Source organism: Aulonocara stuartgranti, assembly GCF_965226115.1.
Source record: "Aulonocara stuartgranti genome assembly, chromosome: 18".
Lineage (NCBI taxonomy): Eukaryota > Metazoa > Chordata > Actinopteri > Cichliformes > Cichlidae > Aulonocara > Aulonocara stuartgranti.
The window spans coordinates 9,314,839-9,455,000 of NC_138954.1; the positions used below are offsets into that span (position 1 = coordinate 9,314,839).

A 140,162-nucleotide genomic window follows, 5' to 3' on the forward strand; every position below is an offset into this window, starting at 1 on the left:
AGAAATTGGAAGCGTTACAACTGACCCACGTTACAACTATCCCCGGTCTCCCCTACACATGTTAATGTGATCTCTGGTCTCTCAGAGACACAGGTCTCCGAGTGTCCAGCATTCAGACAGCTACCCGAGGACACTCTTCGTGTGAGAGAAAATCTGCTCACACAGATATGTAGAGCCAAGTACTGTCAATAAGGCCTCTGCAATGTTCTGAAGACAGTTAAACTTGTCAGGTATGTCCAGCAGGTGAACATGCAAGCTCCATGAACACGCACAGCTGTGGATTCCAGCTGCTTCGATGTTGCATTAACTGGCATTAACTCAGCCAGTTAATGCGAGACAAATCTAGCTGCTCATTAAAGCTTTCTGGTTTGTTCAGAAAATAAAACATTGGTCCATACGCCTGAAAGTCCCAAAAACGCATTGTGTCTCGAGTCTACGGCTGTATCCATGTATTTCCGTGGTGCTGATGCTGTGCTGAGTGGAAAGCTCCTGAAGCTTTTGAAGTGTCGAAATGTGGAAAGCTAACTGTTAGAGTTTGTATTGTTGATTGTCATTTATGCTTAGAAATGTCTACTTATATATGCTTAGAGTTTTGTAATTAGTTGTAGATTGGTAGAGGTTTTGATCCTTAATAGTCTGCAAACTTTGTGTGTATTAGAGAGCACACTGAGGGCACGAGAGAGCTCGTACCTTGTCTTATTGTTTTATGGTAGGATTAACATAGCTATGTTTGTTTTAGTCTAAGTGCTTTTTGTTTAGATGAACTGCAGGACTTCCTCACGGTGTTATCTAGGGTGAGGGGGGGTCTACCCTCTTCCTGACTAAGGATGTTTGCCTTGGTGCTTTCATGTATATGACCCTTTGATCAGCACACACACACACACACACACACACACACACACACACACACACACACACACAGTATTCTTTGTTTACATGTAAACCTATGTGAGATGTTATATGTTAATGACCCTATGCATATTCATGTAACCACAATAAAAGGAGTGCTATGGGAAGCCTGGCTGAGAGTCTGATGGAGGTCAAGTGGTGGAACGACGCTTGGCTCTAGCCAGGTCTCCCTCATGCATGAGTAAACCAGAGAACTCTGCCTACTTGTGTCTTGCTTTGCAGTGTAATTATATTGTCTTCAACGTTCCAGCGGATGGGTTCAAGCTACAAACCTATCACTAACAACGTCACTCTCACCGGTAGGATAAGTTATTTTTAGCCAATTACAAGTTGAATCTGATAGTTGGGGTTGTTAGTTAAAATACCGTCATTAAGAAGAGGCCCAACCAGTTGATCTGATATCCTCGTGTTGGTGTTGTTCCCAGATCATCATACTAAATGTTGTTCCAGGATCAACATTGCAAGTGACCAATCAGAATGTTGTGACGTCATACTTTTGCGACTTCGGGAAAAACCGGCGTAAAACAAAAAACTGTACTTAAGCTGCGAGAAACCGCCTCTGTCCGCCGATCAACAGACCCTGACCCTAACCCTAACCGTAACCCTTTAATTAACAGTAAGCAGAATTGATATTGTCCTTGCAACATTGGAATTTCATAAATGCACGAATGGCTTGGCGCGCAAAAGAATAACGTCACAACATTCTGATTGGTCACTTGCAATGTTGAACCTGGAACAACATTTTCATGATGGTCTGGGAACAACACCAACACGAGGATATCAGATCATCTGGCACAACCAATGTGTCTATGCGAGCTAATTTGCAATGTGCACCGCTGGCGCAGCCATTTATTTTTTAATGCACCTTCTCAGATTAATTCACTGCGTGTGGTGCCCAGGGCTGGACTGGGACAAAAAAATCGGCCCGGGCATTTTGACTAGAGACCGGCCCACCAGGTATTATATATGGCTTTTCCTATAGGAAAAAGCCATATAACTGACTGTAAAAAGTCAGCACAACAAAAATAAACTCCACCTAAACTTGGTTTATATCTGACCCAGATAGACTGCAGGTAATAACTTCTTACCTGAAGTTCAGTTCACCTGACACTCGGACCGGCGGCCGCCTCGGGTCTCTCCTCCTGCCTCCCCTTTCCCTCATCCACCTGCCAGCCTCCACCACTTGCTAATGTTACTGAATCTGTGGAAGCTCCACCATAGCCAATCCACCACCTTTCATTGTTTATACCGTTACAAAAAAAAAAAAAAAAGAATTAAAAAAAAGCATGTGCCCGGTATGCCTGATGGCCAGTCCATCTATGGTTGTGCCATCAGTTAACCCTGAGCCCAGGGTTGCCGACCCCTGTTCTAGATATTTTAATAACAGAAGTACTTGGAGAAGAATTGTTCCAACATGTCTCCAAGCACAGTGTGGAAAATATGTTAAAGAAATCTTAAATAACAGTACAGGTCAGCTGAGAGTGAACTCTTTTTCTGACAGCTGAGGCTGTGACCCGCAGTATGGTGAACTGGAAGCAGTACTATTGGATCTTAGTTTAGCATTTGGCAATATTTTTATGTAAGCATGGGCACGTTTTTTTTTTTATTTGTTTGTTTATCAAAGACAAAGCAAATGGAAGATCGTGAAGGACCTCAGCCATCCCAACAACAGACTGTTCTCTCTGTTGAGGTCAGGAAAGCGATTCCGCTCCCTGAAGACCAACACAGAGAGACTGAGGAGGAGCTTCTTCCCGCAGGCGATACGGTCTCTCAATCACACCACCACACAGTACTGACCCACACATATAGTTCTTACACACACACTGGACTTTCTGGACTTTGGTTTTGCACAACACTGGTCACTATATTCTTCATTTCCGGTTAATACTTGTACAGCTGCTGTTATTGTGTATATATTTATTTATATTTAGATTTCTTCATACATTCTTATATAGTTCTATATTGTGTATTGTGTATTTTGTTGTACAGTTATTTTATTTTCAACTTTAATTTATATATTTTATCTTATTCTTCCCAGTTAAATTTACCCTTCATTCTAATTTGTGTTGTACAGTTATTTCATTTTTAACCTTAATTTATATTTTATTCCTTCCTAGTTAAATTTACCCTTTTTAATTTTTCATATTTATTTCCTATCTTATTCATAGCCTTTCCTTTTTTGTTTTCTTTAGGTCACGAGCAGTTGTCCAAGCATTTCACTACATATCGTACTGTGTATGACTGTGTACGTGACAAATAAAATTTGAATTTGATTTGAATTTGAATTTGGTATTAACTAAGTGATATTCCACCAAAGATGTCCAAAATGCTTTTAATTGGTTAGATGTTTCTGTCAAATTATAATTGATTCAATTCTGTAAATTTCTAGTTTGTTATAAAAACTGTTTGAATTAATAATTAACTTACTGTCTGTGAAGGTTCTTAGTCATCCAGGTCATGATAGTATAAGGAGCTCGGAAAGAAAAGTGTCCTGACTTCTTTAAGTTGCTTGAAGATGTTTCACGTCTCATCCGAGAAGTTTCTTAAGTTCACACGAGCCAAGGTGTGAAAACGGATGTAGGTCACAATCAGGCAAGGTTTCGGGTAAGCTCATTGTAAAACCTAGCCTCACCTATCATGCGATTTCCTGAGCTGAAATGACCCATGTACACTGTACAGCATACACTACATTGTTAAGTTTGTCTGAGGAATGCCCAGACCTCTCCACCATTTGACCCTAGAACTCAAGAAGATGAACTGATGTCCAGACACTTTTCTTTCCAAGCTCCTTAGACAATTAGCTTACTGCTAAAAAAAATAATTGCTGATCAATTCCCAACAAGCTGATTCTGTTTTTCTGCGTTTTGAGTGAAAGATGTTCAGAATTGACTTTCTGGGATGTTTTTAAAGGGTGATTGATTGATTGATTGATTGATTGATTGATTGATTGATTGATTGATTGATTTATCAAGACATTTTTTTTTCAATCAACTTGTGATCATAACAAAAACACATGCAACCAACAGAAACAATAAACATGGATGTACTTGATTATGATATTATTATAATTATTATTTGTCTTTATTTAGGGCCTGAACATGTGTTCGTGGAGCATGGAAAAGACTTACTTCTGGATATAAAAGGCTCTGTTGCACTCACCGAAGGGGCAGATTTTTTCTGGAGATTTAATATCATTCACATAGTAGCTAAAAGTAATTATCTTAATTCAGTAGTGTTTGGCACATATAAAGGCAGGGCTAAGATTTTTGTACAAAATAATTCTTTGCTGTTGAAGAATGTGCAACACAGTGACAGCGGAGATTATATTGCAATAGTAAGTGGGGAACAAAACCAGAGGGTAGCTGAATACAAGGTCATAGTCCAAGGTAGGTTTCTATTTTTATTATAACTGTTAAATACTCATGCAGCATAGACCAGCTGTAACTCTCTTTGTGCCTGTTGTTGCTCCTCAGATCCAGTTTCTCCAGTTAACCTGACAGTGGACTCTGTGGACAGCAGTTCAAATTCCTGTAACCTCACTGTGACCTGCAGCACAGTGGATTCTCACATCAGCAGCAGGTTTAGATGTGACACCCAAAACTGCTCTCATGTAGAAAATAGAAAAAAAGCCAAGCCCTGTTCTTCCACTCTCATTATTTATTTGCAGCAAGACTTCATCATCTGTAATCACAGCAACCAAGTGAGCTGGAAACACAAGACAGAAAAGATAACATCTGACTACAAGACACTTTCAGGTAAGAATAAAAGACAATCTCACAAAGGGTAGCTGAATACAAGGTCATAGTCCAAGGTGCATGTTGAGTATTATATAAGCACAGAACCACAACAAGCAGTGCAAAATTAATCATATGAAATCATTTGTCTGCTTCTATTTATCTGAAATAGAATTTAATAGCAAACTGATGTTAAAGACCTGGGTAGATAATGTTGATAATTAATTACTGTTCATTCATAAATTTCTTCCCATTAGTAGTGCTGCTTTTTCAAATGGAATATACCCATTCATTTTTGGGAGAAGTATTTGCATAATATTTTTATCATGCATTGTATTTGATGTAGTGTTTTGTTTTATGTTCTCCACCACAGATATACCACCAAATTTGTCAGTAGCTTCCTAGTGATAAAAAAAAGAAAGAAACTGAGAGACTAAACCCACATTAGCAGCACTTTTGAATGTGACACTGAAACTCAGACCTGCTGAGAATCAGCCAAGAAAGTCACAGCCTTTGGTGCTTGATTTCAATTTATAGGTTGGAATTAAACTTAAAGAGTGGGAGCAATTCTTTTTTTAAAATAAAAATTTAGTGTTTCCAATTAAATATGTTCACAAACTTAGAAAAATACAAATAAGTACATGTGGAACATTGGCTCATAAAAATAATAACATAAATCTTGAACCTTTTTGTTAGGCTTACAAGTAGTTTGTTGTTATGTTTGACATGACAAAAAGCAGAAAGTGTTAGGTTTTGTATTGTTGATTGTCATTTATGCTTAGAAATATTTAACCATATATGCTTAGAAGTATATAATCATTTGTAGATTGAAAGAATGTCTCATCCTAGGAGGTCTGTAACAACTCTGTGTAGCATGAAGAGGGGAGTGCGTTCACTCCTCCACAGAGTGTCCTGGCATAGATCACATACCCCCTAGGAGAGGTTTTATCTTTTCTTATTGATATATGGTATAGCAAACACACGTATATCTGTTTGAGTGTAAGAGCCTTTTGTTTAGATGGACCCGTTAGACTCCTGGCACCAGCGGGTCACATCTTGACCTCACACACACACACACACACACACACACACACACACACACACACACACACACACACACACACACGCAGTATTCTTTGTTCACATGTATACCTATGTAAGATGTTATATGTTAATGACCCTATGCATATTCATGTAACCACAATAAAAGGAGTGCTGTGGGGAACCTGGCTGAGAGTCTGACGGAGGTCAAGTGGTGGAACGACACTTGACTCCAGGCAGGTCTCCCTCATGCATGAGTAACATGAAGAACTTTGCCTACCCGTGTCTTGCTTTGCTGTGTAATTATATTGTCTTCAACGTTCCAGCGGATAGGTTCAAGCTACAAACCTATCAGAAAGAGTGAAAAATAATTGATTAAATATTGAAAACTTAAAACGTGGTATTGCATAAGGTTTTTCTTTGGAGCCTTTTATGCATGTACTTGCATGTATTTTGAATTAGAGTTCACTAAGTTACAAAGTAAAAAAAAATTGCTATTAAATCTATTTAAATTCAAATTTAGACCTTAGTAGTTTTCTTTTGACCATCTTGTGCTTAATGTCACATTCTGGATCTGAGTTTGTGGTGAAGTCATGGTTTTCTGTGTTGCAGGTTCAGAGACTCCCTCTGATGGCATCTCCATCTGTCTGCTGAAGGCAGTCCTGCTCTCCGTCAGTCTGATCATCATGGTGTTGGCTGTAATCAGTGTCTACCTCATAGCAAAGCATAAGAAGAAAAGATAAAAATGGACCAGACTACAAACGTACATAAATACTTCACAAGAAAATTTCACAGGGCATGTATTAATAATTTTTTAAAAATCTTTTCACTTTGGAAAAATAATGCTTTACTCAATGTTGATTTTTTTTTTTTGAGGATTTGTTCTTTAAAAAAAACATCAGCAAAAACTGTATTTATGGGTCCGATTTCGCCTAACTGTGTGTGTTTCCAGAACACGACCAGAAGAGGGCAGTGGGTTACTGTTGTGTAACGTGGAGTAAGGAGAGATTCATGTCCTCTTGGCTGCACCGTGCCATCACAGCTGATACCCAGCCTTCAGTTCAGTTCAATTTTATTTATATAGCGCCAAGCCCACCAAAACAACTCCCTGATAACGACTGTGTGATGACTATTCTTCCCGCCCCATGAAGGACACCTGGATTGGCTGGAGGACTGTTTACTTAGCCTGATAGGCCGAAGGACACTGTCTCAGCTAAACTATGGACACGCACACACACACACTTACACTGATAAGCACTCACTCATCCCCCTCCCTTTCCAACGCCTTGATGCTTGTGCCCTACCGGGGATGATAGCAGTCAACTGGACCAGCACAGATGCTGCAGGACCGGATGCGCTGTCTACGCCGGCTCTCTCTTACCCTTTACCCGCCCCTGTTGCTTGTCTCGTGTTTCTATGGTGTATTGATAGTCATGTGCTTTTGTGCTGAGGTGTTTTTTCTTTTATCAAACTGTTCTCCCACTAGGAGCTCAGTCTGAGTGGAGTTTTTTTTTTCTCCTCCTCTTACCTCATGTAGTGTATTTTCGTTGTTTTTTTCCTATCAGCCTACCTTCTGACATGCCTGCCCAATGTGATGTTTGTGTAAAGTTGGTCAGAAGGTTCCTTTGTGAGTGCGCATGCGCCATTAGCGTGCTGCCTGCTGTAACCCCTAATTTCCCTCGGGATGAATAAAGTATTCTGATTCTGATTCTGATTCTGAAATCACAACAGCAGTCGCCTCAAGGCGCTTCATATTGTAAGGTACACCCAACAATAATACATACAGAAAACCCCCCAACAATTATGACCCCCTACGAGCAAGCACTTTGGCAACAGAGGGAAGGAAAAACTCCCTTTTAACAGGATGAAACCTCCAGCAGAACCAGGCTCAGGGAGGGGCAGCCATCTGCCACGACCGTTTGGGGTGAGAGAAGGAAGACAGGATGCTGTGGAAGAGAGCCATATGAGGCTTATGTGTTGAAATGGTCACAATGCTAGAAAGACCTTTTCCCATTCTGATAGTAAGTAGATCATCTATAAGGTTTAAGATCAAAGATTGAAGTTTGATCTAAATGTTAACAGAGAGATGCAGTCTGAGTAGTGAAAATGCAAATTCTAATGTTTGTGTGTGTAAACGTGAATCCATCATCGACCTGTTTATTCATGTCGGAGTTTAAGAGGATAAGAACTATGTCACCAACCCATCATTATACTTTTGAACAAGAAAAATAGAGTTAAATGTTGTAAAGGTTAAACACAGAATTATTATTCATATGTGATTTTGCTGATAGTTAATTATGTGCAATACTGGTCAGAACATAATCTGTAAATTTAAAGATGTTTGAGGCTAAAATGATGAATAAGGAAAAGTAAGAAAAGAGAATAATGATTTTAGAGACAGGCCTAACTCAGGCCTAGCTGTAGAAACAGCCTTGAGAGATATGAGTGTGAGTGTGTGAATGAGAGCATGCCAAGAACACTGAATGTCTGACTTTTAAAGTGTATGATTTAGTGAAAAGGGGGATTGCATTGAATATATTGTATTTAATGAATATGAATGACAAACGCAAAAGTTTTAAAGAAACAAGTATCTGTATTAAAAGGAATTATGTGAAGTGAATGTGCTAATGAAATCTCAACTGAATGAAGTCATGAAATGAAATGGCCTTCGCCTTAGTTAAAGTGGGTGAAAGGTCATAAATGGAAAGAATATTGAGGTCTGGCTGAAGATCAGTGAAACTTGTGTAAACATCTGATTGGTTGGCTAGATATTAGAGAGAGATAGGTGGGGCGACTGGGCACTTGATAAAGCATAAATTGCCTGGAGGTCTACTGGGTCAGTCTGCAGCAGTTCAACCCTTTGAACTGCTCATCTCGCAGTTCAAAGGGATTCCAGAAGTTCACCGCTGAAAATTCTAGCAGAGGTCCCAGGGGGAGATTGGCCAGTGGACTGAAATTGCAGACTTGGATTTGGCTCTATTTCTGCTCATCATCATCATCATCATTCACATGTTGAATTATAATTCTGAGAAGGTTTGGACTTCCATTATTTACCAGGTGGATCGCAGAGTCTCAAGACCAGGGTTTGCCCTGTGAATTATAACTTTGAGAAATCCTGCTTTCCTAAACATTTCCATTAACACAGAGCACTGAGGTGGAACACATCTATGGTGCTGGAACTGTCTCACCACCAACCTCTCTCACCCCAAAGATAAGAAAAAATCAACATTAGCTTAGAGTGGGTTAATTAAATGAGTAGAATTGATGTGATTTGATTATACTTCTCTTATTTATTTTGGCTTTTGCTTAGCTCCTGCCAAGCTGCTGTAATAAAATCTGCAATTCAAGTCTAAAATGTGGATATTCTGTTTTTAACCCCTTGTGAAACAATAAAGGCGTATATATGAGTATTAATCAATATTAGTCCAAATAGCATTCAGGACCTTTAGAGGCAAGTGCTGCAGAACAAATAAACGTTAATGGGTAAAGCAACCTTTATGTTTATGTTTTTCTTATCAAGTTGAAATCAGGGTAATTTATGCCTGAGGGACAGCTTCCTAAGTAAATAAGTGAGACCCCCCACATCTAGCTCATCTAAGGGAACACCTTGGTATTCCCAGGGCTACTAGACAGAGGGAATCTCTCTACTGCAACTAATGATTATTTTCATTTTCAACTAATCTGCCTGATTTTTCTTTAATTAGTCAATGATTATTTTAATAATTATTATCTCTGCTTCCTGTGGGCAAACCTCCTGTTCTAGGCTAAAGTATCTCACCTGCTCAAGTCTTCCCACCTGTGAATCACCCTGTTGTCTCATCCTACAGCAAGTTAAAATTATGACCCAGGAAACATGAATTTGAAAATAATCAAATGTAATTTTAACATTACCATCAGGCTAAAAAATGAAATTAATCAAAATATTAGGTAATATAAATTAAAATGCTAGTAGTATTTAAACAAAAATAATAATAATGTGAAAATAGTAAACTAAAAATGGCTAAAATAAATAAAAATAAAGTGCTCAATGCCAATTAAACTGACGTCACAGCTCAAGGGTGTCGTTGCTTTTTAGAGCTTGTGCACTGGAGTAATGCTGTCGTGGAAGTAAAGCTCCGCTTTGCACAGTCTGCTTTTAATTTTGTGCGTTTTCTGTGAAATACTTTCACATATTTTAAATTCCCCGCCTCCATTTTTTTCCATCCTCCTGTTTGTTCGACTACGTTCTTCCTCGAGTGCAGTTTTGGCAGACGTTATTAGGCGGTACTGCCCCCATAGCTTCCTGTAGTGTGTTGCAGTTAGAAAAGCGCATTTATTACGTGGTTTTACCATATGACGCATCGACGAGTTTTTATAGTTGATGTCATTGATTATGGAGATGAATCGTTGCAGCCCTGCTCTCTTCCCCTGGGCCTGAGCATCCCCAGAACACCTGGCACAGGAGTTGCACACAGGGCTTTCTAGTCAGATGCTTGAACTACTCAGTTGGCTCCCTAGGTGTGGAGGAGTAGGAGCTATACACTGAGTACCTCCCAAACTACCAAACCCCTCACCCAGTCTCTAAGGAAGAAGCCAACCACCTCTGCTTCCTCAGCGGGATCCTCCTAGTAATCCTTCCACCGCTCGATGTTGGCAGCACACCATCCACACTATGCACCACCAAAGTGCCACTTTCCCCTCTTTCCAGAATCACTTTGACGCTGATGAAAATCCTTTTTTTTCCATTTCCTCGCCAACTCAACTACAACATCAGGTGTTTAAAATAGTAATTCTGGGTAGTCTACAGGTCAATAGTACATCTGCTGCAAAATATTAAGTACTCAGTACAGTTTTTTCTTTAACCTATTCTCAAGTTTATACAGTTCATACACTAAATTCTTCGATAGTATAGGATACACTTTACTACTACACTTCTTTTTAAATGTTTTTTTAAGACAATCTGTTTGAATTCTTATTCAAAGTAAGACCAAGACATTAAAACTGACAACAGAAGATATCACTTCTGCATGAACATTTCCTGCTGTTTTGTGTGTTAGCGAGGCGAGACTCAGCTTTTCCTGTGAAAAACATGCCCTTTTAGATGCATATTGAAGTACTAGTACTTTTTTGTGCACTTACATTTAAAACTGTTTCCTTAACAATTATTTCAGTTCTTTCCAACAATTATTAACTGGTGCCAAAGGGCTCTGAGAGGAAATTATAGAGGAGATGTTTTTGTGTTTGTTTTTGCACTGACAGTCTGTGACAAGGAAACAAAGTTGTGAAAAGAGGTGGGCTTTGTGGGTTCCATCATTGCTGTAAACAGAAGTAACACACTGATGGCTTTGATGGTGTTGCATTAAGCTTAAGACTATACAATGTTTTTCTTGGTGGTACTGGCGCTGCTGTTCTGCACTGAGGCACAAGGTATGAAAAGATATCTGCCTGATCATTTACACACAAAGCAATGAGACATGTTTTGTTGCTGGTGTGTTATTTCCTGTTACGTTTTGTTTTATTGTGATCAGCAAACTGAACACCAGGAACAACAGTGGCAAACAGGAAAAGAGCAAACCTTTTATTTTATAGTAGTTGTTATTTTTTGATTAGTAATGAATATGTGTCATCTGTAATCGTGTACCATTCTATTAGAGCAGTATGGAAGAGGAGGTTAGTAGCACGAGTGGCTTTGTTTAATATTAAAGTCTTAAAGTACATCGTGATTGCATTCGATGTGCTTCTTTCGGAGTCTGAAGACGATTTGTCAAAGTAGTTAATGGAAGTAAAGGTTCTTACCTGTTACTGCCAACAATAATGCCAAAGTAGTGTGCTATATGAAGCAAGATTAATAGGTCAGTGAGGTGACCCAGAATTTTCAGTTTGAAAAGGTGGTTGTATTTGTTCCTGGATATGTTCACTATGGTCACCTGCTCTCGAGCTCCTTATGTTCCAAGTTTTAGTTTGAAATCCTGGTGAAATGCCGTGTTTTCACTCATTCTAAAAATGTAATTTTCCGTATTCTCCTGGTGTGACGCAATATAGATTACAGATTCTCTACTGGAGTATGTTTTATTCATGAAACCTCGAGAAACGTATCCTGTTAACGCCACAAAAACAAGCCCTACTATAGTTACCATAGCACAAACAAAAATAATTTATATTAATTTGGTCATAATGAAAATATACTGTATGCCTCTGTCATTTTACACTGTTGGAGCTGGAACCAATATAGCACAGATTATACAAAAGTGATTTAAACACCTCTCATTAGGCTATTGGACAGCTCAATGGATCAAAGTTTCAGAACTCATTGAAGATAAATGGTGCGGTAGAATATATAATATTACTAATAATAACTAATGAATTCTCAAGACTCTCAAATCACAAAGCAGCACTTTTAACAGACAGAATGTAGAAAAAGATCTTTATATTCCGACACATCTCATTAAAAAGTCATTTTTGTTCATGGTTTCATGAACAAAAAGGATTTTTGTGTATTCTCAATTCATTGTGCATGTATTATTTCAAGCCTTTGTTTTCATTTTCATTATTGTATCTGATAAAAGTAAGGAATCACAGGTGAACATGACATGATTCTGACAACACATTTTTGTTTTTCTGTTCTTTTAGGCCTCCAAAACGTGTTTCTCCTTCATGGAAGTGATTTACACCTAGATGTAAAGAAATCTGTTGTACTTGACAAAAAGACTGACTTTTTCTGGAAGTATAATATTACTAATTATGTTGGTAAAATTAGTTATAATAAAGAAGCAATATTATTTGACAGTTATGAAGGAAGAGCTGAGGTCTTTGGACGGAATTTCTCTTTGGTATTAAAGAATGTAAAACACAGCGACAGTGGAGATTATACTGCAGTTGTGGTTGGAGGACAAGAGCAAAGTATAGCTGAATACAAGGTCATAGTCCAAGGTACGTTTCTCTTGCCAGTACAATTTTTAAATGTTAATACATCAGAAACATCCATTCACAGTTTTTTTTATTCCCCAGATCCAGTATCTCGTGCTGAGCTGACAGTGGACCATCTTTCCAGCAGTTCAGACTCCTGTAACCTCACTGTGACCTGCAGCACAGTGGAGTTTAACATCAGCAGCATTTTTAGATGTGATGCCCAAAACTGCCTGCAAGTGGAAGAAAAGAGCTTAAACGTCTCAAAATATTTTTATTCTCTTATTGTTTACTTGCAGCAAGATACCATCTTTTGTAATCATAGCAACAAAGTGAGCTGGAAAGCGAACAAGAAGGTGATCAAGCCGTACTGTGAAAGAAAATCAGGTAAGACCATCAGTAAATTGTCCCCACCCGCAGATATGTCACCAAATGTGTTGGACTAACAACTTACTTTTGATGAACAAAAAGATATTTCTTCTGGTGAGATTATTATCAAGTCAAAACAAAAATGTAACATCTCACAATAATTGTTATTGGTCTGAGTAACTTATCTGTTTTCAAATCTGCTATTGCACAAGCTCAGTCACTGAAACTTTGCTATACATTTCCTTTATTTGGAAATAAAAAGTTTGGTCAGTTACAAAGTTCACAAACTGCTATTCACATTTTTTAGAGAAATTAGTGGTTTAGAACTTGGGCTCTGTTGTTGTTCAACGTTTGGATTAGCTGTTTGGATATGCTGTTTTCATTTTGTGAGAAATCTGTCTGTTTTCCTGTGTTGCAGGTTCAGATGGGATCTCCGTCTGTGTGGTGAAGACAGTCGTGTTCTCTGTTGGTCTGATTATCATGGTGATTGCTGTCATCAGTGTGCATCTCATGGAGAAGAAAAAGAAGCAAAAATAAACATTTCTAATGTATATAAAGCTCAGTCTTATGTAGAAAACTTCTGTGCTTGTTTGTTTTTTCACTTGTAGCAGCTTTGGTTAAAAAATAAATCCCTGTTTCTTTATCTTATACAATGAAAACACAAAGTTGTGCATAAGAAATGTAACAATGCACTCAAGCCAACATCATACGGTACATTTAAAGACAAGAAAACATTCATGATTATTTATTAGTTAAACCCATCATGAAAATGTTTGAGGATTTGCTCCTGGGGCAAATGTGTTTCTTAAACCTCACCAGAAGAGGGCAGTGTGTTACTTTTGAGCTGGTCTGCCCACCTGTCCAACACGATTACCAAGTGATTGAATTCCTCTGTGCAATTTCACAATGCAAGAAATGAAGGCTATCACCTCCCCGTGCAAAGACCAAAACATTAACATATTACCAGCTGACGAAGGGAGGTGCACTGTTGTATTCAGCTCAGCTGATTATCTTCCCACGATTACTACACTCCTCAGTGACAATACCTATGAGACCCCACAAGCATTAACTTGCATAGGATAAAGCCATTGACTGCTCTAAGTATAACCATCTGTACCCAGGGGATGCTATAGCCTGTGTATACAGACTTATAAAGATCCAGAAAGAAGGAGTCCTACTCAGACTCATCATTAGCAGTATAAACTCAGCCAACTACAACATTTCCTAGCACCGCGCCACTATCGGAGCTAGAATGTTTTCCCTCCAATCAGATTTGCTGTTAGAACTCTGCCTTTACACCACTTATTTTAAATACAACAAGGGTTTTCACTGACAAAAGTGCCACTCATTGTAAGTAGCCTTGACACGGAGGAAGTGAAAGTAAATCTTTGGGCTCTTTCACAGTGACAGCACCTAGCCACCGGTACAGATGTGGAGGAAACCTGGGTTAAAACCAAAACCCAAGAAGTAGAAGCCTTCGCTGTTCACATCAACTCAGTGGATAGAAACATGAAATTCACCAGGGAAAATAGAAGGGAGAACTGTTTGCCTTTTGATCAGTATGTTAAATGAGTAGTAAAAGAGACTGTTCTAATGTCTGAACTTTGTGTGTCTGTGTGTACATGATCAGGAAAGGACTGAGGCAGCAAACTGAACCACAACTTCTTTGGGGTATACTGTAGTTCTTAACAGCCACAAACTAAACCTTGCGTGAAATGTGATAAATGTGATATATGCATTTAATATTTACTTTCTGAACTATAGTAATAATCTTTTATTCATCTCCTTCAGTTGTAAGGAGTTAACATGTAGATGTAACAACCAATGTTATGATATACTGCATATACTGTTTCATACAGCATGCAGGGTGTGTTGCATTTACGTTTTACAATCTGTCTTTAAAGGAAGTTCAGTCAAGCAGAGACTTCCTGTCTGCATAAAGTTGGGTTCAAATACACCTACACATCTCTCTGTTTGACGTTTCACTTTGTGCTTGCTGTTGTGCCTGTGTGTAGAGTGCAGTACAAATACTTGTTACTCCCGTAACAGTCATTATTGCACATGATTCTGCTTGAAGTCACTACTATGATTTTACAACAATATATCTGTGATAATTTATTGGGTCAAGGTTGCCCTCTCTCACAACGAGTCGATAAATACCAGCCGCACTGCTAACTTTGTCAATTAATCAGAGAGTGCCAGAGGAGGGTTGCTGAGTAGAGTGCTTTTTGTTCTTGAGGAGGCGGAGGAAACAGACATAAAGAGAGTGAACGAAACTTAGTAGAAGGAATCAGCAACAGATACTGTGTTTGCAGAAAACAACGGTTCCATTTTTAGATCTGATTCTTGAAAATCAAAAAGCCAATCAGGTAAAAAGACTTGAAATGTTTATGAAAATATGAAGTTCTAACTTCACAACAGACAATGACAGAAATCCTTTAAATAAGATGAGTTTTTCTTGACTTTTTTTTTTGGTACAAGTATATTCTTGTACAAGAGAAATAAAGAGAAACTCAGACTTCATGAAACAACTGACATCAGTATTGTAATATATCTCAGTTTGGCTGTTAAAAGGCCAAACATGTAATTCCAATATATTTGACAATAAAAACATTATCTTTAAATGATGAACATGGTATTTTTCACCACTAATCAGTTTCAAAATATTCTTCCGGATAAATTAATTGAAACATTTCTCATAATTTGTTCTTGTAAAACCTCTTCAAAAGCAAAACATGTTTTTTGTTAATGTCTACTTTACATTTGACTTTTACGAAAACAATTTAGTTCCCTGGTACAACAGCTAAATTTAAAAAAAAAAAACATGAAGGCAATGAAAACCTTTTTTCTGTCTTATGTACTTTTAGCTTTGGGTGTATGTGTGTAATTCACTATGACCTTTGAGGACAAAGGCATTCAGTCTGAGTCGTAAAAAAGGAAGAGATCTGATCTTTTGGACATGTCATCTTTATCAAGAAACCAAATGTACTGATTGGCAGTAGCATGTACTCATGAGGGTAAATATGGGGAAACTCCATTAGACATGTGACATTTGGTCAGAACAACCAGACAGATTCTTATTATATACACTTATTTAGAATTTAATTTTGAAAATTCCAGTAGAAAAATGTTTAAGATTTTTCTGTATACCTCCAGACTTTATTCTTGTTTTGCTGACTTCCCATGCCTTTCTTTCTGTAATAAATATAAATTACAAAGAAAGTTTTTCTGTTGCAGCTGTTCCACAACAAACCTAAGGTGGCTGTTAACTAACAAAGTCTTCCTAATGAGGAATTGATTTAATACATTTCTCCATAAAGTTTAGATCGTGGATTTTGAACACATCTTACAGTGTTGGCCACATCCAGCCCACTTTGATAAGTGTGCCAAACCAATTCATTTTAGTTCATATAACGCCAAGGCAAAACAACTGAAATATATTCGACAGTCCAAAATTTATGCCCTCCTTCACATTTTTAAAAGCTCCCAGTGGGCTGGATTGGAGTCTTATATTTCACACCCCTGGTCTAGATCTATAAAAAGAAAACTTGAAATGTATTAACTTTAAGTATTATTTATAGTCTGCAACACATAAAAAATAACAATAATTATTGATAAAGATTATATGCACTACATTATTCAGGAAAACTTCAAAAAACAAGAAAAAGAAAAAGAGATTCAAGCATATAGCTCTAAAAACAAAATATTGTACTTCACAGTAAGCCATCACCATCTAAAACACAAAGATATTACTACAAAAAAGGATAATGTTTGAAAACATTAAGAAAATATTCAGTTCATTTGTGTTTTAAACAGGTGATAAATGTGATCCAACATGTCCTCTGTGCCAACATTTTAGAAAAAAGAAAAGCAGAGTTCAAGTGTTCATAGTTCATATGTGTTTAGCCTTGTGAATTTATACTACTGATGTTCTCCAGCTCTGTTTGTTGGGCAGTGACTCTGGGCCTGGTGGGTCTGGTAACCTGAGCATACACCGTCTCTGGCTGTGGAATTTTTTTGGACTTCGTGGATTCTGTTTTAGGGTGAAACTCCACGAGGGCATAAGTAGATGTTGGGGAAAGACTCGAGGCATCTCCTGGAACATTCTCATTTCGAGTTTGGCCTGGAGGATATTCCTAGAAACAAATCCAAAGTGTTTTGTTAAAAAACAAACAAACTGGGTGGAGCAGTGAAGAAAGAAGATGGAGGTTGATTTTGGGCAGGCGCATAAAACTAGTGTGTTAGCTCATACGTAGACTCATTAAACTATTCTGAATTTGAAGTGAATTTAAAATAAAGCTGAATCACACATTTTCTTTCTTTTTTCTCTTAAGAAAAAGTGTTCACTTACTTGAGCAGCCTCATACAGTTGATTTTCCTGGTTCCTTCGTTTACCTGCAAGCCAGTCACAGTAAATACAGATTTACTTACAGCACATATCTTCCACCGGAACGTCTAAATTCCTCGCTGGAAATAACATTGACTCCAGATCAGTTCATGTTAGCTACAGAGAACTAATACACCCCTGTCCTGTTATCATACAGTGAACTGATCAGTCTGTAAATAAATTAAATAAAATCATCGATCTTTATTGGTCAAAATGAATTTCCATTTTTTTTTAAATAACTTTCATCCTTAGAAAATATATTTACTGTTAATGCTTGGTGCTATTCTAGATGCAACAGTCTTAATGTCATGTATCTCTCCTATAATATTGGTGAAGAGATGAGGTTTAGTGGGTTTTCATGTATTATAATATTACTCATTACTGTAGTCACGAACAACAAACTGGTTAAGGGCCTGTAGTAACTGTGGTCCCTTCTTTTTCCACAGTTATGTCTCGGACATGTTAATAGAAGGCAGCAATTAACAACCAACAATTAATTATTTAAAAATATTTAAACTATTTAATGCTATTTAACCAGGTGGGATTAGCACTTCACATTTAAAGAAGAAAGGGATGGGCAAACTCTGACTCTGTTTGCTATCAGCCAAGCTACTCTCAGCATCAAAAGAATATTAATGAAGGCTGCATTACAACCTGCTAGCTGCAAAAAAAGTGAAAAAGTGAAAAAAGTGCAGCCTTACCTAATGTCCACCCTAGTGTTACTCATTTTATATTAAGGTTTAAAAATCTAGTTGGCATTGCTTTCAGAACTGCACATGGTTATTTGCAGCTAGCAGGTTGTTAATGCTATCCATCAAACCTAACAGTCTGCGGTCTATGAACTAACCTCAGCTAACGCCAGCTAACAATGTTAGCTCGGTGGTGATTAACCTTCAGCGATAGTAATAAATCACACAGCTATAGTACATTCATGTAGTTGTAAAAAGCATGATAATATATCAAGTAATCCAAAGTATTCCGAATACGTTACTCTCATTGAGTAACTTAACAGAATACGTTACAAAATACATTTTTGGCCATGTATTCTGTAATCTATAGTGGAATACATTTTAAAAGTAATCTCCCCAGCACTGCCTGTGAATGTGCATTACTTACCTAACATTTTAAAGCAGTTGTATGTTTTAGTTCAAATGTAGCAGCAACTCGGTGCTTTATTTCTAATTTTATCTCCTCCAGCCTATATTGCCTTACTGAGTGACACCATTTTTTTAGACTCATTTTTGCTGTGAGGATCCACGAAGCTTTGAAGACAATTCATTCATGAAAGTAATCTAGACAGGATAATTTGGATACATAGATTTTAAACCTTACAGCTGATTTGATTGCTAATCTTTGCTCATTTGTTCATAAGTGTGAAATTGGGGGAAATTTGAGAACCAATGCGTCACCTAATTGAACACTTTTTGAAGAGGTGAGGTTAACTTAAACAGACATTCTGAATGAAAATCACATTCACATTTAAAAATGCCTTACAAAGCAGATCCATACTATTGTACCAAATTTGGGCTTGACTTTCTTTGTTTTCATGGAGTATTTTTATGTATATTAAAATGGTAAATGGCCTGTACTTGCATAGCGCCCTAAGGACCCTAAAGGCGCTTTACACAGCCAGTCATCCACCCATTCACACACTGGTGATGGGAGGCTACATTGTAGCCACAGCCACCCTGGGGCACACTGGCAGAGGCAAGGCTGCCGAGCACTGGCGAAGTGTCTTGCCCAAGGACACAACAACCGAGACTGGGGCTCGAACCGGCAACCTTCCGGTTACAAGGCGAACTCCCAACTCTTGAGCCACGATCGCCCCATTGAGTGCATACTTACATATTATATTAGATTTCAGTGTACTTAAAGTAACAACAATTCTTATTTGACTGTTTTTGCTTAAAAAACAAATTGCGACTCACGTTTTGCGACAATGCAAATGATGACAATGATGAAAATGAAACCACAGAGGCCACCAGCAGCTGCGATAATTATGTTTGCACTTGAAACTGTAAAGAAAACAAAATATTACATCACAAACAATCTGACGAGAATCTGTCATTTTAAATTTGCAGTTATTTCAGTAATGGCAGAATCATCACACCAGAAGCACAAACACTTTGTGTTAAATCTCAAAAGGTTTTGGACTACCAATCAAAATTCACCAACCAAAGGTGATTAGATTTAGAAATTTTCACACACTTCTATGACTGTTAATGGAAAGCTGCAAATCCTTTTTAGATCTTCACCTTGGTTAACGGCATGTCTGTGGTGAGAATGACTGGACAGAAACCAGGAATTTACGAACTAGAATGGAACACAGGACACACGGTGAGTGAGAGAGACTGAAACAAGGAACAGAGGGACACTCAGCTGACATAATCACAGATGAATGAGACAAGGGGAGCAAAACTGAACATTTAGCACACAGGAAACAGGACACAGGCTATAAAACAGCAAATGACCAACACTGAGACATAGATTAAGATATACAATACAAAGAAAGGTAAACAAACACAGATTTGGCTGAACTAGACAAAAAAAATACATGGGAAGGAAGACAAATCAGGGATAAAGAAACTAAACTGGTGTTTTCTAGTTTTTGAGAGTTTAATACCTTCTATTTCAACAGAAAAACACGAATAGGCCAATATAAAGCGATGAAGTCTTTAAAGATTGAAAATTAGTTTTACTTCTTTGTTCTGCTGCATAAACTCTTTAAATTGGTATGATTTAAATCAGTCATTCATGTCTTTACGGCCTTTAAACTTACCTGTCCTTGTCTCACAGTAAGGTTTAGTCTTACTGTCTGTCCAGCTGACTTTATTGCTGTGATTACAGATGATGAAGTCTCCATGCAGGTAAACAATTAAAGACGAATAATAATCTGGGGTTTTCAAACTGTTTTCTTCCACCTGAGAGCAGTTTTGGGCATCACATGTGAAAATGCTGCTGATTTGAGAATCCACTGTGCTGCAGGTCACAGTGAGGTTACAGGAGTCTGAACTGCCAGACACAGAGTCCACTGTCAGGTCAACTGGAGAAACTGCATCTGAAGAGTAACAGGCATAAAGAGATTTAAAACAGGTCTATGTTGTATCACCATTTCAAAAAGATAATGAAAACAGAAACCTACCTTGGACTATGACCTTGTATTCAGCTACCTTTTGGTCTACATTGCCAACCATGAATGCAGTATAATCTCCACTGTCACTGTGTTGCACATTCTTTAATAACAACCCATAATTTTGCCTGAAGAGCTCAGCCCTTCCTTCATATTTGTCAAACACAACTGGATCATTATTAAAACCACATTTAGCTACATTGTTAGTTTTATTACATTTCCAGATCAATTCAGTTTTTTTGTCTAGTACAACAGATTTCTCTACATCCAGGTGTAAGTCCTTTCCACGGAGGAGAAACACATGTCGGAGCCCTAAAAGAAAAACAACAAACCTGATGTCAGAATCATCTTATTAACATGCAACTGGAACTCCTTAAATTAAATACAGTAGATATTTTTTCAGAATTTTTTTCTTAACTATTTTTATTATTGTTTAGTCAACATAGTTACATCATCTATTTATATTTATATGTTTATAATTAAAATTTTATTCAGCTGTAACAAAACACCCTTACATCAAAGATCTCTCATATTAATATAGATTTGTGTGTAACTGCCAAAATGTTTGATTGTGGTTTTTCCTACTCCCTTCCCCAACCTGACTTGCGATCACATGCAGCACATGCTATGCCACACATCTTCCTTCAGTCACTGGTTGTCTAGGTTTCAAAACATTTACAACAATAAAATGTGGGCTTTCTCGTGAAAATCCTATTGGAAATTATGGCTTCCACCCAACTTTAGATGGTGCACCTCTAATATCTAGAGTTGTCAACATTTATGAAACTAACCAAACTAACCAGATACTTTTTTGTTTCAGGAAGCTTCTCTGCTTCCCTCCATGAGAGGAAAAGGGAAGCTGCAACCCTCAAACCTGTACAGAATATGTCCAGCCAAATCAAAAATCACCAATGAAGGAATCAACCATTAAAAATGAAATGAAGACTGAGATAAAGTTATAAAACATTTTAAATCCTTACTCTTAGCCTTTCAGACCCTAAGTGTCTGCTTGAACATCAAACAGTATTTCTTGAAATGCTCTTATCTTTTTAAAAAATTATTATTTATCATTTGCATTTACAAAAATGAACTAGCGAGCACCGGGGACTTTTTTTCATTAAACTGGAAGTTTATCTGACAGTGCTGTGACTAAATTTAAAGAGGTGATTCAACTGTTATTTCCTTCAATAGACAAAAGCCCCACAGCTACTGAGCTGCTGATTTTCTTACATTTATCATTTGCTTATTTTTGTTTCAGTTCTTGCTGACATCCACAAATGTGTGCATTTTGGGCTTTTTTTTGGTAAGATACAACAAATACCTTTAATAGATTAAATAAAGATTAATGAAACTGAAATATTAGTAGAATTGCAAAATCTATCAATCATGTTCCTTAAGAAAAACAAAAAAGGCTGTGTTCATTCAGTTCACTCTTCTTTCACACTTTGATTCCAAACTTTGATCGTTTTGCTTTCTCTCCACATGTCAAAGTAACATTGGCCAGGAAGATCAAATTGTTCTCCCTTTTTTGTCATTTTGTCAACATGTGTACGCAAACTGATCTAAAGGAATAACAGATAATGATAACTAAACTAGTGATGATTTCACAACATGTTTGAAATGAAAACTGCTGTCAAACTTAAAACTGTTCCTGTAGGTATTCATCATTCTATGTTTACAGTTTTATACAGTTTTATACTGTATTACTGTAATATTGTTCACATTTTCTCATTTAGGATCTAAAATTGCAGACCATCCACTGCTTGCATATGTCTGCAGTGATATATATATATATATATATATATATATAGTGTCCATCAATTGTTTGTGTGTGTTCTTCTAACTCTGTTTTTTTAAGTTGAATGTTCATCTAAAACATACTTCACTCTCAAAGCATAAATGTTTGTACTCAGAAAGAGGAGGTAATAAAAATATTTTTCTCGGTAGAATAATTTTAGCATCCATGCAGTTCGTGACTGCTGACAGAATTAAATTAGAAAGTGAACACACTGGTGTTTATTTTTAGTTGGAGCTGAAGACATTGGAGTTTATCTCACAGCTATCAGAGTCTCATATGTGCTTCTTTATCTACTTGCAGTCTCACAGCTGTGACCACACACTTAACCACTTCTCAGTTGTAATATCAGCATTATATATTATTATGCAGCATTTCACATTTAACTTTGATCAGTAATCATGCTGTTTCTGTTGATTTTACTTTGTTGTAAGGAGTCATTCAGCATATGTGATCACCCATTTTATGACATACTGCTATATACTGTTGCTTCATACAGAAATAGTATTTTATCTGTTAGTTTTTGTCACAGTAAAACTAACTATAAGAGGAAGTTCAGTCAACAGATGACCAAAGAGAAACCCACAGTCTGTCTGCCTGATGTTTGCATTTGTGCTTGTAGCAGTTTGTAAAGCATTGTTGCAGGAGTGCAGTACAAAAACGTGGTACTCATGTAGCCGAGTTAATATTGTAGATGATTCTACTTGCTATGATTACCATAATTTCACAGCAATGAAGCTGCAGAAATGCATTGGTCTAATGTTTCCTTTTTTCAGAGGAAGTAAATAAATACAACTATCAATGTGAAGTTAAGTTCATCAGAGCATATCTGAGAGTACATGACCACTGGAAATTATAGAAACATTAAAGAGAAGACTTGCAAATGGTTTTAAAGCTCTGGGCCACCCCTGCTCCTGTCCTGCCTTTCTCCCCTGACTGCTCTTCCTGGGTCCCCTCTGCTGTCAGTTCTCACAGTTCTGGTGCAGTTTCCTGCTAACTGTCCTCTTTTTGGCTTCCAGTTAAAAAAAAGAAAAAGCTTTGTGCCATGATGTCAGATTGTGGTAATCATGACACAGAATTGTATTGTCTTTTAACTTCTGGCTTTGAAATATATATTAAAAATATATATGTTTAATGAAATGTATAATTTGAATCATTTAAAAATATATACATTTGGTAGATTACGACACAGAGGTCTCTACACTGGCCCCTTTCTCCCTGCTCTCAAGCCAAGTAATTTCTTCTGAACTCAGCTGGGTATGGAGACTACAGTAGTTCCAAAGAAGTGGAACAAGCAGGCATTAGCCAGTTATAATGGGGAAGTATAAACAGAAAAGAGTGACGTGACCCTGACCTGGCACTCATGGAAATTTCCCTCTTACAGTCTTTTGTTCTTCAAAATCGTAATGAAAACATTGCATTTAAAAATAAACCTGTTGATCAGGGGTTCTGCCAAATGATGTCCAAATTATTCTAAAATGATTATATAATAAGTGGCTTATTCTAGTTCTAGCTCACAATTGCATATGGATAACACAAAGTTACGGGTGGAAACACAGACAGAGGGAGAGAAGTGATACTGACAAGAGGAAAGAAGAGGAAACCAAATTAAATAGATAGATGTCAGCAACTGACATCTGTGTGTGTGTGTGTGTGTGTGTGTGTGTGTGTGTGTGTGTGTGTGTGTGTGTGTGTGTGTGTGTGCGTGCGTGCGTGTGTGTGTGTTTGTGTGTGTGCGCATTCCTCTGTGTGTGTGTGTGTGTGTATGCCTATGTGACAGAGAGACACATTATCTTTTTACAACATGTGAACATGGCTGCTTCAGTTTTCGGTTTAATATCAGACACTTTTTGTGAATTTGTGTTCTACTGGTTTTGAGTGGAGTACAGTACTTCAGCGTTTATCAAAAAAAACATTAAGGGAATTTTGTTTATTTGCACTACATGGTTTGTTGAGTTACTGAAGAAGAAGTGGACTGATCCCTACCAAGACTAGCCTGGGACATGGAACGTCACCTCTCTGGTGAAAAAGGGGCCGGATAAAACTACATTTTAATTCAACTTCAGCCAAATTGATTTGGGAAAAGAATGTAAAAATAACACAAAGAAATCGAGCAGATAGTCAGCACTTACCAGCCCCATGTTACCATTATTCATAGTTCAGAAACATCGATGTTGAAAATCAGTCTGATTTTTCATTTGTTAATATGTCAAAAGCATACTTATTGCAATGTAATTATTGTAATTTCAATACCGATTTTCTTGCCTGGTATTCATTTTTCACTGTATTTATTTGACTTTCTTCCTCCCTGACAATTATTTATTATATGTCATTTGTTGTTTGCCTTTTACAAACAATTTAGTGCTATAGTACAAAACCAGATTCCAAAAAGCAAAGGAGACGAATCACTTTGACATATTAGTGTACAAAATAATACTAATAAAAATATAATATTAATCAGAGTGTAAAAATAAGTGTTTACCTTGTATTTCAAATGAAAGCAGCAAAAGAACTCCCCAAAATAAAATACGTGCCATCTTCACACCTTCTGTGAATATCAGGAAGTACAAACTTCCTCATTTAAGATTTTCAGCAGTGATGCACACAGCCTGTGTGGGTTGTCCCAAGACTAAAACCTCTATGTGACGACAGTGACATAAATACAAAGAATGACTCTCCTCTCTTCTGAGCTTTCTCTTTCATTGTCACTTTTTTGTTTTTTTACATTGTATTCCTACTGTATAAATCTTTTACAGTAAAAGATTATAAATAAATGAAATGTTTCTACGTACCAAAATGTTCAACCTAATATTGGAAATGTTGAGTTTGATTCGGATCAACAGTAGTCTGCTTCACTTACACAGTTTCATATTTGTTAAATTAAGATATAGACTAAGCTGAAATTTGCTCCAGAAAGACTCAATCCCCATAGGTATGGTAAGAAATTTTAACAGTATTAGGATCACTTAAAGCAAAAACTTGAAATTGTGTGGATTATGGGGGGGAAGGAAAAAACATGATAAATTTCCAAGACAAAAATGTGCCAGACAGGCTGGTCTGAGCACTTCATAAACTGATGATCTACTAAGATTTTTCTACACACTTTGAGAAGTTTGATTAGACTGGTTAGTTAAATAGCCATCCTTTACGACCAAGATATGCAAAAGCACATGTCTGAACACACAACACATCAAAACTTGAAGCAGATGGCTTACAGCTGCAGACCACACTGTTTGCCCTTCCTGTCAGCTAAGAACAGGAAACAGAGGCTATAGTTTGCATGTGTTCACCAAAAAAAGATTAAAAATCATTCTAAGAACTGAGACAAAAGGGTCCAACACAGAAATGTCCAAGGTGTATTTAATAAATCGTGTGGTAAACTTGTGGTGACAGGATAATTTCTTTAGCGCATGTAACCATGTAAGTTTTAAAATGTTTTTTTTTTTCACAGACTGTACATGAAATTCACCTTAGTCCACTGACATTACCTGATAAATGATACAAGAGTGTACTTACAGTACTTTTACTTTGAAGTTAAAATATACTGTTGTTGATTTGAGTATAAATAATAATACATTTGTTAGAACTGTAACCTTTTCAATAACAGTTGTTAGTGATAACGTAAAAAGTATTATTAGGTTTACACATGTCATTTCAATGCTACTACATAGGCTGCATTTTCCTGTCCTCCTCCTTTCTTGCTATCTAATGTGTATTCTTGTCCATCAACATCCCAGTGTTTATGACAAATCTATAAATATTTTATAGATATTGAACAAAGAATGTACAGTTTAAAAAAAAACAAAGACCTCCCCCCCCAAAGAACAAAACAAGGCAAACAAAACCCAAATAAATAAAAAAACCCAATACATTTTGTTTTGTTTGAACTCATCCATCATCCTTCAGGGCACTCCTGAGAGAATCTGATTACAATATTTGTCCGGTGTGATTTTCTAGAAAAAAATCCAAAATATCATGTTAGATAAATATTATTGTCAAAATAATTTTATCATATATTGTACAATTATGCAAGAATTTTGTGGGCTCCTTTAGGTGGAATAGAATGGATACGAATTCTTGTAGTGGAAGTTACATAAAGTACAAATCAGCAGATGCTTCCGGGTAAGTGAGAAACTTAGTGAGTTACTGAGTGGCTGTATCTTATTATTAATATAGTTTACTTTATAAATAAAATCCATTGTGAACTACACATTACTGACTAAGAAGCCTACAGACACAACACTGTTGTGTCTGTAGGCTTCCGTCAATCTTATATTTTAATTCACAGTTCTTTTCTAGCTGAACACCCTTCTTATCTGTGAACTGTCATATGACTTACAAACACTTAGTTTGTCTGTCACTCCTCTAGCTTGCTCCTCTACAAATAGTTTTTTCAGAATTTCGTAGAACACAGTTCTCCTGTTTTGTGCATTGGTCCTGGAATAACCTTCAAAATGTAACAAAGATTTCTGCAATGGAATAATACAGTTACTTCTCTTAAAGTGGAGATGAAAAACTATATGTATAGAGTCTGTATAAAAAAATGAAGTGTTTAAAATTTTTAACGCCATCTTCTGTCAGTACAGAACATTACAGTACAGCATCAGGTTGGTTGGTTGTTTGCAGTCAATAGACTTACATTATTATATGTTACCTTACTAATAACACAACCAATAACTCAGGGCAACATAACGAGACTAAAAATAGAAATCAGTTTAAGGAGGTCATTTCTGTACTGCCCCGTGCTGCAACTATGACTTCTGTGTTTACAAATCAAGGATATATTGCTTCTTGATGCATGCTCAATCATCCAGGTAAGGAAAGTCTGAAATAAGTGGGCAGTCTCGTGAGAAACTGCAGACGTTACTTGGATGAATGACAAAACATTTCTCCCACATCCAGTTGAACAGAATCACCTTTTTGGGAAGGATATACTGCCCATTTTCACTCTTTGTCTCTTTACCGGAAAAACTTGGTGTAAACTAGCATTTATACATGTAGTCTTTCATGCCCACTTAAAGATGATCTTTGCATTATTTTCCTTGTTATTTTAATTCTTTTTTGATTTTTTTCGCAGAATTTTTCTATTTGCTTGTGTTTACTGAAGTTGCACTGCATTTGACTTTTCTGGGCCACCACTGTTTCAAGTGACAACTGAATCTGTAAAACCTTATACCAAACAAATTTATACTGCTTTACCAAAACATAATTTCAGCTGCACTATAATCATTCTTATGGCATTGCAGAATCATACAAGGAATGCTTTTGTGCATGAAGTGTATGCTTTAATACAATGCTAGATTTCTGTGTATTTAGTGTAGATTCACTGTTGTTGCTGCTTAAAAACAGACTGGGACTTACATTTTGTGACAATGCAAAGGGCAATGAAGACAGACAAGAGAAAGAGACCAACTGAAGTTGAAATCTGAATTAGGGTGGCTCTGCTGTGAACTGTAAAGAAACCAAAACATTGGGTTAGAAACGGTTAGAAACATTGCAATAACTGTACAATTATTTGTTAGGGTAGACTTGCTCTAAAAGCCCAAGCACTCAACTTTTGCAAATGTTGGTTTAAAACCTTTTGAGCTCTGTTAGAGTTTTTCAGTGGCTATTTCAGTGATTGTGATTTTTTTCTAATAACAACTATTAAACAACATATCTACTGCTGTGCCAATTTACTACAACAAATTAGTGTCACAAACATTTGCATACACAAAATGGTATGTTTGCTTCTTCAGAGTGAGGGTAGACCATAATGGTAAATGCATGGTATTCAGGATCAGAACAGAATGTGAAAACTTTTACAAATTCTTGAAAAATCGGTGGGTTATGGCTCGTGTAAAGGAAACACTATTTTAACTACACTACAGGGAGTGCAGAATTATTAGGCAAGTTGTATTTTTGAGGAATAATTTTATTATTGAACAACAACCATGTTCTCAATGAACCCAAAAAACTCAGTAATATCAAAGCTGAATGTTTCTGGAAGTAGTTTTTAGTTTGTTTTTAGTTTTAGTTATTTTAGGGGGATATCTGTGTGTGCAGGTGACTATTACTGTGCATAATTATTAGGCAACTTAACAAAAAACAAATATATACCCATTTCAATTATTTATTTTCACCAGTGAAACCAATATAACATCTCCACATTCACAAATATACATTTCTGACATTCAAAAACAAAACAAAAACAAATCAGCGACCAATATAGCCACCTTTCTTTGCAAGGACACTCAAAAGCCTGCCATCCATGGATTCTGTCAGTGTTTTGATCTGTTCACCATCAACATTGCGTGCAGCAGCAACCACAGCCTCCCAGACACTGTTCAGAGAGGTGTACTGTTTTCCCTCCTTGTAAATCTCACATTTGATGATGGACCACAGGTTCTCAATGGGGTTCAGATCAGGTGAACAAGGTGGCCATGCCATTAGTTTTTCTTCTTTTATACCCTTTCTTGCCAGCCACGCTGTGGAGGACTTGGACGCGTGTGATGGAGCATTGTCCTGCATGAAAATCATGTTTTTCTTGAAGGATGCAGACTTCTTCCTGTACCACTGCTTGAAGAAGGTGTCTTCCAGAAACTGGCAGTAGGACTGGGAGTTGAGCTTGACTCCATCCTCAACCCAAAAAGGCCCCACAAGCTCATCTTTGATGATACCAGCCCAAACCAGTACTCCACCTCCACCTTGCTGGCGTCTGAGTCGGACTGGAGCTCTCTGCCCTTTACCAATCCAGCCACGGGCCCATCCATCTGGCCCATCAAGACTCACTCTCATTTCATCAGTCCATAAAACCTTAGAAAAATCAGTCTTGAGATATTTCTTGGCCCAGTCTTGACGTTTCAGCTTGTGTGTCTTGTTCAGTGGTGGTCATCGTTCAGCCTTTCTTACCTTGGCCATGTGTCTGAGTATTGCACACCTTGTGCTTTTGGGCACTCCAGTGATGTTGCAGCTCTGAAATATGGCCAAACTGGTGGCAAGTGGCATCTTGGCAGCTGCACGCTTGACTTTTCTCAGTTCCATCCATCCATTCGCTTCTGCTTATCCTTTTCAGGGTCGCGGGGGGCGCTGGAGCCCATCCCAGCTGTCATAGGGCGAGAGGCAGGGTACACCCTGGACAGGTCGCCAGTCTGTCCCAGGGCCAACACACAGGGACAGACAACCATTCGCACTCACATTCATACCTAGTGACAATTTAGATTATCCAATTAACCTATCCCCACAAGCTGCATGTCTTTGGACGGTGGGAGGAAGCCGGAGTACCCGGAGGGAACCCACGCAAACACGGGGAGAACATGCAAACTCCACACAGAAAGACCCCGGCCTGATGTTGGAATTGAACTCAGGACCTTCTTGCTGTGCGGCAACAGTGCTAACCACCGTGCCACCGTGCTGCCCTTTTCTCAGTTCATGTGCAGTTATTTTGCGCCTTGGTTTTTCCACACGCTTCTTGCGACCCTGTTGACTATTTTGAATGAAACGCTTGATTGTTCGATGATCACGCTTCAGAAGCTTTGCAATTTTGAGACTGCTGCATCCCTCTGCAAGATATCTCACTATTTTTGACTTTTCTGAGCCTGTCAAGTCCTTCTTTTGACCCATTTTGCCAAAGGAAAGGACGTTACCTAATAATTATGCACACCTGATATAGGGTGTTGATGTCATTAGACCACACCCCTTCTCATTACAGAGATGCACATCACCTAATATGCTTAATTGGTAGTAGGCTTTCGAGCCTATACAGCTTGGAGTAGGACAACATGCATGAAGAGGATGATGTGGACAAAATACTCATTTGCCTAATAATTCTGCACTCCCTGTAGAATTCTTCACCAAACCAAACATGGGAGGTTTTGAGAATTTAACAGAAACCTTTTGTTTCACCTGGAAACAGATAAAATCCTTAGGATAAAAAAAATGCTTTTAGGTTTACAATTCTTTGTTCACTGAGCTGAATAATATATTAAAGTGGATTTATCATTCATATCATCATTGCTCTTATACTTACCTGTAATTGCCTTGCAGTCAAACTTGATCTTATTGTATTCCCAGCTAACTTGGTTGCTGTGATTACACAGGATAAAGTCTTGGTGGCGGTAGACAATGAAAGAGGATGAATAGTTTGTGGGTTTTTCTTTGACCTGAGAGCAGTTTTTGTCATCACATCTAAAAGAATGGTGGATGGATGAATCCACTGTGCTGCAGGTCACAGCAAGGACACAGGACTCTGAGCTGCCAGACACAGAGTCCACTGTCAGGTTAACTGGAGAAACTGGATCTGAAGAGGAACAGGCATGAAGAGATTTAAAACAGGTTTATGCCTGACCAATATTTCAAAAAGATTAAAAAAGAAACCTACCTTGGATTATGACCTTGTATTCAGCTACCTTTTGGTCTTCATTGCTAACCATGAATGCAGTGTAATCTCCACTGTCACTGTGTTGCACATTCTTTAATAGCAAAGAGTAATTTTGCCTGAAGAGCACAGCCCTTCCTTCATATTTGTCAAACACAACTGGATCATTATTAAAACCACATTTAGCTACATTGTTAGTTTCGTTAACTTTCCAGATCAAATCAGTTTTTTTGTCTAGTACAACAGATTTCTCTACATCCAGGTGTAAGTCCTTTCCATGCCGCACAAACACATATTGGAACTCTAAAAGAACAGAAATATTAAAAAAAAAAAACAGAATTTAAAAAAGAACAACAACACAAATATCAGAATTATGTGCATAAAGCTACATATGGTCAAATGTAATTTAATGACAGAAGGTGATGTCAACTTAAGATCACTAAAATAATGTGAAATAGCATTTAATTCACCTAAAACTATATCAGATTCACTTCTCTATATTCTCCTGCCCAATCTGAGAAGTGAAACGTGGAAAATGCCTCCAGTCAGTTGAGGTGGTGCCAAGCAAATTATATGGGCTTCATAGTAAGAAAACCTGCTCCCACTAAAAGGGATGGTTTCACTTTCACACTATTATACAGAGATGTGCTTAAATGTATTAAACTTCACAAAACATGACTATCCAGAGTTCTGAGCAGCAGGGAAAGATTTAGTCTGTTTGCTATTAGTTATTTAATATTACTTCCACAACTGTTCTGTCACATTGTCTCTCCAAAACCTTCAGTTGTGTTTTTGGGGAACTTCCTCATTATTTTAAATCAAACTTGTTCTGACATTTGGGATAGAAACAAAATATTTAAAATATTCCCAATTTTTATCTGATCACTTTTAAATAGTATTTAAATGTATAATAATGAACTATACAACACTGTGAGGAAAACAAATCTGTACGCGTCCATCTAAAAATACTGAAACTAAATTTAAGGAAGTGATCCCTCTTCTTTTATTTTCGTCTGCGTCATGTACCAACATAATACAGAGCAACTACCTAAACGTCACTCTCTGTCATTTATCTCACTAACAGCACAACAACCTCACTGCATATGATGGTGTGTACTGCAGATCCTCTGAAATGAGGATGAGACAAGGAAAATACAACTAAATTGAAGGCAAGCAAGTAACTTAATACTGGAACATCACAGGAACACTGACTTAACATACACACGGAACACAGAAAAGCAGGAAAACTGGGAATTAACTATAAGCAATAAGTGTTCTTGGGGAGACATGAACAAATTATGTCTTTTATGATTAAAACATTATGAAAGAAAAAAACACAACCTAAACAGAAATTAGCTTTATAATGCTGGGAAACAAAACATAAAATACATCTAGAAAACAAAACTCTTGACATATAATACAAAATTAAATTAAAATGTTGAACTTAAAACAAACGCACCCAGGACTGTGACAAAACCACTTTTGTAACGGTTAGCCCAAACTTCCTAGTAGCTTACAGCGCTCTGGAATTTTTTTTCAGAAATGCTCTCTCTCCATTTGATGTATTATGATGTGCCTGTCAGCTTATATAAAACATGTCAATACCTGTTTATTATTTATTTATATTACATTTACTTGACTTTCTTCCTCTCATTCCCTAATGGCTTTATTTGCTGTACAAATTTTACAATATTCATTAGTGCTGAGGTAACACCTAGGTTTAAAGATAAATTGAGTTCATCCAGTTAGTATAAAAGTTGGTTCTTACCATTTACTTCACATGAACACAGCCATAAAAAAGCACTAAAAAACACAATCCGCTCCATCTTGACACAGTTTCACAGCTTTGGTTTGAGAAAGCAGAAACACTCCCTGCACACGTGACAGTTTGATTCCAGTCAACTGAGTCATTTGCCAGAATGTACTTGTTAAGTTCCTTTTCTAATACCCTATTCTCACATCCGTCACTCGCATCTCTGGTGAAAGGGACTGAGAAGAATCAAGTACGTGCAATTTCGGAAATTACAAAGCAGGTTTGTGTGTTGATGTGGAGAACGGTCGGATCGAGAGAGACTGAAGTTCGGTTCACTTCTCATTACATCTGAGAGAGGGTGAAAAGGCTTAAAGTGCTAAATCATTCTTTTCTTTGTGTGTTTTTGCTAGTTGTAACTTTATTCTTTATAATATATAATTGGACATAAAATTGGAAATCAGCTCACAGTTGGAAATTCCAGCAGAGACACCAGATGGATTGATGGCTGCCCAGAAGGTGGACTTACAAAGTGGACTTGGATTCAGCTCCATCTCTGCTCATCATCAGCATTGCCATATTGTCTTATAATTCTGAGAAGGATTTGGACTTCCATGGTTTTCTTTAGTGGATTGCAGCTCACTTTGAGAAGATTTGGGGTCCCTTTGTATTTCAGGAGGACAAGAGTTGGCTACTAAACATAAAAGTGATGTTAAATCATCAACATACGCTCCTCTTCACAAAGCAGGAGTAAGCAGCCACAATGCACAGCTCACTAATTGCAGAGAAGAGTCAGCTACACAAAAAAAGGCCGCACCTACTGTAAGGCAGGAAGCAGACATACAGGGTCAAAATCACAGGAACACAGTCATATATGGGATAATGAAGACAGAATCATATTTACACCCAAAAAAATGTATCATTTTAACATCAACCTTGCACTATACTCGACTCAAAATCACCCACTTAGCCTCTGACATGTGTTTTTAGGTTTTACATATAGGTGTTGGCAGTAAAACTGGTATATTATTATAAATCATAAGCTCTCCCCAATGACAATAAACTTATTAGCTGAAATAGTGAAGCAGTGCTAACAGACTCTGTTCTTACCTGTTACCTGTAACAAAGTAGTTTGTTCTTACATTGGCAGTAATAACACGGTGTCAAGCATGGCTCCGCTTTCCTGATCTAATTAACTCAGAACATAAAATATGAAACAGAGTTTTCACAAAACAAATGTACTTTCCATGAATGCAACATTAGTCCGCTTATAGTCCCTCAGATTTATGTTCTGCAACTATATCATCAGACTGAGCTCTTGATTATAGAGGCAGGGGGGACTGCTAAGCATTCTGATTGGCTAGTGGTTAATCGGAACTATTGGTCCCAGTGTAAATAATGATCAACCCATGCAGGTAATACAAGAGATGATAAGATGGAGTTTTTAAGAACTATGAATGCATAAAGGCATAATAGACATGCTGGTCCAGTGTATCCATTTCACACTTTGTCTCTCCAAAGAATGACATGACATGGACACACATGCAGAACTTCCTGAGCGAACAGGAAAGGGAAATGGATTTTGAAATGAGGAGTGGAATCGCCATTTTAAAAAGCATTTAGAAAATCACTTTATTAAATTGAAATTCAAAAAACGTTTTTGAAATGAAGTTTTTAAAAAGCATTTTGAAAATCAGTTTATTAAACTGGAATTCAAAAAATGAATTTACAAATGCAGAATTCATTCAACAATTCAATATTTAAGCACAGAATTCTTTATTTTGATGCGTGTGACTCTTGTGGTTCTCCATAGAAACGTAAGGTCTGTAATCAGAAACACCCCACAATCTTATATATCCACTCCAAGCAGAGGGAAAGTGTTTCGGTGCAAACTAAAGGAGAAGAAGAACCACCAGATGAAGGTCCTTCGTGTGCTGTTCAAAGCAGTCTCACAAGCATCTCACTGATCACTGCTGCCGTATTGTAGATCAGCTTGTTAGTCTCGGTAAGCGTGGCTGTAGGTATCATCCATAGTGCTGCATTAACATCATCGAGTAGACCTTCTGAGGGTACTTCACGTAATCTTGGTAACCGGCTACGGGGGATCCAGGTTTCAAGCTTTCTGAAGAGATTTTAGGATCTGGGATGAATTTCTACCTGGGCATACAAGCTCTCGGGCAAAGCTTTGCTTCTGGCCTCAGTGGATCTGTTGGGTCCAGAGTGAGGTCTCACAAAGCTATAGGTGGATGTTGGAGAAGTATCACTGATTGGACTCTGTTCCATGGGTGGTGTTGTTCGGATAACCTGGAAAATAAATTATAGATAGCTTCAGACTTAATAGAAAGACTTTATTTGTAAATAGTGCCATTAACATAAGCAGGAATTTTACTGTGATTAACAAAAGATCACCTGTATCCATGACTGCAAAAGAAAATTACAATAATTTTTTTTATCCAAATACATTTTATTAAAATGTGTTCAACACATACTTTTAAGATATTCTTAATCAACAGTGCAATGACCTGCAAGTGCACTTCAGAGGCTAAGAATAATTTACAAGAATTAGGGAGAGTCTTCAACTCAGCACTAGACTTAGCCAGACCTACACTAGCAATTTGTGGCTGAGGTAATTTGGCTCTAAAGCTAAACTCCACCACTGTGTCTTTTTCTCCCACTGTCTGTCTTCCACATAAAGGAATTACTATATCTTAGACCATGCACTATTAGCTGGGAAGATAGCTCTGGAGGACTGGAGGCACTGGATGAAGGGGGCAAGCATCAGACTGGCCACAGGAGTATATCATTCTTGCAAAATCTAATGATTAAACTCCAGGCAGGCTAGATAGTCACTGTTTTGGGGTCATTTTAATTTCGCTAACACTCTGGTTCATGAAACATTCAATCAGATGCTGTCTCAGCAGTTCTCCACCGAATCTAGTTAACCAGCTAAAGAGACCACTTTGTCACTATCTTGTGCGTTGGGAGGTATAAAGTTTGTTTAACCAGATGTTTAATCTATTGAGCCAGATTCCAGCTCAAGCCCATCCTAGCAAACTCTATAGGTCATTCTCAATACACTCATGGATTATCCATTGGGCCCACACTGCCAAGTTCACCTGCCACTTGGTGGACCACTCTAGATAAGGACACCCACAAATATTTTTGCTAGAAATAAAACTGTTTCCTAACCCACCTCAGGTTAGTTACAGTCCTTGCTGACTCACATAACTTCAGACCTTGTCTCCTGCTTACTTTGATCACAAGGCAACAGCGTTATCTTCACTGTAGATTTGTATTCTGAAAAAGATCATTTCAAATCAGGTCCAAACTGAAAGACTAAATTAAGGGTTTGAAGCTGTTTTACACATGGATAGAATATGCACACAATGCTCTAACTTCTGGTGTAGCTGGTCTCTCTTCCTTTCATTCTTTACTTCCATACCAACCTTCTGTTGAAGTAACAGTTGTCTCTGTTTTCAGAAGATTTTCGTCACTCATTTTTTGTGTCACTAAGAACTTTCACCCAGGTATACTGGACCCTTCGGAACGCAGAAAATCATCAATGCAAAAGCTTTTCTTTTAAAACTACCTGCTGCCAAAATTAATACTACATTTCATGTTCTTCCACTGAAAAACTGTCTACAGCTGCCTGGAGGCGAAGGGAAGATGTTGTAATGGTACTGCTGGGTTGGATTTGTGGCCTGTGGGGGGGGGTTTTTTGTTGTTGTTTTTTGTTTTTTTGGCTGTCCTCCCTGTTTAACTTTTAAGTTTCAGATGAAATTGTTAGTTTTGCTTTGTGCTGGTGATTCACCAGTGAGGGGAGTCTTTTTTATTTTTTCCATGTTTTTCCATGCTTCCGACAGCTGAATAGAACAATCAAGTGTGGGTTATTCTAAGGCTGGAGGGTGCCACAGCCTTTTTTTTGGCTGTTTGTTTCAGTTAATAGTTAATAGCCTTTCTGTCCTTCCTCTAGTTGTCCAGTTAGTAACCAAACTATGACATTTGCTTGTGTCACTTGTTCTTATAACTGGATATTTGTCAATGCAATTGGCACTCTATTCTCGACGAGAAGCCTGGGTTCGGGAGAGCCCAAGTGTCCTGGAGGGACGTTCCCTGCTGGATAATCGATGGACGAGTGGCAGAAGTGGCACGTCGTGTGCCTGGTTGGACTGTCTATTGAGGACATTGAAGACATCTACCTGTTCGGAACCATGATAACGGGGTTCTTGCTGATCGGAGCTGGCTTGGCCCTGGCTTATCGGAAATTGAAGAAAGCGGTGAATGCCTTTCAAAACCCCACAAGGCTGGCCGCTATTATCGAAAATACGGGAAGAGCTGTGAGTACTCAGACTGTTCTTACTGAACGCAATATGGGAAAGATCTTGGAGGAGCTCACGGTTCTAAAACAGATGATACAACAGGAGACCAGTGATGGACATTAAGAACAACTGTAAAATTGATACAGTTTGTTCATCCCAAAACAACATTTACAACACCCCCCACCCCGACGGCGCCAGCTGGACAATGCTTGAAGGTTGATGCCGAGGAGAACAACAACAATTCTTCCCAGAGATACAATACCAAGAACGAACTGACTCTCTTGCCCTATTCCACAAGGCCACCTGCGTAGGCTGCGGACTGTTGATTTTCACCTAATAGTCGAAAGGACACTCTCTCAGGCTGAACACAGGATACACATCCCCACACAGACGCACACACGTACACTGATACTGATACGCCCTCACCCAACGCCTCCCATGCTTTCCTCCCATCCGATGTGGACATCGGCTCAGCCGGAGGCGCAATCGCGAGATTGCAGCATCCCAGATGCAACTGTTCACACTGGAACATCAAAAGATTCAGCAGAGCGACTGAGTTCAAAGCACCTGAGCAAAAACACGTAGTGTGACCAGTAACACAAATATGTGTCAGTTAGAGGCTGCTTGCGTCTACCTAAGTCAAATCTCATTTACCACACTTACCTCAGGAACTGCATACACTGTGTTTTCAATGGTTTCCCTGGTATCTGGTGGTCAGACATGAATAAATAAATATGTAGTGATTTTCTTTAACTTATATTTTTCTTTGCAGGCTTTAACTGACGGTTTCTATTATTCTGCATTCCTAAGTCATTTCAGCTGATATTACATTAAATCCAAATTTTATCAAAATAATTGAATTCTCACACATAAACTAGACCTGGCATGGCACTCCAACCTGATATCACGGCAGAGCATGTAATAGACACACCAGTCCACTGCGTCCATTTCAAGCTTCGCCTTTCCAAAGTGTAAAAAAGACACACATGCAGAAGTTTCATTACTTTATGCGAACGCTGCAGTACCAGCAGAATAAGATAAAATATTTAAAGCAACAAAGTCAGTAGTGAGGAAAAAGGTATGATGAAGTACATTCCAGGGTTCTTAATATATGTATACACGTGTAAATGTATTAATAATGTCCATTTAAATGCTTTCAGATAATTATTTTCATGTTGGCTTGAAATAAAATATCTCCCTCTGCTGTTGTTGCAATTTCTACATGCATGTAGATTTCACATTTCAGCAAGGCAAAGCGTGGAATGGAAACAGTGGTCACTCATAGTTGGGATTAGTAAAGTACGTTGGCAAAAGTTTCAGTTTCAGTTTCAATTTTATTTCTATAGCACATTTAAAAGTCTCTGGTACATCAAAGTGCTTCACAGAAAAGCCACATTTGCGGGGTTAATAATAACAAGCAATGTATTTTGCAACAACAAGTATTTTGACGATTTTTTTATTTATTTACTTTTGCAATATCTTGATAAATACTTGCTTGGACTTACTTTTATGTTTCGTTCGATGATGAATATAACCTATAACGAGGATTATGATGATGGCAGCAACAACAACACACACAGTCACGGTGGTATTGTTGGCATCTATGTGGCCTGTAAAGGAAAAACAAAACTGATTACAAAGGCACTGTACAATTCTAAGTTGATATTATTAATACAAAAAATAATAATAATAGATATTTAAGGCAGTTTTTGTTTTTTTTGCTAGAGTAGAAAACTCAATCTTCAAATATTTTTATTTTTAGAGTTTGTATTTCACTAAAGTTCTGTTGCATGACATCTTTAAAAGGATATCTTTTAAATTTTCATTCATTATTTCTTTGGCATCTAATCTTACCTGACTTCGTGTCACATTGAGATTTTAGCACCATCGTGCTATTTTTCCAGCTTACTTCATTGCTATGATTACAAAAGACAGTGTCTTGCTGCAGGTAAACAATCAGAGAGGAAAGCATGTCTGTGGTGCTGGGATTTTCTTCCAAAAGAGAGCAGTTGTGAGCATCACATCTAAAAGTACGGCTGATGTTCAGGTCCACTATAGTGCAGGTTACAGTCAGGTTACAGGAGTCTGAGCTGCTGGAGGTCAATGTCAGATTAACTGGAGACACTGGATCTGGGAATTAAAAGCAGGTGTGAATAGAATTAACACAGATATATGCTGTGTCAATATTTGAAATGAAAATGACAAAAATAAACCTACCTTGGACTATGACCTTGATTTCACCTACCCTTTGCTCTTTTCCCCCAGTCACTACTGCAGTATAATCTCCACTGTCACTGTGTTTTACATTTTTCAATACCAAAGAGTAATTTTGGCCAAAAAAATCAGCTCTTACTTCATAGCTGCCAAACAATACTGACTCTTTATTATAACTGATTTTACCAACATAATTACTGGTATTAAACTTCCAGAAAAAGTCAGTCTTTTTCTCAAGTTTAACAGGTTTCTCTACATCCAAGTGTAAGTCCTTTCCGTGCAGTACAAACACATGTTGGAGCCCTAAAAGAAAAGAAACCAAAAAGTATCAGAATCATGAACATTCAGCTCCAATTCTGTTAAACCAAACACAACAGTAATACAAAAAAGACCTGACACAAATATTGTTGCAGTGTTGTGGATATTTATTTTGTAGTACTTTTTTCACCAGAGCTTTTCTGTTCTTTGCACACCTCACAAAGCACTTTGGTCAGGTCTTGGTAATCTACTCACACAGGGGCAGGCATGATTGAACGATGGAGACCAGCTGTGTTGGTCAACCTCTCCTGACACCACCCACTGCTCCACCCTATCATTTGATTATTTTCATTATTGTCTAGTCACATGGGCATAGAAAAAAAGTGCTGGTGTGAATGGGTAAATGAGGCAAGTTGTGTAAAGCACTTTGAGTTCTCAGAGTAGAAAAGGGCTATATAAGAACCAGTCCATTTACATCAAACTGCTTGCTGTCTGTGGCACCCACCAAACATTATGGGTTTCACACATCAGATAATCAGTATCAGAATCAGAATACTTTAATCATCCCTAAGGAAATTATGTTTGTGGAAAACCCAAACTTTTATGAGATACACCTTCAATCTCACTTCAGACAGTGCAACTCTCATGTCTCGAGATATGACCAAATATATTAAACCAATCAGAACATGACCAGGGTTTGGACGAGTAAGCAGAGTCTCACACATCTCTCTGCAGCTTATCTCCTACTGTTATACACTTAAAATTCCCATCACCACAGAGACTCTGTGTGTTGGGATTTTAAGGGTATATTTTAGTGGTGGGTTTTGATAATCGATTTATCGATTAAAATCGATTCTGGCTTGGATAACGTGATATCGATTCATTAAAATCCTGAATGGATTTTTTTAATATTAATTTATTTTGCCCAAAACGCCAGAATCTCAGGTTAAACCTCACAAAATTTCAAGAACCACCAAACAGCTAAAACAGTAAATGAGAGCAGGTACACAGATTCTGCACAAAGATGTAAACACAAAGCTCGGACCTGCCGACGGAACAGAATCAGTGAGATGTCGCCTTTCTCACCCGACGGCACTGACACGGTCGGGGCTGAAAGCCGACAGCTCGCTGATTCCGATGTTTCGGCGGGTCCGAGCTTTGTGTTTATGCCCTTTTTGCGCTGATTCTAAAACTGTTAGTTTTATCTCTCCATCCATCCATCCATCTTCATCCGCTTATCCGAGGTCGGGTCGCGGGGGTAGCAGCCTAAGCAAAGAGGTCCAGACCTCCCTCTCCCCAGCCACCTCCTCCAGCTTGTCCGGGGGAATACCAAGGCGTTCCCAGGCCAGCCGAGAGATATAATCTCTCCAGCGTGTCCTGGGTCTGCCCCGGGGCCTCCTCCCGGTGGGACATGCCTGGAACACCTCGCCCAGGAGGCGCCCAGGGGGCATCCTTGCCAGATGCCCGAACCACCTCAGCTGGCTCCTTTCGATGTGGAGCAGCAGCTGCTCTACTCTAAGCCCCTCCCGGATGGCCGAACTTCTCACCCTATCTCTAAGGGAGAGGCCAGCCACCCTTCGGAGGAAGCTCATTTCCGCCGCTTGTATCCGCGATCTCGTTCTTTCGGTCACTACCCACAGCTCGTGGCCATAGGTGAGGGTAGGGACGTAGATCGACCGGTAAATTGAGAGCTTCGCTTTTACACTCAGCTCCCTCTTCACCACGACTGACCGGTGCAGCGTCCGCATTACTGCAGCCGCAGCCCCAATCCGTCTGTCGATCTCCAGCTCCCTTCTCCCATCACTCGCGAACAAGACCCCGAGATACTTGAACTCCTCCACTTGGGGCAGGAACTCATCCCCGACCCGGAGTGGGCACTCCACCCTTTTCCGGCTGAGAACCATGGCCTCAGATTTGGAGGTGCTGATCCTCATTCCCGCTGCGTTACACTCGGCTGCGAACCGCTCCAGTGCGAGCTGGAGGCCCTCACCCGATGAAGCCAACAGAACCACATCATCCGCAAAAATCAGAGATGAGATTCTGAGGCCACCAAAGCGAAAGCCCTCCGCCACTTGGCTGCGCCTAGAAATCCTGTCCATAAAAATTATGAACAGAACCGGAGACAAAGGGCAGCCCTGGCGGAGCCCATCACCCACCGGGAACGAGTCCGACTTATTGCCGGCAATGCGAACCAAGCTCTTGCAACGGTTGTATAGGGATTGAATGGCCCGTAGCAATGGGCCAGACACCCCATACTCGCGCAACACCTCCCACAGGACGCCCCGAGGGACACGGTCGAATGCCTTCTCCAGGTCCACAAAACACATGTAGACTGGTTGGGCAAACTCCCATGCACCCTCAAGTATCCTCGAGAGGACAAAGAGCTGGTCCAGTGTTCCGCGACCAGGACGAAAACCGCATTGTTCCTCCTGTATCCGAGGTTCGACTAGCGGACGAACCCTCCTCTCCAGCACCCTGGCATAGACTTTCCCGGGGAGGCTGAGGAGTGTGATCCCCCTGTAGTTGGAACACACCCTCCGGTCCCCCTTCTTGAAGATGGGGACCACCACCCCGGTCTGCCAGTCCACAGGTACTGCCCCTGATCTCCACGCAACATTGCAGAGACGTGTCAACCAAGACAGCCCTACAACGTCCAGAGCCTTCAGGAACTCGGGGCGGACCTCATCGACACCAGGGGCTCTGCCACCAAGGAGTTGTTTAACTGCCTCAGTGACCTCGCCCCCGGAAATTGGTGGGTCACACCCCTCATCCCCAGACTCTGCTTCCTCCCCGGAAGACGTGTCAGTGGGATTAAGGAGGTCCTCGAAGTATTCCTTCCACCGCCCGACAATTTTCTCAGTCGACGTCAACAGCGCTCCACCAGCACTATACACAGTGCAGGTAGAGCACCGCTTTCCCCTCCTGAGACGCCTGACGGTTTGCCAGAATCTCTTCGAGGCAGTCCGAAAGTCTTTTTCCATGGCCTCTCCGAACTCCTCCCACACCCGAGTTTTTGCTTCAGCCACTGCCCGAGCCGCATTCCGCTTGGCCTGTCGATACCTGTCGGCTATCTCTCTCCAAACATTATTGACCGAACCAGCAGCAAAAGAAGATCCAAACTACGCTTCACATAAACATCGTCATGGACTCCCTCTTACTTTGCTGTTTTGCTTCCACCACACTTCATGCACAGCTCTCTCTGTATACTTCAAGAACAGTTTCCCGTCTAAAAATCTGTTTTCTGCATTATTCGCTTGCTTGTTACGCACAAGTCTACCGTTGTTACCGCTGTTTTTTTCCCTTTTACTTCCGAAAAGAAAGCCTAATTTCTGCTGTTCAATAGGTTACTGAACAAATGTAAACTTTTTAAAATTATGTAAAATGCAAAACGCTTAGCTGTGTCTGTAATAAAACCACTGTAACTTCAGAGGTAATGTTCATTTGTTGATTAATGGTTTTCTTTCGTTTTTGATGTACTGCAGAATATTTTTATAAAATCCCAGGCCAGGAAAACCTTCATGTTTTTCTGTGTTTTATCTTTAGCTACTTTGACACAAAGGCCTCTGCTGTGATGCTTACACCTTTGATAAAGCCTTGCGAGTGTCAGCTTCCTTTTTATAGATACAAAAATATGTAAATGTACTGATCTGAATTATAATATTTCTGACTGTCTGAGGCAAAATTTCCCAGATTTAAATCGAATCGAATCTAATTGAATCGAATCGTGGATCGAATCGATTCGGGACCTTGTGAATCGGAATCGGAATCGAATCGATTCTAGAAATCAGTGACGATACCCAGCCCTAGTATATTTCTCGGTGATTCCAGATCAGAAATAAGGCAAATAATAAAAAAGTTACCCTTAAAATTAAAAAAAAAATATAGTTTATTTGTTTAAACTGCACCAAAAAATGGCCTGTGTTTGTATAGCGTTTTACTAGTCCCTAAGGACCCCAAAGCGCTTTACACAACCAGTCATCCACCCATTCACACACTGGTGATGCCAAGCTACATTGTAGCCACAGCTGCCCTGGGGCGCACTGACAGAGGTGAGGCTGCCGGACACTGGCGCCACCGGCCCTCTGACCACCACCAGTAGGCAACGGGTGAATGACAGAGACTGCTCGAACCCCCAACCTTCCGATTACAAGGCGAACTCCCAACTCTTGAGCCACGATCGCCCCGTTATATATGGGCTAATGGGCTCTTCAATGTCTTCTTAGTAAATAACAGCAGCAAAGGAGTTCCAACAATCTTTCACTCTACTTTATATATCAACCAAAGACCAGGTCAGTTAGGGTTACTTTGAAAGTTGCACTCTTGGCCTCCCACGCACTAAAAAAAAAATTGTTATATTTTTTTTTTTAGTGCAGGATACTGTGGCTCCTATGAAGATTAAATCAACATCCTAGGGAGGATTCACTCCTCAGCAGGGCTCTAGAGTGCGACGCAACCTAAATTCTCAATGGTGCAACTAAAAAAGTCTGACGTCGCATCGGTGCTACCAGCTGTTCAAGTAAAAAACTAAAGTCTTCATAACTCTGAAAGTCTCCATGTGGTCAACAACAGATACACAACATGCCCATATCATGGTCAAACCAATCAGAGATAGTCAAGGGCAGGACCTCTCTGATTGGCCATGGTACAGATATTCCTTTATTCCTTTAGGCCTACGTGTGTGTACTTTCAAAAGTGCTGACGGACAGAGTAGCCTAGTATCCAGAAAACACACTATATACCAGGATAAATACATTGCCCAAATGTCCCCAAGTCTGAAATAATTCTTCACAAGAAAAATGGCTTAAACGTAAACCCCACATACATTTATTGGTGTCATCACAGACACATTGGGAAAAAAAAGGTGTGTGTGTGGAGGGGGGGGTTGGCCATCTGAGGGGCATGTGACTGCAATGGAGGATCGTCCATAAAATATCCAACTGTTCAGATATTAAGATGTTCAGTTTTAAGCCTTTGAGACACTTTGAGGTCCTTTTAATTTAGATTTACTTTTTATTTAATATATCTTGAGATGTTTTAAGTTTAAATTTCAGCTTGGTGAAACACTTGAAGCACAAGCACTTTTTCAGTAACTTATCTTTCTTGTGGAACTGTGCTCCAAATAAAGAACTTTGTGTTGACAAGATTGATAGTTAACCATTTATAAATCAATATTGTCTGTATGGACAGCAATTTTCAAAAAAAAAAAAAGGTGAACATGTAAAACTGTGGTGTTCTGCAATGCGTTTGAAATATTTGGGCGCACCTAAGAAAAAAAGTTAAGTGCACTAATGCAACCGAGGCAAAATGTTAGTCTAGAGCCCTGCTCAATGAAATTTACAAACGAGCACCTAAAAAGCAGACCTCTGAAATTACAAAGTACAAATACTTTGTTACATTGTTAGTTCGTACTAGAAAGAAAGTACAAATACTTTGTTACCGTGTTAAGTAGACTTCTTAGGTATCTTTACTTTATTTCAGTATTTACTTTCATGATAGCTTTTTGCTTTTGCTCCATACATTTTAAGAGAAATAGCTTATATTTTAAAAACAGGCTATTACTTTTTTTTACTTTAGGTTTAAAGCACCCGAGGGAGGTTTTTATTTACCAGCATACATGCCTTTAAAAATTAAACTGATTGGAGCATGAATGATGGGCACATAAATTGTAGGATATTAACAAGTTTAAATATTAGTATAAAAACTAGCTATTTACCTTTTGTTTCAGATGAATACATCCACAAAATTGCGCCCCAAAATAAAATGCAACGCATCTTGATATGTGCCTTCAAAATTCTGGTAAAGCTTTCAAAGTTCTTGTAAAGCTTGACTCAGGAAGTTTGAACATCCTGTTTTGTTTTACACTTTCTGTGTAGGTTTTTTCTCTGACTCGTTCACGCTTCTCAACTGATCTATCGCCACTGATGGTCCCATTTACCCTCCATCTTCGAAAAAGACAGTTTTAAAGTTCCATAATTTATATAAATTTACTATAAATTTCTGAGCTTTGCTGAGAAATTGACAGTTTCTGTCAACAGAAATTAGAAAACTGAAAACACAAACATTACATTTTTAGTAAGAGCTTAATGCAGTGACTGAAACTGAAAACTTTATCATTAAATGTCTGTGAAGGTTCTCAGTCATCCAGGTCATCGTAGTCAAAGGAGCTTGCAAAGAAAAGCGTCTGGACTTCTTTAAGTTACTTGAAGACGTTTCACCTCTCATCCGAGAAGCTTCTTCATTAAACGTTAAATGTTTATCATTAAACATCATCACATCTAAAAGTACCAGAGTATTCAAATGTACAAATTTGCTCTGTATTGTAAATTGACTTGCGTGGTGGTGATGTGCATGCTTTAGTGTGTGTGTTATTTATGGGTTTGAGAAACACTGATGCGTGAGTTTGAGTGGGAGGTGTCTGTGTTCAGCAGTGATGCCTTGAGGAGAAAAAAACAGTTCCTGAGAGTGTTGGTGCTGATTTGGATAGACTGCAGTGCCTCCTAGAGGGCAGTAGGTCAAACAGGTGAGATGTAGAATGGCTGAAGTCTTTTGTAACAACAGTCAATGATCTGCTGCATTTTGTTGACCACTTTTTGGAGCCTCTTATGCAGTATGTAAGTATCCTCTCAATGGCTGAGCAGTGGAGGTTCACCAGTTGGGAACTGAAGAAAATGTAGTGATTTGGATTCCATTAATGATATCACTGAGTGATTGAATTCCTTATCAGTTCTCACTGGCTCTGCTTTGAGAGTCACCGCCATCGCTAAACAGCATATCAAAGACATTACAGTAGTGCTTATGAATTGCATCCTCCGTGGTAATATGGTTGTGCATGTTGGAGGTATGTCTCCTCTTTCCCGTGATCAGTTTGGGGTTGTTACTCAAGAAATGTCATTATTACACATATTACAAAGATGACTTTTCATAAAAGTAATATAGTACACTACTTATTTCTCTCAGGAGAAAATTTTCTACATAAAATGACCAGAAATTAAACATGTCCCATTTAACCATACACACTTCAGGCTACAGTCCCACTCGCCAATTTAAATCCCTATCCTGAGGTTCTCATCATCCTCTATGTGCACAGCCTAGATACAGCAAACTATGATCTCTTGTATCCTCCCTGCTGAACTTTATGTTTTTAGTCACTGAGTTGATGTGAACAGTAAAGGCTTCTAGATCTTGGGTTTTGATTTTGATCCATGTGTAATCCAAGTATCTGTACCTGTGGCTGGGTGCTTTCCCTTTGAAAGTGCCAAGAGCTTTACTTTCCACTTCCTCCATGTAGAGGTTGGCTGCAATGGGTGACACTGATGAGCCCATGACACATTCATGTTTTTGTCTATAGAAACCCGCGTTGTATAGAGTTGGTTCTGTTTTGCAAGTACCTAAAGGGACAAGCCCCACTAGGGTTTAACTACCTGGGACTTTTTATCTGGTTTTGAAGCTGAAGAAGATAAGAGGTGAAACACCTTCATGAAACTGAAAGAAATCCAGTTGGTTTCTTTCCTTAGTTTAAGTTAGGGCTGTGGCTACCTTTACTGTGTGATGTGCAAACCATGTATGTGCGGTCAGTGCCTTTTAAATCATTTTTCATTAAATTATCTGACAAATAATATGGTTTTATTTATACTCAGAGGTTGTGCTTTAGTTTTGGTGAGTGAAATTCTAGTATTTCTTAGTCTATTGACACTGATCTAAGCAGCTACTGAATGTATGTCAGCACTTTGCAACCACATAGATTGTGATTGCAGGTTTCTAGCCAAGCTTGTTTTTAGAGCAAAGGTGGGCAATTAATTTTCTCAGGGGACCACATGAGAAACTGGGACTGCTGTGGAAACCTTTAGCAAAAAGCTGGACTCACTTTGGCTCTGTATTAATTTTCTCTTTTTCAGCTGCTACTGATGAGAGTAGATATGACAATTAGAAAATGAAAATGCAAAATGTGTATGTGGCGTGAATAAGACACGGCGGGACCACGGAGCAACGTTCAGAGTCATCTTTATTTACATCTCACCACACCACAACACCCCCAAACCCCTGAGTCCCCGTGTTTTTAACTAGGCGGGCGTGATTAAGGATGCCGTGCAGGTGCGTCCGCCCTCCCTGCACGGCACCGCAGACCACGCCCCACCACATACCCCCATCGCCCGATTGAGGCCGGGGAGCCATCCGGCCGAACCTACTCCCCCACCGCCAGTGGGAGAGGGAATCAGCCCGGACAGCTGGCACCCCCAGGCCCCGGCCAAGCGACGGGGAGGTGCGAGTTCAGGCGGCCGCCCGCGAATCCAGCGGCGCAGGCAAAGCTGGTTCGGAAGTCGGACACGTGACAGGTGCACCCGGCGCGGCCGGCACAAGCGTGAGCCCCAGCTCACAGGTGGCTGGGCAGAGGTGTGGCGTGTACAGGCCTCTGGTGGTGGTGAGGCCGGTCTGGCGAGCACGGCGATCTCAAGCGTGGCGCCCGCCTCGCTCGCCAGTTCCACTCGAGCAAGCTCCCCTGGCACTGGGACCTCCAGCTCCTTGCGCGGCCCCTCCGTCACCGCTGTCGCTCCCTGCTGGAGCAGCCCATAGCGCGACTCCTCCGTCACTACTGCTCCCTCCGCCGCCACTCCCGGCTCGAGCAGCCCCTCGTGCAGCTCCTCTTTCTCCAACCGGCGCAGACCCTCGCGCACCTCGTCTGCCGCCTCCGGTTGGAGCGGCTCATCCACCACTCCCGGCAGGAGCAGCCCTTCACCTGGCTGTTTCCCCCTCCTCCGGCAGGCGCAGATCCCCGCGCGCCTCGTCTGCCACCTCCGGCTGCTGAGGTGCCTCACGCGGCTCCTCCACCGCTTCACTGTCCTCGGGACACACCTGTGGGGGTGGCGCCCAGGCCCAGAGCAGCGCCGCCAGCTCCCCAATCCTTTCCAGGTGCCGCTCGGACTGGTCCTGTAGCTCTTCCTGCTGGCGACGCACCTCCGCCGCCTGCTCCCGCTGGGCGGCCGCCATTTCGGCCACTCTCTGGGCCAGCTCCTCCATTCCCTGGCTCCGATATGGACCCGCCGTGCTGCCTCCTGGGTTTCGGCACCAATGTGGCGTGAATAAGACACGGCGGGACCACGGAGCAACGTTCAGAGTCATCTTTATTTACATCTCACCACACCACAACACCCCCAAACCCCTGAGTCCCCGTGTTTTTAACTAGGCGGGCGTGATTAAGGATGCCGTGCAGGTGCGTCCGCCCTCCCTGCACGGCACCGCAGACCACGCCCCACCACAGTGTACAATGAAAACACCAATACTTTATCACTTAAGCGTGACGAAGTGGTCAAAGGGGTTATAAAAATAAATAAATGTAGCCCTGTCTGAAATTATTCAGGCTTACAGGGTAAAGGAAAAAAAGTCTACTGTTATAAAAAAATGGTTAAAATATAAATAGTTGATAAAAGGTTTAAAATCATATGCTTTGGTACAAATGTATTTCATTTACAGTTAAGAGTCCAATAAATAAAAGGGTTTCATGATTTAGAGTTCATTTTCTATGCAGAATCAATATGTTGGGGTGTAACCTAAGTTTATTTACCCATCTAATGTCAGTTATCTCAATGTTGTATTGTCATTGGTTGTTGTGCTGACGAGCCAGTCAATGTCATTCTTCTCTGCTATGGGGGCGGGACGAGTGGTAAGATTTGTGTGAATCTGTGGGAGCGGACACAGAAGCTAAGTCCGAAGAGAGAGATGTTGTAAGGCAAACGTGGTGTGGATTTTGCATCTAAGTGTATCATTGAGGTCGACTACCCGTGGTCCTGATATTACTTATTTGTGATCTGCAAGAGGTAAATGAGACTGTGTGCCTTGACATTTGTACTGTAACTATTCGTTATAGTAGTAAAATGGTGTGATATGTGATGCTAACTAGCGGCTTGCTAATTAGCGCAGCTTACCGCGTTATGTGCTGTGATGCCATGCTGTATGTTTAGCTCTGTTATTTTCAGTCAAAGCATGCTAATGCTAAATCGTTATGTGATAGCATTTGGTATTGTAGCTCAAGTGTTTTAATATGTTTAGAAGCCGATGGACGCTCTGAAAGGAGAGGGAGAGAGAGGTTTCTGCCCGGATGGACCCTGCTGTTTTCTCACCCCTGACTGTTTTCTTACCCCTGACTGTCTTCACTACTGGTGAACTAACTGCCCGTTTCTGATTGCCCCACTAACAAACTCATTGGACTCGTGAGTACTAACTGGAACTAAAGTGCACGTATTTTGTTTATTGCTCAGTTTGAGTGAAGCGGCCATCAGTTTTAGGCCTCACCGCACCCGAACTTCGAATCAGGCCTGCAACAAGCACCGTGCTACAGGTGTAGTGTGGACAGGTTAAAGTGTGTGTGTGTGTGGGCCCACTGTTACATATTCGGTTTAAATTGAGTAAGTGTGTAGTTTTAATCAAAGTTATTATCAAAGGTTGAAATTCATCCATTTTAAAGGTGTGAGCTGTTGTAACTGAAATAACAGTTGGCACCTAAGAAAGAGGTATTTTGTTTTGATAATCTTTTATTGAAAACCCATGTAGTCACTTTTACAGTAATTTTGTTTATTTTAATTCAATTCATTTTATAAAAGTAACTGTTTATTTTATTTCTTTTTGTCTAAATAAATACCCGGTGAGGGATAAATTTGTGTAAAATACAGTTGTGGTGGTCCTTATTATAGCAATTAGAGGGTATCAGGTATCATTATTAGTAGCACTATGAACCCAGGCCCAGTCTCATTGTACTATATACTCTAGCTTTACCATAGCTACGTGGGACCTGGGTTACATAAATAAATAAATAAGACAACGACACCTAGGGGAAAATTCACCCCTAAAGAAATCCTAAAGTCTTTTTAGAAACCAGAAAAGCTCACACAGGTTCAAAGATGCACAACTGAGTAGGGCTGGGTATCGTCACTGATTTCCTTCAATTCCAATTCACAAGGTCCCGAATCGATTCGATCCACGATTCGATATGATTCGATTTGAATCTGTTTTGCCTAGGACAGTCAGAAATATTATAATTCTGATCACGTATCAGTTCATATCCATATTTATATATCTATAAAAAGAAAGCTGACAATTATGAGACTTTATCAGAGATGTAAGCATCACAGCAGATGCCTTTATGTCAAAGTAACTGAGGATAAAACACAGAAAAACATGAAGGCGATTTTCCTTGCCTGGGATTTTATAGCAGACGACCTTAAAAATATTCTGCAGTAGATCAAAAATGAAAGAAAACCATTAATCAACATATGAACATTACCTGATGCTGCTGAAGTGAAGCAGAGCAAAGTTACAGAGGTGAGTGGTGCAGCTACCTTTCTTCACAATGGCTGGAATCAAAATAAATCGGCCATTCTACAAACAGGATGAAAAACTTGTCTCTAATAATCAGCTATTTACTATAGGCCTTCAAGCTGGCAGTAGTTACACCATTACTTAAAAAATCATCACTTGAGGTATGTTTTCTCCAATCTTCAAACTTTCTTTTATCTCAAAAATCTTAAGAGTGTAGCTGTAAAAAAAAAAAAAAAAAGCTAGCAGATCATCTGCAGAGGAATGGCTTATTTGAAGAGTTTCAGTCAGGTTTCAGAGCTCATCACAGCACAGAAACAGCTTTAGTGAAGGTTACAAATGATCTTCTTATAGCCTCTGACAGTGGACTCACCTCTGTGCTTGTCCTGCTAGACCTCAGTGCAGCGTTCGATACTGGTGACCATAACATTTGATTACAGTGATTAGAGCATGCTTTAGATTTTAAGAAATGCAGTTTCTAGTCAGATGCTTACTATGGATGGCATTACATTGGCCTCCAGTAACACTGTGAAGAGCCTTGGACTCATTTTTGACCAGGATATGTCATTCAATGTGCATATTAAACAAATATGTAGAACTGCTTTGTTCCATTTTTGCAATATCTCCAAAATTAGAAATGCCCGGTCTCAGAGTGATGATGAAAAACTATTTCATGCATTTATTACTTCAAGGCTGGACTACTGTAATTCATTATTACCAGGATGCCTTAAAAACTCCCTGAAAAGCCTTCAGTTAATCAAGCAGAAAGAAAGAGCATATTTCTCCTATATTAGCTTCTCTTCATTGGCTCCCTGATAAATCCTGCTCCTTACATGTAAGGTCTTGAATAATCAGCATGCATTTTTTGGAAAGCTAAATTCAGGTGAACCCAATGAGAGCCATTATACACAAATGGAGAAAAGCTGGAACAGTGCTGAAGGATCCCAGGAGTGACGGGTTGACCAACATTACTCCAAGAGTGCACCAAAGAGATCACAAAAGAACCTAGAACAACATTAAAGAACAGCAGGCTTCACATGTCTCAGTAAAGGTCAGAGTTCATTTTTCAACAATAGAAAGAGACTGTGCAGAAATGAAATCCATGGGACAGTTCAAAGAGAAATCCACAGCTGACCAAAAAGAACACAGAGGGTCGCCTCACATCTGTGAAAAAATAAATCAACTGAAATTGAGAAGTGCACACACACACACACACACACACACACAGGTGCCAGGATCTCCCGGATATGTATGGACGAAGGGGATGGACACTATATATATTGTAGTTAAAAGCGTCTTGTTCTTCTTCCTTTTTGCATGTAAGAGGAATCCACGTACAAGTATTAAAGTCTCTCAAACTGACTTTGTGTTCATCTCTTTATTGTTTCAACCTCTACAGACTATATACTTATGACTACTGTTTTTTCACAACCACATGACATTTTTTCTAAGTCTAGAAAATTGCCATTGATAATTTATTACCGATAGCCTCATTTTTTTAAGGCTTACATGTAGTGTGTTAGTTCATGTACTCTCCTCCTTTTTGGGACCTGTTATTTTTATGTAGCTATGAAAAGTTTCACATTTTCTAGACTGCATAATCTTAGAATATTTTTAAAGTTAAAGAGAACTGCATTAGATTTGTGTGTGATGAAAACAAAGCAGTCAGAGTAATAAAGACAGAACACTTCACATGCAGTTTTATTAATGTAATAACAGTACACACTGAAATAGGTACATTGACTCACTGGTTCTCAGCTGACTCTCCTCCCTTTGTTGGCATGTCTGTAAACTCTGTGCCTATTTCATGTTCTCAAAAACAAAACTAGGTCTGTTAATTAGAATAGAATAGAATAGAATTCAACTTTATTGTCATTGCACATGCACAGGTACAGGGCAACGAAATGCAGTTTGCATCCATCCAGAAGTGCTTTAGTGATATAGATATATTACAATATATATTAGCAATAATATAGATATGTAAGTATATTACAGAAATGGGTCTATTATGGTATGTTATAATGTACACGGTATGAAGTATGTTGTGAATATTCTATAACTATAAGTATGTACAGGCTGTAGTGAGTACAAGTTATGTACAGGATGTGGACAGGATATAAGTATGAAAAACAAATTAATTCAAATTAAGAGAAATATTCAGCTACCTTTAAGCTATACCACAGTATCAATAACTGTGGTCTATCTTTAGACACAATTATTTTGTCTATTTTGAACCCAACCCACGGGCCACGGACCGGTACCGCTCCCAAAGCTGTTTCGTGCTGGGCCGTTAGAATTGAGGCTTGAGTGTGAAATTTTTGGTTTTCGGGGGGGGGGGGTTATAGTTTTTTTATCTTTATCTATCATTTATATTGTTAAGTTTCCCTGGGCCTTTTCCCGTGTGTTATGAATAAATCTATTTTTTAGTATCATGCTGGTTTTATTTTATTGTATTTATCCACAACACCTTAAAGGTGTAAACCGGTCCGTAGCACGAAAAAGGTTGTGGACCACTGCTCTAAAGTGTCCTACATATGACTGAACAAACACACATTCTCATTAAAATGTTTCTCTCTTGGTCAGAGTAAAATAAAAATCCACATTGTACACACAATAAACACTGTTAATCATTATAAATACAGTTATTGGTTTTCTTCAGTTTTCTTCTGGGTGTTTGTTGTTGGACTGTAGAATTGGACTTTGCAGCTCTGTCACCAGGACCATACACCGTCTCTGGCTGGGGGATGTTTTCAGTCTTAGTGGAAAATTTACCAAAGCATAAGTAGATGTTGGAGAATGACATAAGTCATGTCCTGAGGGAGTCTGATTTTGAGTCTGGACTGGAATGATGTCTTGCAAATAAATCAAAAGTGCTTTGTTAGGGACATGTAATAGTCATGATAATTTATCTTACATGCAAGAAAATATCACAAACAGTGATGTCTAAATCTGACAAGAAGAAGCAATATATATAGTTAAGAGAAGCCTTTATTAGTCTCACATGTGGGACATTTTTGGTCATGGCAGAAAGTACAAGTTTAAGAGCAGTAAAAATTAAGAAAAGAACAGCAGCCATACTATTGTAATGACCACACTGTAACCTCTGCATATTTACAGAATATACACTACATATCAGTTTAACACTGACATTTATCATCTTATATAATATTTGAGTAGTTTGAGGTATATTTATGATATATTTACGGACAACATGCATCTTTAGGTAGATAATAGACCTTTTTCTCCTCTGTCATTCTTCCTTGTGGTCTTTAACTTTTTGTTTTTGTTTTGTTTTCTAAAAAGGGGGGAAGGGAAAACAACAAAATTAATTAATGAATTTCCTTCTGAACACTTCTCCATCTTTGTTTTATAATTTTGATGGCTTTATTGTTATTTGTTTTTACTTGATATTGTTATTCATTTTTAATTGACTTCTTAAATCTCTCACTTCGGAGTGAATGAACACAGTTATAAACACACACACAGAGCATACACAAAATTAGCTCATACCTGCTGTACTAAAGTATATCTTAATCTGGGCTTCCCATGGCATTACCTAATCATAAGAGGAATGTGTATTTGTATAAAGTGTATGCTTAAACGGAAAATATAATTTTTGTGTACTTTATGTATCACCAATTCACTAAAAAAACATTGGAACTTACATTTCATGATGACACAAAGGTTATGAAGAGAGTCAGCAAGAAGAGAACAGAAGTCGAAGTTGCATTTATGGTGGCTCCACTGGGAGCTGTAATGAAATTAAATTGTTATGTCACAGAAATTTTGGTTAAATACTTGGATTTATTTGCAAAGAACAAAAAATATAATAGCAGTAAATCTTTTACTGATCATTACAATATTATATTACATACCCCTGGCTGTGGCAGTTTGCTTAAACAAGTTCTTTAAGAAGGCAATACAGATTTTGTTGACAACCATTCACAGTCGGTGGTCAGTTCACACATACATTCAATTATCAGTTGAGTTAACCCCACAAACTACATGTCTTTGGAGAAGTAGTTTGACATGGGGACAACATGCAAACACCACACAGCAAGGCCTTTAAAATGTGGTTATTTCAGTTTTTCATTCATTATGACCGTTATTCTCACCTGTCTCTGTTTCACAGTAAGATTTGAGCACCTTCATGGTTTGATTCCAGCTCACTTGGTTGCTGTGATTACAGAAAATGGTGTCTTGCTCCAGGTAAACAATCAGAGAGGAAAAATTTTTTGTGGCCTTCAAATCCTTTTCTTCTGCATGAGCGCAGTTTTTACCATCACATCTAAAACTACTGCTGATGTTAAAGTCCACTGTGCTGCAGGTCACAGTCAGGTCACAGGAGTCTGAGCTCTTGGACACTGGGTCCACTGTCAGGTCAGCAGGAGTCACTGGATCTGGGGAACAACAGGTGTTAAAGTATTTAAAACACGTCTATAACGTATCAACATTTCAAAATAACAGTGAAAAGAGAAACCTACCTTGAACTATGACCTTGTATTCAGCTACCCTTTGCACTTGTTCGCCGATCACAACTGCAGCATAATCTCCACTGTCACTGTGTTGTACATTCTTTAATTTCAAAGAGTAATTTGGTCCAAACAGCTCAGCCCTTCCTGCATATTTGTTATACACGACTGGATCATTATTAACAACACATTTAGCTATAGTGTTAATGGAATTAAATTTCCAGAACAAATCTGTCTGTTCGTCAAGAGTAACATTTTTGTTTACATCCAGGTGTAAGTCCTTTCCATGCAGCAGAAACACAGGCTGTAGCCCTAAAAGAAAACAATTTAAAAATAGAATTAAAAAATTAACAACAACACTAATATCAGAACCGTGTGCATGACACTATATATAGTAAAAGTTACTACAATGACAGAAGGTTATGTCAACTTAAGATCACTAAAATTAATGTGCAATAGTATTTAATTCTCCTGTCCAAAAAACAAAAAACATGTCAGTGCTGACTGTGAGGCAGGCAGAGTCAGACCCAAATGCGGGAGTTGGAAACAAGGGAGGTAAACTAAAAGGCAGTTTTATTGCTGAACTTAAACATAATACAGAATAATGCAGACTGAAAAACAAGGAAAACATAAGTGTGTTGATGCATGCTCAATCATCCAGGTAAGGAAATCCCAAGAAGTTCATTCTGATCATCTGGATGCAGCGTTTTCACTGATCCAAGACTGAAGAAGTCACTTGGATGAGTGACAAAATGTTGCTGATAACGTTATATCCAGATGAACAGAATCAAACTTTTGGGTAAATCTATGAGTCTTCAGGGACGACAGACGGCAAGGAAGGACACAGCAAAGGACAAACGGAGACAGAGACGATACATAACAGAAGGGAATTAACATCATCAATGAACCAAGGACTAGAAGCAAAGATAGCAAACAGAAGAACCAAGAAACAATATCATAATCATTATACAAAGCTCAAACATAGATCACACAGTTACAAGGATCCTGGTGTAGAAAGTAATATTAAATAAATAACAACAGCTCATCAAGCTTAAACGTGCTGCTGCTCCAAATGCTTAACCAGACCGCTGACAGGTCTCGCACAGCCGCTCTATCACGTGACGCATACTGCTCCGACTGCTAAGGTCATGAGCTGGGTTATGCAATGTGCAAGTTTTGTGAGGTGCTTTTGTGATATTTAATGGATCGGATTTCATTTTCCATCCAGTAATTTAGGTCAGTATCGGACCGATACCGATACTGTATATCGGCTCGGTCCATCCCTAATGTAGGCAATGCAATAGATACATTGCTGAAGCTAAACTATTTTTTTAATACTGTAAAATGTCCTGAAAAAACTATCTGAAGTACATTAACTGTGTTTTTCAAAGGGTCCATGAAAATACTGGGTAGTTTAGCACAAAGGTGAAAAGTCTATAACAGTTTACAGTAATACACTATGTTTAACTGGTGGAACAGAAGCTGAGGTGTTCGTAGTCATTATCAGGTTACTTCATGAGTAGCAGAGGTTAATTTAACTTTAAGCGGATGGTGCCGGTTAAGGGCACACTAAATTCCACCTTGATGTTAAACTGTTATACTGCTCGGGAGTTTAATATCCACGAAGAACAGTAAATTATGAAGCAGCAGCACACCTCAGCTGACCACACCCCATACACGAGCTTTATTTACGCTTATTTCAGAAATAAATCGGATTTATTGCTACGTGATTCTTTTCTCCACACTGAACAACTACACTTGAGCATTAGGTTAGCTGCCAAATCCCACGAAAACCCCTGGCTATACAGATTATCTTGCAGATCTGCAACAGTTATTTTTTCATTCCCTTTCTTTGTTTTTGTTTTGTTTTTTTCTGCTTGTGTTTTAAAAACAGATCTCCAAACTGAGTAAAACAATTATAATTTAGGATGAAATAAAGTTTCTATTCCTACACATATTACAGCTTTAATAACGCTCCACTTTTTATTCGTTTATTTATTTATTTATTTATCTGTAGTATGTCTTACGTGTAGTCACCTAGATTTCAAAAATAAATATACAGCTCCAAAAACATATTAGCATAACTTATTAGTATACAAATTCATCCTTACCTTGTATTTTACATGAACACAGCAATAAAACAGCTCCAAAAAACATTATGCGATCCATTTTGAAATGACTTCAGTCTGGAAAAATGAGCCACTCCCTGTAAAACAGGATGAGGAATTACTGCAACTTAGTCCTTGTTCATCCTCATATCATTCCCCCGCTTTCTTCCGTGGGACGGTCTTTTTTTTTTTTTTTTTTAAACTTTATTTAACAAACAATGAGTATATAACATACGAACACATGAAGTATACAAAACAACAGAACATGAACACAAAAAGCCAGGGGTAAAAGAAAAAGGTAACAATTATAAGAATACACGCAAAAATTCACATACATATATTGTTTTGAGAGCCTTTTTGTTGGTGGAGTCTGATATTGATTGTATGTACATTTCCACATCCTTAAAATAATGACAGAAATATGGTGTTTTGTTAGTAATTTGACATTTATGGATACAAAATTTAGCTAAAAGTATTAACAAATTTATCATAAAAAAACATTTATCATACTTCTTGGGGAACTTAAAGAAACAGAATAAAACATGTTCCCATCGTAAAGAAAACTCCCTTAAAATATGGACAATAACAAACCTGCTAAATTCCTTCCAGAATCTCTGTGTAAAAGAACAGTACCAAAAAAGATGTGTCACAGTTTCTGGATGATCCCCACAGAAAGTACAATTAGTATTTATGTCCCTTTTAAATTTTACCATGTAGTGACTGGCTGGATAACATTTATGTAGAATTTTAAAAGAGACTTCTTTCACCTTATTTACAATTAAATATTTATGGGGGACCATCCAGACTGTCTTCCACTTGATATCTGGAACATATCGGTTCCAATAAGATATTATATACGGGAGAGAGACGATATCTTCTTGGAATAAACTATGTATTCTCTTATTGCTGTTACCAAGTTCCTGTGAAAAGCATTTTTTTTTTTTTTTTTTGCCTATCCCATTTGGTTCTTTAGCCATCAGAATTGTTGTCTGAAGACCAACAAGGATACCCAATGGATTTACTTTGCCAAATGGATCTTCGTGGCATTTCCATATTGGTCCATTTGGTCGATCTTTGTTTTTATTATTTATTATATTTTATTTTCAGATGTTACAGACGGGACAGACATCAGTGAGGGATAGGAAAGGGAGAAAGAAAGAGGAAGGAAAGGAAAAACAGAAGGGGAGAGGGACAGTGAGAAAGGGGGGGAGAAAAAAAATAAGAATCTCCTGGATCACCTGTTGAGAGAAGAATAGAAAACAAGCAAAAAAACAAAAAAAACAAAGCAACATACTAAACACAACACCATCGCATTAATCTAGCTAAGTGTAAACAGCAGTAAATGCTAAATATTCAATGTTGTTGTGCAGCATGCAGGACAGATGTGCTTCGAAGTAGTAGCCAAGAAAGGTGTAATTTAAGTCTACGAGCAGTGAACACCCGTGTGCATACCTGTGTGGATCAGCGTGCTTGTATTCCAAAGGTTTCTCCATGTAACGATCTGCTAGGGAGTGTGGGGGGGCCACAGCCCCGTCCTCCAGGGTATGAAGCAGGTATGGAGGAGATCAAAACTCCAGACATCCAGAGGCCCCCAGAACACAAGAGACCATGGAAAACCAACAGAGGGGCAGCCGCGCCACTGTCCCAGCAAGAGCTGAGGAGAGTCCCAGATGAGGGTTCACTCAGCAGCCGCGGAGCAGAAGCCAGGGGGAGTTGCAGTGACGCGCCCGTGAGCTCCGCCGGCAGCCAGCTGTGCCTGAGTGACCGAGCCCCAGGCCGAGAGGCCGGGGGCACCCCACCTCCGAAGTGGTCCGAGCGAGCCCCAGGTTCCAGGCCCCAATAAGCGGCCGCCAAGGAGTGAGCCGGTGTGTACCTGGACGCCCACCCCCAGACACAAAGAACCACCAACGCACCGACACCTGAGGGAGTCCGCCACCGGCAGGGGAAGTGGTGGTGGGTGGAGATAGGCCTCCAAACCTTGGAGCATATTTTTCCTATTGGTGACTCAGCTGGATCAGGGAGAGTGACTGAGGTAGATATTGAGCTGTCAGTGTTTTTATATAACATTAAAGTCCCTGAGGGTATGGCACCAAGCACCATTGAGAATTCCTGAACACTGATTGGAAAATTATATAGTGCAATAAAGTCGTTGTAAGTAAGTAGTTGTCCCTCTTTATTAACCAGCTGAGCCACCAATAGGATCCCATTTTGGACCCAAGTTTCCAGGAAAAGTGATTTATTTTTATATAAAATATCTCTGTTGTTCCAGATGAGGTATTTGTGAGGTGAGAAGTTGTGTTTATAAATGAGGGTCCACGCTAAGAGGACCTGCTTATGGAAGGATGAAAGCTTTACAGGGAGTTTCTCAACATTGTAATTACAATTTAAAATTAAATTAAAGCCACCAAAATGAGAGAAAATATAATATGGTATAAAGTTCCAGATAGAGGTAGGTTTTTTAAGAAAATGTTTAGCCCAATTAATTTTGAAAGTGTTATTTAAAGTAGAAAAGTCTGAGACGTTAAGCCCACCTGATTCGTACTTATTCATCACAACAGTTTTTCTAATATAATGCGTACGGTTTTTCCATATAAAATTAAAGAGCATACGGTCAATATCTTTACTAATTTTCTTATCCAGATGTAGGGAGAGGGCAGCATATGTTAATCGGGATATCCCTTCAGCTTTAGTAATTAACACTCTACCTTTCAAAGACAAGTCCCTTTGCAGCCACTGGTTGAACTTTTTTAGGGTTTTCTGTATAATTGGAGTGAAGTTTGAAGAGCATCTTGATTTTTGGTCTTTGGACATTAACAGTCCCAAGTATGTGACTTCTTGTTTAACAGAGATATTACAGATAGTATTTACAGGGCAGTCTTTAATTGCTAGTAACTCACACTTTTTTAGATTTACGCATAAACCAAAGGCCTCAGAGAAATCCCTAATCACAGTAAGAGCTGGAGGGATTTGGTTTGCATTCTTCAAGAAGAGTGTGGTGTCATCGGCTAACTGGCTGATGACGAGCTCCAGGGTAAACCTCCGCCTACCCCAGTCCTGCTTTACAGGTGAAAATAGAGCAACAGGACCGCTGAGTCTTTGACTTTATTTATTTTCTGCTGTTTTACTTGCATCTATTTGAAAGAGTGAGTGTAAACACAAAAAATATTTTATTTTATGTGCTGGAATGTGTAGAAAATAGGTTTCAATGTTAAACTAATTTATTCAAGTCAGAATGTTGCATATAATTAAATTTTTGCTTCATGCATAAAGTTAAAAGATTAAAACTGATAAAACAAGTTAAAAAAAAAGAAACTTTTCCATTTGATTACATTTTATATGATGGATTATGTAGAAAAAGTACACAGCAAATCCATCATGTCCAAATTAACACTGTCGGATTTGATTTCAACACTATTAAAGTGTCTATATGGGTCCACACCAGAGAGTGTTAATTTAACTCTTTTTGGAGAGTTGGTACGTTAACTCTGATTTAGTGTTAAACACCAAATCTGTCTGGAGTTGATAATTTAACACTTGGTGTTAAGAGTTTATATATTAACTCTCAAAGAGTATTTTAGTTGAACTACGTAAGAGTTATCTTCTAATTCATTCTAAAAAGCGGGAATTTTACTGTTCTGAACTTCTAGAAATTTCTTTTGGAAATAAACATTTACTAAAAAGATGCAATGGTTTTTGAAAAACATTTATTCTGAACTGTGCACCACAATTTCAAAACATTTTCTGAAAGATGTAACAGTATACATGTTCTCACTTTCATTAGAATTTTGTTTATCAAAAGGTCTGACATGGTAAATGCAAATAACAGCATTCTCATCACTTATTTCTTCAATACAATATGCATGTCCTTCATTCATCCCTTTGTGGAACTTCAACGCACTTCTGCTCTCCCCCATATTCCATCTTCACAAGCATATCCTGTGCGGAGATCGAATAAAAATTAGTTGACACTAATTAATGGCACAAATAATCCAGTAAACAATTGCAGCACAGAAAAAAAAAAGGAATCCTCTTTGAGCCATTACTTGTGTAAAGTATTTTCCCAAAAGACAAGGACGCAGGCAACAGGTAATACTGAACTAAATGTAAAACCTCAACCTTTTTCATTTTTACCTAAACCGTGTGCACAAAACTCTGGAGGGATCTAAATGCTAACGTAGAATCCAGTCAGGACGTCAGCTACTGCTGTTTGCTCGTTTTTTGTTTTTTTTTATGGGCGATCGTTTTCAGGCTTCAAGTAGCACCATTATACCAACATTTCACATTCTAGACATTGTTTTAGGTGTATTTGACCAAAAGTTTGACTGAAAATTCACATGCAAGCTTTTTTTCAAGGCTGTGGTATTTGCCCGCAAACAATACCTTTCAGCTAGCTAAAACAGAATATTATGCTATCAGCGAGCAACATGGCTAATGCCTTTCACACAGCTTTGTCTCAACTCCAAAGAGCCACAGAAGTAAAAGCTCATAATAATAATTGAAACAATGTTTGAAAGAATGACTTACCAAGCATGGCAAACAACTCAAATATGTAGAGCAAAATGTTCCGAAACGGCTTCACTTCAGCTTCGATTGGAGCCGTGCTGGGGGCGGAGTCTGTGAATTTACTCTGTTGGTGTCATAGCCCCTGTAGGAGTTCAGAGTTAAGAGGTCAGGAGTTAATGTTTCCATTTTAACACCTCCAGATTTGACAGAGAAACACTCATTTTTAACACTCGATTTTAACTACTATCATTTTACACCTCAGAGTTACATTAAAAGAATGTGACTCTGCTTAGAGTAAAATTAACTCTACTTTTGCAAGGAGACTATTAACACCAAAAAATTTAACACTTTTGAATTTGCTGTGTAGAATTGGGCTGAAAGACCTATCACTTTATCACCTCTTCAGGTTGTAAATCGTGTTTTTAAAAAGTAACTAAGTAACTAGCGTGTCCTGGGTCTGCCCCGGGGCCTCCTCCCGGCAGACCCAGGACACGCTGGAGAGATTATATCTCTCGGCTGGCCTGGGAACACCTTGGTATTCCCCCGGATAAGCTGGAGGAGGTGGCTGGGGAGAGGGAGGTCTGGGCCTCTTTGCCTAGGCTGCTGCCCCCGCGACCCGGCCTCGGATAAAGCGGATGAAGATGGATGGATGGATGGACTAAGTAACTAAGTAATTAATTACTTTTGAAAATAAGTAATCAGTAAAGTAACGGGATTGCTTTTTTTGGGAAGTAATCAGTAATTAGTTACTGATTACTTTTTTCAAGTAACTTGACCAACACTGCTGGCCAGTGTCAGAAAGCTTGGTCTCTGTCACAGTCATGGGTCTTGCAACAGGACAATGACCCAAAACACACAGAAACACCCAAGAATGGCTAAGAGGCGCCCTTCAAACCGGAAACAATTGGAGCCGTTTGGTCATGAGGAGTGGGCCAAAATACCCGCTGAGAGGTGCAGAAGTCTCGTTGACAGTTACAGGAATCATTTGATTTCACTGATTGCCTCAAAAGGTTGTGCAACAAAATATTGAGTTATGGGTACCATCATTTTTGTCCAGCCCTTTTCCATGCATTTATTTTTTTAAATAATTCTTTTGAAGCATGGTTGAATGTCTGACTTTCATCGGTTAACATTTATAGAATTTTTATTTATTATTACTTTTGTGAGATTAAAGTCATTTCTGTGAACATTATGAGTTTTTTTTTTCATTGACTGAAGGGTACCAACAATTTTGTCCACATCTGTAAATGTAAGTGGTCTCAGTAGAAAAGATGCTATAAAGAAACCATTCTTAAGGTAAGGGAAACTGAGAGAAACTAAGGATCTTGAACTTGGAAGACATGACAAGAGCTAACGCAGAGAATGTGACAACAAACCGGAGAAAACTGAAGACTTAAATACACAGACAGGAAAACGAGAGAATGGGGAACAGGTGGGATAAATGTGACATAACGAGACAAAGGGGAGGCAAAACTAAATACAGTGAACACAGGACAAGGACTATCAAAATAAAACAGGAAGCACGACAAATAATGAGATGTGGACGCAGACACACAAGCTTAACACTGGGAACAGGGAGAGAGACAAAGATGGGGGCTTGACTGATCTGGAAAGACAGAGAGGGAACATGGAACACGGAAACACAAGAAATGTGAAACACAGGGACAGAAACCTAAAAACTAAAAACTATAACATAAGCACAAAACAATTAAGAGAAGTAAAATCACGAATGACACTAAATCAAAGAATATTAACCAAACTCAAAAACACATAAACACTGTGTTACCAGACCCACAACTATGATACTTCATCTAAAGTCATGTCACATGGATGTTACCAGGGTGTAAATTGTAAATGATGAATCCACTTACATCAGGACAATGCTCAAAATATCTAGTATATAGCAATGTGAAAAAGTACACTCTTATTGCCTAAGAATTAAGAGGTTAAGTAGTAGCCAAGTGATGCTAATCAGTTTTTGGAAAACTAAATTCAGTGTCACTAAACACACTCAGGCCTGATTAATGGCAGAACTGGTGATTCACTTAAAGAGAACCTGTCTGCCAAACTGAAGTAGGCTAAGATCTCAAAAGGCAACAAACCATGCCACGATCTAAAAAAAACCCCCAAAAAAAACACACCTGAGAAACAAAGTCACTTGCATCTATTATTTTGTAAAGGGTTACAAACATTTTTTAATACTTTGGGATTAGGTGAACCACAGTGAGAGCCATTATACACACATGGAGAAAAGCTGAAGTTTCCCAAGAATGACCAGCCAGCCGACATTACTCCAAGAGCGCACCAAGAGTAATGTCACAAAAGAACCCAGAACAGCATTAAAGAACTCCAAGCTTCACCTGTCTCAGTGAAGGTCAGAGTTCATGATTTGACAAAACAAAGAGACTGTGGAATAAATAGCATCCATGGGAGAGTTCAAGGAGAAAACCACTGCTGATCAAAAAGAATACAAAGGCTTCTCTGACATCTGTGAAAAAACAAATGAAATTGAGAAGTGTACACACACACACACACACACACACACACACACACACACACACACACACACACACACACACCTATGCACTTATAATTAGTGTTACATGCATCTGGTTTCATGTGGTTCATGTGACATATGCTTTCAGGTGCATTTACAGGCATCCAATCGTAAGTGGGAAGCATGTGATCAGTGACCTTTAGAAGATATGGGTTATCATACAGGTGCCAATGTGTATGGACAAAGGGGACAGACACTATATACTGTAGTTAAAAGCGTCTTGATGTTCTTCCTTATTGCATGTAATAGGAATCCATGTACATATGTGAAGGTCTGTCAAACTGACTTGGTGTTCATCTCTTTATTGTTTCAACCGCTACAAAGAAAACACATCATTACTGCAGTCAGTCTGACTAGACAAACAAAAAAATACAGAAAAAATTGCTTTTGTTTTCTCCGTCGCTGCCACAACTGTACACAAGCCCATACAGACTATACACTTATGGCTACTGTTTTTTACAACCACGTGACATTTGTGAAGTTTGAAAAAATGGCCATTGGTAATTTAATACCAAAGTCTATTTATCTGTATGATTAGCTGTGTTGCACAGTGTGATAAAGGGGATGTTAACTAATCTGCCTATAAATGGTTTAAATGCAGTTTAAATGCATTCAAATAGATTAGCATCTCATTTAAGACTTACATGTACTGTGTTAGTTCATGTATTCTCCTCCTCTTTGAGACTTGTGCCATTTTTACCTGGCTATAAATAGTTTCACATTTTCAAGACTGTAGAATATTTTTAAAGTTAAAGAGCACTGCACTGGTTTTATTATACACAAATCCAAAGCAGTTAGAGTACAATTAAACAAAAACAAAACCAACAACAAACAAACAACCTTTATTTGTCACATGCACAATCATACAAGATGCAGTGAAATGCTTGTGCGGACACATTTACTGATGCAACAACCATTATATATGATAAAAAGAAACATATACACGTGTAATGTACTGTTATTAATGTAATAACATTACAAACTAAATATTGCAGATATTTCACAATATTCTGCAGGCACATACACTCATTGGCTCTCAGCTGAGTCTACCCACTTTGTTGGTATGTCTGTAAACTCTGTGTATTTCATTTTCTCAAAAATAAGACTTTGAAAGAATAAAAATTGGGTTAACTAGCTCTGTTAATTCAAATTAAGATAAAAATTGAGCTATCTTTAAGTTAGACCACAATATCATTCAGCAACCAGCCTCTCGTGTGTAAAGTGAGCTACATGTGAGTGAACAGATCCATATGCTTTCTGATTAATATGTTTCTCTCTTGGTCAGAGTAACATGAACATCCACATTTTGCACACATGGTACATCAGTGACCTCTGTTGATCATTATAAATACAGTTATTGGTTTTCTTCAGGTTTGGGTGTTTGTTGTTGGACTGTAGAATTGGGCTTTGCAGCTCTGTCCACCTGAGCATACACCGTCTCTGGCTGGGGGATGTTTTCAGTCTTAGTGGATTTTTGTCCAGTATGAAACTCCACCAAAGCATAAGTAGATGTTGGAGAATTACATGATTCATGTCCTGCGGGAGTCTGATTTTGAGTCTGGCCTGGAATGATGTCCTGGAAATAAACCAAAAGTGCTTTGTTAGGAAAATGTCATAGTCATGATTACTTTATCTTACATGTGTTATACAATAATAAGCCAGGAAGTCTGAATGCAAGAAAATATCACAAACGGTGATGTCTAAATGTGACAAGAACAAGCATAAGGTTGGATCTGCATCAGCAAACTAGATGGAACAGTTGGTGTAGAAAGGAGATGGGGTTGATTTTAGAAAGTAGTTTGTGAAACAGTTTTGTTCATGTGTAGTTGCAGACTTTAGTCCAGTTAAAAATTTAAAGGATTTTGTACAGAAACAAATCTGTTTTCAATAATTTAATTACTCACAATTAAACCATTTGTTCCTACAGTTTGACTAGCAAAGTGGGAGAGGTTCTTCTTCTGCTTTTTCTTTTTGGTTTGTTTTTCCAAAAAAAGTTTCCGCTTACCTCAGGAACCGCATATATAGTATTTTCCTGGTTCCCTCCTTTACTTTTACCTGTAAGTCAGTCATAGAAAATATAGATTGACTTGCTTGAAATTTAAGTTCTTGCAGGGTAAATTTTATTTCCTTATTAAAGTGTTACATTTACATCTTCTACTAGGTGATTTCTTTAGTACATAAAAAACGATCTCACTGTAGCCAAACAGAAGTGATATATTGGACTAATACAATAATATTTATTCCCGATTTTCTATCTTAACGCATGCTAGTTAAACAGAATTTTTTGATAAAAACCCTGTTCTGTCAGTAGACTGTAAACAGATCAGTCTGCTTTAAAAAAAAAGTGAGAGAGAAAAATAAACTCATCCCTCTTTGCAGTCAAAGTTAATTTGATATTTTTATAGCTTTCATTAAGTGTGAAAAAACATGGAAAAGGAACCTGTCATAGTCCCACACACACACACACACACACACACACACACAGACAAGAACAGCAGCCATACTATTGTAATGACAAAACTGTACCCCCACATAGTCACAGAATATACACTACATATCAATTTAACACTGACATTTATCATCTTTTATAATATTTGAGTAGTTTGAGGTATATTTATGATATATTTATAGACAAATTGCATCTTTACATAGATAATGCAAATTTCAATTGTCTTTAATGGGTGGTGGACATCAAGGTTGCCTTTGAATTGTTGTAACCATCATTATACGACCTCCTAAAGCTAACAAAACAATGTTTACTGTTCCAATGTTTTCCAAGTCTATACTTTAACATGTACACTGGTACAGCTAGGGACAAAATTAATTCAAGAATTTCCTTCTGAACACTTCCCCGTCTTTGTTTTATAATTTTAATGGCTTTGTTGTTATTTATTTTTATTTAATATTGTTATTCATTTTTTATTTACAGCTTAAATCTCCCATTCCACAGTGAATCAACACAGTTACAAACACACTCACACAGAACATACACAAAATAGATCTTTACTGCTGTACTAAAGTATATCTTCATCTGGGCTCCTGCCATTACCTAATCATATGAGAAATGTGTATTTGTATAAACTGTGTGCTTAAATGCAAAATATAATTTTTGTGTACTTTACATATTACCTAATATTACCTACATATTACACTAAAAACAAATATTGGAACTTACATTTCATTATTACACAAAGGGTAATGAAGAGAATCAAGAAGACAACAGAAGTCGAAGCTGCAATTATGGTGGCTCCACTGGGAGCTGTAATGAAATTAATTATATCACAGAAATTTTGGTTAAATACTTGGATTTATTTGCAAAGAAGAAGAAAAAAGTATTATAGCAGTAAATCTTTTACTGATCACTACAATATTACATTTCACATCCCTGGTTGTGGCAGTTTGCTGAAACAAGTTCTTTAAGAAGGCAATACAGATTTTTTGACAACCATTCAGTCGGTGTTTAGATCACACCTACATTCAATCATCAGTTGAGTTAACCCCATAAACTACATGTTTTTTGGAGAAGTAGTTCGACATGGGGACAACATGCAAACATCACACAGCAAGGTCTTTAGAATGTGGTTATTTTAGTTTTTCATTCATTATGACCGTTATTCTCACCTGTCTCTGTTTCACAGTAAGATTTGAGCACCTTCATGGTTTGATTCCAGCTCACTTGGTTGCTGTGATTACAGAAAATGGTGTCTTGCTGCAGGTAAACACTTAGAGAGGAAAAATTTTTTGTGGCCTTTTCTCCTGCATGAGAGCAGTTTTTACCATCACATCTAAAACTACTGCTGATGTTAAAGTCCACTGTGCTGCAGGTCACAGTCAGGTTACAGGAGTCTGAGCTTTTGGACACTGACTCTACTGTCAGTTTGGCAGCAGTCACTGGATCTGGGGAACAAGAGGTGTGAAAGTATTAAAAACAGGCCTATGACGTGTCAACATTTCAAAGTAATAATGAAAATAGAAACCTACCTTGAACTATGACCTTGTATTCAGCTACGCTTTGCTCTTGTTCGCTGACCACAACTGCTTTATAATCTCCACTGTCACTGTGTTGAACATTCTTTAATTTCAAAGAGTAATTTGGTCCAAACAGCTCAGCCCTTCCTGCATATTTGTTATACACGACTGGATCATTATTAAAACCACATTTAGCTATATTGGTCCTGGAATTAAATCTCCAGAACAAATCTGTCTGTTTGTCAAGTTTAAAAGGTTTCTCTGTATCCAAGCGCAAGTCCTTTCCATGCAGCACAAACACATGTTGGAGACCTAAAAGAAAACAATTAAAATTTTAATTAAGACTTTAACAACACTAATGTCAGAATTGTGTGCATGAAGCTACATATTGAAAAATTTAATATAATGACAACAAGATCACAAAAAATTTATGTGGTATAGTATTTCATTCTCCTGTCCAGAAAACAAAAAACATGTCAGTGTTGACTGTGAGGCAGGCAGAGTCAGACCCAAATGCAGGATTTGAAAACAAGGGAGGTAAACTAAAAGGCAGTTTTATTGCTGAACTTAAACATAATACAGAATAATGCAGACTGAAAAACAAGGAAAACATAAGTGTTTTGATGCATGTCAATCATCCAGGTAAGGAAATCCCAAAAAGTTGATTCTATTCATTTGGATGCAGCGTTTTTACTGGAAAAAACATTTCATCACTGATCCAAGACTGAAGAAGTAAGTAAGTAAAATTTATTTATATAGCACATTTCACAGATAAAAATCACAAAGTGCTTTACAATAAGATCAGTCATACAAGTTAAAATTAATTAAAAGCCCGTTTGTATAAAAATGTCTTCAGCTGCTTTTTAAAGGAGTCAGTAGAGTCTAGACAGCGTAAAGACAACGGCAGAGAGTTCCACAGCCTAGGTGCCAGTGCCTGAAAAGCTCGATCCCCACGTGTTTTAAACCTAGTACGTGGGACCACCAGTAGCCTCTGACTTGAAGACCTAAGTGCTCGGGATGAAGCATGAGCATTTTGTCACTTGGATGAGTGACAAAATGCTTCTCTTACTAAAACCTTTATATCCAGATGAACAGAATTAAACTTTTGGGTAAATCTATGAGTCTTCATGGAGAACAGACTGCAAGGAAGGACACAACAAAGGACAAGAGGAGACAGAGACAATACATAACAAGGGAAAACACGACAGGTGGGAAGATAACTGAAACAAATAATTAGACACCGGAAGAAGAACAGAAGACATGAGCCAATTGGTCACCAAAGTAAATAAGGAAATGACTAACACTGACCTGGAAACCTGAACTTGACACAGACAGAAGCCAAAGCATGAAAAGAAGTCTGTTCCAGAAAGGAAGACTGGGACAGACTGAAGACAGAAGGGAATTAATATCGTCTAACAAGGAACCAAGAACTCGAATCAAAGCTAGCAAACAGAAGGATCAAGAAACAATATCGCAAACGTTATACAAGGCTCAAACATAGATCACGCTTTAAAAACCAGAAGAGTATTACCCTGGCAGTACCCTGACAGAACATCGAAATAGTGAGAATACAACAGCAATGCCCCTAAATCAAATGCAGCTTTTTATTATTTATTTGTTTGATTATTTTTATTATTGTTTAGTTACATCCAACTGCTTGCTGTCTACGATCTCCAGAAAATGGTGTGGGCTTCACACGGCAGATAAACCTGGTTGTTTGGAGTTACAGGTTACATCCCATGGTATGAATGAATATATCAAACCACATGAAACATATCTATGCAGGGTTGAGACCAGGAAGTAGAGAGGCAGTCTTACATATCTCTCAGCTGCTTACGTCCTCATTAAATGCCCACCAAGACCCCATCCCTACAGACACTGTGTTCTCACAGGCCACAGAATATGAACCAGAAAACAAAATACCCTCAAAATTCATAAATAAAAAATATTCAAAATGATTTCCAATACACCAAAGAGGAAAACTGTTATGTATTAGTTAGTGAATATTTGGTCAAAGTTCATGGTGGTGAGTGATTTTAATAATCAAGTCTTAGTAACTGCCAAAATCCTCAAACACATCTGGAAAACAGAATTTCACTCTAGTTTATACATCAACCAAATACGGAGCCCTGCAAGGGACATGGGAGAAAAAAACATAAAGTTTTGCGAGATCTCGCAAATGTTTTGGCCGCATTCTGGGATAGGTTGGGTTACGAAGGATAAATCGTCATGTCCAAATTCATGGGCCGGCCTTCGCGGTCTACGTGGGCCGGGTCCTCAGAAGGTCAGGCCGGAAGTAAACGGCTGTGAGATTGGACGGTCTAGCCTTCAGATTTGCGTCACCGCTGTGTCGGTGGAGTTTATTAAACTCGACCGTCTGCTCCTTGCTATCTAAAATATAACAGGACACTGGTGTAAATTCTTGACCAATGTTCCCTCTAATGTTTCATGTGTCTGAGCGAACACACAAACTTCTTCTAATTACTTCTTTTAATTAACTGCTTTAGCCCACTTACAATGAAAATTTAAAAAAAAAAAAAGCTTGTGTAGTATGTTAACACTATTGGAAGTAAAAATAACTTAAAGTCCAATTTTGAAAACACAACTTTCTATTTTAGTTTTTTTTTATAAAGCTCTGACTAGTATTATGAGTATGAGTCTGTGGTCTGGGAGAGTCCTGTAACTCTCTGTCTGCAAAATACAGTAAATAATGACCAATGTTGGAAAATTAATTATATAGTTACTTCTTCAAAAAGGTTACTGAGTTTTGCAAACAACAAAGTTTTTTGCAGCTGTTTACCTAAAAATGCAGCCAAGGTGTTTTTTTGATTTTTTTTAAATAAACATTTCAAACTATTTACAGAACAATCAGCTGTTCTGCATCAAATTTGATGCCACACAAATTATTTGCGCCACTCCAAAAAATAATTTCTGTCGACTATGCGATAAAGGAGAACATCACAGCCTGATACCTGCAGGCCTGACAACAGGAGATGTATCACTCCTGTAACACCTGTAACATTCAGCAGTCGCCTCATTGTTCTGACACACACAACAAAACTATTGACTACACTACACACTAACTACACAAGATTTGCGCTAAACGTCGCAAATCTGTCACATCTCAAAACACTCCTAAAACTACCCCCCCCCCCCCCCCCTTCCTAAACAACTGTTGCCATATCATTTTTTGACATGGTACATTTTCCGACCAATAGGAAAGGGTGGGGTTTTTTTGGTTTTGGCTTTTCTCACAGCGAGAGCGCTTTCGAGCGTTTTCCTTATAAAACGCCGTTTTTGCTGTTTCTTCCCGCAGTAAATATAAACAACGATAGTATTCAGGAAGAAAACCAAACATTACATATATTTTTATCATAACTCTGGTTTTACGTGCCCTTTAAAAACTGGTATAAAGTCCACAACATGTACAACCACATCTCCAATGGTTGTACATGTTGTCATTAACGTGGCTTCACTCCACATCAGCCACGCCGCTTTGCTAGCTAAAACTCCGGTGTCGGCACATGAGGACGCTGTCATAGCCTGTTAACCACGTTGATTAGCTGCGTATATACGAATGTGAATCGCATCATTGGCTGGACTATGGGAAAGGTGGCATCGCTCTAATCCCATACAGGAGCAGCCAGTCACTTAATGACTAACACTGCAAAACTGAATTGTTAAAGTTTTAATTTTAATTTCAATTCAGGTTAGTTTTTTTTTTTTCGTGCGCAACGCAGATTTTCTGTGCGCAGAGACCGTGCCAGCAGTGCGCAATTGCGCACGCGCGCAGCTTAGAGGGAACCGCATCAAGGATTCTCCTTCATACAATTTAGAAGGAATAACCTAAAAAGGAAGTGGCTTTCCAGCAATGTGGAAGACTGTTGTCTGAAAAAAATAATAAAGTAATCATTAATATTCAGGTGGAAAAATAAGAAATAGTCACACATTTCTTTTCAACACTGTACCTTGCTGGCAAAGACTGCGAGCTCTGTTAAGCCTTGTGCTACTTATTATAAAAAATAATTAATCACAGCCTTCCCATATTTATTAACTTCGGATATATTTCTAGACTGCTTCTCTCTCATTGATCTCCCTCAGCTATAACCTCAGTAATTGCTGTTTGTTGGACCTGTTCACATAAGTCTTGCCATTAATTATTGCTTTAGTTTGGGTTTTTTTTGTTTTGCTCTGTTGTTGTTGTTGTGTTTTTTTGGGGGGGATATGATAAATTGATTATATTCTATTTTTTATTTATCACAGGCGTTTAAGATGGCTGCAAATAAACTCATAAAAGTCCCATTCTCAAAGCCTTGGCTACTTATGGATAAGTGTCATCTTCCTTTAAGAAAATACATAAATAACAAGTTGTTGTAAAAGAGCTATGTGAGCATTTGCAGAGATTCATTATAACACAAAATGGCACTAATGAATGATTCTTTGGCCTCTGTGCTTGTCCTGTTAGACCTCACTGCAGCATGTGATACGGCCAATCCCAACATCTTACCAGAGCAGGGCTCTAGAGTGCAACCAATTTTGTCACAAATGGGACCTAAATTCTCAATGGTGCGAATAAAAACAAAATCATAGGTCGCACTGGTGCGACCAGCCATTCCAGTTTTAAAAAAAAAAAAGTTTCTGCAACTCTCAAAGTCTCTGTTTGGCCAACAGCAGACAACTTGACCATTTCGTGGCCTAAACCAATTATGAAGGTGCTGCTTAGATTAGCTGAATGAGCCGCTGAAGCGTCGCAGCACCGAATCCGTGCTGCACTGTTCGATCAATTTGTGTGTCACACGTGTCTCTGCACAGATGCGCAGAAAGAGGAAATGACGTAGGCAATTGCCACAACAATCCAAAAGCACGCGACAACAGCTGCACATTCCACCAATGTTCCAATGTTCTACCAAAAAAATCCTAGGTCGCACCACTCTGAAAGTCTCTGTGTGGTCAACAACAGACACACATCATGCCCATATCGTGGCCTAAATTAATCATAGATAGCCAAGGGCGGAACTTCTCAGATGCCCATGACCCATGATAAGATGTTCAGTTCGAAGGCTTTGAAGCATTTTTAATTCTGACTTTCTTTTTATTTTATATATCTTGAGATTTAAATTTAAATTTCAGCTCAATGAAGCACTTAAAGCACAAGAGTTTTTTAGTACCGTATTTTTTGACAATAAGGCGCACTTGAAATCATTAAATTTTCTCAAAAGTACGCCTTATGTATCAATTCTGGTTGTGCTTACTGATCACAAAGTGATTTTATATGGTACACGATGCTCAATAATCTGTCAAAATGTTTTAGTACGACTTTGGTAAGCTGCGAAGCCGCACCGCTTGACGGATTGTCGGAGCAACATGGCTACCGCAGTCAGGAGCCTCTCAGAGCCGTGCTTCAACATAATATTACCGTATTGTGTGTGCATAAGGACCCCAAAATGGCAGCTGTTAAGAGACATGCTTACGAAGCGGATTTCAAACTCTATCAGTCACGCAGTAGAACATGGGAATAGAAGAGCTGTGAGAGAATTCAACATTAATGAATCAATGGTACGGAAGTGGAGGAAGCAAGAAGAATGAGTTGAGTAAAGTTTTGTTTCGCTTAATGCGTCTTATAATCCAGTGCGCCTTGTGGTCCGAAAAATACGGTAACTTATCTGTCCTGTAGAACTGTGCTCCAAATAAAGAACTTTGTGTTGACAAGATTGTTAGTTAATCATTCACAAATCAATATTGTCTATATAGACAGCAATTTTGTTTTAAAGTGAACATGTAAAACTGCGGTGTTAAGAGATGTAGTTGAATAATTTGGGTGCACCTAACTTCTGTGCTGGCGCACCTAAGAGAAAAAGTTAGGTGCACCAGTGCAACTGTGGCAAAAAGTTAGTCTAGAGACCTGTACTACAGATATCAAAATATAGCAATAGAATACCTACTGCACTGGGTTCATATTTATTTTATATATGAAACACTGGATTTATTTTTATTGTTATGAAGATGATACCCATTTATTGTTAATCGGTGAAAGCAGATCATATCCCTAGCCCTATATGAATGGGGTTACTGTGGTCTCCAGTAACCCAGTATTGCACTCATTAAAAAAAAAAACGTAGGACTGCCTTATTTCATCTATGCAATATTGCTAAAATAAGAAACTTCTTGGGTCATTTCAAATAGTCCATTTTGCTTAAGAAGGTCCCTAAATGACTCAAGTGACCTATCTGAGTATCTGTGTGGTGGACATATTAAGAATTGTTTGCTCTGTTCAGTTCCAAAGGAAAAGAAGCTTCAGTGCTTCCTTTATTAATTTATTACTTTAGCAAAGGATGCACTGTGATCATCAATTATGAAATAAGAGGAGAAAATGCAGTCCCATAATTGATAATGTCAGACCAGCTGAGCATTCATGAAAACAAATGATTGGACGGTGGCGCAAAGTAGCACAGATTATTCAAACATTAACTGTAACTCCATATTCAAATTCCTTCCATAACGTGCTAAATGATATAAAAATTTTAAAAACAATATGTTAAATTAATGCTGCTGTAATAAAAGCTGCTTGTTGTCAAGTTGTTGTCTTGCATTAACAAGATTGATGTAAGATTTCTAAAATAAGATTAAGATATTTATTAACTGATCAAAGTGTGTTTAAGGCTCAGTATAATACAGTTTGTATCCTCATAAATGCATTTTTGCCTCAGATTAGCTGAGATAAGAGATACATCAAGAGAAGATTGAGACAGTGAGGTAAATTACTGTGATGCTAAAGTCACAGGGTGATACTAACTTTGAGCCATAATTTAAGGAGAAATAAAATCCAGCCTGTACACGTCAGTAATAACCAGCATTCTGGCATTAGCAGCAAAAATTACTGAATAAAACTCCAGCAGACCCGATAAAGATACGGAAGAGAAAGCGCTCTCTCTGTCTCTCTCAGTGAGGTAATTCAGATCAAGATAGAATCGTTATGTTTTTAATAGAGAATTAAACCCTTCTCATACAAACTGCTGGGCACTGAGACTCTGGTCGAGCTCAAGATTTGTTATGAGGGGAGCAGCATTATTACAAACTAAGCCACCAAATAAACCTTACAGGCTGACCTGTGCAAAGTGTAGAAGAGGACCAAAAAATTTTTAGCGTCAGCTCATGAGTCTGCTGTTTGTTAATGAAGAAATTTATACTGTGCCTGTCTGACTGGTTATGAATTGGTGCTATAAAAATTAAAAGAACATCTTATGACAGTCATGCCAGCAAACGTACAGCTGGTTCCACTCAAATGTGTAACAATTCTGAATATTTTTTCAAACAGGGCAAAGGAAATACCGAAATGTGCAGAAGAAAAAAAAATGTTTCCAACTCGTTGGGTTTTTGCTGTGCAGCAGAAGAAATTCATTTGACACAGAGACAAATATAATATACATATAATATGCACAACATACAGCCAGACATACAGATACTGATATGAAACAGAAAAGATTATTTTATTTTTCATTTTTTCATAAAGTTTATATTTGTAGTATTTCCAGTATGATTCATTTGTGTTTCTACGTCATATTTTAAGTACATACTACATTTGAACGACTGTATTATTTCAAAGCAATGTTGATAATATTGAGTAGATTATCCTAGTAAGGCAGTATTGATATGTTATTGTTCCCCCCATGCCCCAACAACAAATGTGAGCAGATATTCACACTACTAAATCAACATCTCAGTAGAAACTAAATTTACTGTATCATTTTGAATTTTATTAGCATCATGACTAAAATAAAGGCATTACTGAAAACAGCATTTTTGTTATTTGATTTGTATTGTGTAAAGTTCTTTAAAAATAACAACACAGTAGCTGTGAAAAAAGAACAAGTTCTTACCTTGTACTTCTATTATGTAGAACAAAAGTAGCGTAAACAAGACTACACCACGAGTCATGATTCTCTCAAATGATCAATGAGGAAGCAGCATAACGTTTTGACAAACCAGACTTCCTGTCAGCTTTTCTTTCCTTTTTTGGGTTGGTTTAATGTTTATTTGTTTTTAGTTTTTATTAAAAAAGTTTCAGTGAGAAATAAATAGTTTAAAGAGGCTTTTCCATTATAATTGTTAACAAGATGAGCAATGAAAGGGTTATTTTCAGTGTTGTAAGCAATACAAATGTATATTTGGCACGTGTCAGTGCTTGAAATGACATCAAAGAGAGACAAAGACATCCAACTAGACACCCACCCCCTTTATGACTGAACCAAAGAAAAATGATCATGTCAAGCTGCGTTTGGTAGATGTGTTACAAATCTGTAAACATGCTGATAAATTTATGTTAGGGTTTCAGTAGGATGCAGCTGAGGTTAACAGACTATCAGTAAGACCTAAACCTCAATTGCAGTTTCATTTGAAGTCTTCCAGTCTAAACAGATGGTTCCACATGAGCATAGCTGACTAAGACCTATACACAATCATTTTAATTATGTATATCAGAGGCAAGAAACGCTGTTTAGTAGTATGTGGATTAATAAACTGACTAAAATAAGAGCATATCTGTCACAGCTAATCATATAACTGGAAGACTCACAACAGGCTCAGAGATAAAAATGTTTACAAAAGGCAGGAAAGTACAAAATGAGATGAGAATTCCCTGACAAGCAGCGGAAAGTCCACATGGTGCGAGATGTTTCCTAGAAGAGTGAGAGTCTTCCAGAGATAGTTTCCAGGGTGGTACAAGTTCAAGTGGGTCAAGTGGTGTACAAGAGGAGGATGAAGAAAACCAAAGATAAGATTAAGTCACTAAGCTGGTCTTTAAAGACACTTTACACTCATAATGTGAAGGAAGTATTACAAAACATGTATTTTTCATCCTATTCAGATCCATTAAGCTCATGGATCACTTCATTTCTAACTATTACTATTCCACATTCTCACATCCCAGCACTCCCCTGTGATGTATCCTACTGTTCCACTTTTTGTGTGATTTGTACACTAAAAAAAATAAGGGGATCCAACAAAGTGATCACAGAAGTGTTCAAGGAATAGTAGGCTACTGCTTTTTACATAAAGGAGAGTTCCTTTAATGTTTGTGCATATCTGGACATATTAATATTATTAAAGCTACAGAGACATTCAAAAAACTGTTACAGTCTGATTTGTTAAAAAACATTAATCATTTGTTTTTTAAAACTAACAATTCAATCATTTTCAGTGTTTGAGTGCTTTTAGTAGACTCAAAATTTAACACACATTCACCTTAACCTTTCAAGATGCAAATTTACATCACATACATAAAGTGCTATGTTCTGAAGCAGCAACAGCAGTCACGCATGACAGAAATCATGAAATACAAATACCATTACCAACATACAGGTCATACTGAACACAAAACGTATCAGCTTTGTCTACTTTTCAGTTGTAGTGCTACATTTACTTGAACTATTACAGTACATGTTTGGGTTTTTACCAGGAAATATAAAATATATTACTCGTTTAGAGGAAATCGGGGGTGGGGAGGGGTTGCAGGAGGCAGAAAAACTGCTTTTACTCCTGTTTTACTGCAAAAACTCAGAGTCATATGACCTTTGTACATAAATGTTTACATGTAACAGGGTATGTATTTTAAACACACATTTGCATACATTTTAGGCGTATTATACACGGTTCAGTGCTTCTACTTAAGTGGGCGGGTGTTTCCATCTCACTTCGTCATAATAACGTCTCCAAACCCACTCTTTATTCTGCTCTACTTTGGAAAAAAATGAAAATTAAACACCACTGTCTCACACCTTTTTGTAACTTGGTTAGTGCCCACTGAGATTTCCATCTTCTTTACTTGATTTTTGTATCATTTGTATTGTAGTTTTTTGAGTTAAAACTGTATGTAGTGTATGTGAAGTGAATGGACTTTTGCTGTGATCAGATGTAAAGAGCTGTAGTTATGACGTTATTCCTTCATATGAATACAGTCAAGTGAGTGTATCTATATATATCATACCCAGCAAGCATATGACAATAACATACTCCACATGTTCATACAGTAGTCAGCATTAATCTGTTCTGTTCATCGATATGATGTTTCACTGATTTGTTATTTACACTGAACTTGGCGACGTCTCCTGTTGCTTTTTAAACCTTCTGGTTTATACTCTTCACACGTTGCTGATGCGAACACTCAGAGGAGCGTCCCTGACCCGACCTCGGTCCTCTCCTCGTTGTTCCCTGTAGCTCTGCTCCAGACGAATCTTCTCTGGATCAGTCACCTCAGGTACAGTCCCCCCTCCATTGCTCTGGTACCCGTGCTGGGGGCTGGATGGCTTAAAAATGGGGGCGGTCTTGGTCTTGGCCACTTTGTCGAAGAAGGCAAAGTCTGCTACATATTTCCCTGAGGGAGACAGGGAAACTACAGGGGGAAACTCGTAGCCCCAGAGGATCTCATCTGGCAGGTAGGAGGTGCGAACCTGACAGGTGGCGGAGGTTGGCTCCACGGTGGCGCTCATGATCACCAGCAACTCAAAGTCAGCCAATTCTGGGTCAGTCCAGCCACCACCTGAAGAAGGTACATACAATGGAAAGAAATGTCACATTAAAGTTAAAGACCAAGAATATCCTTAGGACAAAATGGATGAAAGAAAGTTATAAGAATATTTCACTTAAAGACTTACAGTAAAGGGTTTTCAACCACTAGTAGTGCTCTTAATTTGTGTTATTATGAGCATTTTGTGTGTATCTTCTTTTAATTGGAGATCGTGTATCGGAATTTCAGGAGCAGGACCACGCCTCTAAAAACGCTCCTTCTGGTTGTCATCTCTATGGGTTCCCCCAGTTCTGCAAGCTGTTCATTCTCGTTTACGTGCCCCACCCTCCCTCCCTCCTTGTTTTCGATTCTTAACTTCTTCACTTCTATTTAGTACATGGAGATCTGCCAGGCCCGGGAGCCGTCGGCAGTCCCCTTCGAGGCCTTCCCCAAACCGCAGCTCAATTCATGTCCAAGCATCACCTTTACCTACTAAAACGCTGTCAAACCTAAAATGAGGACGTTGGCCCAGCTAGGGAATCTTTATGCAGATGAAAACTCACGTCAAAAACAAGTGTCCATGCAGATAAAGAAGTAATGGAGACAGAACTGTCATCAGCTTTACAGCCATTTAATTACTGGAAGGACATCACCCATGGTCTGGTTGGGAATCAGAGACCATGTTGTTTCATTTCACATTTCCTTTTTTCAGTTTTGTTGCGTTTTCAGTGAAACAAAACTATGTCTCTGCTGGAAGTACTGTTAAAATTCTCCAAATGATCATCTGTTTTTAAAAAGCTGGTTTTATTTAGGCTCTATTTAATAGGTGATCAATAAATAACTATAATGTGGCTCATGAACTAAAATGAGTGTGAGACCCCTGAAGAATGTGACATAGTTACTACATTAACAAATACAGCATCAAGCAACATGTAAAACATTAAGCTAGTGGCTTCATTTTTTAAAGTCTTTTTTTAATCTTTTGACTTCACAACCAAAAAGAGGAAATTTATTTCTGCATGAATTCAATTTTTGTGAACCTAGTCATGACATTTCTCAGAAACTGAAGCTATTTTTAACAGTTCATTACTAGGCTTATTAACTAACTACAATTTGTGGAAAGCAGGCCTATTGTTAAATTCTCCACATACACCAGAAAGGGAGGAATGAGGGATGATGTTTTTCTCTATAACACAACTGTTGCTGAAAGCATTTGCCTTTTCCTACCAGCACCTTGGAAGGAGGTAAAATTATGCTAGAAACCTTCAGGGTCAGATGTTTGTATGACAGAGGAATGAGACACAAAGGTCAAAGAAATCATTCTGATGCAGTTTGTGACACCACCCACCGAGTCTACTACTCTCATCGCTAAACTTACCCTTGGCTGCCCAAGCTCTCAAGGGACTGTTGTCATCGATGACATGGTAGAAGGTAAGGGGCAGGATGAGGAAGGGGCTGTCACTGGAAGTGTCCACTTGAAAGGGGACATTTCTCTGATCCAGACGAACCGTCTCCCCTTCCTTGGTCAGAGACGTCTGGAGCAGTTTTCCAGTCACCTGATAGGAATATTGTGCACATGTTGCTTTAGTTCAACTGGTTCCCAGTTTGACAAATTTCTCATTCACACTAATCTATGACCTCTAAACCTATTTTTATTGTCTAGTCTTTACAAGTATGGAGTGTGTTACGGCTGTCTTCGTGGGCTGGGGTTCTGACATATAAATGTGACTGTGCAGGTGTGCCTCCAGGAGTGGTGGATCCTGAAGATGGTGTGCCTGGATTGGATGATGATCTGGAGGCGGGGTATAAGATGACGCGGTTGAGGATGGCAATCCATCCATCCTCGGTTTTACCCTCAACCAGCTGGGGTTGCGACATGCCCTGTGTTGTTTTGTGAATCCAGCAGGAAGTAGGGGTGGACCGCCTTTGCAGTTGGGCACAGTTTTCTCATGTTTTGTTAGTCAGGGAAGTAAGTGATTGTTGTTTGGTCATGTTTCTTTGGGGCTAGGCAAGCAGTCGCTCCTCTGAGTTAGTTTCCTTTTGTCTGCTATTTTGGCGTGGGTCCACCCCGAAGCCTGAGTGTCTCCTGTGAAACCCATTTTTGTTTTGTTCTTGTAAATAAACCATCTCTTATTTTAACTTATGGTGTGATGTGCTGCTTGGGGTCGAACTGGGGGTGAATCATTCCTCTTGTTGCGGTCGGGTCCGCTAGACCTGCCGTAACAAGTGGAACTTTTCTCAGCTACTGTATACTTAAAGTATCTGCATGCATACTTGCCTGACACCCAATCAGGAGACTTTTGCGCATGTTGGCCACCCGGATCATGAGGCAGGGGCGGCCCTCGTGGGCGGACACCACAGCATGTTGGCTAAACTTCACTGTCTCACCGCGCTTCTTTGGCCGGGCAACCTGATCAGGAGGAACTTGGTCAGAGTCATCTTTGTTAATGATTATTGAGTAAACCTGCAGCTCACATGTACACTGCAGTGTTGTTTTAGTCAAGACAAGTTCTGCTTTTTTTTTTTAAAAAAAATGTTTTCAAAACACAAATTAAGACCTGCACGGCTTTGTTGATACAAGGCACTTGTCTCTTTTCATTGCATCTTACATGGATATTTCATGTATTGGCTACCTTGGCCAGAAAGGTACCGGTGATGAAGATTTCCATGAGCATGGTGATAACCAGTTGAACTATAAGAAGGATTATGGCAGCTGGACATTCCTCAGTGATGCAGCGAAAACCGTATCCAATGGTTGTTTGGGACTCCAGGGAGAAGAGGAAAGCCCCCGTTAGCGTCTGCATCTGCATCACACAGGGCGTGTGGTTTGATGGAGGGTCAAACTCTGGAGGAAAATGTTTAAAAAAGCATCAAAAGCTCTTTTAAGTCATTTTAAAATATAAAAATAAACACTTTTGTTATTATTTGCTTTTTAGTTTTATACACATTATTATGGAACAACAGACCAGAATATTTAAAGTCTGGCTAAAAAAGGGATTTTGCTATTAAACACACTGTCTGCTGAGACACGAGTAACATCAGCGGAAGAGGGGGAGAGGCATGTGTTAACGAAAACTAAGATAGAATAAAGATATGATATAGTTGCCAGATTATAGCTAAAACTTCACTTTAACCGCAAGATAAGTTCAGTAAAAAAAAGAAACAACAGCCTCTGCATCTCTTTACAAGCCTCCTATAACATTCACCCTCACTGCATATGCCTCCTGGTTAGCACAAAAAGTAAGGAAATTAGTTAGTTATTTTTTTTGTTTAACAATGCTTCTTGGCAATAGATCTGTTAGATTTGTAAGTAAAATGCATTATTAAATGCATGATTAAATTTAAATTCAAACAAATAACAAAATATAGAGCAATTAAACTGAATAGCACTGGCAGCTTTAAGACAGGAGAAGGCATGATCACATCACCCCTGTCCTAGCTAACTTACACTGGCTCCCCGTTAAATACCGTATTGATTTTAAAATACTTTTGCTTAGTCTTAAAATTCGAAATAACCTGGCGCCTAGCTACCTAACTGGTCTCTTCGACTTGTATAACCCTAAGACAGTACTATGATCGTCTAGCCAACTGTTATTAGTGCAACCAAGGTCACGATTAAAGACCAGAGGTGACCCTGCCTTTGCTATGGCCACCCCTAGACTCTGGAACAATCTCCCAGTCGATGTCCGCACAGCTGAGTCCATTCAATTGTTCGCCAAAAAAACCCAGTTGTTTAACTTGGCTTTTGAAGCAAATCAGTTTGACTTTGACCCGTTGCATTGCACTATGTAATTGTATTGTTCGTACCTTGTTTTACCTGTCATGCTCTGCCCCTAATTTTATCTGCACTGCGGTAGAATTGTGAAACAGTTTGATGTACTCCGGTCTTTTAAAATGTGCTATAGAAATAAATTTCATTTCATTTAGTTTGAACAGGAGATCTTGTTGGCTCCACTTTCCCTTATAGTCACTTCTTTAGTCAAGGTTATATTCACTATTATGGTTGTTTTCACACTTGTCTGTAGTCTCTTTGTTTTGGTGTGAAGAAGGCAATGAGATCTGTTTCACACTTCTTCTTGCATTGCTCAGTTGCACATACATTGAGGTTGAGTGTCCTAAACAGACATGACTGAGGTTTTGCAAGAAGTCATGACGTGTAAAGCGCAATGAACACCTGAAGTCTGGGAAGCTTCTTAGCAAACACTCCTGTTTCAGTTTATGCAATGACTGTGTGCATTCGGTTTGAATGGGTTTGAATTCACACACACAGCACAACGGTTTTTCACTTTTGAATAGTTAGATATTTTTGCACTGACCTGCAGGTTTTAGTGTTTCTCAAATGTATAAATAATTTGGGGTTTTAAAGTCAGCACTGACATTTTTTCAGACATTTCCTGTATTCGACCCATAATAAACCACAAACCTGCGCAGGAAGATTAGGTACTTTTTGTGCAGATGACTTGAAGTCAAAACTGGAAACTTTCTGTATGATTCAGTTACTAATTATGTAACTGAAAAACACTTTTCAGGTGTAATAGTGAATGATTGTTAATGTCAGTTGAAACTTTTAACTGAAAACCCGCTTGTAGATCACTTAGAATGACTCCATGTGCCAAACTCAAGGCCGGTGAGGCGTGTCAGTGTGAACCTATGACCTGATCTTTGCTCTTTTAAATTTCTCCCTGCTTTCTCACCAAGAAGGTCTCCATGGACCAGTGCGACCAGGTACCACAGCACCCCGAACACGAACCAGGTCCCTGCAAAAGTGGCAGTGAACAGGAAGAACTTGTAGCGCCACTGCATGTCCAGAAATGTTGTCCAGAGGTCACGCATGTACAGAGCACTCCGTCCGCTGACATGCTCGATGCGCACGTTGCTTCGCCCGTCTTTGGACAGGACACGTCTCCTCTTCCTCAGAGACCCTCCCCCACTAGATATGCCACCACCAAGTAAAGGTTTTAAGACATCTGTCTGTGTCTGCGAGTGGCAAACTTTATGTGGAGAGGAGCTACGAGAGGAAGGAGGTGTGGCAGATGTCATCTGGGAAATAGAAAAAAATGGAATACAATGTTTTTATTGGTCATTTGTCTGACACAAAGTACACATTCTCATCCTGGAGTGCAAAATATGTTATGCTTTAAAATATACAGGATCTGCACAATCCTTGTTAGGGGTCTGCAGGTATAAGCTGTGGTGTAAGCTGCAGGAAACCTTTGCATTTTGTGGTTTTGTGCTTTTTACTTTTAGGTGTAGGCACAAAGTTAATTGGTTGGATTTCAAAAAAAGCTCATGATTTGAGCTCCTTCAGAACAGTAAGCCTGCTAGCTGAAAAGAGGCAAGCGGAGTGTGACATCCGACACATGTTAGAGGAACTTTAGTTTCATATTTAAGCAGAGCCAATCTGATAACAGTGGCTTCCTGTGTACAGACTTTACACTCTTCCCACTATGACTAACTGCAGCTGTTAGTAACTTCCCTGCAGATATCTGCTCTCTCATTAACACATTTAAACTACGTGTCTAATATGTGTTTGTTTCAGCCTGGTAATAATTTTAATAACAGAATAACAAAGATGAAAGGTCATGCAGACCCACACATGTTGTTGTGGGAAATTCTTTAGCTGGTGAAACTGTTCTGGGAGTTCACTCAGACAGGAATCCTCTCTGGTCATGAGTCACTCTCCAACAGAAACTGATTGAATGTAATAATAGTTTGAGGAATTTACTAAAATTCACTGTGTTAATATTAGAACACCACATATTCAGTGAGTAGTTCTGACAGAAGAATGAATAAATACACATATTAACATGTACCATATATTTCATTTCCAATATCATGGCTTAAGGAAAGTTTTCTGAAGCATGAATATTTTAGCAGCAATGAGAAGTGCCACCCTGCCAACAGTTTAGAGGCAGCAAATCAAGGATTATGAGAAGGCAAGGCCAGTGCCATCTGGCTGTTCTTATAGTATGGATGAGTTAGACTGTGTAAACCCTAAAAATATAAAACAGATAACACCATTAAAAAAATGTGAGAAATAAAAGAAGAAACCCTTAGAGGGCAAGTTAACACTAACACATTTTAAATGTCTGTACCCTGCCCATTATTTCCGTAAATAGGCATTCTTGGTGTTTGGAAATTTACTGAAATATAGTCATGAAGAAGTGACATATGCCGTCACTGTGTGGCCCAAAAGGGGTGCTTTGTTCTTCTTTTGATTGCGATCTTTGAAACTAAAACCTGAAACAGGAAGAACAAACCTTTCTTCACGTTTCAAAACTTATTGGGTTTCAGCTTCATGTGTTGTGTCACATAGAAGATAGAGAACTCTCCTCTTGTGTAAATCATTTCTTTAGAATAGTCTGTACATGTTTTTCAGGTAAGGTGGGCTGCTTGGTGCTTTTTATGGTGGTTAAACGGTAGAGTGAGTCATTAAAATGTGGTTTCAAAAAGTAAATTTCAGTGACTAAGTATAGTTACGCATGGAAGTCATACATTATCTCACCATGTCGTGCCTGTGACTCACTAGCTGTAAACTACTAACGAAAAAAGCAAACTAACAAACATGTGACCAGTGATGGAAAGATAAACTACACACACAAGTATGTGTATGTTCACATATGCTTCAGACAAGAATAACACTCGCTGTATGTCCTCAAATAGTAAAATGTCACACAGCATTTTGACAGATATTTCTGACTCATAGATGCTAACTCCTTTAGCATGTTCTTTGAAATGCATGCATTTCTTCAGACTGACAGCATCTCCATCACTGTCAGCTGTCAGCTCCACTTTGTGTCAGTTAACATGATGGTGGATGCTAAAGAGGAGAGACTTGGTATTAGAGGAAGTACAAGCTCACACATCTGTTAGTGTGGTTAGATCTTTCTTAAGACCAGGTTTGGGCGATGTATACTTGATGTGAAAAACAGGAAGAGAAACAGCTGCTAATCAATGTTTAGTCCCATATTTGGACTAACCCTCATCTAAAACAAAAGACCTGTCTATTTCTGTCTTTAGAAAGACAAATTGAATTTCAAATGTCCCCGTGATCTGATAGCAAGTATTTCAGTTTTTCAGTTTTTACATTTTGGTATGTTTGCATGAATATGTAGATGAAAGAATATTTAGATACAGGTCATGTCAGACAGCTAGCTCCTGCATAATTTGACATGCTCACTTACGTTCAACAAATGATGGAGGTCAAGTGAGAGAATAGCCCACAAAACAGGGAGATAAGGAAGAGGAAGGTGAAAAGAAAGAAAGAAAGAAAGAAGACAGTAATTAGGATGCATTCATTGACGCAACAGACAACCCACACAGAGACTCATTTGTGATCCAAAGGACAGAGAAGAAACTTGAAAGAGTCAATTAAGGTCAAAATCTTTGTTGGAAACTCAGACGTTTATCAAGATAACGTTTATTTAAAAAGCTTACTGTTGATTCTGATCAGGGAGACCTTTAGTGGACAAAGAGTGAACTTCTGACTGGAAACCAGAGACAGCAAGAGACAGTGAGAGATGGATAGGGAAAGGGCCAGTTCAGCTTTCTGTGTGCTTTGGCCTTGTTCAGGCTGAGACTTGACTCCTGTAAAGTCTTTTCTCGGGTGTTTTACACTCTGGATCCTCAGAAGATCACTCTGTGAGAACTTCTCACGCTCATTAAAGCAGAATGTAAAATTCTCCTTTTCATGTAAAAGGATATAAAAGCTTTCTAGTCTTCATGGTCCTCTCAGGCCAAAAAGTAAGTGGCCACCTGTTAACATGATAATTTGTGATTACTGGGAATCTTATTTCAGCTTCCTGATTGTTGATAAAATTTTGGAGCCTGGCTTCAGGGATTTGATCCCACTCAATGACAGAAGCATCGGTGAGCTCCAAACGTATATTAGTGGTGGAAGTAATACTCAGATGTACAAGTAAGAAGAAGTCCTGCAATGCAACTGAAATCTTTTGTAATAAAATTGTGTTTATTATATTCTGCATATAATGATCAGTGTGACAGACATATTACTAAAAACACTGTGAATTTGTGGCTTAACGGCATTTTATTCTTGCAGCTAGTCAAACTGACACTATTTTCAGCTGCATTTACACTGTTTTTCTAAAGCAGTTGTTTATTTCTGACAGACTAGCTTCCTCCAAAAATGACAATGTAAATTACTCGTGCAAGCATAAGTTGGGCAAGCTTCAGCTGTCTTGCAAATGAGGTCTGGTGTAATCACCATCACATCACACAAACAACAAGGCAAAGTTTTGAGGGGTTTTCTCCATAAAAGGAATTGATGGCAAGAGTGCCAAACAGAATCTGAAAGCAAAACTTTAAACCTAATTCAAGATTCTCACCCTTCATAATGCCGCTGTGCTGGGGACTGTTTTTCTGTCTCCTATGTTTCACTTTAGAGGCACTTACATGTGTCATCTTCATAGCATAAACGAAAATTATCATTTACTTGGATTCTCAGCCTAGAGTTTGGACCCTACTTGGATGTTCACAATAAAAACAAAGATGTGTAAAAGGTATAGGAGAGAAAAACAAACAGCTCTTACTTTCTCTCCTTTTTCTAAATAACAGATTTTGCCCCTAGAAAATTTGAGCGAAATAAAATTAATTCATATAAACAGTTCAGAGATGAAAAATCGCTTTGCTGAAATTTGTAACAATTCACATTTGCAACAAGACAACAGGCCCAGAGATGCTTTTGAGGAAGTTTGCACGCAAACGAGTTTAGAAACACTTTTCTTACTCGTCTGCAATGTCAAATAAATTTCTGGTGAACTGCATGTAAGTGCGGTAAAGGACTTAATTATTATACACTGTCACGGTCCAGCCTGCAGCCAGCATCTGTGCCAAAGGCATTCGATAGGGCTGAGGTCAGGGTTTTTGATAAATTCTAAACTGCAAAAATTTTTTTACTTTTTTGCACAGATGTGAAAATATTATTTCCTCATTCTCATCTCTAGACCAGGTGTGTCCATATACTTTTGCCTCGTAGCATAAATCAAAAATAGCTCCTTTGCTGATTGTGGATTACATAACCGATCAGCTTTAATTACATCACACTTTTGTGAGCCATTCAAAGGCTTTGCACTTACAATGGATCAATTGAAAACTTCACTCTTTCAACTCTGCATCACCCTCTTACCCAGCCCTGTCCCTGTCAGCCGCGCACACACGAATACGCTCGCAAATTCCACTACAGCCATGTATCAGATAACTAATAGAGTAAATGAGAGGGAAACTATTAACGAACCTCTCCAGCAGGATGTATTCCATCTCCATGGCAGCGCTACAACTTTACTGTACCTGCAGCCTCAGTGAGACGAATCCAAGAACTCAATCAAAACTTTTGTCTGACAAAAAGAGCAGTGGATGTTTTCCTGATCTCCCTCTTTCTCTTTTCCTCTCTCTTCTTCTCCTTTCCTCTTTCTCTCGCCTTCCTTCCTTCCTTCTCTCTATCTCTCTCCCCTCTGTGTACACAGGAATGCTTTGTTGCGAGCTCAGATAAAAGAAACAAAAGGCGCCATTGACAAATACGACTCTGTGCCCATCCATGTGTGTGCGTGTGCGAGAGTGTGTGTGATTATGTGAGAGTAGGATTGAAATTACATGTGTCTTTTATGTGATCGTAGGTGTGTCATTTTGTATGCATGTAAATACAAGTGCACAGCTATGCATGTGTGCCAGTCATGTTGTGTCAGTATAAATACGTCTTCACATTGTGAGGACTCAACGTTTCACTGATGGAAGAAAAGCAAGTCGTCACAACGTAAACACAAATCAGTGCATTTTGAATGAATGAGTAAAAGTCCTGAATGTCCTGTGAAGTGGTGTGTGTGTGTGTGTGTGTGTGTGTGTGTGTGTGTGTGTGTGTGTGTGTGTGTGTGTGTGTGTGTGTGTGTGAAAATGAAAGAGAGGGAGAAATGAGTAAAGTGGAAAATGAGAGCACACAGACAGAAGGGGAAAGAGAGAAAGATCTGTGACAAAAGGCCCTCATTAGTATTCTGGAGTGAGGAGTAATCCCCCTCCCTCCCCTCCAGACACACTCACACACACTTTTCTCCCCCTTCTTATTTTATTTGTTATTTTGTTTTTTTCCTTCTGTCAAAAAATTCATTAAGATTCATTAAGAAATAAAAACTTTTTTCTCATCCTCTAAGCGTCTTTTTACTGACGATCTAAAGTTCATTTATTAGACGTGTTCTCCCTCTTTAAAGATCAGATTTGGGGAAATATAATCGACAATATCATGCTATAGTTTCATTGCGATGGAGATGCGGGGAAGTGTAAACTTCTTCAAGTGTTGATCAGATCTTCACCAAAAACTGTTGATTTACCTCTTTTGAGGCAGCATTGAACCTTTTTTTAAGGTAAACTGAAATAATAAACTGGAGCAAATATGCACAATAATAAACCTTCTGCCTGGTTTACACTGTGAAATAAACTGAACTCGATTTGTATCCACAGCTTTCAAAGCATTTTTAAGTTTGTTTTATATGGTATGTTTTACAGAGATGGAAAGAACAAACTGATCATTGCTGACAAGCTGATTGCTGATAAAATGTCCATCTATCTATCATCTTCCGGAAACCAAGATATTAAGAGAAACACTTTAAGGAACTGTGAAACTTTACTTCAAAATGCAGCACAAAAAGACAAGTCCCCTTTATTAACTTTTTATTTTGTAAATGATATATTCAAGATCGTTTATGCTACTGTCATGGATTTTTGTGTTTTGCAACCTCTGATTGTGCAAGGCAATGCTCTCATGATCTAATTTGCAGTGTGTCAGCATTTTCTGAAATATTGTTTAGGTTCAACAATACATGCAGTAAAAAATCAAATCAATTTAATAAGCTCAAATATATAATTACACACATCTACACAATCGCTTTGTCCTGGAGAATTAATTCCATGGAGAATTATTACTTTACGAGTCTAATGATCATCGGGTCCAACTCTGATTTATTCTTTCGTATTTCCAGCGCACTTTGTTGAGAATTCATTTGCTTACCTTTTCAGCGCAGGCTGCAATCTAATTGACCCGTACAGAGAGGAGTTAGGAGCCTGGAGCCTCAGCCTTTCGTCCACATGGCTGCTTTGTTGTCATGCTCACAGGACACAATTGGGACTGTAACTCTGCAGGAGTAACTTCAACACCCTGCGTCCCACGACACTGATACACTGCTGAGGAGAATTATGGAGACAGTCACTGGCTCATCGGGCTCTTGTTTCGGACCCAAAGCCCGCTCTCACTGGCTACAAATTCTTCCCAAAGTGACAGGACTTGGCTTTATAACAGGCCCCTCTCTCACTGTTCCCCCTGAGCTCTCTCATTCCTGAATCCCTGTTGCGTCCTGAAAGTCTGTGTAATTGGTGTAATAATTGATCGCCACTCCCCACAGTCTCCCTTTTTCCTTTTGTTTTTATTAAAATGACACAAAGGGCCATGAATACATCATACAGGCAGCACACCAGATTCACGCAGAGAGAAATAAACACACATGTTCAGTGCCTCGCGTGCACATTCTGCACAAACGCACACAAGGACATGTGCACGCGCCAACAAATGGCCCTAACAAACCACCCCCTGCAGCAAACCTACACACACACAAGTACACACACAAACACTCTTTTAGGGGAAACCACAGAGCACCCTATTCATTTCTTCTGTGCCCGGCGTTTGCTGTGTCCAAGAGCGTCTGTACGGAGCATCCTGTTAAGCTCCGCCACATAAAGAGGGGCATCCGTGAGGTGAATACAACCCCATGGTTTGGCTCAGGAGAGGGTGACAAAGCATTATTTAATAGAAAGAGGACCATTGGTCAATGAGGACCATTGGTCACATGTGCAGAAGAGTCCACTTTGAACAAAGTGCAGGATCAGCCCTGAACTTTATTTTTGTGTTGTTATTGTTGCCATCAAGATGTTCTATTTTAAAGCAACACTGGAGCCTTTCTGTATTACCCCCGACCGCCAAAAAAACAAGACACATATATGAAGAGGAAGTCAGTATCGTGGAAACTAAATAACCACTGTGAAACTGTGTAAAAGTTTTCTGTGTATTCAAAAGAAACGGAAAATATGTGTGATCGTGGCAATGCAAGCGTGTGGCCTTTGAAGAGGAAGGAAAAAGATAAGATTAAACCACGCTGTCTGAACTTTTCTTACGCAGTCAGTTTTTGCATGCACATCTATAAAGCTGCAGGAGCAAGAATCCTAAAATCAAAGCGTAGGCTGAAGCAGCATGAACGTTTATTCTTCTCATTTGTGGCAGTTAGTTGGTTATTTGTTCCTGCATTTTGCAGGGCATCTCCATGCAAGGTGCTTGTACTTCAACATTAGTGTATGAGCGCAAGAATTATAAAGTGTGTGTTAGTTTATAAAGTTTAAAGTAAAAGTAGAAGTAATAGTTTTCTTCAAGGGTTGTTTTGTGGTCACAGTGACAATCAAGCTCTAAGTAATTTAGCCTGAAAATTCAGTTATTACAACACAACAACATTCGAGCATTTAGCCAAGTATTTCACTTTGTTAAAATAATGCATGCTAACCTGCACGTGCATTAATAGCCCCGCAGTCTAGAGTTTATCTGTTTTTGGCAGGTATATTATGTGCGGAAACTACCTTTATTAACTATGTAACTATGTGAGAAAAGTATCTGTCCAAATAAAGTTGCTGTACTGCACACTAATTATATGTAAGTTTGTGCACTGAACGTAAAGTCGACCCTCAGTGCTAATTTTACCCCAACCTGTATGAGCATCACTCAACCCACATTCAATTTCCTCCACAGTTCTTGTAAATTACAGTCAGTACTTCTGACTTGACTAGGAAGTTGGACCAAGCAAGGGGGAACGATAAAAATATGGCTTCCCTTTTACTTTAAAACTTTATCTTTATTATACCACTTACTGATGGGTTTTTTTCTCACTTAGTTAAAAAGTATTAGTATCAACATATTCTAATTGAAGATATGTCATCAAATATGGTACCTGCAAAAAAAGTAATGATCTCACCATCTTCTCTTTTTGAGCATGACTTTGATCATTTAAAACCTCAAGGTGCTGAAGTACTCGAGACATCGAGACATACATGCGTGCATGCATGTGATTCAGTTTCAGTATGAAGAGCTGTTAAAAAAATCAGCTGTTTACCGTTTTTTCTCTTCATGCGCATGCTAGGGAAAAAAAGTAGGGGTGTGTGTGTGTGTGTGTGTGTGTGTGTGTGTGTGGTGGGGTCAGTCAGTGCTCTTGGCTCATGTTAGCTGTTAGTGGTGGTGTTGGTGAACTTACCTCCGTTCTTTAGAAACTCTTTTTCTCACCCTCCTTTTTCTCTCTGCAGCCTTTTATCTGATTCTCTCTGCACATTTAGTTGCTGTTTTGCTGTTTTTCCCACTTCCTTCCGGTTCTTACTTCTGCTTGGTGAATTCACTAAGGTGAAAACACAGACATCAGGTTACAGAGAGTTTAAAAAAAAACTTGTTGCCAATATTCATGACAGACTTACAAATTCAGGGTTTATTTAAAATGTAGACTTGGTTCATTCATTCATTATGTTTAGCATCCAGCATTATGTAATTATGATGCCGCAATAATAACAATAAAAATACATAATATCATACTATGTTTCATTCAATATCTGTCAGCTTCAGATGAGCTTTAGGCAATAGACAAATGGATGGATGGATGTTTGATGTTTTGTTTAAAAAATAGTAGCTGTGCAAGACCAATTACAGAAGTTTGACTTTTGCTGCAATTCCAGGTTTAGTCAGCAGAGGGAAACATATGACAGTATTTCCTACTATTGATCATTTGAGGAATGAGCTCCCTTTTAAGATAAAAAAAAACAAGTCATTATAGTATAACTCACTGTGGTTTAGGTAACGGTGAGGGTTGAGAAGTGTGTGTGTGTGCGTGTGTGTGCGTGTGTGTGCGTGTGTGTGTGTGCGTGTGTGTGAGTGAGTGTTTGCGTGTGTGTGTGTGTGGTACACGTATTACTCATTTTCAGATGACCTTTATTTCTTCACACAGCCACATCACAGGGACCTGTTTCCCTTGCAAGGAAAAAACAGCAAGTTTCCATAAGATAAAGTTAAGGTGAAAATGTGCTTAACAGGAACAGGAAGTTTGGGTAATGACCTCAATATCTAAGGTACTATATGTGAGTTTACAGCAGACATTCAGGCCACCAGTTGCTATGCTCTTTGCAGGCCCAATCACTCACACCTGATAGTATTTCATCTCCTCAACAACACTTTAGATACATTGCAGAAATATATATGTATATACAGACATATATATTACTACAATGTATCTTAGATGCAAGATTATTGTACAGGGAGTGCAGAATTATTAGGCAAATGAGTATTTTGTCCACATCATCCTCTTCATGCATGTTGTCTTACTCCAAGCTGTATAGGCTCGAAAGCCTACTACCAATTAAGCATATTAGGTGATGTGCATCTCTGTAATGAGAAGGGGTGTGGTCTAATGACATCAACACCCTATATCAGGTGTGCATAATTATTAGGCAACGTCCTTTCCTTTGGCAAAATGGGTCAAAAGAAGGACTTGACAGGCTCAGAAAAGTCAAAAATAGTGAGATATCTTGCAGAGGGATGCAGCAGTCTCAAAATTGCAAAGCTTCTGAAGCGTGATCATCGAACAATCAAGCGTTTCATTCAAAATAGTCAACAGGGTCGCAAGAAGCGTGTGGAAAAACCAAGGCGCAAAATAACTGCCCATGAACTGAGAAAAGTCAAGCGTGCAGCTGCCAAGATGCCACTTGCCACCAGTTTGGCCATATTTCAGAGCTGCAACATCACTGGAGTGCCCAAAAGCACAAGGTGTGCAATACTCAGAGACATGGCCAAGGTAAGAAAGGCTGAAAGACGACCACCACTGAACAAGGCACACAAGCTGAAACTGGGCCAAGAAATATCTCAAGACTGATTCTTCTAAGGTTTTATGGACTGATGAAATGAGAGTGAGTCTTGATGGGCCAGATGGATGGGCCCGTGGCTGGATTGGTAAAGGGCAGAGAGCTCCAGTCCGACTCAGACGCCAGCAAGGTGGAGGTGGAGTACTGGTTTGGGCTGGTATCATCAAAGATGAGCTTGTGGGGCCTTTTTGGGTTGAGGATGGAGTCAAGCTCAACTCCCAGTCCTACTGCCAGTTTCTGGAAGACACCTTCTTCAAGCAGTGGTACAGGAAGAAGTCTGCATCCTTCAAGAAAAACATGATTTTCATGCAGGACAATGCTCCATCACACGCGTCCAAGTACTCCACAGCGTGGCTGGCAAGAAAGGGTATAAAAGAAGAAAAACTAATGACATGGCCTCCTTGTTCACCTGATCTGAACCCCATTGAGAACCTGTGGTCCATCATCAAATGTGAGATTTACAAGGAGGGAAAACAGTACACCTCTCTGAACAGTGTCTGGGAGGCTGTGGTTGCTGCTGCACGCAATGTTGATGGTGAACAGATCAAAACACTGACAGAATCCATGGATGGCAGGCTTTTGAGTGTCCTTGCAAAGAAAGGTGGCTATATTGGTCGCTGATTTGTTTTTGTTTTGTTTTTGAATGTCAGAAATGTATATTTGTGAATGTGGAGATGTTATATTGGTTTCACTGGTAAAAATAAATAATTGAAATGGTAATTTGTTTTTTGTTAAGTTGCCTAATAATTATGCACAGTAATAGTCACCTGCACACACAGATATCCCCCTAAAATAGCTAAAACTAAAAACTACTTCCAAAAACATTCAGCTTTGATATTAATGAGTTTTTTGGGTTCATTGAGAACATGGTGGTTGTTCAATAATAAAATTATTCCTCAAAAATACAACTTGCCTAATAATTCTGCACTCCCTGTATGAATAAGTCCAAGAGCAAGGAATTTTAAGAAAGTCCTCATGAAAACTTATCTGATCTGGTGTCCAGACAACACTTATAATACCTCTGGCACTGCTGCTAGAACCACAGTTGCTCAGTATGAGAATTTTTCTTTGAATTCCAAATCATTACCTAGTGAAGTATCAGCGTCCCCTACTGAATCAGCAGCTTTTAAGACTGGAGCGCCCCCTACTGGTGGCCAAAGGCACCAACCCTCAATTTATGCTCGTTGGTGTGTGACTTCATTGTTAAAGTTTCATGAAAAATAATGAAAGCAACTATAATAACCACTTTATTCCACGACGACTCCAGTCTTTAGGGATGGATATGATACTACTTATTATTTTCTTTATTTTGACAAAATAACAAGTTGATTATCTAACTATTCAAAACTGCCATCATTAGTGATATGATGCTTTTAACCCCAATGTTGTGTTAGGTCAAATTTGACAACTTTAAAAGTTTTACCTCCAAAAAATGTAGTTGACTTATCAGACTGACCTAAGATTCAATGTCTTTGTCCACAAAGAAGATTTCCTGAAAAGAAACAAGCAAAGGTTGTGGTTCTGGAGCTTGATTGGAGGTCTCGGGGACATAAGATGATAATTTCTTCATCTTGTGCGGTCTTGGTCAGGAACTGTGTCAGAAGCAAGTGTAGTTTTGGGATACTTTCCTCGGTGCACAAATAAAACATTCACTTTTGACCAGGAACACAACAGGTTACATTATGTGACTGTATAAAACTTTTAAATGTTTCAAAACAAAAGTTCATTATAATATTGACCCAGAGTAGTCTCTAATACACAGTTTACCGTTTGATCCGATTATTTCTTATAATCAATATAAGACAGAAATTGTGTTTCTATAAGAACTCAAATTCAAGACATATAAGATCAGATTAATGAGATTAATAAAGTGGGAACACAAAATTGTTTGACACGAAATGAACACAACATGAGGGCTAAAGTCAGCTCATAGGTCTGTAGTCAGAACACAAAAAATGACCCAGTTTCTTTCATTGTTAAGAAATGCATGTTACAGAATAAGCATTGCATCCAGTAGGACATGCTCCCCTTCAAAGACACACTGAAACACATAAATGTGCGTTAAAGGCAAAAGTTTCTTCAGCTTCACAGTTCAGCCTCATTCATCCTTTATCAGAGGGCTGTGGCGACCCCTACAGGAAACAACAGAAAGCAAAAGAAGATCAAGTTTGTTTTATCCTTTTCCTTGGTATCGTGGTTTGGAAGTTTATCTGTAAAAGAACAGAAAGTAGAAAGTTACTCAACCAAAATGTTAAATTGTCTAAGAGGCTGATTGGTGAGCCACAGCTGAACCAGTCGTCCTTGTGCAGACAGTTTTACTTGACAACTCTCAGCCTTCGCGTAGCGACTTTGACTTTCCTGCTTCTGGAAAAAAGGGTTTTAGTGCAGAACAATACTTTGTTCCAGGATCCAACACTCAAATAAACAAATCATAGCTCTGGTTCACTAAATTAAGTTGTTAATATTGATTTTTTTTTTAAATTTATTCATTCATTCAGCATTCTGTTGACTGTGTTTCTATATATAATATATCCACATGCGCATGGATGCCTCACTACTGCAGATCAAATCTAACTGGTTAGCTTGGTTAGGTTTGAGGCCTATAAACAACAGGAAATAACATGAATGTGTTCAACATTCAACTGAATTCAATTCAAGATGAAGGGTTGAGGTTGTGGATGTTGTGGAGGAAGTAAAAGGGGGAAAAAAGAGTAAAATAAAGTATGCATGTAACAACTTTCATTAAGGCCGTGCCTAAATAATAAACTCCAATTTTATCTGGAATTCTGGTTAATTAATTGTGAACCTGTTGCTCCTTAAAAGGACGTCAAAGGACAATTAACCTACAATTAAACAGTAGCTCGAATCTGCTTTGGGTTATCAAAGCAAAATTCTTGCACTTGTGACCTGTTACTAATTTATATTCAGAGTGAGAGCAGCGGGCTTTGGCTTGCACATCAGGAAGCCGTGTGAATACAAATCAGCAGTTACATAACAGTATGTAACAGAACACTGGCTGCTCTGTACAGCTCCCAAAGCAGGTATATAACACAGGACACACTGTGATACAGTGAACACATAAACTCTGGCATGCATACATTACACGTGTATGAACCTGTCATTTTAAAACCATCTGGTTTTAAAACTCTTTATTCACTAAAGCTACTGTTATGTTCACATGCATACAAATGGGCTGCCATTTAATTTGTACTTGAAGGACTATTCCTGATTATTTTGGAAAAGTGTTCGGCCTTCCTTTTGTAAAAACATCAATTTAGGATTTTTACTTAGTCAACACTTTAAAGAATGACTGGTGCTTAAACAGTGCTCACTAGATTTTGGTGAAATTTGGGGCAACACTTGCAATGATCTTTAGGAGTTTAGACCCAATGTTTGTGGTAAAACCCATGGAAAATATTCACTAAATCCCAAAAGCAACATATCCTTCATTTTGGAACATATACTTTTCTTCTAGTTCCACCAACATCTGCAGTATGTCTCCTCTGAAGTGTAGTATTTCATTATGTAAGAGCCCAAGGGCAGATTTAGTGCTGAACTCCTCGCTACCAATGAAATGAAACGTTTTAATGTTAAAGACGCCCAGCCCTTTTACCCAAGTGTCCCCTCATGCCTGAGGAGAAGTGCATGTTCAGCCATGAGCAGAGGAAGGGTCCCCAGTCCTGACAGTTCATTTCTGTAAGCAGCAACAGCTGTAGGAAAATAGCAGACTGACAAAATAATCTGAAGAGGCTGAAAAATGTTTTTTCAGCTCTTGAAAAACTTACACTCATCTTATAAATACACGGCATTAAAAAGGGTACATCAGGACGCAATTAAAAATAATTCTCAGCACGTTCTAAAATTATTTAAGAACAACCTCAGATGATTGATGGTACATGATTTATTGCAGTGTTGTTATATATTAAAGAGAAATTCAGCAAAATGCTGAAGCAGTGAGTGAAAAACTAATTACAATCCAGCATTCAACCATTCAGTTTGCTGCAGTGCTTGGGATCATTAACTGTAGAATACTTTGGTATACAGTGTAGGTCATGGTCAGCTCATTAACCGCGAGGACCACCCCCTATGCTTGACAGATGACTTTTTTTAAAAAAATGTCCTGATAAATATAAAGATAAAACCTTAGAACTGAAAGTGGGCTTACTTTTCTTTTTCTTTTAAATGACTGTATCTTTAGAAAACAATTGCAAGCTGTTGCTTTAAAAAAAACGTTTTTTTTTCTTTCATAAAAACTTTATTAAAAGCGTAAAATTTGCACACAGAACCCAGGACAGCTCACACTGCTAAGTAGTGCCACATGGGAATGTACAACCTTGAGACTTGATCCACAATCGCCTTCTCACTATCTCAACACAGCTTAAAATCTTCTGAGTTCGTTTTCCTGTGAATCAGTTCATCCCTCCAAACACAGATCGATGATAAACTAGAATTTTTCATTGTTTCAAGTACATGAAGAAATGCCTACTCTTACCACGTGTGGTTAAGTTACTCTGGAAAGTTGATTTTCCTTTCCCTATCATTTGTCAACAAAGTCTGTATGCGGTAAGCTTTTTGAGCTGTGACAATTTATTCCTTCTAATATTTCTAGTAAATACTAGAAGAAATTAAAATATGCCGGATATTATGTAGCCTATGGTCCTTTTTGTATCACGTGCAGGGCGATTGCATCAGCACCAAAATCTGCACAACCACGTTCTTGAATGGGGTTCGGTGCTGCCTTCAAGTCCTGTGGGAAATTCGACCAAAGTTTTGATGCTTGTTCAAAAAGCTAAAGAATAACTCCCAACATCTTACCTTCAATCTCCTTTTCAAATAGTATAACAATAATATCCCTCAGAAACATTTGCTTGTCTTTGATCCCGTTATTAAAAATGTTGTTGTTCTTTATCTATCCCAAAGTGGGTATATTCTTGTGTGCGCAGCAGTTTTATTTGGGTGTAAAACACGCTAAATAAAAGCTCGAGAAAGTTAAGAAAGCGAGGTAATATAGAATATATGAGCTAAGTAAGTAAATTTAAATGGTTTATAATAAAAGGCTAACAAGGTTAACTCATCTTAAGGGAATATTATATATAATTAATAAAGAATGTCTTACAGTTGGTATATTTGGACAAATGCGTATTAATAATTCGTAGTTATTTTTTCAGTTTCATTCTTAAGTATTAGAGGTGTATTTCAGTCAAAGTGGGAGCAGTCTCACTAATTTCCTTTTGTAACAAAAACAGAGGACGGATCCCGGCTCCTCAAGAGGCTGCCTCGTGTGGATTTTTGTCTTAATTCCACACACATCCTTCCTTATGTCGACGCGCTGTATCCTGAACGCAGCACCGATTGCTATGACTACTTGTGTTAACCAGTGCATCAGAGGCACACGCCTGTGGGTGGACCAATCAGAGCCTCCGATGTCATGCTATGCCAGCAGTGACATAGAAGGGTGGGGGTGTGAATCTAAAACCGGTCCCACATCAGGAAACCCGAATAATACCGACAGGACTCACTCTAACACAGAACAACCTGCTGACTCCATCTGAATCACGTTCCATCATGTCTGAGTTTATCTCTGGGTGAGTGAACTATTCATACCTTCCTTTTGTATTCGTATTAAAGACTAAAGACATCTGTGTGTGATTAGAACTACTCGTGTAGGCAGACTCTATTTATGATGTATTAATCCCTCAAATACCAAATACTCGCACCTCTAGCATACGTTTTCTGTGTGGAGGCTGGATTAACTTTGTGTAGTCCATCACCGGGTTTCTATTCTGTTGAATGTGTATAGCTGCTTCTGTCGAACATCAATAAGGAAACAAATATCCTCAAACTGCTTAATTACGGTGGTCCTGATTTAAAGAATAAAAAAAATAGATAAATAAATAAACTGCCTGGGGCTTTAACATCTCTCCGCTCCGCTGGCAGTTTTCCTGAGTTCTTCCGCAGTCTTTGAACGCGCAATTACGCGCGGAAGAGCTACAACGTGCCCACCGGCACTGATGGATGGGGCGGAAAAACCCCACACGAGATCCTCCGTGACGTCACTGAACCCGCTGTCCCATTACTGGCACAGGAAGGTGGTTTATTCACAGTGAACACACACTGTAATCTCCTCGTTGCCGTAATGCTTCCTTCATGTCGCAGTTTGTTTCATTTGACCACATGTGGGCCCAATGAGGTGTCCGTGAGTCAGCTACAGCCTCCACCACCATCACATAAAAGTGTGGGCTGGGTTAGTGACGGAGCGCACGTACCACTTTGAAAGAGGAAAAGAATGAAAACATTGGAAACGATTGAACAGAAAGATTAGAACATGATTTTTGTTTGTTTTATTCTGTTTTTAAATGTTGAGCGCGTAAAAAAGAACAGATCTTCACTTTCCCTCGATTTATTATCGTTTTTTTTTATCCTTATATAAAATAAGCATATACTGCCATTATTATAGTGCTTTTTTAGTACACATTTCACTGTACTCAGAACTATGTATGTGACAAATAAAGGATCTTGGATCTTGAATCTTGTCCTGCTTAAAACACCTGATCGAAGTAGCATCATTAATAGACCCATTCTACCACCTGGATTTTTCCAACTACCGTGAAGCTTCTTTCTGAACGAAAAAGAAGGTCTTTAAAGGGGCTTTAGGGGGTTCAAAGGGCGGGATTAACTCCTCCAGAGTCTTCAGTTATTCTTGTGGTAATTACACTGTGGTGATTTTAATTACAATAGCTCCACTTGGGTGGGTGAGTGGGGGAAGGGTTGGGATGTTTTGTACCACTAATGAAATGATTTAAAACACATGTGATATTTAAAACTACATGTGATATTTCCATTGGTGATAGGCATCCACTCTACAAATCAGTGCCTTACCATATGTGGTTAAGGCCTCTGCATCTACTGCATAGGATGAGGGGGGGTGGCCAGAGGGCAAGCATGCAGTGAAGCTAATTTGGCAATACGTGGTGTGTAACAAGCAGAATAAACAAGTTCTCTGATGCTATCTTGCTGAGCCCCTTTTTATGCTAATATTCAGCTTTAATAAGACACTTCCCCAGTCTTTGTTAATGGCTTATATATCGGATGAGCCTGTTAACAGCTCACTTTGATCCGGTTAAAGATAAAGTGTTTGTAGAAAAGAGCACAGACAGGTTAAACAATATTTAGTTTGCTTTTGATTAAACTATTTGCTTTTGGGGTTGTTTTTAAGGTTTTATGTTATCTCATTGGTTCTATTTCATGTGGAACAACCTAGTGGCTGTAATCAAGTGGCTTTACAACATTTTATTATTTATATAGTTTAAAAAAACGTAGCCATCCTCAGGAAATTAACAGGGTTATAAGTAAAGTTAAAGAGCCGTGCTGGTGGTGATCAGAGCACAGAAGGCAGAAAACCGTCAGTGTTGATGTGAGAATTGACTCCTCAAATGTACAGACAAACAAAACTGAACAATAAAAGGTGCATCGATGTTTGGTTGAGAAACATTTCATTCTGTTTACATCACACAGGCATTTCACTCAACCACCTGACCGTGACACACTGTATGTTTGCACAATAACAGGATATTAAGTGTGTTTGTACATGTCTGTTCAAGACATTCATTTCAGCTCAGGAACTGTACAGGATACTCCTCCTTACAAATTGCATCGGCTGAAATGGCAAATCACTGTTATTTCCTGGTAAAGGAATGCTGTATGCAGTATGAATTTGTGTGTAAGAAGACTAAAGCCTCTATGTCAGACCTTTGAGATAAATACTATAAATAAAAACTGACTTTGTTTGTGTGTCCTCACATGTTAGGCCACGTTCTGCTTTGAAACACTGCATAACTTCATGTTTTCATATATGTTTCTCTTGCTTTCCAGCGTCAGCTATGAAGAATGCAAGACCACAGCTGATTGGCTGCTGTCGAACACACAGGTGCGGCCGACTGTGGGAATCGTGTGCGGTTCAGGCCTGGGAGGTCTGGCTGAAATGATCAAGGACCCGCAGATTTTCAAATACAGCGATATTCCCAATTTCCCCCGGAGTACAGGTATCCACAACCTCCAGCAGTTTGGGAAACACAACTGTTTGTTTGTTTGTTTGTTTGTGTGTGTGTGTGTGTGTGTGTGTGTGTGTGTGTGTGTGTGTGTGTGTGTGTGTGTGTGTGCGCGCACGCGCATGCTTGTGACCTTGATTCGACACAGTCCCACGGCACTTTATGAAACAGTCTTAAGATTTAATCTGCTGATTTTTTTATTCTTGGACATGAATTGTCATTACACTGCTCTTAAAAAGGGTGAGTTGAACCATATAAACTGTTCAGTTAGAATTAGGAAGTACAAATACTGTCTTAGGTGTAGAAAAAGATCATGTTTTGGGTTAAAATATAATAGTTGCCACTTTTCCTACTTTTAGAGCTTCATCTTCTTCATTGTCAAATCCAGCTTTTCAACTGTGCTGACTCATGACTACTTCACACTTTGCCATAAGATTGGGCTGTGTTGTGAATTGCACTGGGGTCTAACAGTGTGTGTTTGTGTGTGCTGCAGTGCATGGTCATGCTGGCCGGCTCGTGTTTGGAACACTAAAAGGGAAGCCATGTGTATGCATGCAGGGCAGGTTCCACCTGTACGAGGGCTACCCCATCCAGAAGGTGAGTAGAGACAAAAAGCTAACACAGGCAATAAAAGCTTGTCGTTTTTTTGCTATCAGAGTCTTCTGGACTAGAGCAGGTTCTTCCATTTAGAGGACATTCCATAGATTCTCACAGGGTCAATAAGTTGTATTCAGTCAGAGGACAAAAGGAAACCTGAGGCAGTGGTGGGGAGAGGAAGTACACAGTCATTTCTGGATGGCTGAACATTGTAAATGTTCTGTATCGATACTATACACCCGATTTTAGCTTTGTGGTTTGTGAGTGTTAGCAGCACATAAGTCCCAGTACTTTAAACCCCTGTAGTCCGTATCATAAAATGCTAAATTAAAGGATTGTATCCCTCAGACAACACAGCAGATGTTTATTCGAATGTATGTTTTACCTAATTGAACAATACAGAAGATTTTAGAGAGATTTACTCATAATATACTTCCAATCATAGAGATACAAAATGTGGATGAATAAAAGCCAAAAAGCTTTTAATAAAAACATTTTAAAAACTCAGCAGGAACTTTTTCCCCTCAGACACTGGTCAGGATTATGCAGGGTTATCCACAGGCTTTTCTGTCCAGTGTTTACAGTGGAATAGTTTATCTAGTAGAAAGTTATTCCCACAAAAAGTGCCAGCTCGGAGCTTTGAAGACACAAACAGCTGCTGAGCATCTCAAATGTAAATCTCAGGTTTCTAAGGCTTCTGGAAGATTACTCACTCCCAGACTTTTGCTGTGGAGCGCATGGAGACTAAACAATGAGAAAATTAGCGTTCTCTCTGACTTGGATGGCTCCTTAAATGTAACGTTGATCTAAGCTTGTTATGTCGACTGCTCTAGGGAGAAGACAACTGTATTCAGGTTATCAGTGTAGGAAATTTCTTTGTGTCTATTGTTACATCAGTGTGTTAATAAATAAAGGTGAATTTCCTAAATCGATAACTGAGAGCAGTTTTCTTCCACACATTTCATGTCTCTTGTGTTATTCAATGTTCGCTTTGCATGAGTTCTGCTTGTTTGTCTTATAACGTTAACACACGTTTTTTTTGTGTGTGTTTTATATTCACTTATTTATACTAGATCACATTGCCCATGCGCGTCTTCAAGCTGATGGGCGTAGAGACGATGATAATGACCAACGCAGCCGGAGGCCTCAACCAGGACTACAAAGTGGGGGACATCATGGTCATCAAGGACCACATCAACATGCCAGGGTTTGCTGGGGTCAACCCGCTGTCTGGACCCAATGATGACAGGTAGGTGGAGGTGAGGGAGGGGTAGAAGCAGATATTGAAGATAGCATTTTTTGGTTTGAAGCTTTTCTAGCTAATTTTTTTCTCAGTACATTAAGCATTAAATTTTGCTGTTCCAGTCATTGTTAACATTTCCCTGTAGCTATGAAAGTCGACCAGTCCACTATCAGTCTAAGGGCTTCTGTTGTTATAAATAAAGCAGGCTGAATGTGAACCTGTGTAACAAGAAGCGTTGGAGAATATTTCCTCTGAATTAAAAACAAACTGTTATGAATGAGCCGTTGTTTCGCTCAGTATAAACATTTAGACAGACCGACCGCTAAAATCATTAACAAGACCTTGGAAAATGCCTCACCCTGGTGCCACCCGATGCTACACTCTCAGCATACACATGGTTGAATTTTACTCACAGTTAAAGTAGCCCTGGGGCCACAAGAGAGGCACCTTTCGGACTTAAGTTTGTTCAGGTTTAACCTTGGTACAAACACATTTACATGAATGTTAGAAAGGATGCGCTGCAGTAACAGAATTTGCTCATTCTGCTACTTATTTTATCATAACTGACTGCTGTCCTCCTAAAGATCGCAAATTTTATGTTTGTAAGCAACTCGTGGTCCCCAAATCATTTGGTTAAATATTTCAAGCGAGGGCTACACCGTCACTGTGCAAACAATTGAGCTGTTCTAAGTTCCCTCCTCCACCATGACAAATGTGCATTGTTGGGCCCTCCTACACAAAACTGTGACTCTTCAGACCTTTAACAACAATAGGCATTTGATTTTTAGGGTCAGCAAGTATGCCTGTTGTTTAGGGTGGCTTCACACTGGAGGCTTTGCATGACACTTATTTAATGCTGGCCACAGAGCCAGGTTGAGACATTAACAACTGCCAAGTGGGGATGTTGTGGTTTATTTAAAATTATGACCAGCTTATGTTGGTCTGTTATAATGAACATAGCACATTCTTATCTCTGTAAGAGATGCTGAAAGATAAGACAATTTGGCTGATGAAAAATATCCTTTGTGAGCTTTTTATCTTCTCATGATCACATTAAAAAACTCTGAGTATCTATTTGTTGGGTAACTTCAGTATTGAGTCATAGCTGTGTAGATTCCTGTCTTTTGTTGTGTAGATTCTTTTGCGTCAACACTCCTGTTCTCCCTTCAGGTTTGGCTTGCGTTTCCCCTGCATGTCTGATGCCTACGATCGCAAGCTCCGGCAGCTGGCGCACGATGTGGCCGCAGACCTGGGCTTTAGTGAATTTGTGCGTGAAGGCGTGTACTGCGTTCTCGGAGGCCCCTCCTTCGAAACCATTGCCGAGTGCCGCATGCTGCACATGCTAGGCGCTGATGCTGTCGGTGAGTTTTAAATGTTGCTCTCTCACACAAAAACACATCGACTTCTGTTTTAATATTCCTACGCGCCTCACATTGTCCCAATCCCGAATCATCACAACTACAAGCAGATATCTTTTTGAATGAATGGAGATCTGATCTGATCCAAAATGGATTTCTTGCTCTAGGATGGATATTAGTTGCTTATTTAGGAGAAGAATTCAGATAATAGTCTTGTTCAGGATGGAGGGTGAAGTAGAGTTCAAAAGTAAAGCAGTCAGTTTACTGGTTGATCGAGGTTCCTACTCTCATCTGTCTCTGCAAACTGTGTGTCGTGGCTGAAAGAATAAAATCACAGATCCATGTTTACCCTGAGAGATAAGGTGAAGAGCTCTGTTACTCATGGGGAGCTCAGGATCGGTGCTTGGGCTTTTAGGAGGCCTGTTGAAAGTCTTATCAGATTAATTTACTTCTTAAAGGAGCTGCTTTAATCGATCAAGCAGTCTCTTTTATAATATGATATGCAGAATAGGCCTTTTTCAGATGTAAGGCAAAGGAAAATTCTTGTTAGGGACTGCAAAACACAAACAAGGCATTTAATGGATAAAATAATAATCAACATATCAGCATACCTCACACAGACGAAACGTGTCATCCCTCTATAGAAAAAGATTGCCCAAATACACTAATATACCCAAAACTACATCCATATGTACAATACTAAATATAATCTGACAGTTAAATAATTTCATATTTGTTCTTCTAGTTTAAGCATAAGCTTTATGCCATTTAATTAAGGAAGTATATTGAGAACGTCAGTGTTATAACTTACCTTTTCAATTTTTAATGCAGGGATGAGCACAGTACACGAGGTGATCGTCGCCCGCCACGCTGGGATGCGCTGCTTCGCCTTGTCTCTGATCAGCAACCGCGCAGTGATGGACTACGACAGCCACGAGAAGGCCAACCACGAAGAGGTCCTGGAGACGGGCAGGCTGAGGGCCGAGCAGATGGAGAAGCTCGTGTCCACCATTGTGGCTCAGCTGGAGCATAACATCAATAACTGATAGATGACCTGGTGGCCACCGTCACTGCACTTGATCTCTGCATCACATCTAGAGGATTTCTATCAAAACGCTTAGCTGAAAGCAATTTTTAAAGCACAATGCTTGTAGAATGATGAACTACTTTCTTAGCGAAACTTTTTAGTCTTATGAGCTTGGAAACTAGTCCACATAATAAGCTTTGTTTACATTTACACTGCACAGATACTGTGTTAGGACAAACGTTCTCTTGACTATTTCCTGCTGTAGTATACTGTACTGTGTCCAGCTGCAAAGGGATTCAGTGAAACAGTATCGTGTTATAAAACCTAAATTATTAACCTATTTATTTCTCATTCTCTTACATTCCCTCACATCAACTATTCGCTAATATGAAAAACAAATGATGTTCACATTTTTTTTTATTTAAGAGGACCAACTCATTCAGCATACGTTCCTGTCAATTTGACTAAAGTGGTAATAATGTTCCTTTTTTTTTTTGTAGAGAAAATGTAAATTATAAACTATTTATAGAAAATGTTTTTAAGTAGGTTTTTTGTATTTGTTTTTTTTAATGTATAGACTACATTGAAGAAAGAGACATGGCACAGTTATGAAAGAAAGTAGATTACATTAAAAATGTCTTGCCATTTCCTGTCACTGTGTAAACTAACAGGCCGGCTGTGCGTCAGCCTGTGCTTTTAGTGGTACTTTACTAAGATCTGTAACAACTATAGCTCAGCTTTTACAATAAATTACTCTGTTGGAAAACTAAAGTGGTTTTTGTGTGCTGCGTTTGAAACTGTGGGGCTGAATGTTTCTGTGATCAATCACAGGATGTCTCTCTCCAGTCATCTTGAAATGATTTAAATCAATCTTCATTTTCATGCTAAAGCATTAAGAGACTCAAAATTAAAGTAATGTTCTTTTGTTATTCGTGTGCAAACATTTCCTGACTGTTCTCACCTTTTTATTTGTGAAGTTAGTGTCTTTCATTCAAGTATTTTTGTACCCCTTTGGTTTATTTATTACCTTGTAAACGTGCCACTAAAGCAAAGACAATCTGATCAGCTTAATTTAAATAACTCCTAAATTTTTAATGTTATTTTTAATATTCGGCTTCACCTAACGGACAAAGAAAAATACTGTTGGACCAAAAAAGGTGAAGAAATCCAAACTGTGTCCACACATAAAGGAGCCTGTTAGAAGAAAACCTTCAATTAAAGCACAACCTGCTAGCTCAGTGTAAGCTTCCCTGAGTAAGAATTTAGTAGGTACTCAGTTTGTTTCTCATTTTATCTGCAGTCCTTATCCTCCTTTCTTATCACTGACAGCCTCCCCTAACTTTCCCATGCATTTTCTACTCTGCATGCCACCTCTGGTCACTTTCTTACCCAAATATCACCCACTGCCATTTGCTCCCTTCCTCCTCCCATGAAAAGAAAAAAAATTCCATGACGCTCAGGCACTGCTGTTTATAGCCAAACAAGGTTGTGAGAATTTTACAAGCTGTCTGTAATCCAGCATCCAAAAGAGGGCGATCAGGTGTCTGCACAAAATGTGCTGAATAAATACACAGAAACAAAGAATCATCCTGTGGGTGTGAAGGCTAGATTTATGGAAAAGTACGCACATAAACCTTTGTGAGTCCTCAGTGTACTGTGAGTAATTTGCTTGCTGTTCATAAAAATATGTTGAACGCAAAGCGGTTGACATATTTTCACTTCTGGTTCCTCCTTCGAACAAGAAAGTTAAAGGTACTGATCTGCACTATTTGACTTGAACACACTTTATATATAAGCTTTGAATCGCCACAGATAACACGTTCTACAACTTGCAGCTGAGGTAAAAGACAGAAGACAGATTCTGCTGAAATGTGAGTGGAAATATATACAGGATTACTAATAAGGCCATAGGAATAGATCGCACCTCTGATCTCTGAATGTACTCGAAGCAGTCTGGCCATTCTCCTCTGACCTCTGGCCTCAACAAAGCATTTTAACCTAGAGAAGTGAAGTTCACTAGATTTGTTCTCTTTTTCAGACCTATTTTCTGTAAACTCTGTCACCAGTTTAACTTAGATGTTGAAATGCATTGAGTTGCAGTCATGATCAGATATTTACACAAGACAAACAGCTGAACAATAGTCGAAAACGCACACACAAATAATGTGTCCGCATGTGTGCAAGTTATTAGTTAAGAGACAAAGGTTTAGACATTTCCGCTTCAGCTCTGTGTTATTATTATTTAGAGGGGACACGATTACTGTCATCGCAGCTATAAAACTAAGAACACAGAAGCCCCGCCCACCTACTGTTTAATCCTTGTGAGAGGCATCCAGCTGACAGAAAGTTGGCGCAAAGGTAGGTGAAGTGAGCTAAAACAGGATGTTTTACACAGAGGATAAACTGAGGGGTTGTATTAAAATGGCCCATTATTGGACAAATAAGCCTTTGAAAACTTCCTCCACTTACATCAAAAAAGTCTCACAAATATGACAGCTGTTCTCGAAAGATAATGCAGAAGAAAAAGGAAGTGTTTTTCACACGCCATCTACCGGGGCACACTGCACCCGGGCAGTTTTTTGTTGTACTTTACAACCTCCCAATAAAAAGCCACATTAAAACTGTGTATTTAATCCTGCCCACAAAGATAAACTTTAAATTTAACCAACAAGATTTTCCATATTAGTTCTGTGCACGTGCTCTTACCAAAAACTCTGACAGGTTTTGAACAAGGCCAAGAGTCTGGAGCCTTGAAAACGGGATAGAGAAGTAATAACAATAATGATAATACATTTTATTTTAGGTGCCTTTCAAAACACTCAAGGTCACCTTACACAGAAGACTGACGTCACAGTGTTGATCTGTTGATGATGATGATATTGAAAAGTCCATGTTAACCAAGGTTAATATTTAACATTATAGCATAATAATCATTCTTTAGCATGTTATATTTCCAACATTTATTAATAGAACAAACCCAGAGTAAGGCCATATTTGGTAGTAAAATTGGGATATTGACTCGATGAAAGCAAATAAAAAAAAAAAAATAGTATTTCAGGTATGCCAGCATTATTTTTCTAAGAATGAATGTGTTATTTCATGGATCTGTTGTCTGGAAACCATAGAAGTAAATTTCGCAGTAATCCACTGCTGTTTAGAGATTTCAGTATAAACCAAGTGAGCTGGCATTACAATCCAAAAGGCTTATCTTATAAACTACAGGAAGCAGTTTTATCCAAATGATCTCAGGCCTGTTACAGCCTGTGTACGACTCAATCTACTGTCTCAGTGTTACAGGGTTTCTCCTCTTTGAGAGCCTGACAGTCCAAGAGAAAACAGCGAATGAAGAACACAAAGCATGAAGAGGTGGAATAACGCAAAGAGACAGAGACAAGTGCTCTAGAGGCTGATGTGCCTGTCGCAGGACTGTCCTGAGAGCAGTTTATGTAAGAGGCTGTAAAATACATGAAGTTCACAGGCAGGTGGTTGCTGTTAGTTCCTGTAATAAACATCAAATTGTGAACTCCCTGTTCCTGTTCAGGCAGCAGCATAGTTCCCTTTTTGCACAGTCACCCTGGATGAGTTACAACGCCCTCTGCTGACATCTCATCTAATGGACTGACTGCAAATCTGATGAGTGCATGGCATGCTGCAGTAGTGTCTGTCTGCAATTTCAGTCTGTTGTTCGGTGGTCGGCAGGCGAGTTTTGTAGATATAAATCAGGTTATTGATTTATGTAACGCCAGATCCCAACAGTCGCCTCAAGGCGCTTTATGCCTAAGTTAAAGAGGCCACAATAATAGAGACGTTTAATTGTCGTGCAATTAAAATGCTATGATGCTTATATAAAATGATAAGTGTATAAATGCTAAAAAAAAAGGGTCATTTTCACATGTCGGTGGGTGTTTGTTAGGTAAAATAAAATTTAATCTAGATAAGGTTTAAAATTAGTTGCCATGACTATTGCTGAAGTCTTGTAGTTTGCAGAGAAGCAGACAGAAATTTGGTGGATTACAGTAGGATGCTATAATCTGAGCATCATCTGATTGCTGACCGAGTAAATTAATTATAAAATGTTCCTATTAAATATCTTGTTTGTGTTACAAAATCAAATCTTAAAATCAAAGGCTTGTTTTTTTTGTGTCTTTCACGTAATTGGTTTTTGGACCATTGTTGTTCAAGACAAAAAGTTAAAGCTGTGGTTTTAACCTTTTTGTTTTAAGGGAAAAATCCCCAAAGGTTTTACTAATGCTAAAATTCAGCTTGTATCCGTTTCTATTGTTAATGACTCACAAAATGGTGAATTACTTAATGGTCAACGTGACAAGAGTTAAATAACATTAATCAGTCATATATCTTTTGAAAGTTAATGGATTAAAATAATATTTGCAGCCTAATTTTGAATGATAGTGAACTCAGGCAAGTAGTTTGAGGAACTCTGTGTCAGCAGGGAGTGGTTTCCTGGTTCAGGTGTATGAAGGAGAGCTGGAGCGGTGTGATGGGAGCACTGCCAGCTGAGGAGAGGCACAGCTGTCTCGCATAGCTAATTAACCTCGCAGTCAGAGTTTTCAGAACAGCCAGCGCTCCACGGCCGGGCACGTGAAGTGGAGCAAACAGAAGTGTGTACCTGTGAGTTATAGTCACATAACTGTGAGTACAAACCACAACATGACATTCATTTTTACTACGCGAGTAGCTGCACCCAAGAGCTCGAAGTTTGTCGTTGAAAAAGTGTGACGTCCAAAACCAGAAACACTGACAAAACCCTCTATCCCTTCATCCATCTAAAGGTCTGAATTTAATTCTTTCATGTGAGTATAACAGCAAAAAAATGCATCTGTTGGTTTTGATAACAGTTTTAATATAAAGCATAACAAAGAGCAAAGGGTTTATGGGAAGAGTTTCATGGAAAATCTAACAGAGAGGACGAGTCAGGCAGGCTTCGAACGTCTGACATTAAAGCACAAACCTGAGAAAAGTTTGAATGAATTTGAATGAAAAACCTTTGTCAGAGTGAATGGGGGTAATGAGCATCTTGTGCTTGTAAGGTTTCAGTACTGAGATGACACGAACCCCAGTTCGACATGAGAAGCAAAAACAAACAGGAAGTCAGAGCAGATCTGCACTTATGCAGGTAACTGTAAGAGCAAAGCCACGTGGTTTTAGATGATGACTCAGCCATTTAAGAGCTTGGTGGCGATCGTGGCTCAACAGTTGGGAGTTCGCCTTGTAATCGGAAGGTTGCCGATTCGAGCCCCAGCTTGGACAGTCTCGGTCGTTGTGTCCTTGGGCAAGACACTTCACCCGTTGCTTGGTGGTGGTCAGAGGGCCCGGTGGCACCAGTGTTCGGCAGCCTCGCCTCTGTCAGTGCACCCCAGGGTGGCTGTGGCTACAATGTAGCTTGCCATCACCAGTGTGTGATTGGATGGGTGGATGACTGGTTGTGTAAAGCGCTTTGGGATCCTTAGGGACTAGTAAAGCGCTATACAAATACAGGCCATTTACCATTTAAGAGCTTGGTTTTCCTTTTCCATTTTTTTGGATTTCTAGCTTTGGAAGGGTTTCACAAACGTGTGAACGAGGGTGCAGTTCAGTTTCACATTTTGATCATTTTAAGTACTTAAAAAGAAGCAAACATGTTGATATCCAGATGGATTTTGCATAGTAAAATATGCATTAATATACAAAGTTGTTCAGTAATGCCATATGGTTAAAAAAAAATCCCACTGGAAAAAAAAGCTGCCGTCCACTGAATATTTGATTCTCAGACCGTCGTCTTTCACCTCGACCACTCGCACCACCTCAGCTGTAGGTGTGAATGATTCGGTGTCGCTTTAAATGATGCATGAGGATGAAGGTTTTCCCGCACTGTGAGCAGCTGTATGGTCGTTCCCCGCTGTGCGTCCGCTGGTGAACCCTCAGGCTGCTCTGCTGCGTGAACCTCTTCCCGCACTGTCCGCAACCGTACGGCTTCTCTCCCGTGTGAGTCCGGTGGTGTATGCTGAGGTGCGACGAGCACTGGAAACTCTTCCCGCACACCGTGCACCAAAACGCTCGCTTTCTCTTGTGGCTCTGCTGGTGCAGCTTGAACTGGTGGAGGCGGCTGAACGACTTTCCGCACTGCGAGCACCCGTAGCATCGGGCCGTCCCAGAGAGGGGTTTGTGTAGGCTGTGAGGGTTAAAGCTGCTCGGTGTGAACGTGTTGTGCGACTGAGTTACAACTGGTCCGTCTCGAGTTGCGGTCTCCCTCTCAGGGTCTTCCTCTAGCTGGCTCAGGTGAGTGGAGTGTGACGCGTTTCTCTGCGGGTAAATTAGTTCCTTCTGCTTGTCTTGCTGCAATAACGGAGCCTGCGACCTAGGCTGGAAATCTGACGACTGTGGAACGTCCTTCTGATATTCGCTGTTGTAAATCCCATTGCAAAGCCTCTGAGAAGGCAACTGCTGGACGTTAGTCGACTTGCTCAGGTTAGAAGCTACATTTGGATCTGAATGGTCCGGGTACGTGTTGGAATACTCCTCTACTACACTAGAGAAGTCAGGGAACCCAGTGTCAATGTCATTACCTTCAATTATGGACGACCAAATTTGATTCTCCCTTTCATCCAATGAAAATTCAGCAGCAAGTTGCGTCTGCTTCCCCACATTGTGCTGGCACCCATCCTGTCTGAATGCCAGTCGATCTTCTTCCTTCTCTGTCTTCACTGTGAACTGAAGGCTACTGATGTCTACTGCACGCTGGGCAGAGTTAAACGAGTCACTGAACTCTGATGGCTTCTGTCTGGCAACCTCTGGATGGGTTAACTGGTGGCCCTCTTCAAACTGCTGGTTCTCTGGAGCACTAGCAGCGTTAGGGTACTGAACAGCAGAACCTGCAGGTGACAGGTGTTAGGAGACTTCAGGTAAGGGTGTGAAGTTCAATTAAGGTTTAATTCTTGCACAAAACCTAGGTCTTCAACTCACCAATTGGTCCAGCAGAATCACTGATCCATAGAGCCTCATCTGGACTTTCTTCTTTAATTGTGAAGGAAACAGTTGCATCTTCAATCTCAGGAAACTACACAAAAAGGGCATGGATTACCTTATTTGTTTTTCAACTTGAGAACTTCTAAGATATATGTTAATAATATAGAGATTGCAACACCAGAATCTGCCAAATTAAGTTTTATATTTCACTTCTTTTAGCTTTGTTTTCCCCTCTACAAACAACTTACTAATTATTAATCCACCCTTTTCATAACACAGCTACCTGCCATAAATAGAAACACCTATGGGAGTGGTGTCACACAAACAAAGCCTCAGCAATGAAACCAAAACTATAAGATTAAGAGGTGACATTTCCGCAGCGAGGTGACATTTATCATATAACTGACACTATTAGATTAACACACAGGTTTTTGATCCACTTTTTGAACTAGTTTATCACCAGTGTCAGCTGCCCATTTTTCCCCCCATTTTTCTTTTACAATTTGTGAAAAAATATATACAACCACTAAAAGTTTCTGGATTTTTTTTGTTTAGAAAGGCAAACTTTTAATTCTTTTGGAAAACAAAATAAAGATGACGCTTTAAGATAAAGTTACCATTTCAATCATTTACAGTACAAAAACAGCAACAGCAATTACTTTAACTGGTGTGTGAAGGCCTAGCAGAAATACAGTGAGGTCCTTCTGAGCCTCTGATTATGGGGAACTGTGCATAAAAATGCCCATAATTCCTGAAAGGTTAATGTAACAGTTTTGTTAAACCCCTTCAATTAAAGGCTGAAAGTCTGCGCTTTCACCACATCTCGATTGTTTGATCTAAAATCCACTGTACTGGTGTACAAAACTACACATCTTATATCCACGTCCAAACACTGTAACTTTTTGTAGGCTTTTTGGAAGTGTTCATCAGTCTGGGTGTGAAAATTTCTGATCACTCTAACATGAAAGATTTTTGAGAATCCCCTCAATGCAAACTCAACAGATGACCTCACATTATATCTAAGCAGTTTTTAATATGAAGTAGAACTCACAAGTAAATAAATGACTATAAGGGACCTTCTGCAGAGGCAGCGAAACAGCGCAAAACCACAACACTTCCACCACTAAACTTCACAGATGGTGAACAGTTTTTCTCATGAAAAGCCATCTTTTGTCTGCACCAAACATGTCTACTGTTACTCCAGCCATACAGCTCTACTGTTTCTTTATTTTTCTGATGCTAACACTTTGACACTAACAGCTAAAGAATAAATGAACAAATGCTCAAGTTTTTTGCAAGACTTCTTGTTGCATCAGTCAATCTGCCCCTGGGTTGAACTGACCTTCCACGTGTGGGGGATTTTATCTCATATCATTTGGGGATATGTTTGAATTCCCATGCTCACAGGCAATACACATTTTCTTGTTTTATTTGTTTATTTATTTATTTTTAAATGAACACAATCTTCAGATATTGTCTTGATGATAACCACAAACTTCAACAGCAAAGAGAACAGCAGAGCACAAACCTCACAGCTTTCAGCTGTCACTGTTAAAGGAAGCTCAAATCGCAGACGCCTAACCTGGACCTGATTTTAAGTCTAGGTGTGTGACACAGAGGGGGTAACAAAATAACTCGAGATGCAAATCTTACCCCATCGTAACCACCATGAAAGACCTACAGGTGCTATTTTGAAGGATTATTGAAATAACTTTAATTTAACAAGGAATAAAATTAACAGTTTGTTGACTTTTCTTCAAAACATTTTTTATCCTTCAATCACCATTCTTGCTGTTACAAAGTTATCCCTTAGATGTCACTTCATGGTTGTTTAAAGGCCAGGTCTCCCTTTTAAAACATCTAAATTAAGCGGAGTTACTTTTTCCATGTAGCTGGTATGTTTTTAAACTGTGTAAACATTGAAACTTGCAGCAACATATTCATTTTATGTATGACTTCTCTAAAAACAAAAAAGTTTGTTTTGTTTGGGGTTTTTTTTTAAAAGAGCAAATGTTGTCCAAAAGGCAACAATTATTAGAGCATGTAGTAAACACAGACCTTCATATCTCTTGCAGGGTGCGGACAGTTGCTCCCCACATCAGTTCCTCTGTCCATGTAGTTTTCTGGTTGCAGAAGGGAAGAAAAATCTCAATTTGAAAGCTCGGGCAGAGGAAAAGTAGATATTATTTGGAGGGGGAGTAAAATACCTCGAAATTCATTTACAAAAATAAGCAGAGGTTAACATAAAACACACCAGCGGTGGCTTTTTAAATCAAATTCTTCCTGCGTTTGGTTCTACTTCTACATTTAGATGCACAACACACTGAGTTGTCAGTTGGCACAAACAGTGATGGAAATCTTACCGAATCCTCGCTGCAGCTGCGCATTTTTGCTCTCCATCACCAGCAGTTTCCTCTTCAGCATCTCGTTCTCGCTCTGCTTTCGGGATATTTCAAGATGCAGAAACGCACATTTGTCATCGACTAGTTTGGATATCTCTGCCACTGCTGCCTTCACCAGAACCTCCATTATTGAGGATAACTGTGTTTGAAAGGGAATGCACGTCGCCATGTTGACTCATTCAAAGTAATATATGCCAGGTAAATTAGAAGAATTAGTAAGTGCTTCCAAGTAGTGGTTTAAAAAATGTGAAAAGAAGCGACGCAGTAGAAAATTTTTACATCCCTGTGAGCATCATGCTAGCTGAAACCTTTCTTCCGTGTGGCGGAGGGCTTTACCATAAATACACGAATAGAGGCGCGGTGGAATAACAGGTACGAGGCCTTCATCCTTCTGAGTCATCACCCATGGGTGTTAAATTTGAGCTAAGACTGCACGTAGAAAGGAAATTGTGGGTTAGGAAATGAGATAAAGGTCAATAACCAGCTCAAAGATTAGTTTAGATTCTTGTTGTATTTTATTGGGAAATATGCCACATGGTCTCAAAAAACAAGTCAGATTGTACTTACAAATACTAATTGCAGTAGTAGTAAAAACTAAAGAAAGATAGAAAAAATGTTTGAATAAAGAAAGTTCAGGAAATGTGTGCAAATGGAACAACAGACCTTCTCTTTGGGACTCCAGGACATCAGTAAAAAATTTAGAAAATACAAGAAAACATACGTGGATACCTTAATCTAGTTCATTTGCTTTTATATGAATTTGTTTGGAGACCTTTTTTCTGTGTAAGAAGAACCTGTGAAATAGATCTCTTGGTACAAATGAGTACCAGACCAATCATACCTCTAGACTAAACCCTTAACATATTTTTGACGGGTGTGTTATCCTTCTGGAAGCAGCCATCGGTAGATGGGTGCACTGTGGTCATAAAGGGATGAGCAAGCAACAACACTCAGATAGACTGTGGTGTTTAAAGAAAGTTCAATTGGTACCAAGGTGCCCGAACTGTGCCAAGGAAAGATCGACCACACTGCTACACCACCAGCAGCACTCCGAACCCCGATTTTTCCTCAGATTGTGACCCTAAAATCTGATTGTTGCAACAGAAATCAAGACTCATCCCTCATATTGTACAGTTTTGGTGAGCCTGTGTGAACTGTATCCTCAGTTTCTTGTTCTTAGCTGCCAGCACCCAGTGTGCTGTTTACAAAAAAGTTTGAAACACACAAAACAGATTTGAGAAAGCTAAATCCAGCCACTCGTGGTGCGTCACAATTAATACCAACTTTCATTGAGACCATCTTTCACTGTCAGTTTAAAGACATTGTGGAATTGTGCCTTTACCACTGCCCTCGACTCAGAATGAAGCAGACACCAACTTCGAAGAACCAAAAGAAACACGTGCGCATTGTCACAGGGCATTTGTGGCAAGCAAAATTTAAAATGTTTATGGCTTGGTGCCACAGTTGATTGTCTCTAGAAGTAATAACTCCCTTCATAACAGTATCTCACAAGCCTTAATGTGATAACTAAAAACTCCACCTATTCATCCAAATGTGCCCACGGCAGGATCTTAAGAAACACAACATGGCAACAACCAAAATGCCGTTATTGGGGTTCAAGATCAGGGTTTTACAAACAGATCATGGTAGTCACGGTAACATCGCCCATGTTTTAAATCTTCTCATTTTAATCTCAAATACACAACTGAATTTAATTACTCTCTTATTACTTATTACTAAGCTTATTACTCCCCACAAACATGCTACACATAGAAACTGCATTGGGATGAGTCAAATGTCCTCCAGAACTAAGGGTGGATGCTGGCATGAGATGTCAGAGAGAAAGATTCTTTACACTTAAATAGACTTGGTGCGATGTGATGTCTGCCTCAACTAACTCACAGGCTTTGCTCATCAGCCATTCATCTTCCCAAGTCACACACTGGCCCACTTTAGAATATGCAGTTACTGTAACAGACGTATCCAGGGATCCTAAAAATTATAAACTAGTGAGTTAGCATCTTAGTAACTGAAAAAAAAAAGAAAAGAAAAAAAACGTAATGTCAAAGGTCCCATCTGTGATTTTAGAACTTATACATTTTGTGTAAGTTAGGCTCCTTCAAGGATCCCTACAGGGTCCCAGTTTTACATTTTTTCCAAGAATATGGAAAAACTGGAAGACTAGGAGGAAGGTAGGAGATGTAACAGAATGGAGAGAAGGAAGAAATCAGCATTTGAAAGATTTAACATTTAGCAATTACTTAGACTGATCAATACGAAAAGAATCCACAACTCAAACACAGAAGTTTCCATTTATTAGAAAATACAAATAAAGAAAATTATATTTTGTTATTCACATATTACGTATCCTTGAATATGTAATCCAACTTCATGTACAAAGTGAATTTAAATCTTTCCACAACGGCCTTGGGTTTCAGCAATTGTTGATCAGCAGCCTTGTGTAATAAACCTCTGTACTAAAGTAAACAGAAAACACTTCATATAAGGAAGGGGGGAAATTATAAGAGGTTTACTTTGTGATGCACTTTTGAGAGGCATCGACACTGCAGTGGCAGGTTAGGAATTTCATTTCCATGGAAAAAAAAAAAAAAAAAACCAGAAGCACTCATATGATACAAGAAATAGTTTTGTGACACCTGCCTCAGACAGTCTCTCTGTTGGCTTGGTCGGTGCTATTTTAATGGCCTCTTTAAGTCCATCTGACAATTCAGGACACTGTTGTCTATATAAAATACTCAACACTGCTTTAGTAACTAGTTTCTGGATTATGTCTTTGACCCAGGTCATAAATAAAAATACATTTCACACAATAAATATCATCGTGGGTAGGTATAGGTAGTCAAACAAACAAAGAGAAACTTCAAAGTCTTTGACCATTTGAAATTCTTGATAGTCACCATAGATGTAAATGAGGTATTTAATGCACAACCTTCTCTTTGATTCTTCATCATTAACACTCATCCTTTAATTTCTTCAAGGAAATTTTTTTGGGTTAGTGGAAAATGTCACATAATTGAAATCTTGGCTCGACTGGAAAGTTAAAGACTATCCAGCTGTAATTTGTCTTGTTTAAGACCAAACTTGCAGAATGTGGCACTACAGTGCAAGCGCAAATTTCATGTAACTTTAGAAGATACTGTGATTTGAGGTTCAGTGCGCAGCCCATAAGAGGACAGAAATAAAATGCTGCAAAGCAACTATTTGAATGTCTTCGACTAAATTTAAAACTTACCTTACAGTAACTTCTACAACAGTTAAACTCTGTGTGGGTGAACTACACACCAGCCCATATCTTAAAATCTATTTTACTGATGCAAAATTTAATTATTTTACTTTAACAGCATTGGCATGATGTCTCAACCAAAGTTTAGAAAAACTGGTCCAGTATACTTGCTTCGTTATATATGCTATAGTATGGAACAGCAAATAAAAAAGCAGAACGCTAAATTTCAATGTAATGTGTTAAAATAATGCATACACTTGTACCAATAAAAACAATCAAATATTTTCGAATTGATATGTGATAATGAGAAATGAAATCTATGTTTGTAACTATTTTCTCTATCTTTTAAAAATGTAATTCAAATGTAAAAGGACACATAAGAAGCAGTGCCCTTTAAAATTCTATTAATATGTCATATGGGTTGAGGTAATGGTTGATTACAGGACTGTACTGGCTACTATAATAAAATAAAGTACTTTTGACACAAAATAAATGTCTTTGAGTAGTTTAGATTTTTTTTAAAAATTGAAGTTCTGCACTTAAATAACAGAAAAAGCTTTTAGTTAGTAGCTTGCAAATATCAAACATTTGTTTTTGGCCTGTTACTTAAAAAAAAAAAAAAAAGTTAGTAACACATAAACGAATGACAAGTCTGAGTAAATGCTCCGTTTACAGACAAGAACATCTGACAGCTTCTAATGTTTCTCACCTACAGAGACATAATGGATTCATTTGTGCAAAAACGCTCCTGTTTTTCTGAATCAGTGAGACCAGTCCATGCACATGCAGCACTGTTTGTTCTGTCTGTGCTGCTGGTTAACTCAGGCACCAGATTTTGTTTAGATGCTAAAATCGGTAATTTTAGCCCATTAAAAGGTGGTTTTCTAGGCTTATATAATTCACCTTTATGAAAATAAGTGTTGCAGGTGCATAAATGCTAAAAATGAGTTGTTTGTGCCAACCAAAGAAACATATTTCACGTAAGATCTCAAAAGAACACGAAAGCTTGATTTCTTGAGTAGTAATGATAATTCCTGACTCCCCACTTAGTGTTACACAGTTAGAAATGAGCTTCCTATGAAGGGTGGCTGTCCTCTCGGGTGAGAATTTCAGCCATCTGGGAGGGGCTCAGAGTAGAGCCGCTGCTCCTCCACATGGAAAGGAGCCAGTTGAGGTGATTCGGGCATCTGACAAGGATGCCTCCTGGGCGCCTCCTGGGCGAGGTGTTCAGGGCATGTCCCACCGGGAGGAGGCCCCGGGGCAGACCCAGGACATGCTGGAGAGAATATATCTCTCGGCTGGCCTGGGAACGCCTTGGTGTTCCCCCAGACAAGCTGGAGGAGATAGCTGGGGAGAGGGAGGTCTGGGCTTCTCTGCTTAGGCTGCCGCCCCCATGATCCGGCAGCTGATAAGCAGAAGAAGATGGATGGATGGATTTACTTTTGCTCACATTTAAAACTTTGGGAGATACTGCTATTTTTGTATGTTGATGTTTAAGAGATCCCAGAAAAACACTTGAATATACAGCAAACAGTTTGTACTGTTATCAACTATATGACTCAAAGACTCTCTCCTCTTTTACGATTTTAAGATCTCAAGTTTTTCTTTGGATTTCCAAGATAATTATTGTAATTCAGAAAAAAAACAGGTGTATTTTTGTTCTTGTCAAGTGAATGCATCACACTTCCATACTCTCAACTTTGTTTCTCTCCTCATATTAATTACACTATTGTGAAAGGCACTCAAGAGCCCAGCACAGAACAATACAGAGCAAGTAAAGAGCAGTTGTGTTGCAGAGCAATTACACTCCTCAATCAATTCAAAAACAGATGAAGTGGTTCGAAGCACCAGGAAAACATTTCTGTGAGCACTTAAAAATATCACAGAAGTCAGATGGATCGGTCATTTTTGTGCTTGAAAAAAAAAAAAACCTACCTCAAGATTTTGTTCTTTAGATTCAGCCTTTGAGAGTTTTACTACAAGTGTTTATATAAATAATATGAATAACTGTACTTGTGTGCTATGCTTACATATTTTTGTATATTTCAGTCCACATGCAGTTTAAGATGCAGTTTCAGGATGCTCATCTGGTTAAAACTCTTTCCACAGATCTCACAGCTGAAAGGCTGCTCTGTGATTTTCTCACACTGGTGTCTCTGAAATATATCGAAGCTATCAAAGCTTTGGCCACAGTTCGAGCATATGAAGCAGTTTTGCGTGGCAGACTCCTCGCCGCAGTTTCCCTCACGGTCAGTTGACGAGTTCATGTTAAATCCAAAAACACTCACTTCAGGAGTCCGGTCATTCGCTGTGTTGTAATCACTCACAGCCACCTTGTGTATGATATGCTGATTGTGTGGCTCAGGTGTGAGAGTTATATCAGAGCTGCTGGGTTGCATGCCTAAGACAGAATACTGGTCACTGAGCATCATTTCTTCATTTTCTTTGTCTAGAAAAGGCAGATCCTTGATCGGCGACGTATATCCCTGCTGCTCACTCGCGGCTCCGGCAGCAGGACTGAGGTGATACTTGACATCTTGTAGAAGTACACAGACAGTTTGTTCAGGGGCATCGCTGCTCTTCTCAAGCCCAGACGTCCACAGCTGACTTTGATCTGGTGCTGCCGTGCCATTATCAGTCCCTACCTGACCTACAGCCTGAAAATTCTCTCCATTAGGCTCCAGCTTTACCATAACAGTTTCCTCCCTGGCCGTCTCACCGTATGTGGGGCCTGGTAAGGGTTCCTCAAAAGGTGGTAGTCCATTCTTAGATTCTGCCAAGTTCTGCAACAGTTGGTTATCAGGAAGTGTAAACATCATGTGCTGGGGCTCCAGCACATCTGGGTTTTCTCCTTTCCAGAAAAAACAAGAACAGACGTTAATTAGCAGATAGTGTTAGCCAACAAATTTTATACACAATAGTGCTGGTTGTTTTCACATATGGATCCCATAAAGTGGAAAATACACATTTAATGGGGATATAGAAATATGATCAGCAAACCAAAAAAAACTATTCACGGCTTTCGCCGGGCTGCCACGAACCGCTCCACAGGAAGCTGTATCACAGTTGACTCCTGGTTTCAGCATTGATAAACTTATAATATTTATCATGACCAAAACTAAATGAATTATACTGTTAATTTGCTGTTTTTCCTAATGAATTTCTTCAGAAATAAATTTCTTACCATGTTGTGAAACCTGTGTGTCTCATTAGGAAAAAAGTACGAGTTTTTAAGCTTTAACAAAAATGCACTATTCCAGCTACCAAAACGTGTACCTGCTTTTTTCCAATCATCTATAATGTTATAGAGAATTTCGATACTTTTGCCCCTTCCTTACCATTTCTGTGTGTCTTCATGTGGCCTTTGAGGCTACTCTTCTGATTGAAGCACCTCCCACAGATGTGGCAGCCGTACGGCTTCTCGCCGGTATGAATTCGCAAATGCCTTTCAAGGTGTCCGGCTCGCTCGAAGGTCTTGCCGCAGTACGAGCAGATGAAGCACTTCTTTGGTTTGATTACCTGAAAAGATCTGCTTCTCCTCTGATGCACATGATTCATCAAGGTCTCTGTCATACCGTGTAAGCCTCCTTCTTGTGAGATCATAAGAGGGTCTGAGGATCCAAAGGGCGTTTGGGAGATCATGGTGTTTTTGAGTTCACCGTACGGTTTTCCTGGGAAAGAGAAGGTGCTACAAGAAGCTTCAGCTGGTGGAGAGAGTAACTGAGCCATCCCGGGGAACGATGGCATGTTTTGCTCCGAGCTGCTAAGAAATTCTGTACTGCCCATCTCAGGGTTGTTTTGTAGTCTGGGCATCCACTGCTGGCTGTCTCTCTCAAACGCTGCGAAGGTGTCGCCGAGGGTTTCAACTCCTTCTCTTGTCTGCTCGTTTCCCCCGTGAAAGAGCGGTGGCGGTGTGATAGTCTTCTCTGCAGGCTCAGATTTAACCTGTACAGGTGTTGGCAGAATGTCCTCACTCTTAGGTAGAGCATCTTCAACGATCGCTTCTTCAGGGCGATGCGCATCAATAGGTGGATTCACCTCAGGAATCAGTTTCTGCTCAGCCACTTGGATCTCAACAGGTCCTGACTGAATACCTGTTTAAGCAGAGAGAGGAGGAAAAATAAGGTAATTTACCTTTTAAACATTGACGAGTTTATTCTGGTTTCAGAATGGATCATCTTATATTCAATCACTACTCCTCCAATCCAGTTGTCAAAGTATCTATAGATATTTGACCCCGTTGATTCAATGTTGGGTAAAAAGGTGCTTAGACAAAAAAAAAAAAAAAAAAAAAGGCTCTTGCATGAATATATGCAAATAGGTGAATGAGGCTTGTAACAAGAAACCACACTGAGTTCTTAAATAGACTAGAGAAGCACTATATTAAAGTGCCAGACCATTTACAATTTACAAGTCAGTCAGTCCACCATCTCCCCAAGACCTCCACAAACCAACTACGACCCATCTGTCAAATCATCAGTGCCACTGCTCCAAGTTCCAGTCAGTACCTTCCCCACACTCAAACAAATGAAATTGGGTGGTTGTTACATGTGCAAGATTCAAGCTTGTAATTTGAACTAAATAATTTCATGTTTCTATGGTGAACGTAATTAAATCATGTAGCATCTGCATGAAATTCAGCAACTTAATTTGTACTTGTTAAGATGACATGATACAATCTAGTAAGAGTGGTTCGTTGCCTGGACTCACGACATTCACAAGATCACATTAGATGTCAAACTGCAGGGAAATCGCTGGAGTTTTAAGAGGCAGACAACTACACCCACACCACGTGTATGCTATCGCTATTTATTGTGGTTTAACCTGTCAGGGACAAAACAGTGCAGAAAATTCTGCATCAAGCTTTGTAATCATAGCTTTCCTAGTTTTGCTAGGAAATTGGCGATACTAAATTACCCATGAATGTAAGTGCAAATGGTTGTTTGTCTCTATGAAATCATCAACCCCTATATTGGTTCATTAAGCACGACTAGCAGTAATTGCCTTGATTAACAAAGTAGTTGTTCCAACAACAAGATTTCATTGTGTTTTCCTAAAGTTTTTAACTTGTGTAGAATGAATTAAAACAAATTTCACTCTACATACTGAAATCAATCACTTCAAGTCAATGCAAGTATGCTACGGTGATCCAACGTAATCTGATTACATAAAACCACCAGATGCCAAATGTGTTGGTTTGACATGGTCTAAAATGGGTTACTGTACTTGGTTAAATCACGTGGAAAAAGGTGCCATGATTAAATTGTGTTCATCCAAAGATAGATATTTTTTTGAGTGCATTGTTTCAGCATTTTCAGTGGTGGGCTTTATGCCAAATTGCTTTTAACTATAACTAATTTGTTTTAAAATATGATTTAAATCGGGTGACACCGTGGTTAGCACTGTTGCCTCACAGCAAGAAGGTCCTGAGTTCAATTCCACCATCAGGCCAGGGTCTTTCTATGTGGAGTTTGCATATTCTCCCTGTGTTTGCGTGGGTTCTCCGGCTTCCTCCCACAGTCCAAAGACATGCAGTTAGTGGGGATAGGTTAATTGGAAACACTAAGTGGAGGAAATATTTTTTTAATGGTGCCAGCCTCATCTGAATTAAAGACTAGATTTCATTTAAAGCACACTTAAAGACCCTCCAAGAATGTGGAAAAATTAATATTAAATATAGGTTTCCTGTCCAGACTGAATATAAATGACACAGATGTTTTTGGCCAGAATTTGGCCTGTGGACACCTCAGGACCTCCAGGAGGAACTGGAGAAAACATTGCTGGGAAAATGACGCCTGAAAACACTCAGCTCACTATCGCTGCAATTTCAGAGGTGTGGATGAAAATGGTGGTCTAAGGAGCTTGGAAAGAAAAGCGTCTGGACTTCTTTAAGTTGCTTGAAGACGTTTCACCTCTCATCCGAGAAGCTTCTTCAGTTCTGGTGGTTTGACTAAGGTCTGCTATGAAGTCTATTGTAGTGTTCCAGTTATTTAATTAATGGATAAGTTCATCAAAAATAAGCAAATTTCATTATTCAAAAGTCATTTTAGTCATTATTGAGGCAAAAAAAAAAAAAAAAAACCAAACAAAACCAAAGATTAAACTGGTACATGTTCTCAAACTTGAGTCAGGTGTATGTCTGTGGAGTTTTGTGACCTCCAGTTTTTTGTTCAGCGCTTCTCAGGGTGTCAGTTCACACCAGAAATGAAGTGTTTAGTCTTGTGGGTGGGGGTTCGTTGATATTGAAAACTGACCAGATTCTCGCCTCCCTAATCTGCTCTGTGCAACTTGAGGCGTCTTCATCAAAAATAGACCCGGCTCCATTTTAAGCAGCACTGAGACCTCAAGTCACTCCTACAATGCTTCTGAATCACACAGCAGCACATCTGGTGGAACTGTAATCATCATTTTGAGTGGGTGCAATTAGCTCCAGAGGCTTCAGAGCCAGAACATGCAGCCATGTTTGGTATATTCACGGGGTTAGCAGGTTTCAACCTCACACTACAGAAATGGTATAAAACTGCAGCGCGAGCCCCACTGGCAGCCACAGGGAAACTGAGTGTAGAAACTGCAATTAAAATTAATCATTTTGAATTTGTTTATTTATTGGATGAAAGGAATATTCTGCTCACCCCTAAGTTAAATGTCAAAAAACTCATTTTTTATTGTTAATAATAACAACAATTGAGACCAAAAGTGATCAGTTGGTATGGAAAATAATGCTCCTGCTTCTTTACCATCAGCAGTTAAAGCTTTAAGCTGTTTAAAACACAAGTAGTTTAAGCTTTAGAAATTCTTTCCTTTAAACACCCGCAGGGAAGGAAACTTGCGACCCCTGCTTGACAATAATCATGATGTCGTCTATGAAGACATCTGGAAACGGTTTGGATTTGACGCCACACTCGAACACAAAGTTATGGTGGCTTCCCAACTATGCTAAATACTTTGAGGGAACCCCTGAAATGATTTATTGTTTCATCTGCCTGCAAACACAGAGGGTCATTTTTGTCCTCGGTGTTGCTTGCTATGCTCTGCTAAGATCAGCAGAAAATAAGCTGAAAATTGGTTAATTGCCTAAAGGTTCGAAGGGCACTGAACATCTCAATAGTGTCACGTTACATGCATGAACTGGGTTTCAACCTCGGTAACTAATATCCGGTGGATCTTGTACAGAGCCCGGTGGTCTTGCTCTGGGTAGCACAAAGCTAAAAATGGCTCTACAAGGCAGGAAGGGGGACTCTGCTGTTCACTGAGACCCTTTTAAGTCACCTTCCCCTCCACTCACTCACTGTCGTCACACCTAACCCACATAATTTTTCCTGTGCTTACTGACTTCAAACTGTGAACCAAGACTCAGAGACAGAAGATAAAAATAACACACCACAGCGTACAACTAGCTACTAACGTGTCATGTGAGTGACATGAACCTTCAAATTAAAAGATAAAATTACTGCTTCTATATGTTTCATATAAATTACATATAATTTTAAATGTGTCTTTAATCTTTCATTCATTCTTATAAGTAAAATCTATAATACTGTACGCTGGCAGAGAGCCAATGACCCCAGGCATCCAAGTTTGATCCTCCACAAATCCGTGAACCTCCCTAATCCTGCCCTGCTGAAGAATCGTTGAGCAATGTAGTAATTCCCCACCAACCAAACAGCCACCGGTCCTGACCTCCTTCAGTACGATAACAGAGGAGGATACTGCCTGAGTGCACACACCATTATGCAGCAACACCCTGATTTACATGTACCTCCAAACTACTGGAGACCTCAAAACTGCCAAGTGTAACACAAAGTCTTTTGGCCCTTCTGAGAGTGACAATGATTGTGCAGTTACTGAAATATTTGAGCATGTACGACAGATGTTTTCACAACTTTTTCTCTGCTCATGTTCAGACTGTTAGAAAAGCAGAGGAGCAGCTTAACTCATTCACTGCCATTGACGTCTATAGCCGTCAATTGCAGTGAATGAGTCAATGGGTTTAACTCATTCACTGCTAATGGCTGGCAGTGAATGAGTTAACTGGGTCCAGGGCTGCTTTCACCCTGAACCTTTTTAGTCTTTGTACAAAACGAGCTGCATGCGAGGATGTAGACAAACGGTCTTTCATCTGTCAACGTGAAGTCACACTCGAGTTAGTTTTGGTCCCATACCTGAATGGCATTATCACCTAAAAATCAACAGTACTTCTGCTAGTAAGAAACCTTCTGAAGCAGATTTCCTGTTGCGTTAGAAGTGAGAACAGGCAGCTTCGAACCATTTTGTGACAGGTTCCCTTTTAGCGTTGTATGAAGTTCCTGTGTGAAAATAGCTCAAACCTTTATGATAAATATGGCGCTAAATGTAAGGGTCATATTTATTTCTTTTTTGTTTTGCCAAACCTGCCACCAGTAGGGAGAGCTGTCAATCAGTTTGTAGTTCTTCAGAACAATGGCTTAATCTGACAGAGCCGTTGCCTAGGACAGAGTTTGTGACTGTGGTTGATGCTCCTGAAAAACTATAATAAGAAGCTTTTGTGTTTGTCTTTGTGTCTCAAATCATCTAAACGAGCTTTCTGCACTAACCATTTTGGTCGCTTCTGAAAAGCTAATTGGTCGACATATTGTTCTTATACAAAATCTGTTTGTTTCTTTGTCTCCAACTATGCTTAAACAATCATGAGTTGAGCAACCAAACGTGGAGGACAGGTACATCTAAAGATGGAAGCAACATGGAAGATAAAAGTGAGGAGAAAACATGAATGACATTTGGTGACTTCAAGTGACTATGAGTGGGGCAGGACTCCAACATGAGAGTACGGGACCAATGAGAGTACAGGACCAATGAGAGTACAGGAAACTGTTGACTGGCATACAATCTTAGAGAGTTACCAAGGCAACCAGAACCTGGAATGTCAGCAGGTGAGCAGCTGTCAGCTTCACAGCAAAGTGCAACAAGCAAAGTGCTTTCAGCATGAACAAAGTTTATCTCTCTATCAAGTATATCATGCCATCATGTTGCCTAGCAACCACCAAACAATAGTTAGGTAGGTATAAATGATCAATTATTCTCATCTATGCACCTATAACACCTTTTAAAAGTTTTAAGTTCACAATAACATCTCATTTAGATCCACAAAGACTTATTCGGGCATGTCCTGTTGCTTAGGAACCACCTAGCAATAGGCTAAAACGATCAATTTTTAGTATTTATTTATCTACGACACCTATCATGATTGGACTGTGTTCCTGCATTCAAGAAATATCTCTAAAATTAGAAACACCCTGTCTCAAAGTGATGCTGAAAAACTTCTATGCTCAACTATAGTAATTCATTTACAGGCTTTCCTAAAACATTACCTCATTACTCTCAGGAAAAAGTTTTTTGTTATCCTACTTACAATACTTTCATGTTACTCTGTAAAATAGCTGAAAAACTCTGTCTCATAATCACCATTTAACATTATACATACTCTTCTCACATGCAAGGTCTTGAAGAATCAGGCCCAATATAATCTTAAAGACCTTATAATACGATATCACCCCAACAGAGCACGTTTCTGGTTCTTAGGGATTAAAAAGTAGAATAGGAGGCAGATCCTTCAGCTTTCAGGCCCCTCTTCTTCTCTTCTTAAATATTTCCTCTTTGATGAAGCATATAGTTGGGGCTGCTGAACCCTCCCTTTTTTTAATACTGCAATAGCTTGCTCATAGGAGCATAGGCATATATCAGCAAAAAAAGAAAGGAGTCATGTGTCTATACTTGCACCCTCAGAATAGTTTGCTTGTTCAGTTGTTGAGTGCTTGAAAGCATTGAAGATGAACACTGCCTTCATTTCCACAAGCTTTAACTGACCAAGTGTTTCACTGATGAGAGCTGGTTACAATCCAACTTAAAGCAACAAACCAAAAACCTCATAGTAGGAAGCATTTTACTTACATCTTCTGTGAATCTTTGTGTGCTCCTTGAGGCTGCATTTCTGATTGAACCGCCTCCCACATATCTCGCAGCGGTATGGCTTCTCACCAGTGTGAATCCTTTTATGCCGCTCGAGATGCCCCGCGCGCTCGAAACATTTGCCGCAGTACGGACAGATAAAGCCTTTCTTAAACATCAGCCTCTTTACCGTCCTCCTCCGTGCCGTGTTGTACGCATTGCGGTACAGACTATAACCCAGTAACCCACGACCAAAGTGGTTCTGCTGAAATCCACCAGAGCTGCTGCAGGACACGGCCAGCCCACTGTCCAAAGACGATTCGGGAAGACACGACAGGGAGTTCTGTCCTAAACGTAAATAATGAGAGCTGTTATGTCCAGTCTCATTTTGTGTCGTCGATCTCCACTGTCCACTTTCATACAGAGGCAGCTCTTCTCCTGGTTTGTCGGACTGTCTGCTGGCCTGTTGATTTTCCTCCTCCACAGGTTCACATTTGACCTTCACTTCAGGTACAGACAGAGTGGCGGGTCCATCATCAGCATGCACATTTTCAAGAGAGTTCTTCACATCACCAGCACCACCCTGGATTTCTGCAGAAAGATAAACATGCATGTTATAACTGAATTAAACCATCACTAACTTAATTCCAAAACAATTAGAAGCCGGAGGAAGTAATTTCCCCAGAGTCAAGATAGACATTAGTTGTTCATCTGATTTTGTGTTTACACAACTTTTGATCTGCATTTCATGAAGTTTAATGGAGAGGTGAAGCAGTGGCAAAGGAAGAACTTGTTAAACTTTGGTCTGTTATTACGTTCTAAAAGTTTGAAAAACAGAACATTGGTCGTGGCAGAGTATGGACTCTGCACGCACCACTTTAGTTTCACATTATTCAAGTTTTGAAATCAGGTCCTTGGTAAAACTTGCAAAACTGTTACATGGCAATATCTCCAAACACTATGCACCATGCGTGAGTTTAAAACTTTTCACAAGGTGCACAGATTTATTTTGGACCTCATAAATAGCAGAGCTAAAAGTGTTATGTGATCCGCCTCAACAAACCAGAAGTTATTCTTGTGAATGACGTGTAACTAATGAGATCTTGGAGTAAATGTAAATATGCCCTTTCGGATTTTGTTCAAGAATCTAATCAATCCTCTAATGATCGTGTTTCACTACCTAAATTTGGCAGGTACTTACATAGTGCTTTCATACTCTAAACGAGCATTAAACATGCTTTTTACTACAAACCTCATTTAATTCTATTTATGTACCAAATCACAACAACAGTCGCCTCGAGGCGCTTGATATTGTAAGGTAAAGAATCTACAGCAATTGACAGAAAACCCAAACAATGAAATGATCCCCTGTAAGGAAGAATTTCTGGTAGAAACAGGCTCGGTGGGGCGGGGCAGTCTCCCATAACCACACATAGTGAGTGAAAATAGGTGAGTGAAGAACAAATACTTCTGTTGGCTTCATCGGGTGAGGGCCTCCAGCTCGCACTGGAACGGTTCGCAGCCGAGTGTGAAGCAGCGGGAATGAGGATCAGCACCTCCATATCTGAGGCCATGGTTCTCAGCCGGAAAAGGGTGGAGTGCCCACTCCGGGTCGGGGATGAGTTCCTGCCCCAAGTGGAGGAGTTAAAGTATCTCGGGGTCTTGTTCGCGAGTGATGGGAGAAGGGAGCCGGAGATCGACAGACGGATTGGGGCTGCAGCTGCAGTAATGCAGATGCTGCACCGGTCCATCGTGGTGAAGAGGGAGCTGAGTGTAAAAGCGAAGCTCTCAATTTACCGGTCGATCTACGTCCCTACCCTCACCTATGGCCACGAGCTGTGGGTAGTAACCGAAAGAACGAGATCGCGGATACAAGCGGCAGAAATGAGCTTCCTCCGAAGGGTGGCTGGCCTCTCCCTTAGAGATAGGGTGAGAAGTTCGGCCATCTGGGAGGGGCTCAGAGTAGAGCCGCTGCTGCTCCACATCGAAAGGAGCCAGCTAAGGTGGTTCGGGCATCTGACAAGGATGCCCCCTGGGCGCCTCCTGGGTGAGGTGTTCCAGGCATGTCCCACCGGGAGGAGGCCCCGGGGCAGACCCAGGACACGCTGGAGAGATTATATCTCTCGGCTGGCCTGGGAACGTCTTGGTGTTCCCCCGGATAAGCTGGAGGAGGTGGCTGGGGAGAGGGAGGTCTGGGCCTCTTTGCTTAGGCTGCTGCCCCCGCGACCCAGCCTCGAATAAAGCGGATGAGGATGGATGGATGGATGAAGAACAAATACTCAACTTTGGCCTATTGTAGTATAACTAAGGGAGGATTCGGGGTTAACTGATCCAGCCCTAACTCTACGGTTTACCATAAAGGAAAAGTTGAAATGTAATCTTAAAAATAAGAGCTGGTTCCACAGAGGATGCTTCCAATTTTACTTTTAAACATCCTAGGAATCACAAGTAAGCCAGGAATCCGAGAGACAATTGCTCTATTGGGGTCTTTAAGATAAGACAGGGCCTGATTATTCAGACAACCCCTGCTGGTCCTGGCAGATGGCCGACCTTCCCTGAGGACATTCTGCTGGAGGTTTTTTCCTCTTTAAAAGGGAGTTTTTCCTTTCCACTGTCGCCAAGTGCTCGCTCAAAGCGGGTTGTTTGATTAGTGTCTTTATCTTACAATATAAAGCACCTTTGACTGTTGTTGTGTTTTGCACTATATAAATCAAATTGAACTGAACCGATGTTGTACGTGAGGAGAATTACTGTAAAATTAGATTCTGGATTTAACAGGAAGCCAACAAAGAGAGGCCAGTGTGAGAGGAACACGCTCTCTTTTTCTAGTCCCTGTCAGTACTCTCACTGCAGCCTTTTGGATTAACTGAGTTTTTAGGACAGCCTGATAATAATGAATTACAATAGCCCAGCCTAGAAGTAATAAATGCATGAACTAGTTTTTCAGCATCACTCTGAGACTGGATGTTTCTAATTTTAGAGATACTGCGCAAATGCAAGACAGCAGCCCTACATATTTGTTTAATATTGCCCATTGACTGAGAGCTTTCAAACCATCCCTCACTCTGATGGATTCATTGGAGGAGCCAAGGATTCAACCACCCACCCTGCAATTAGCGGACAACCTGCTTTATCTCCTATGCCACAAATCCATGAGCTGTACAGCTCACTAAATATGTGAATATTAGTAATATGTAAAAGCACCACTATCTCGACTTCTTGTACATTTTGGAAAGCTACAGCGCTTAATACATTTTTAGACGACCATCCAATATAAGATTTATGCCACAGCTGCCCTAAATTAACAGTAATTACCAAAATCAATCTGTAATGGTTAATCCACCATATCCACAAGCTCTTTTATTGAAGTGATACTTTTAATATAACTATTGTTGACATCCAATAACTTTTCAATTTGATTTTACAAAAAAAAAAAAAAAAAAAAACAGACAATACTATTACTTTTTTAAAGTAAGATGACAAATTACTGTTATTTACTTGCATTCACAAACAAAAAATAATATTAATTTTACTGGTTAACTGTTTGATTAATTTCCGACTTCTCAAAGGAGTCCAGTGTGCCAGCTCCAGTGTGAGTAATCAAATGTGAATTCAGTCATTTTTTGTTTTAAACTTGTTTTTGACAGATTTCTAAAATATGTTCTTTCTTGTTTTTAATGGCAGTTAAGCAATAAATACAGTAAGCACAACTGGTGCACTGAACTCATGCCCGTGTAAGTAATACTGTTTATTCTGACCTATGTGAGCAGGCGGGAGAGACTCATGAAACAAACCAAATATTTGTACCAAATGTTCTTCAAAATGAAACGAATCACTCAAAGATCTACAACAAAGTGAGAAAATAGATTTGTGTGTTTCATATCTGTCCCCAGAAAAGGTCCACATGGCATCTGGACAAAAATCTATTTCTAAGTAACTTCTGCTAATATCTTATCGCAAAGAAGAGAAACAATTTTGTAATGCTTACATTCTTTTCTTTACACTATATAACTGCAAACACGCCAGCTCATTAAAAAGACCTATTTTGGTCCTCATGTCCTGCAGCCAAAAGATAAATGATCCAAAATGACCACTGGAACGATTTCCCATATTATTGCAGAGCAAATAAAAGCCAAAGCCTTGTGCTGGGGGATTTTTCACAACGTGGCAACATAAACATTTGTTCTTAAATTATTATTTTTTCTCTAGAATTTAATAAAGTATTTCTCTACCTTTACACAACCCCTTTATAAAAGTTTGAAAACTGAGATTTGTGCATTTTCGTCCCTGACAAACCTTGCATCAGTGTACCAGTAAGTTGGCACCCCTCAGCAAAGAGGTGCCAGGTTAGCACGGCAGCTACAGGGTGTTGAGGTGTGGTTTAGCTCGGGTCCAGCTCACCATCTCTCCCGTGGTGGTCGGGTCTCAGGGTCACCGCCTGCTGGGTTACTCTCAGCTCGCCGTGCAGGAGCTCGATGTTGCTCTTCAGCTTCTTGATCTCGTTTTCACGCTGGCACATTTCCAGCCGCAGCACCACCATGCCATCCTCCACAACTTTGGCGATTTCTGCCACGGCTGCTTTGGACAAGGCATCAATCACGGAGGCGATCTGGGAGCGCAGAGCAACGCTGCTCAACATTATCGTGAACCGACCAAGGAGTGAAGGAGGGCTGAACTTTAAAGCCAGAGAAGCGGCTCGGTGGGTCCCACGTCAGGGAGGTGAGTTAACGGCTGCGTCTAAGCGAAGCAGGCCGATGCGGGAGCCGCTGGCTCTTCCCAGCCTGCAGGCATTTGGTTAGCCTGATGTTGGTTTTTAATGAGTACAAAGAGATAAACACTTTCTCGTTTTACGGAAGTGATGACACACATACCGTAAAAACGCGAAGAAGAGCGCAACGCATATTGTCACCGCACTTCTGGGGCTGCTGGACCTTTTTTTGTTAAACCAAAAACAAAAAGTCTTCAAAAGACTAAAGTAGGAAGTTTACGAGAATCTAGAGAAAACATGCTATTTTCAGGTTTTATCTTAAAGGGACCATATCGCTTTACTCTTCAAGCATTTACTTATGAGAAGTTTCCAATGTTTCCAGTCACGTCAATACAACACACACAGCAGCTGTGAGAGGAGGTTGCAGGGACCATCTATAAAGTGCAACACGACAAAAGAAATCATACACTTTCATAACATTTGAATCTGGATTAATTACAGTATGTTCATCTAAAAGTGTTGTAACCAGAGTCAGGGATTATTTTAAATTCCCACCAGTTCTATGCACCAACACGGACGATCTGATTTCCTCGTGTCAGCATTGTTCCCACATCATCATAATTAATGTTGTTCCAGGTTCAACATCGCAAGTGACCAATCACCTTCTTGTGACGTAATTCCTTTGCGACTTCGAAATACCCGTCAATTCGCCTGTCCGCCGAATTTGAAGTCAATTTAGGATACCTTCCTTTAATAAACGGTAAGCATTATACATATGTTCCTCACTTGGCTTGCTGTTTGTTTGCTAGCGATAGGCTACTTGACGACAGCATTAGCTAACCAGTGTTCTCTAGACCAGCGTTCCCCAACTTTTTGGGTGTTTCGTGGCCCGGGGGTTGGGTCAGGCAAAATTGCAGTAGCTTCCCTGATCATTTTACAAACATAAGTGAAGAGAATCTGGACTAAAAGGCCTAGACTTATGGTTGTGTGCTGAATCTATGAATCAAACTATCACCTGGAAACATAATTAACTGGTCCATAGCTGTGAAACTGGACATGAGTTCTTGATTCTATGGAGATTAACAGTAATCCAGAAATTTACAAATTTGTCCTGGTACATCGCGTAAATGTTGTCCCAGGGACATCGCGTAAATGTTGTCCCTGGGACATTGTGTAAATGTTGTCCCTGGGACATCATGTAGAATTTGCCCTGGGACATCGTGTAGATGTTGTCCCTGGGACATCGTGTAAATGTTGTCCCTGGGACATCGTGTAGATGTTGTCCCTGGGACATCGTGTGATAGCTTGTAAATAATGGAATGAAAATTATTGATTGTTATTAACTTGTGAAAAAGAAGTGTAACAAATCCACATGTTATGTTCTTACACCCTTACAGGCAGCGAATGACAAAGGAAAAGTTCCTAAGGGAGAGAACATCTGCAGCAAATCGACAAGTAACAGTGAGATAGGAAGACTGACAGTCAGAGATGAAGGTACACAGACTGAAAGAGATGAAGGTACACAGACTGAAGACAACGAAAAAGAAGCAGAAGTATACGGCACAAGTCTGAGTACAGATAATGCTGCTGCTGATGATGTTGACAGGATCGATGCAGATACAGAATTCCAAACTGATTCAGAAGGAACTAGTACAGTTTACAGAGTGCATGGTCGCTTATCTGTACCAAGCTCAAAAAAGAAAACCTACACAATAACAGAAGATGAGATCAAGCGCAGAATCAACGCAGAGAACATGTCAGTTCATGTTTTCAGAGGTTTGATTGGGGTAGATATACATTTCGTGATTTTGATGTCACCTGAAATAAATCCGGGTTACTCGTATCAATGAAGTGACAATGTGGCTGGAAATTGTGCATTTGCTGCAACATATACACAATTACACCATGTAAACAAAAGCATTTAACTTTGTGCACGTGTGTGTCTCTCTCTGCTCTTTTGGTGTTTGCACTTTTTCTTTTTTAGGGCCGTAAAGCCAAACTGCCCGCAATGATTCTTGACAGGCCTAAGAAGGCCAAAACTAAAGTAACAGTGTTTAGTGTTCTGAGTGAAGAGGAGGCTGGGGAGCTAGCCCTCGGGTTTGCCGGAAGATTGGCATTGTTAATCTTACTTTCTAATAACAGACAGACTCTTCTCAAAATCCAACACAATCTTAAACATGAGCTGACTGATTCCTCAACCTTCAGTTTGCTGACACACACCTTTGGCCCCGCTGCACTGGATTCTGTCATTTCATTCCTGTGTGAAAAACTTGATCTTGTCTCTTAAATAATGAAACCTTTTGTGACTTTAGTTTGTTCTGTAAATCAGAATCTTGAAAATTGTTCATTGTTGTTCTAAGTTTGTGTTAACTATTTGGCAAAAATGATTGGTTCCTAATCCAAACAGCATAATGACTGTTCTAACACATATCTTAAAAATGCTACAAAGAAAGAAAATTATCACATATGTTTCAATATGAATGTAATTGTGTCACACTCGGTTTGTAGTAGCTTTCCTGTTTTATTTTGAGTTTTGGTATGTTTACACTGTTATTTTTATTTCCCGTGTGTTCGTCTTCCCTTATTAGTTTTACTGTATTTAATTAGTCTGATTTAATAACTTATAATTATTTACTTTCCAGTGTGTATATATGCTCCTCGTTTGGATTATTGTTTGTTTGAGTTCTGCCTGTCTTTTCTATTAAAGATTTGGACTTTTGGACTATTAGTGGACCTCGTAGGTTTTTATTCTGTTCAATTGGTAATTGACTGGGTTTAATTTAGTGGCCTGGAAAACAGGCCGGAGGGGTCTGGTCATTTTAACCCCCTAAGACCCGAAATCTTCCATGGCATGCATTTTTAATTTCTCTTTGATATTTGGGCCGATTGGAACCCGATGAATGTAAAAAGAAAGAATTACCAGGTTTTGGTTTTTTTTACCTAATTTTTGTTTCTGAGAAAAATGAGAGCCACATATGAGGACATTAATTTGAAATTTCGATAGAACAGTTGCAGTATAATGTCCTCATAACTGTATATCAGGCACTTGTTGATCAAGATTTAGTATTTTGGTCTAAATAACCCAAAATGTGATGTCCACATGTGTGGACGCCAGGCTGGAGTAAAGTGTTAGAGCTATTTATACCTATGTAAACTTTGATCTGTGTGTTACCAGATGATGAAAATGAAAAGCATGAAACATGGTTTAAAGCAAAAACAATGTGTTATGATGAGTTTATTTATGAAGTGAGTGAATGGTTATCTGGTTGCGAACATTTGCATTTAAAATATTGGTGTTGATGATGGTGTTAATCCAGAGGACAGTGTTTCAAATGTGGCTGGTAAGCCTTCCATCATTAAAAGGTCAACTAGTGGTAAAATGGAGAGCTGCTAAGTTTTAGGAACACCTGAGAGTAAAATTTATATGTGCAGGACGTGTACATATTCAGTTGAAGATTTTTAAATTTTTGTTTCGAGTAACCAGAATGGAGACGATTAGAAATGAATATATCAGAGAGACAGCTCAGGTTGGAGACAGAAAGGCAAAGTGACGTCTTCATTCTCTGCTGACCGCAGGTTTCCCCAACCTTATAAATAGTATATTTGCATGACTGAATCTAGCACCACTGACTAACAATGGGCCGTGAGATCGACGAAAATATCAGTAGATGAGCAGTTTCTGAACTACTCAGATTAGCCTATCTAACACCAACAACCATGCTGCGTTCAAAGTCGCGTAAATCACATTTCTTCCCCATGCTGATGCTTGATTTGAACCGATCCTGCTGACCATGTCTAAAGGCCTAAATGGATTGAACTACTGTCATCTGATTAGATATTTGAGCAGTTATACAGATGTATCTAACCATTTGAAACCCAGAGTTGAAGCTTTAAATGAAAAATGTACTTTCAATTCAAAAAAATGCAATTAACTCATTGTTGTGTTGTCTGCACTTTATTAAACTGTTGGGAAAAAACCCCCACAAAAGACAATGAATACACACACACACACACACACAATCAAAATCTCTCGTGCACTTAAAAGTTTTTACTTTTTAATTAAATGTGTGTAATTAAGATCTGACAAGTAATCTTCAGTCACATACAGTTTGTCCTGCTAATAACTACACCACAAGGGCAAATATTAGAAAAGGACCAACCATTTAATTTCTTCAGACATGTTTCAACAACAGATACCAGTATATTTTCAAGGCACTGTAATACTTCTGAGTACAGAAGTATGACAAAGTTACAAACACACCAATCACAGTTTTCTCTGAGTATTTGTACAGTCATTGAAGAATTAAAAATTAAGAAGAAATAAGGTAGCTAAAACTTCCAAATGAAACATTTTCTTGAACAAGAATCTAAAACTGCATAAAAATGTCCCAAACACAGAAATGTCTACTAAACAGTAACACACAAATGGCTTATGGAAAAAAAAATGTTTCCACATCTGTGAATTTGAAAGGGACCTGCAGGGTATCATCAGGCATCCATGTGCCCTGCAACTACAGTGCAATGTCCTCCCTGCACGTGGACTTAAAAGTAGTATAAAACAACGACACACCCCAGTGACCACAGCTGTCCATGTGCGCATCCACGTGGGAGCATAATCAGCATCACGGTTAACATCAATAAACAAACCATTTCTTACTAATCTTTTCAGTTCAATGTGCCATCTAAAGAGTGCTGGTTCATATAAGTTGTTGGAGTTAACCACAGAAGCTGTTCTCAGAGAAATGAGTGCAGACACCCTCCAGGAAGCCCCTGACACGACAGGAACATCTACACTACACAGTCTGCTGGTGGTATGTTTGGGGAAACTGAAAACAAAGACCAAATATATTCCTCTGAGCCCTTCACACGTCACCACGCTCTTGCAGTTTCAATGCCTGAGAGAATCGTTTGCTACTCAGACTGCATTTAAAGGCCATCTAATATTTATATGAGAACACAGAAAAAGAAAATCTTCCCCACCTCTCTAGTAGTTCCTACTCGCGGCATGAGAATCAATCAATAGTTGACATTTATGGAAGTTAAACTGTTAACTCTTGCATCAACACCAGAATGCCTTTATTTATCAGTTAGTGGTTATTTTTTAGTTTCTGTTTTATTTAATTTATTCTGTCTGTGTAGGTTGTGGTGGTTGTGGTCAAATAAGGTCAAACTTTCATAAAATGTCTTTAATCTTTAAAACTGATTAAAAGTCTGCTGCCTTTGTTTTTTGCAACATTTAGGAATTGTTACTGCTGTGGGGGATTCTAAATATCTAATTATACCTCTGACCTCACTTTTACATTTCACATCTACATCACATATGGTCGTGAAAAAGAGAATGAGCTGCCTAGTCAGAAAAATTAGATAATAAACTCAAATTATTCATGTCCAGTTATTTACAAATCAATACCTATTATCTGTTACCCATCAATACATATTACCCACTACTATATGTTTTTTTTTTTTCAAAAACACAATAATATTCCCTTAAAAGTAAATAATCTCCAGAGCAGTGCTTCTTTTTTTAGGTTAATTGTGATCATGCCATTAGGAAAAAAAGACATAGAAACTTTTTTCAAAAATAACAGTTACGATGTTTTTTATGTTTAGATTTCCCAGGAGATGAAGTTTGTCACATTAATGGGACAAAATGTCAAATTATATTAGTTTTATGTGTAATATCTCACAAAGAGGTGTGCGTCCAATGGAAAAGCAAGACAAAGCAAACGATAAATGTAATGACTCTAATGCATCTGCCCCCCTGTAATGCAAATCAGAGGGCTTTTTATGTTTCTGTTCATTCACTCCAATAAAACTGTCAAAGCACACTTGTAAAATAAAAGGTTCATGCAAATGTTCAAACTACCGCAGTCCATCTCTGAGAGCTGCAGTATCTGATCGCTATCTTCCTTGCAGGTGGATCTCTTCATGTATTTTGAGGTTACCAAGCGCCGTGAAGCTTTTACCGCACTGCCTGCAGCTGTACGGCTCCAGCCCGCTGTGGAACCGCTCGTGTCTGAGGCAGTTGTCCTGCCTCGAAAACATCTTACCGCAGATTTTGCAACTAAACGGCCTCTCCCCGGTGTGCACGCTTTGGTGCGTCCTCAGCCGGGTCTTCTGGGTGAAAGATTTCCCACACTCGAGGCACCTGAAGCGTTTGGAGGGTTGGTGGGTGGCTACGTGTTTCTCCAATTGAAACAGGCACGAGAAACTCTTGTTGCACAAAGAGCAGACGTAGACTTTCTGATTAGGTCTGCACACCTTCATCACCCTTTTGGCTTTAAAGACATCTCTACTCTGGTTAGGAGCGTCAGCATTTGAACTTGCTGAGATTGCTGCGGCTGTTTCCACGTGAGGCAGAGGGAGTAACGGCTCAGCTCGCAAGCAGTCACCCTGACTGCCTGCAGGGGGTGAAATACATCTGAACTCTTTAGTATGAACAGACTCTAAAGCGATGCCTCCCATACACGCGGGGTGCGTCTCTACCTCCGCTCTCACTGGCGCGCCTGCAGTTTCCTCTGTGGTAGACAGTAAAGAATTATAGGAACTTTCTGTGTTGCTCTGAGCAGAATACTGATCAGCGTCAGAGGGGAGGATCTGCATGTGCTGCTGCAACGCCACAGGGTTACTCTCAAACATGCTACAAGCAGGCCACATCAAGTCATCCTGCTCTGCCTTGAAGCAAACACCTGTTCTCGCCGTGTTGTCTTCTGTTTCGATGTTAGCAGGTTCATCCTCTGGCTCGTGCTTCACCACTGGCCAGATGTTTTGGCTCTCTTCTGTCACATTTTGGGCAGTTTTTGGTTGAAGAGACACTGCAACCATGTCCTGAGCTTCCTTTTTGTCTGCATTTAAAAGAATGACAACCGTGTTAACACTCGATTTCAATTCTCAACCAACAAATGCAAGTCAACAGAGCATCTAACCAGTTTCACCAGTAGAAGTGTTTTAGTGCTGCTGTTTACTGGAAACGGTTAGACATGTCAGCCACAAAAGGATGCTTCCTGATAAACTCAGGTTTTACAAAGTTTAGAAAGTCCCTGATATACTGCAATAAACTGTTTTTATCTTCATAAGTTCTTGAGTTTTATCTGACTGATATATTGCTAAAAAAGATTCAGTCAGTTTAATCTGAAAATGAAAT

At 39.2% G+C, this 140,162-nt stretch overlaps 10 protein-coding genes and 2 long non-coding RNA genes across 17 annotated transcripts in view; 4 read left to right on the forward strand and 8 right to left on the reverse strand.

The window, feature by feature from the left end:
- Positions 1-3,948: 3,948 nt before the first annotated feature.
- LOC309693380 lies at positions 3,949-6,473 on the forward strand. Its single transcript, XR_014272639.1, has 3 exons — positions 3,949-4,295; positions 4,383-4,664; positions 6,297-6,473. It is a non-coding gene; the product is annotated as an uncharacterized lncRNA (long non-coding RNA).
- A 4,513-nt stretch (positions 6,474-10,986) lies between these two features.
- On the forward strand, positions 10,987-13,475 carry LOC309694736 (uncharacterized protein; the record flags this gene model as incomplete). Its single annotated transcript, XM_082514944.1, has 4 exons — positions 10,987-11,090; positions 12,294-12,593; positions 12,672-12,956; positions 13,357-13,475. Exons 1-4 carry the CDS (start codon positions 11,042-11,044, stop codon positions 13,473-13,475), a joined length of 753 nt encoding a protein of 250 aa, XP_082371070.1. The 5' UTR covers positions 10,987-11,041.
- A 2,414-nt stretch (positions 13,476-15,889) lies between these two features.
- Positions 15,890-24,862, reverse strand: LOC309693373 (uncharacterized protein). The gene is made up of 6 exons (XM_082512498.1): positions 24,733-24,862; positions 20,468-20,767; positions 20,105-20,383; positions 19,254-19,340; positions 17,290-17,333; positions 15,890-17,074 (listed from the first exon to the last, which is right to left on the reverse strand). Exons 1-6 carry the CDS (start codon positions 24,785-24,787, stop codon positions 16,841-16,843), a joined length of 999 nt encoding a protein of 332 aa, XP_082368624.1. The 5' UTR covers positions 24,788-24,862; the 3' UTR covers positions 15,890-16,840.
- Positions 24,863-25,596: 734 nt separating this feature from the next.
- LOC309693377 (uncharacterized protein) lies at positions 25,597-32,530 on the reverse strand. Its single transcript, XM_082512505.1, has 5 exons — positions 32,375-32,530; positions 30,610-30,909; positions 30,259-30,528; positions 27,612-27,701; positions 25,597-26,203 (listed from the first exon to the last, which is right to left on the reverse strand). Coding segments are annotated over exons 1-5 (720 nt in total). The 5' UTR covers positions 32,433-32,530; the 3' UTR covers positions 25,597-26,201.
- Positions 32,531-34,126: 1,596 nt separating this feature from the next.
- LOC309693372 (SLAM family member 5-like) lies at positions 34,127-57,166 on the reverse strand. 2 transcript variants are annotated; one of them, XM_082512496.1, is made up of 6 exons: positions 57,038-57,166; positions 38,893-39,192; positions 38,530-38,805; positions 38,181-38,285; positions 37,339-37,382; positions 34,127-34,660 (listed from the first exon to the last, which is right to left on the reverse strand). In XM_082512496.1, the coding sequence occupies exons 1-6, from the start codon at positions 57,093-57,095 to the stop codon at positions 34,490-34,492; spliced, it is 954 nt and encodes a 317-aa protein (XP_082368622.1). In that variant the 5' UTR covers positions 57,096-57,166; the 3' UTR covers positions 34,127-34,489. The 2 variants fall into 2 exon arrangements, with proteins under 2 accessions (XP_082368622.1, XP_082368623.1); XM_082512497.1 differs by lacking the exon at positions 57,038-57,166 and adding an exon at positions 44,861-44,962.
- A 7,214-nt stretch (positions 57,167-64,380) lies between these two features.
- Positions 64,381-76,010, reverse strand: LOC309693374 (uncharacterized protein). The gene is made up of 6 exons (XM_082512499.1): positions 75,941-76,010; positions 68,076-68,375; positions 67,716-67,991; positions 67,270-67,353; positions 66,100-66,149; positions 64,381-65,670 (listed from the first exon to the last, which is right to left on the reverse strand). The coding sequence occupies exons 1-6, from the start codon at positions 75,996-75,998 to the stop codon at positions 65,449-65,451; spliced, it is 990 nt and encodes a 329-aa protein (XP_082368625.1). The 5' UTR covers positions 75,999-76,010; the 3' UTR covers positions 64,381-65,448.
- Positions 76,011-77,089: 1,079 nt separating this feature from the next.
- Positions 77,090-91,912, reverse strand: LOC309694642 (ATP-sensitive inward rectifier potassium channel 10-like). 4 transcript variants are annotated; one of them, XM_082514824.1, is made up of 6 exons: positions 91,857-91,912; positions 83,259-83,604; positions 81,198-81,409; positions 80,843-80,974; positions 79,943-80,120; positions 77,090-78,597 (listed from the first exon to the last, which is right to left on the reverse strand). In XM_082514824.1, the coding sequence occupies exons 2-6, from the start codon at positions 83,602-83,604 to the stop codon at positions 78,200-78,202; spliced, it is 1,266 nt and encodes a 421-aa protein (XP_082370950.1). In that variant the 5' UTR covers positions 91,857-91,912; the 3' UTR covers positions 77,090-78,199. The 4 variants fall into 4 exon arrangements, with proteins under 4 accessions (XP_082370950.1, XP_082370949.1, XP_082370951.1 ...); XM_082514823.1 differs by lacking the exon at positions 91,857-91,912 and adding an exon at positions 89,579-89,879; XM_082514825.1 differs by lacking the exon at positions 91,857-91,912 and adding an exon at positions 87,871-88,004.
- A 7,008-nt stretch (positions 91,913-98,920) lies between these two features.
- Positions 98,921-106,548, forward strand: pnp5b (purine nucleoside phosphorylase 5b). Its single transcript, XM_082512838.1, has 6 exons — positions 98,921-99,089; positions 101,377-101,546; positions 102,046-102,149; positions 103,223-103,398; positions 104,563-104,753; positions 105,582-106,548. The coding sequence occupies exons 1-6, from the start codon at positions 99,070-99,072 to the stop codon at positions 105,794-105,796; spliced, it is 876 nt and encodes a 291-aa protein (XP_082368964.1). The 5' UTR covers positions 98,921-99,069; the 3' UTR covers positions 105,797-106,548.
- Positions 106,549-110,617: 4,069 nt separating this feature from the next.
- LOC309693833 (uncharacterized protein) lies at positions 110,618-115,469 on the reverse strand. Its single transcript, XM_082513405.1, has 4 exons — positions 115,104-115,469; positions 114,799-114,863; positions 112,738-112,831; positions 110,618-112,646 (listed from the first exon to the last, which is right to left on the reverse strand). The coding sequence occupies exons 1-4, from the start codon at positions 115,309-115,311 to the stop codon at positions 111,580-111,582; spliced, it is 1,434 nt and encodes a 477-aa protein (XP_082369531.1). The 5' UTR covers positions 115,312-115,469; the 3' UTR covers positions 110,618-111,579.
- Positions 115,470-117,425: 1,956 nt separating this feature from the next.
- On the reverse strand, positions 117,426-133,596 carry LOC309693832 (uncharacterized protein). The gene is made up of 4 exons (XM_082513404.1): positions 132,712-133,596; positions 128,314-128,901; positions 121,725-122,480; positions 117,426-121,237 (listed from the first exon to the last, which is right to left on the reverse strand). Exons 1-4 carry the CDS (start codon positions 132,947-132,949, stop codon positions 120,432-120,434), a joined length of 2,388 nt encoding a protein of 795 aa, XP_082369530.1. The 5' UTR covers positions 132,950-133,596; the 3' UTR covers positions 117,426-120,431.
- An 822-nt stretch (positions 133,597-134,418) lies between these two features.
- On the forward strand, positions 134,419-135,746 carry LOC309693097. Of its 2 annotated transcripts, none has more exons than XR_014272569.1 (2): positions 134,419-134,805; positions 135,003-135,746. It is a non-coding gene; the product is annotated as an uncharacterized lncRNA (long non-coding RNA). The 2 variants fall into 2 exon arrangements; XR_014272570.1 differs by having other exon boundaries at positions 134,419-134,774.
- Positions 135,747-137,160: 1,414 nt separating this feature from the next.
- LOC309693834 (uncharacterized protein) overlaps positions 137,161-140,162 on the reverse strand; it is a 5,591-nt gene continuing 2,589 nt past the window's right edge. Inside the window, exon 2 of the mRNA XM_082513406.1 lies at positions 137,161-139,863. Coding sequence (XP_082369532.1) covers positions 138,920-139,863 — 944 coding nt within the window. The 3' untranslated portion in view covers positions 137,161-138,919. The remainder of the gene's footprint in view (positions 139,864-140,162) is intronic.

Coding starts and splice junctions, on each gene's coding strand:
- LOC309693373 (XM_082512498.1), bottom strand. CDS start 24,787: ATGGCACGTATTTTATTTTGGGGAGTTCTTTTGCTGCTTTCATTTGAA. Junction 17,334..19,253: donor CATTTGCATTGTCGCAAAAC/GTGAGTCGCAAT, acceptor ACTGGCTTGCAG/GTAAACGAAGGAACCAGGAA. Junction 17,075..17,289: donor AACTGTATGAGGCTGCTCAA/GTAAGTGAACAC, acceptor ATTTGTTTCTAG/GAATATCCTCCAGGCCAAAC.
- LOC309693377 (XM_082512505.1), bottom strand. CDS start 32,432: ATGGAGCGGATTGTGTTTTTTAGTGCTTTTTTATGGCTGTGTTCATGT. Junction 30,529..30,609: donor ATACAAGGTCATAATCCAAG/GTAGGTTTCTTT, acceptor GTTCCTCTTCAG/ATCCAGTTTCTCCAGTTAAC. Junction 27,702..30,258: donor TGACTGCAAGGCAATTACAG/GTAAGTATAAGA, acceptor GTTTCTTTACAG/TTCACAGCAGAGCCACCCTA.
- LOC309693372 (XM_082512496.1), bottom strand. CDS start 57,095: ATGGATCGCATAATGTTTTTTGGAGCTGTTTTATTGCTGTGTTCATGT. Junction 38,286..38,529: donor TCAATGTGACACGAAGTCAG/GTAAGATTAGAT, acceptor TTTCCTTTACAG/GCCACATAGATGCCAACAAT. Junction 37,383..38,180: donor TCATCGAACGAAACATAAAA/GTAAGTCCAAGC, acceptor TCTGACCACCAG/ATACCAGGGAAACCATTGAA.
- LOC309693374 (XM_082512499.1), bottom strand. CDS start 75,998: ATGACTCGTGGTGTAGTCTTGTTTACGCTACTTTTGTTCTACATAATA. Junction 67,992..68,075: donor ATACAAGGTCATAGTTCAAG/GTAGGTTTCTAT, acceptor CTTGTTCCCCAG/ATCCAGTGACTGCTGCCAAA. Junction 66,150..67,269: donor CCTTTGTGTAATAATGAAAT/GTAAGTTCCAAT, acceptor ACTGACTTACAG/GTAAAAGTAAAGGAGGGAAC.
- LOC309694642 (XM_082514824.1), bottom strand. CDS start 83,604: ATGACATCTGCCACACCTCCTTCCTCTCGTAGCTCCTCTCCACATAAA. Junction 80,975..81,197: donor CCGGTACCTTTCTGGCCAAG/GTAGCCAATACA, acceptor CCTCCTGATCAG/GTTGCCCGGCCAAAGAAGCG. Junction 80,121..80,842: donor GTCTCCTGATTGGGTGTCAG/GCAAGTATGCAT, acceptor TATTCCTATCAG/GTGACTGGAAAACTGCTCCA.
- pnp5b (XM_082512838.1), top strand. CDS start 99,070: ATGTCTGAGTTTATCTCTGG. Junction 103,399..104,562: donor TCTGGACCCAATGATGACAG/GTAGGTGGAGGT, acceptor TTCTCCCTTCAG/GTTTGGCTTGCGTTTCCCCT. Junction 104,754..105,581: donor GCTAGGCGCTGATGCTGTCG/GTGAGTTTTAAA, acceptor TTTTTAATGCAG/GGATGAGCACAGTACACGAG.
- LOC309693833 (XM_082513405.1), bottom strand. CDS start 115,311: ATGGCGACGTGCATTCCCTTTCAAACACAGTTATCCTCAATAATGGAG. Junction 112,832..114,798: donor ACCCTGCAAGAGATATGAAG/GTCTGTGTTTAC, acceptor CTTTTTGTGTAG/TTTCCTGAGATTGAAGATGC. Junction 112,647..112,737: donor TGATTCTGCTGGACCAATTG/GTGAGTTGAAGA, acceptor TGTCACCTGCAG/GTTCTGCTGTTCAGTACCCT.
- LOC309693832 (XM_082513404.1), bottom strand. CDS start 132,949: ATGTTGAGCAGCGTTGCTCTGCGCTCCCAGATCGCCTCCGTGATTGAT. Junction 128,902..132,711: donor CGACCACCACGGGAGAGATG/GTGAGCTGGACC, acceptor ATCTTTCTGCAG/AAATCCAGGGTGGTGCTGGT. Junction 122,481..128,313: donor CACAAAGATTCACAGAAGAT/GTAAGTAAAATG, acceptor CTGCTTAAACAG/GTATTCAGTCAGGACCTGTT.